Genomic DNA, 144,179 nt, shown 5'->3' on the forward strand with positions numbered 1-144,179 from the left:
CCCTGCACTGGCTGATAACAGAGGACAATAGCTGCAGTGCCCTCTACTAATCACTGTCCACCTGCACTGGCTGATAACAGAGGACAATAGCTGCAGTGCCCTCTACTAATCACTGTCCACCCTGCACTGGCTGATAACAGAGGACAATAGCTGCAGTGCCCTCTACTAATCACTGTCCACCCTGCACTGGCTGATAACAGAGGACAATAGCTGCAGTGCCCTCTACTAATCACTGTCCACCCTGCACTGGCTGATAACAGAGGACAATAGCTGCAGTGCCCTCTACTAATCACTGTCCACCCTGCACTGGCTGATAACAGAGGACAATAGCTGCAGTGCCCTCTACTAATCACTGTCCACCGTGCACTGGCTGATAACAGAGGACAATAGCTGCAGTGCCCTCTACTAATCACTGTCCACCGTGCACTGGCTGATAACAGAGGACAATAGCTGCAGTGCCCTCTACTAATCACTGTCCACCCTGCACTGGCTGATAACAGAGGACAATAGCTGCAGTGCCCTCTACTAATCACTGTCCACCGTGCACTGGCTGATAACAGAGGACAATAGCTGCAGTGCCCTCTACTAATCACTGTCCACCCTGCACTGGCTGATAACAGAGGACAATAGCTGCAGTGCCCTCTACTAATCACTGTCCACCCTGCACTGGCTGATAACAGAGGACAATAGCTGCAGTGCCCTCTACTAATCACTGTCCACCCTGCACTGGCTGATAACAGAGGACAATAGCTGCAGTGCCCTCTACTAATCACTGTCCACCCTGCACTGGCTGATAACAGAGGACAATAGCTGCAGTGCCCTCTACTAATCACTGTCCACCGTGCACTGGCTGATAACAGAGGACAATAGCTGCAGTGCCCTCTACTAATCACTGTCCACCGTGCACTGGCTGATAACAGAGGACAATAGCTGCAGTGCCCTCTACTAATCACTGTCCACCCTGCACTGGCTGATAACAGAGGACAATAGCTGCAGTGCCCTCTACTAATCACTGTCCACCGTGCACTGGCTGATAACAGAGGACAATAGCTGCAGTGCCCTCTACTAATCACTGTCCACCCTGCACTGGCTGATAACAGAGGACAATAGCTGCAGTGCCCTCTACTAATCACTGTCCACCCTGCACTGGCTGATAACAGAGGACAATAGCTGCAGTGCCCTCTACTAATCACTGTCCACCCTGCACTGGCTGATAACAGAGGACAATAGCTGCAGTGCCCTCTACTAATCACTGTCCACCCTGCACTGGCTGATAACAGAGGACAATAGCTGCAGTGCCCTCTACTAATCACTGTCCACCCTGCACTGGCTGATAACAGAGGACAATAGCTGCAGTGCCCTCTACTAATCACTGTCCACCGTGCACTGGCTGATAACAGAGGACAATAGCTGCAGCTGCCCTCTACTAATCACTGTCCACCGTGCACTGGCTGATAACAGAGGACAATAGCTGCAGCGCTCTCTACTAATCACTGTCCACCCTGCACTGGCTGATAACAGAGGACAATAGCTGCAGTGCCCTCTACTAATCACTGTCCACCCTGCACTGGCCGATAACAGAGGACAATAGCTGCAGTGCCCTCTACTAATCACTGTCCACCCTGCACTGGCTGATAACAGAGGACAATAGCTGCAGTGCCCTCTACTAATCACTGTCCACCCTGCACTGGCTGATAACAGAGGACAATAGCTGCAGTGCCCTCTACTAATCACTGTCCACTCTGCACTGGCTGATAACAGAGGACAATAGCTGCAGTGCCCTCTACTAATCACTGTCCACCCTGCACTGGCTGATAACAGAGGACAATAGCTGCAGTGCTCTCTACTAATCACTGTCCACCCTGCACTGGCTGATAACAGAGGACAATAGCTGCAGTGCCCTCTACTAATCACTGTCCACCCTGCACTGGCTGATAACAGAGGACAATAGCTGCAGTGCCCTCTACTAATCACTGTCCACCCTGCACTGGCTGATAACAGAGGACAATAGCTGCAGTGCCCTCTACTAATCACTGTCCACCCTGCACTGGCTGATAACAGAGGACAATAGCTGCAGTGCCCTCTACTAATCACTGTCCACCCTGCACTGGCTGATAACAGAGGACAATAGCTGCAGTGCTCTCTACTAATCACTGTCCACCCTGCACTGGCCGATAACAGAGGACAATAGCTGCAGTGCCCTCTACTAATCACTGTCCACCCTGCACTGGCTGATAACAGAGGACAATAGCTGCAGTGCCCTCTACTAATCACTGTCCACCCTGCACTGGCTGATAACAGAGGACAATAGCTGCAGTGCTCTCTACTAATCACTGTCCACCCTGCACTGGCCGATAACAGAGGACAATAGCTGCAGTGCCCTCTACTAATCACTGTCCACCCTGCACTGGCTGATAACAGAGGACAATAGCTGCAGTGCCCTCTACTAATCACCGTCCACCGTGCACTGGCTGATAACAGAGGACAATAGCTGCAGTGCCCTCTACTAATCACCGTCCACCGTGCACTGGCTGATAACAGAGGACAATAGCTGCAGTGCCCTCTACTAATCACTGTCCACCGTGCACTGGCTGATAACAGAGGACAATAGCTGCAGTGCCCTCTACTAATCACTGTCCACCCTGCACTGGCTGATAACAGAGGACAATAGCTGCAGTGCCCTCTACTAATCACTGTCCACCCTGCACTGGCCGATAACAGAGGACAATAGCTGCAGTGCCCTCTACTAATCACTGTCCACCCTGCACTGGCTGATAACAGAGGACAATAGCTGCAGTGCCCTCTACTAATCACTGTCCACCCTGCACTGGCTGATAACAGAGGACAATAGCTGCAGTGCCCTCTACTAATCACTGTCCACCGTGCACTGGCTGATAACAGAGGACAATAGCTGCAGTGCCCTCTACTAATCACTGTCCACCCTGCACTGGCTGATAACAGAGGACAATAGCTGCAGTGCCCTCTACTAATCACTGTCCACCCTGCACTGGCTGATAACAGAGGACAATAGCTGCAGTGCCCTCTACTAATCACTGTCCACCCTGCACTGGCTGATAACAGAGGACAATAGCTGCAGTGCCCTCTACTAATCACTGTCCACCCTGCACTGGCTGATAACAGAGGACAATAGCTGCAGTGCCCTCTACTAATCACTGTCCACCCTGCACTGGCTGATAACAGAGGACAATAGCTGCAGTGCCCTTTACTAATCACTGTCCACCCTGCACTGGCTGATAACAGAGGACAATAGCTGCAGTGCCCTCTACTAATCACTGTCCACCCTGCACTGGCTGATAACAGAGGACAATAGCTGCAGTGCCCTCTACTAATCACTGTCCACCCTGCACTGGCTGATAACAGAGGACAATAGCTGCAGTGCCCTCTACTAATCACTGTCCACCCTGCACTGGCTGATAACAGAGGACAATAGCTGCAGTGCCCTCTACTAATCACTGTCCACCCTGCACTGGCTGATAACAGAGGACAATAGCTGCAGTGCTCTCTACTAATCACTGTCCACTCTGCACTGGCTGATAACAGAGGACAATAGCTGCAGTGCCCTCTACTAATCACTGTCCACCCTGCACTGGCTGATAACAGAGGACAATAGCTGCAGTGCCCTCTACTAATCACTGTCCACCCTGCACTGGCTGATAACAGAGGACAATAGCTGCAGTGCCCTCTACTAATCACTGTCCACCCTGCACTGGCTGATAACAGAGGACAATAGCTGCAGTGCCCTCTACTAATCACTGTCCACTCTGCACTGGCTGATAACAGAGGACAATAGCTGCAGTGCTCTCTACTAATCACTGTCCACTCTGCACTGGCTGATAACAGAGGACAATAGCTGCAGTGCCCTCTACTAATCACTGTCCACTCTGCACTGGCTGATAACAGAGGACAATAGCTGCAGTGCCCTCTACTAATCACTGTCCACCCTGCACTGGCTGATAACAGAGGACAATAGCTGCAGTGCCCTCTACTAATCACTGTCCACCGTGCACTGGCTGATAACAGAGGACAATAGCTGCAGTGCTCTCTACTAATCACTGTCCACTCTGCACTGGCTGATAACAGAGGACAATAGCTGCAGTGCCCTCTACTAATCACTGTCCACCCTGCACTGGCTGATAACAGAGGACAATAGCTGCAGTGCCCTTTACTAATCACTGTCCACCGTGCACTGGCTGATAACAGAGGACAATAGCTGCAGTGCCCTCTACTAATCACTGTCCACCCTGCACTGGCTGATAACAGAGGACAATAGCTGCAGTGCTCTCTACTAATCACTGTCCACCCTGCACTGGCTGATAACAGAGGACAATAGCTGCAGTGCCCTCTACTAATCACTGTCCACCCTGCACTGGCTGATAACAGAGGACAATAGCTGCAGTGCCCTTTACTAATCACTGTCCACCCTGCACTGGCTGATAACAGAGGACAATAGCTGCAGTGCTCTCTACTAATCACTGTCCACCCTGCACTGGCTGATAACAGAGGACAATAGCTGCAGTGCTCTCTACTAATCACTGTCCACCCTGCACTGGCTGATAACAGAGGACAATAGCTGCAGTGCCCTCTACTAATCACCGTCCACCCTGCACTGGCTGATAACAGAGGACAATAGCTGCAGTGCCCTCTACTAATCACCGTCCACCCTGCACTGGCTGATAACAGAGGACAATAGCTGCAGTGCCCTCTACTAATCACCGTCCACTCTGCACTGGCTGATAACAGAGGACAATAGCTGCAGTGCCCTCTACTAATCACTGTCCACCCTGCACTGGCTGATAACAGAGGACAATAGCTGCAGTGCCCTCTACTAATCACCGTCCACTCTGCACTGGCTGATAACAGAGGACAATAGCTGCAGTGCTCTCTACTAATCACTGTCCACCCTGCACTGGCCGATAACAGAGGACAATAGCTGCAGTGCTCTCTACTAATCACTGTCCACCCTGCACTGGCCGATAACAGAGGACAATAGCTGCAGTGCCCTCTACTAATCACTGTCCACCCTGCACTGGCTGATAACAGAGGACAATAGCTGCAGTGCCCTCTACTAATCACTGTCCACCCCGCACTGGCTGATAACAGAGGACAATAGCTGCAGTGCCCTCTACTAATCACCGTCCACCCTGCACTGGCTGATAACAGAGGACAATAGCTGCAGTGCCCTCTACTAATCACTGTCCACCCTGCACTGGCTGATAACAGAGGACAATAGCTGCAGTGCTCTCTACTAATCACTGTCCACCCCGCACTGGCTGATAACAGAGGACAATAGCTGCAGTGCCCTCTACTAATCACCGTCCACCCTGCACTGGCTGATAACAGAGGACAATAGCTGCAGTGCCCTCTACTAATCACTGTCCACCCTGCACTGGCTGATAACAGAGGACAATAGCTGCAGTGCCCTCTACTAATCACTGTCCACCCTGCACTGGCTGATAACAGAGGACAATAGCTGCAGTGCCCTCTACTAATCACTGTCCACCCTGCACTGGCTGATAACAGAGGACAATAGCTGCAGTGCCCTCTACTAATCACTGTCCACCCTGCACTGGCTGATAACAGAGGACAATAGCTGCAGTGCCCTCTACTAATCACTGTCCACCCTGCACTGGCTGATAACAGAGGACAATAGCTGCAGTGCCCTCTACTAATCACTGTCCACCCTGCACTGGCTGATAACAGAGGACAATAGCTGCAGTGCCCTCTACTAATCACTGTCCACCCCGCACTGGCTGATAACAGAGGACAATAGCTGCAGTGCCCTCTACTAATCACCGTCCACCCTGCACTGGCTGATAACAGAGGACAATAGCTGCAGTGCCCTCTACTAATCACCGTCCACCCTGCACTGGCTGATAACAGAGGACAATAGCTGCAGTGCCCTCTACTAATCACCGTCCACCCTGCACTGGCTGATAACAGAGGACAATAGCTGCAGTGCTCTCTACTAATCACTGTCCACCCCGCACTGGCTGATAACAGAGGACAATAGCTGCAGTGCCCTCTACTAATCACCGTCCACCCTGCACTGGCTGATAACAGAGGACAATAGCTGCAGTGCCCTCTACTAATCACTGTCCACCCTGCACTGGCTGATAACAGAGGACAATAGCTGCAGTGCCCTCTACTAATCACTGTCCACCCTGCACTGGCTGATAACAGAGGACAATAGCTGCAGTGCCCTCTACTAATCACTGTCCACCCTGCACTGGCTGATAACAGAGGACAATAGCTGCAGTGCCCTCTACTAATCACTGTCCACCCTGCACTGGCTGATAACAGAGGACAATAGCTGCAGTGCCCTCTACTAATCACTGTCCACCCTGCACTGGCTGATAACAGAGGACAATAGCTGCAGTGCCCTCTACTAATCACTGTCCACCCCGCACTGGCTGATAACAGAGGACAATAGCTGCAGTGCCCTCTACTAATCACTGTCCACCCCGCACTGGCTGATAACAGAGGACAATAGCTGCAGTGCCCTCTACTAATCACTGTCCACCCTGCACTGGCTGATAACAGAGGACAATAGCTGCAGTGCCCTCTACTAATCACCGTCCACCCTGCACTGGCTGATAACAGAGGACAATAGCTGCAGTGCCCTCTACTAATCACTGTCCACTCTGCACTGGCTGATAACAGAGGACAATAGCTGCAGTGCCCTCTACTAATCACTGTCCACTCTGCACTGGCCGATAACAGAGGACAATAGCTGCAGTGCCCTCTACTAATCACTGTCCACCCTGCACTGGCTGATAACAGAGGACAATAGCTGCAGTGCCCTCTACTAATCACTGTCCACTCTGCACTGGCTGATAACAGAGGACAATAGCTGCAGTGCCCTCTACTAATCACTGTCCACCCTGCACTGGCTGATAACAGAGGACAATAGCTGCAGTGCTCTCTACTAATCACTGTCCACCCTGCACTGGCTGATAACAGAGGACAATAGCTGCAGTGCCCTCTACTAATCACTGTCCACCCTGCCCCCTCCCCAGCAGACCGGTGGCAGCGGTCGGTCGGATGCCCCCTACCTCTCATTGTTCCCGGCCGGCAGCACAGAGTCTCCTCTAGGACAGGACAGTCTCAGTGTCTCCTCATCTCGGCGCTGCAGACGATCGCGCCCCATTCACGTCTCCACAGGACCGGTGCCGTCAGTCTGCGCCGCGCAGCTCATGGTGACAGTGTGAGGAGCCTCCTGCCGCCCCCCGGCTGCTCCACTCTCCGGCTACACAGAGGGGGCGAGGAGAAACCCGACCCAGAGCACCACCCAAATAATGAGGGGTCCTGGGGGGAGGGGAAGCGACTGCACAATGTCCGACACTGCAGAAAGTGACCGTGGGGGGGGCTCCTCCTGTGTGCGACCTGCGGCCATGGTGTATGCAATCCGTGCTGTGACGTCACAACGAGGTGATAACATCATCATTATATGTTAGCTCTGTCCTATGATGTCACCATGTATGACAACTCTGCCCTCTGATATCACTCTATTATCCCTGTACTGTGACATCACTGTGTTTATTATCTCTGTACTGTGACATCACTGTGTGCATTATCCCTGTACTGTGACATCACTGTGTGTATTATCCCTGTACTGTGACATCACTGCGTGTATTATCCCTGTACTGTGACATCACTGTGTGTATTATCCCTGTACCGTGACATCACTGTGTGCATTATCCCTGTACTGTGACATCACTGTGTGCATTATCCCTGTACTGTGACATCACTGTGTGCATTATCCCTGTACTGTGACATCACTGTGTGTATCATCCCTGTACTGTGACATCACTGTGTGCATTATCCCTGTACCGTGACATCACTGTGTGTATCATCCCTGTACTGTGACATCACTGTGTGCATTATCCCTGTACTGTGACATCACTGTGTATTATCACTGTACTGTGACATCACTGTGTGCATTATCCCTGTACTGTGACATCACTGTGTGTATTATCCCTGTACCGTGACATCACTGTGTGTATCATCCCTGTACTGTGACATCACTGTGTGCATTATCCCTGTACTGTGACATCACTGTGTGTATTATCCCTGTACTGTGACATCACTGTGTTTATTATCTCTGTACTGTGACATCACTGTGTGTATTATCCCTGTACCGTGACATCACTGTGTGCATTATCCCTGTACTGTGACATCACTGTGTGCATTATCCCTGTACTGTGACATCACTGTGTGCATTATCCCTGTACTGTGACATCACTGTGTGTATCATCCCTGTACTGTGACATCACTGTGTGCATTATCCCTGTACCGTGACATCACTGTGTGTATCATCCCTGTACTGTGACATCACTGTGTGCATTATCCCTGTACTGTGACATCACTGTGTGTATTATCCCTGTACTGTGACATCACTGTGTTTATTATCTCTGTACTGTGACATCACTGTGTGTATTATCCCTGTACCGTGACATCACTTTGTGCATTATCCCTGTACTGTGACATCACTGTGTGCATTATCCCTGTACTGTGACATCACTGTGTGCATTATCCCTGTACTGTGACATCACTGTGTGTATCATCCCTGTACTGTGACATCACTGTGTGCATTATCCCTGTACCGTGACATCACTGTGTGCATCATCCCTGTACTGTGACATCACTGTGTGCATTATCCCTGTACTGTGACATCACTGTGTGTATTATCCCTGTACTGTGACATCACTGTGTTTATTATCCCTGTACTGTGACATCACTGTGTGTATTATCCCTGTACTGTGACATCACTGTGTGTATTATCTCTGTACTGTGACATCGCTGTGTGTATTATCCCTGTACTGTGACATCGCTGTGTGTATTATCCCTGTACTGTGACATCGCTGTGTGTATTATCTCTGTACTGTGACATCGCTGTGTGCATTATCCCTGTACTGTGACATCGCTGTGTGTATTATCCCTGTACTGTGACATCACTGTGTGTATTATCCCTGTACTGTGACATCACTGTGTGTATTATCTCTGTACTGTGACATCACTGTGTGTATTATCCCTGTACTGTGACATCACTGTGTGTATTATCCCTGTACTGTGACATCACTGTGTGTATTATCTCTGTACTGTGACATCACTGTGTGTATCATCCCTGTACTGTGACATCACTGTGTGTATTATCCCTGTACTGTGACATCACTGTGTGTATTATCCCTGTACTGTGACATCACTGTGTGTATTATCCCTGTACTGTGACATCACAGTGTGTATTATCCCTGTACTGTGACATCACTGTGTGTATTATCTCTGTACTGTGACATCACTGTGTGTATTATCCCTGTACTGTGACATCACTGTGTGTATTATCTCTGTACTGTGACATCACTGTGTGTATTATCCCTGTACTGTGACATCACTGTGTGTATTATCTCTGTACTGTGACATCACTGTGTGTATTATCCCTGTACTGTGACATCACTGTGTGTATTATCCCTGTACTGTGACATCACTGTGTGTATTATCCCTGTACTGTGACATCACTGTGTACATTATCTCTGTACTGTGACATCACTGTGTGTATTATCCCTGTACCGTGACATCACTGTGTACGTGTATTATCCCTGTACCGTGACATCACTGTGTACATTATCTCTGTACCGTGACATCACTGTGTGCATTATCCCTGTACCGTGACATCACTGTGTGTATTATCCCTGTACCGTGACATCACTGTGTGTATTATCTCTGTACCGTGACATCACTGTGTGTATTATCCCTGTACTGTGACATCACTGTGTGTATTATCTCTGTACTGTGACATCACTGTGTGTATTATCCCTGTATTGTGACATCACTGTGTGTATTATCCCTGTATTGTGACATCACTGTGTGTATTATCCCTGTACTGTGACATCGCTGTGTGTATTATCCCTGTACTGTGACATCGCTGTGTGTATTATCCCTGTACTGTGACATCGCTGTGTGTATTATCCCTGTATTGTGACATCACTGTGTGTCTTATCTCTGTACTGTGACATCGCTGTGTGTATTATCTCTGTACTGTGACATCGCTGTGTGTATTATCCCTGTACTGTGACATCGCTGTGTGTATTATCCCTGTACTGTGACATCACTGTGTGTATTATCCCTGTACTGTGACATCACTGTGTGTATTATCCCTGTACTGTGACATCACTGTGTGTATTATCCCTGTACTCTGACATTACTTTGTGTATTATCTCTGTACTGTGACATCACTGTGTGTATTATCCCTGTACTGTGACATCACTGTGTGTATTATCCCTGTGCTGTGACATCACTGTGTGTATTATCCCTGTGTTTATTATCCCTGTACTGTGACATCACTGTGTTTATTATCCCTGTACTGTGACATCACTGTGTGTATTATCTCTGTACTGTGACATCACTGTGTGTATTATCTCTGTACTGTGACATCACTGTGTGTATTATCCCTGTACTGTGACATCGCTGTGTGTATTATCTCTGTACTGTGACATCGCTGTGTGTATTATCCCTGTACTGTGACATCACTGTGTGTATTATCACTGTACTGTGACATCACTGTGTTTATTATCCCTGTACTGTGACATCACTGTGTGTATTATCTCTGTACTGTGACATCACTGTGTGTATTATCACTGTACTGTGACATCACTGTGTTTATTATCTCTGTACTGTGACATCACTGTGTGTATTATCTCTGTACTGTGACATCGCTGTGTGTATTATCCCTGTACTGTGACATCACTGTGTGTATTATCCCTGTACTGTGACATCACTGTGTGTATTATCTCTGTACTGTGACATCGCTGTGTGTATTATCCCTGTACTGTGACATCACTGTGTTTATTATCCCTGTACTGTGACATCGCTGTGTGTATTATCTCTGTACTGTGACATCGCTGTGTGTATTATCCCTGTACTGTGACATCACTGTGTGTATTATCACTGTACTGTGACATCACTGTGTTTATTATCCCTGTACTGTGACATCACTGTGTGTATTATCTCTGTACTGTGACATCACTGTGTGTATTATCACTGTACTGTGACATCACTGTGTTTATTATCTCTGTACTGTGACATCACTGTGTGTATTATCTCTGTACTGTGACATCGCTGTGTGTATTATCCCTGTACTGTGACATCACTGTGTGTATTATCCCTGTACTGTGACATCACTGTGTGTATTATCTCTGTACTGTGACATCGCTGTGTGTATTATCCCTGTACTGTGACATCACTGTGTTTATTATCCCTGTACTGTGACATCACTGTGTTTATTATCCCTGTACTGTGACATCACTGTGTGTATTATCTCTGTACTGTGACATCACTGTGTGTATTATCACTGTACTGTGACATCACTGTGTTTATTATCCCTGTACTGTGACATCACTGTGTTTATTATCCCTGTACTGTGACATCACTGTGTGTATTATCTCTGTACTGTGACATCGCTGTGTGTATTATCCCTGTACTGTGACATCACTGTGTGTATTATCCCTGTACTGTGACATCACTGTGTGTATTATCCCTGTACTCTGACATTACTTTGTGTATTATCTCTGTACTGTGACATCACTGTGTGTATTATCCCTGTACTGTGACATCACTGTGTGTATTATCCCTGTGCTGTGACATCACTGTGTGTATTATCCCTGTGTTTATTATCCCTGTACTGTGACATCACTGTGTGTATTATCCCTGTACTGTGACATCACTGTGTGTATTATCTCTGTACTGTGACATCACTGTGTTTATTATCCCTGTACTGTGACATCACTGTGTTTATTATCCCTGTACTGTGACATCACTGTGTGTATTATCTCTGTACTGTGACATCACTGTGTGTATTATCCCTGTACTGTGACATCACTGTGTGTATTATCCCTGTGCTGTGACATCACTGTGTGTATTATCCCTGTGTTTATTATCCCTGTACTGTGACATCACTGTGTGTATTATCCCTGTACTGTGACATCACTGTGTGTATTATCTCTGTACTGTGACATCACTGTGTTTATTATCCCTGTACTGTGACATCACTGTGTTTATTATCCCTGTACTGTGACATCACTGTGTGTATTATCTCTGTACTGTGACATCACTGTGTGTATTATCACTGTACTGTGACATCACTGTGTTTATTGTCCCTGTACTGTGACATCACTGTGTGTATTATCTCTGTACTGTGACATCGCTGTGTGTATTATCCCTGTACTGTGACATCACTGTGTGCATTATCCCTGTACTGTGACATCGCTGTGTGTATTATCCCTGTACTGTGACATCACTGTGTGCATTATCCCTGTACTGTGACATCACTGTGTGTATTATCTCTGTACTGTGACATCACTGTGTGTATTATCCCTGTACTGTGACATCACTGTGTGCATTATCCCTGTACTGTGACATCACTGTGTGTATTATCTCTGTACTGTGACATCACTGTGTGCATTATCCCTGTACTGTGACATCGCTGTGTGTATTATCCCTGTACTGTGACATCACTGTGTGCATTATCCCTGTACTGTGACATCACTGTGTGTATTATCACTGTACTGTGACATCACTGTGTTTATTATCCCTGTACTGTGACATCACTGTGTGTATTATCTCTGTACTGTGACATCACTGTGTGTATTATCCCTGTACTGTGACATCACTGTGTTTATTATCCCTGTACTGTGACATCACTGTGTTTATTATCTCTGTACTGTGACATCACTGTGTGTATTATCTCTGTACTGTGACATCGCTGTGTGTATTATCCCTGTACTGTGACATCACTGTGTGCATTATCCCTGTACTGTGACATCGCTGTGTGTATTATCCCTGTACTGTGACATCACTGTGTGCATTATCCCTGTACTGTGACATCACTGTGTGTATTGCCATCTGCACATCATCATTTTTTGTTTGCTTTTTCCTGGATTTCAAAAATAGAGATTAATCAGGGTATGGAAGATTAAGGGTTAAATGGCGATATCAAGCAAGGATTGCACAATAATAACCAAAATCTTATGTCGTTCCCCTGGAGTCCGGCTGAATCCCTTTTCCTCCTCTTCATTTATCACACAAATAAAGAATTCTGCAAAACAACAATCCGGGGGTTACTGGGGGTCAGGTCTTCCCGTGCTCCTTCTGGAGACATAGGAACGGACGTTCCCCTCGGCTCTGCAGTGGCGGGGAATAAACAGTACGTTTACCATCAGTGGAGTCCTGGAAATGGAACGTCCATCCCCCGGAGACCCCAGAGATGGCAGATGTTGCCCATGTGCTTAGCACAAGATGCTCTATGAATTCTCGCACAAGCCTACGCACTGAGGTGAGCCATCATCCTGATCCTCCTGTTTCATGAATGTAATGCCAGGGCTGCAGTAAGGACTGACACAAGGACACAACCCAGAGTTGTACGCCATACAGAGGTGGCCTTAGAGACACAGAGTCCATTTCATTCAGGATCATTCACAAATAACTCCAGTGTGTAGCCATGTCCTATATAACAGGAGAGTGGCCCTTAGCATCAGCAGGGCCCAGAACTCCATGATTCCACTAGAATCGGTATAGAGGGTTGTTTCAGCACCATTTCCAATCCCTGCCAAGTAGCACAAAGGATAAAAAAGAAACAATGAGATTTAAGCCCCGCCCCCGCGGAACCTGCACTAGGCATAAATTGTCATTTAGAGACAATAAACCTCCAAAATCAGAATATTCGTTTGTGTAATCCATCACGATCAAGAAGGTTAAAAGCAAATCTGTAAGTTTGGAAACTGTGGACCTGAAGTTAAAAATCACTTTAAAAACGCAGAAATAAATCATGTAGATCTCTATCGCCATCTGGCTGCAAATAAAAAATAATGCAGTGCCCGCAAGCAAGAAAGTCAGAGAAGTGCAAAAATCGCAAGAAACTCACGGACTTCACCAGCAGATTCACAGTCAGGAGGGATATTATTAATCCAGCAGGACTCAAGGGTCATCTGTCTTCACCTGGGAATGAAAAAAAAAAAGTCATGGAATAACTTTGTTCTTAACTTTCATGGACACCAGTTATTACTGTGCTTTATATTAAATATTCAGCGTGTTGCAAAATGATTCAAACCACAAAAAATGTAGGTGAGCGAATCGATTTGAGGAAAGCCAAGGTCAGATTCACCCATATCCAGATGTTTGTGTGTTTTGATTTGAATGCATCCAGCAAAAATGATGGCTGATCGACATAATGCTAAATTATAAAGGGCCAGGAGGTCATTTTTTTAAGTCAGGTCATCGTTAGAGTCTTCATTGGGCCATCTTCTATTGGCAGACCACGAAGATGGCCCAATGAAGACTCCACTGATAACCGGACTTAAGAAGATGACCGAAACAGGGCTGCATGGCGGGACAGACGAAAGCCAGGTGAGTTTATAAATATTTTAATTAATATGTTTATTATGCTTGGGGGGATGAATACTTTTGCAATGCACTATAATTACATTTGGTTTGTCTGTAATTTTACTGGTCATCCTTGCTTCACTTTCCCCGCTTGTATTTTCGACTCGGCCTGAGGTTACTATTGATCAGGACTGCGTTGAGTTGGGAAGTTCATGGAGGTCAGTGCCTCGTTAAGCATAAATGAGTGACAGTATTCATGCAGACAGCCGATTTCCAAATAACAACGGGGAAGTGGGTCACAATATGTTACGCAACTCCATTTATTTTTGGTCTGGCGGATGGCCAAGATGCAAGATCATTATGCAGATGTCGGATGAGTTTTGGAAGTGATGAAAAGCAGCCGCTCTACAATGTCAGTGCCTTTTCTTTTGTTCAAGCTCTTTATCATGTTAAAAATAGTTCAGTACCAGTGATATGGCAGTGCCAAGAAAGCGGTACAGTAGTGGGTAGTTCAGAATAGTAGTTTGTTGCATCAAGGCTCATCATATAACACCTCATAGCTAGCACTGAGGCAAGAGCATTTAATTATGTGTGCCACCTGGAATCTCTGCCAGCTGATCTGCCTGGCACACTGCGGCAGTGGCTAGCAGGATAAGAGGTGATGGTGCAAGTATGGAGCTGACAGTGGAAAAACTATAACTTGAACTGCTGCCTGATCTGCCATTATTGGCCCTAGCATTGTGTCCTGGAAATTAGCTATGCTTATAATACACAAAAAAAACAACACTGCATGAATATAACAATGTGAGGTGTAACCTGGTATATGTGGAGGTCTGGTGCACAGCTATGGACAAAAGGGACTGCTATGGGGTTTTTTACCACCCCTGATTTTTTTTCTTGATATACATGTGCAGTCGATTATGAGCACCAGGCTGAGGGTGAGAGACAACAAGGAATGCGTGCTAAACTCATAATAATATAATAAGAGATAATAAGGAAAAAGGGAAAGCTATGGGGTCCAAAAACACCCCTGACTATTTTGCTTGATATACATGGAGGTCATGAGTTAAAGCTTGAGAAAAAGCAGGAGTTAATGAAAAAAAGAAGGGGGTAACCATAAAGAGATGATAAAAGGGGGATAGGAAAGAAAAGAAAGAAAGAAAAAGGAATGAAGAAAGGAATGAGAAAAGAAGAAAGGAAGGAATATAGCAGAAAAGGAAGGAAGGAAGGAAGAAAGGAGAAAAGAAGGAAGGAAGAAAGAAGGAATGAGAGAGAGAAAGTACACTGTGGGATCTTGCACCACACTTTTATATTTTCCCTAATTAAGCAATTATTCTGGATACATTTGTGAATTGTTTATAAACACAAACAACTTTGCAATTTACCTGTCATTAAAAATTCCTCTTTTCCCAAGATCAGAGTTTGCCACCATGGTCCTGAATCAGGCTAGATCACTGAATCTGCCCAGCTGTAGGGTATGTGCACACAAAATGTTCTCACAATTAGGCAGGAAAAACTCTTTTTTTTTTTAGCTTTCAGCCCATTTTTTGCAAGAGTTTTTAATGCATTTCCCCCCCCCCCCACACTCAGAACAGATTTGCAAAATTGCAGAAATAATTGACATGAAGAAAATATGAAACTGCTTCAAAACTGCTAGGAAAAAAATAAGCTACATGTGCATGAGACTTCAAAGATCTCATTCATTTTCCTGGAACTAGGAAACCCTTCAGTTTTTGTGTCAAAACTGAGTAAAAAAGAACCCACAAGAAAAACGCAGCAATCAATTTACATGTGCACATACCCTTAGGGTTTCCGCATTGCTTCGTTGCTGCGGAGTCAAAAGTGTCTCTGTCAGCAGCATCTGAGAGTGCACAGTTAAGGCCTTCAGCACAGGCGTGCCACTGGTCCGAGCTGCCAATAATCAGGAGCACATCACCACCGAAAAAGAAGAAAGCTGAGAAACGGATGCCGTGCTTTCCTGGGGATAGAAGAGAAGACAACCAATTTAATATAACTGTAGGTGAAGAGCTAGAGGCTGAGGGAGCAAAGGGAGCCTGCAAAAGAGAATATAAACTGATAGAAAATGAGATCTAGAAAGAGGGAAAAGGAAAGCTATGGGGTCTTCCAACACCCCTGGTTGTTTAACTTGGTGTAGGTCATTTCATACTAAAATAATGAGAAAAAAATGAAAGAAAATATCTTGTTTTAGATGGTATAGATGATGGATTAGAAGATGGTAATAAAACCATTATGAGTGCTAAAAGGGAGAAAAAGTAAATGAGAGAGTAGGAAAGAGATCAAAACCAAAATAAGGAATCCTCCAAACCCCCTGGTTTTACGCAACATAAGCGATGATATTGTGGATAAGGATAAAAACAAGAAAGAGAAAGCAAGAAATACAGATATTGGGAGAGGAAGAAACACTTAAAGTAAATGAGAAAAAAGAGGGTGTTGGATAAAGAAGGGAGAGGGAAGGGGGACGCCATGGGGTCCCTCCCAACCCCTGGATATTTTATTTCATAAAGATGATGAGGTTTGAACTAAAGGTAAAAAACGGTGACAGAGAGTGTCACAGTTCACAGGGAGGATACCCTTATCATCCCCACCACTCACACTAATTTGTCATGAACCGGGGTTGTTTGGTTGCCCCTGGTTCTTTCTGAAAGGGATTTATCTATATCCCACTTGCCAGTTCTGGTTTGGAACTTGCAGTTCTCTGGTTCCCCTTACCATCATGTCAGACCGGGTACTGCACCTAGGATAATTAGTCACCAGAAAGGCTGCCTTACTTTGTACTGGCTAATGGGCACACTGCAGTGAGGGCGATATAACTACTCCCACTCAGGCAGGAACAATAATTATCAATGCTGCCGTCGCTACGAAGGCTTCCAAGCGCACAGGACAAATCCGCTGCCACCAGCTCCAATTTCTTAAATATTAACGGATACGGAGCCAACCCAGATTAGTAGTGTAATTCACTACAGAGGACATGACTGTACGTTATAGAGCAAGGAGAGTCAAAGCTAGTAATTTTATATTTTACTCCAAAAAAGGTAGGCAGTGTTTAGAGAAGTATAAAAAAGATATTACAAAGAAGACAAGTATCGTATGTACGGTACAATTACAAATAAAATGGGATTAAAGTTGAAAAGAACACTTAAATTTCATTATGTCGTGTCATCTCATGACTGACCGTGTGCTGTGGGGGATGGGCGACACATCTAGATGCATCACACATCTATATAGCAGCTAGACCCTGGACAAAAGACACTGCAAGACTGCTGCTTCACTCACTTATTTCCTGGCCTAAAACCAAGGCACTCCCCCTGTGGTGACCTCACTTAGAGGCTGAATCTTCCCCTTTTCTTAGCGTTATGGCAACCATTTTTATACCTGGCTCACTGTATGAACCTCGTATACGAAAGACACAATGATCATGATGTGTTCCACATCGGGGGGGATTCTTTTAAGTGTAAGCACGACGTAGTTACATGGCCCACTTACAGAGAAACCTGCTCCTTGCACTCGTTGGGTTTAGCTCCTAGCGATTTCTATGAGCTATAGATCTCTCGATGGACATCCGGAATATATAATCCTTATATCTCTAGCCCGGATCGGTGCCAATATATATAACCTTAAAAGAACAATAGAATCCCATGCTTTTGGTACCAGTTTTAGCCAGTATCAGGTGGAAGGGGGGATGAGTGGTTTAAGGAGACCTGCTTTTGCACCTCAAAGCCATAAACATTCTTGAGGGAGGGGGAAGTGAGTGTAATTGAAGAAATCAGAACTTCTTCCTATTTCCTGACAGAGAGAAAAAAGGAGTAAGTGAAGTTCAGAAAGATAATAGAAATACTGACCATGTCTGATAGAAAAAACGTGGCTAAATCTATTGATTAAAGAAATGGATGTGAATCTAAGGGTCCGGGCCAACTGCGATCATTAAATGGTCGCCTCATTATATAGAGGCAATATAGGTGACACTCTGCTTTAGTAATCGTTTCCTGTAGAAGGAAGCAGAATTATATTCGCACAAGTCTCATGATTTTTGTTAAGGGACAAGTCATCCATTGCTCAATCCGTATAAAAGGATTTGGAAATTTTAGAAAAGCAGCCTCGTCAGCCGTGACATTTACTTAGTACTCATGTGTTTTGAACACTTGCACTAAACTTCTGTTCCTGTAGACAACAGTCATGTGACCAGGACACAAATACAAACTTTCTACAATTTCTGAGAAGTGATGCATGGAAATTCTAATATGGTGTCTTCCATCTAGTGGCCAGCTGGTGGTATTGCAGTCAGAAGATAGAGCACAATGTTATCTGTATGGCCCTCTCTAGCCCGCCCTCTGGTGGCTGCCTGCCTGTACTGCAGCTCTGAGCTCACACTCTCCCTCACAGCTCTGCAGATGCTCTGCTGCTGGTGGATCATTCCTGCTGATGACACAGGATCACTGAGGACTGGAGGCTCCCTATAAATATATGAGGATCTCAGAGCTCGCTGCAGACCCTGCACAAGAAGTACGCGGCCAGACATCTCCAGGTAAGGAAGGAACCTATAATAATAAATAATAATAATAATGATAACCTATGCCTCATTGTCTGCAAGAGCTACAGGCAGTGTTATCAGAGGGTATTCCTGCACATCATTATATTCTTACAGGTTCAGCAGATTGTTAGGATTTATTATCCCTTCTGTAGCGCTGACATATGCTGGAACAATGTACATAATCTGCAGCGCTGCATCCTAGAAGTGATACATTGTAACTATTCCATTTATTACATGATGAATGTATATCAATGATCTGCAGTCCTATGTAACACCACGGATATCAAAGTGATAACTCTCTGAGTACAGATAATGTAGTAGATGTCACCTGCAGTCCTATGTAACACCACGGATATCACAGTGATAACTCTCTGAGTACAGATAATGTAGTAGATGTCACCTGCAGTCCTATGTAACACCACAGATATCAAAGTGATAACTCTCTGAGTACAGATAATGTAGTAGATGTCGCCTGCAGTCCTATGTAACACCACAGATAACACACTGATATCTCTCTGAGTACAGATAATGTAGTAGATGTCGCCTGCAGTCCTATGTAACACCACAGATAACACACTGATATCTCTCTGAGAACAGATAATGTAGTAGATGTCACCTGCAGTCCTATGTAACACCACAGATAACACAGTGATAACTCTCTGAGTACAGATAATGTAGTAGATGACACCTGCAGTCCTATGTAACACTACAGATAACAGTGATAACTCTCTGAGTACAGATAATGGGGTAGATGTCACCTGCAGTCCTATGTAACACCACAGATAATACAGTGATAACTCTCTGAGTACAGATAATGTAGTAGATGACACCTGCAGTCCTATGTAACACCACAGATAACAGTGATAACTCTCTGAGTACAGATAATGGAGTAGATGTCACCTGCAGTCCTATGTAACACCACAGATAGCACAGTAATAGCTCTCTGAGTACAGATAATGTAGTAGATGTCACCTGCAGTCCTATGTAACACCACAGATAACACAGTGATAACTCTCTGAGTACAGATAATGTAGTAGGTGTCACCTGCAGTCCTATGTAACACCACAGATAACACAGTGATGACTCTCTGAGTACAGATAATGTAGGAGATGTCACCTGCAGTCCTATGTAACACCACAGATAACACAGTGATCACTCTCTGAGTACAGATAATGTAGTAGATGTCACCTGCAGTCCTATGTAACACCACAGATAACACAGTGATGTCTCTCTGAGTACAGATAATGTAGCAGATGTCACCTGCAGTCCTATGTAACACCACAGATAACACAGTGATAACTCTCTGAGTACAGATAATGTAGCAGATGTCACCTGCAGTCCCATGTAACACCACAGATAACACAGTGATAACTCTCTGAGTACAGATAATGTAGTAGATGTCACCTGCAGTCCTATGTAACACCACAGATAACACAGTGATAACTCTCTGAGTACAGATAATGTAGTAGATGTCACCTGCAGTCCTATGTAACACTACAGATAACAGTGATAACTCTCTGAGTACAGATAATGTAGTAGATGTCACCTGCAGTCCTATGTAACACCACAGATAACACAGTGATAACTCTCTGAGTACAGATAATGTAGTAGATGTCACCTGCAGTCCTATGTAACACCACAGATAACACAGTGATAACTCTCTGAGTACAGATAATGTAGTAGATGTCACCTGCAGTCCTATGTAACACCACAGATAACACAGTGATAACTCTCTGAGTACAAATAAAGTAGTAGATGTCACCTGCAGTCCTATGTAACACCACAGATAACACAGTGATAACTCTCTGAGTACAGATAATGTAGCAGATGTCACCTGCAGTCCTATGTAACACCACAGATAACACAGTGATAACTCTCTGAGTACAGATAATGCAGTAGGTGTCACCTGCAGTCCTATGTAATACCACAGATAACACAGTGATAACACTCTGAGTACAGATAATGTAGTAGGTGTCACCTGCAGTCCTATGTAACACCACAGATAACACAGTGATCACTCTCTGAGTGCAGATAATGTAGTAGATGTCACCTGCAGTCCTATGTAACACCACAGATAACACAGTGATAACTCTCTGAGTACAGATAATGCAGTAGATGTCACCTGCAGTCCTATGTAACACCACAGATAACACAGTGATAACTCTCTGAGTACAGATAATGTAGTAGATGTCACCTGCAGTCCTATGTAACACCACAGATAACACAGTGATAACTCTCTGAGTACAGATAATGTAGTAGGTGTCACCTGCAGTCCTATGTAACACCACAGATAACACAGTGATAACTCTCTGAGTACAGATAATGTAGTAGGTGTCACCTGCAGTCCTATGTAACACCACAGATAACACAGTGATAACTCTCTGAGTACAGATAATGTAGTAGATGTCACCTGCAGTCCTATGTAACACCACAGATAACACAGTGATAACTCTCTGAGTACAGATAATGCAGTAGATGTCACCTGCAGTCCTATGTAACACCACAGATAACACAGTGATAACTCTCTGAGTACAGATAATGTAGTAGATGTCACCTGCAGTCCTATGTAACACCACAGATAACACAGTGATAACTCTCTGAGTACAGATAATGTGGTAGGTGTCACCTGCAGTCCTATGTAACACCACAGATAACACAGTGATAACTCTCTGAGTACAGATAATGCAGTAGATGTCACCTGCAGTCCTATGTAACACCACAGATAACACAGTGATAACTCTCTGAGTACAGATAGTGTAGTAGATGTCACCTGCAGTCCTATGTAACACCACAGATAACACAGTGATAACTCTCTGAGTACAGATAATGTAGTAGGTGTCACCTGCAGTCCTATGTAACACCACAGATAACACAGTGATAACTCTCTTAGTACAGATAATGTAGTAGATGTCGCCTGCAGTCCTATGTAACACCACAGATAACACAGTGATAACTCTCTGAGTACAGATAATGTAGTAGGTGTCACCTGCAGTCCTATGTAACACCACAGATAACACAGTGATGACTCTCTGAGTACAGATAATGTAGGAGATATCACCTGCAGTCCCATGTAACACCACAGATAACACAGTGATAACTCTCTGAGTACAGATAATGTGGTAGGTGTCACCTGCAGTCCTATGTAACACCACAGATAACACAGTGATAACTATCGGAGTACAGATAGTGTAGTAGATGTCACCTGCAGTCCTATGTAACACCACAGATAACACACTGATAACTCTCTGAGTACAGATAATGTAGTAGGTGTCACCTGCAGTCCTATGTAACACCACAGATAACACAGTGATAACTCTCTGAGTACAGATAATGTAGTAGGTGTCACCTGCAGTCCTATGTAACACCACAGATAACACAGTGATAACTCTCTGAGTACAGATAATGTAGTAGATGTCACCTGCAGTCCTATGTAACACCACAGATAACACAGTGATCACTCTCTGAGTACAGATAATGTAGTAGATGTCACCTGCAGTCCTATGTAACACCACAGATAACACAGTGATAACTCTCTGAGTACAGATAATGTAGTAGATGTCACCTGCAGTCCTATGTAACACCACAGATAACACAGTGATAACTCTCTGAGTACAGATAATGTAGTAGGTGTCACCTGCAGTCCTATGTAACACCACAGATAACACAGTGATAACTCTCTGAGTACAGATAATGGAGTAGATGTCACCTGCAGTCCTATGTAACACCACAGATAACACAGTGATAACTCTCTGAGTACAGATAATGGAGTAGATGTCACCTGCAGTCCTATGTAACACCACAGATAACACAGTGATGACTCTCTGAGTACAGATAATGTAGTAGATGTCACCTGCAGTCCTATGTAACACCACAGATAACACAGTGATGACTCTCTGAGTACAGATAATGTAGCAGATGTCACCTGCAGTCCTATGTAACACCACAGATAACACAGTGATAACTCTCTGAGTACAGATAATGTAGTAGATGTCACCTGCAGTCCTATGTAACACCACAGATAACACAGTGATATCTCTCTGAGAACAGATAATGTAGTAGATGTCACCTGCAGTCCTATGTAACACCACAGATAACACAGTGATAACTCTCTGAGTACAGATAATGCAGTAGATGTCACCTGCAGTCCTATGTAACACCACAGATAACACAGTGATATCTCTCTGAGTACAGATAATGTAGTAGATGTCACCTGCAGTCCTATGTAACACCACAGATAACACAGTGATCACTCTCTGAGTACAGATAATGTAGTAGGTGTCACCTGCAGTCCTATGTAACACCACAGATAACACAGTGATAACTCTCTGAGTACAGATAATGGAGTAGATGTCACCTGCAGTCCTATGTAACACCACAGATAACACAGTGATAACTCTCTGAGTACAGATAATGGAGTAGATGTCACCTGCAGTCCTATGTAACACCACAGATAACACAGTGATGACTCTCTGAGTACAGATAATGTAGTAGATGTCACCTGCAGTCCTATGTAACACCACAGATAACACAGTGATGACTCTCTGAGTACAGATAATGTAGCAGATGTCACCTGCAGTCCTATGTAACACCACAGATAACACAGTGATAACTCTCTGAGTACAGATAATGTAGTAGATGTCACCTGCAGTCCTATGTAACACCACAGATAACACAGTGATAACTCTCTGAGTACAGATAATGTAGTAGATGTCACCTGCAGTCCTATGTAACACCACAGATAACACAGTGATAACTCTCTGAGTACAGATAATGCAGTAGATGTCACCTGCAGTCCTATGTAACACCACAGATAACAGTGATAACTCTCTGAGTACAGATAATGGGGTAGATGTCACCTGCAGTCCTATGTAACACCACAGATAACACAGTGATAACTCTCTGAGTACAGATAATGTAGTAGATGTCACCTGCAGTCCTATGTAACACCACAGATGACACAGTGATCACTCTCTGAGTACAGATAATGTAGTAGATGTCACCTGCAGTCCTATGTAACACCACAGATAACACAGTGATCACTCTCTGAGTACAGATAATGTAGTAGATGTCACCTGCAGTCCTATGTAACACCACAGATAACACAGTGATAACTCTCTGAGTACAGATAATGTAGTAGATGTCACCTGCAGTCCTATGTAACACCACAGATAACACAGTGATAACTCTCTGAGTACAGATAATGTAGTAGATGTCACCTGCAGTCCTATGTAACACCACAGATAACACAGTGATAACTCTCTGAGTACAGATAATGTAGTAGATGTCACCTGCAGTCCTATGTAACACCACAGATAACACAGTGATAACTCTCTGAGTACAGATAATGTAGTAGGTGTCACCTGCAGTCCTATGTAACACCACAGATAACACAGTGATAACTCTCTGAGTACAGATAATGGAGTAGATGTCACCTGCAGTCCTATGTAACACCACAGATAACACAGTGATAACTCTCTGAGTACAGATAATGTAGTAGATGTCACCTGCAGTCCTATGTAACACCACAGATAGCACAGTGATATCTCTCTGAATACAGATAATGGAGTAGATGTCACCTGCAGTCCTATGTAACACCACAGATAACACAGTGATGACTCTCTGAGTACAGATAATGTAGTAGATGTCACCTGCAGTCCTATGTAACACCACAGATAACACAGTGATGACTCTCTGAGTACAGATAATGTAGCAGATGTCACCTGCAGTCCTATGTAACACCACAGATAACACAGTGATAACTCTCTGAGTACAGATAATGTAGTAGATGTCACCTGCAGTCCTATGTAACACCACAGATAACACAGTGATAACTCTCTGAGTACAGATAATGTAGTAGATGTCACCTGCAGTCCTATGTAACACCACAGATAACAGTGATAACTCTCTGAGTACAGATAATGGGGTAGATGTCACCTGCAGTCCTATGTAACACCACAGATAACACAGTGATAACTCTCTGAGTACAGATAATGTAGTAGATGTCACCTGCAGTCCTATGTAACACCACAGATAACACAGTGATAACTCTCTGAGTACAGATAATGTAGTAGATGTCACCTGCAGTCCTATGTAACACCACAGATAACAGTGATAACTCTCTGAGTACAGATAATGGGGTAGATGTCACCTGCAGTCCTATGTAACACCACAGATAACACAGTGATAACTCTCTGAGTACAGATAATGTAGTAGATGTCACCTGCAGTCCTATGTAACACCACAGATAACACAGTGATAACTCTCTGAGTACAGATAATGTAGTAGATGTCACCTGCAGTCCTATGTAACACCACAGATAACACAGTGATAACTCTCTGAGTACAGATAATGTAGTAGATGTCACCTGCAGTCCTATGTAACACCACAGATAGCACAGTAATAGCTCTCTGAGTACAGATAATGTGGTAGATGTCACCTGCAGTCCTATGTAACACCACAGATAACACAGTGATAACTCTCTGAGTACAGATAATGGGGTAGATGTCATCTGCAGTCCTATGTAACACCACAGATAACACAGTGATAACTCTCTGAGTACAGATAATGTAGTAGATGTCACCTGCAGTCCTATGTAACACCACAGATAACACAGTGATAACTCTCTGAGTACAGATAATGTAGTAGATGTCACCTGCAGTCCTATGTAACACCACAGATAACCCAGTGATAACTCTCTGAGTACAGATAATGCAGTAGATGTCACCTGCAGTCCTATGTAACACCACAGATAACCCAGTGATAACTCTCTGAGTACAGATAATGCAGTAGATGTCACCTGCAGTCCTATGTAACACCACAGATAACACAGTGATAACTCTCTGAGTACAGATAATGTAGTAGATGTCACCTGCAGTCCTATGTAACACCACAGATAACACAGTGATAACTCTCTGAGTACAGATAATGGGGTAGATGTCATCTGCAGTCCTATGTAACACCACAGATAACACAGTGATAACTCTCTGAGTACAGATAATGTAGTAGATGTCACCTGCAGTCCTATGTAACACCACAGATAACACAGTGATAACTCTCTGAGTACAGATAATGTAGTAGATGTCACCTGCAGTCCTATGTAACACCACAGATAACCCAGTGATAACTCTCTGAGTACAGATAATGCAGTAGATGTCACCTGCAGTCCTATGTAACACCACAGATAACCCAGTGATAACTCTCTGAGTACAGATAATGCAGTAGATGTCACCTGCAGTCCTATGTAACACCACAGATAACACAGTGATAACTCTCTGAGTACAGATAATGTAGTAGATGTCACCTGCAGTCCTATGTAACACCACAGATAACACAGTGATAACTCTCTGAGTACAGATAATGCAGTAGATGTCACCTGCAGTCCTATGTAACACCACAGATAACCCAGTGATAACTCTCTGAGTACAGATAATGCAGTAGATGTCACCTGCAGTCCTATGTAACACCACAGATAACACAGTGATAACTCTCTGAGTACAGATAATGGGGTAGATGTCACCTGCAGTCCTATGTAACACCACAGATAACACAGTGATAACTCTCTGAGTACAGATAATGGGGTAGATGTCACCTGCAGTCCTATGTAACACCACAGATAACACAGTGATAACTCTCTGAGTACAGATAATGGGGTAGATGTCACCTGCAGTCCTATGTAACACCTTTTAGGTGGAGTTACTGTGTCATTCTGGAGTTATATGACTTGATGTCGGCTGATGGTTTCCTCTTGGGTTGTGGTTTGTCTGGTTACATACTCGTCTCCTCGGGGGCGGTCACATGAGTTAATGTCCCTCCTTTTTGATGTGTCCCTGTAACTACGCACCTCCTCCCCCGCAGTCCTTGGGGACTCATTTTTGGGCTTCCGGTATGTGCAGCGTTTTCTTCGCAGATGTCCTGTAATAGAACCTGACACCGTCCATCACTACAGCGCAGGAATCAACACCGTCGTGCAGACTCGTCTTCAGGAGAAGGTTCTGCCCCCGAGGAGCGTTCCAGCAAACATCATTATCTCATTATTATCTGCTGCTCATCCCTTATCGATGTCTATAATGTGGAATTGTAACCCCTTCGACGCCAGTCACCCCTTCCATCCTCTGTATAATGAATATGTAGTATTGCCATTTGGCTGCTGTTGATGGATCTTGTTGGGCTGGTTTCACATAATCATGTATACTGACCAGTGGGTCCCTTCACCTGCACTCCCTGCTCCATGCAGGTCTACGAAGCAGCTCAGATCTGGAGACCTTGTGAGGCGGGAACGGCCCGTAATGGAAACTGATAAGAAGCTGCTGTTGTTGGATCCTGTCTTCCTATCTTTCATTGACAATGGATGCGGTGAACACACTGCTGTGTGGATCTGTTATTCTCATCTGGTTTTGGAATCTGCGATTGATTTGCTGTTTATGGATTTCTATCGTCTTTCTTTTATTTCTACTGGAAACTGTCACCGCGCTGCTGTTGATGGATCTGTTATTCAGTATCTTACCTATATATTGGCGCTCCGTCCTTCTGACGTTCCAACTTATTAGTATATAGTCTGGACCAAAAGATTTAACATTGACACAAGTTTTGTTACATTTTGCTGCTTCTTCATGTTCTATAATGTTTCTATGGTTACTGGAGGACAATTGGTTACATTCTACAAGTTGTTACATGTTATTGACAAATGCAAAAACTTTCTATAAATATTCCCAGACTTCTGTCCCTTATTCTCCAGACTCCTGCACCTTATTCTCCAGACTCCTGCCCCTTATTCTCCACACTCCTGCCCCTTATTGTCCAGACTCTTCCCCCTTATTCTCCACACTCCTGCCCCTTATTCTCCAGACTCTTCCCCCTTATTCTCCACACTCCTGCCCCTTATTCTCAAGACTCCTGGACCTTATTCTCCAGACTCCTGCCCCTTATTCTCCAGACTCCTGGACCTTATTCTCCAGACTCCTGCCCCTTATTCTCCAGACTCCTGGACCTTATTCTCCAGACTCCTGCCCCTTATTCTCCAGACTCCTGCTCATTATTCTCTACACTACTGCCCCTTATTTTCCACACTCCTGCCCCTTATTCTCCAGACTCCTGCCCCTTATTCTCCACACTCCTGCCCCTTATTCTCCAGACTCCTGCCCCTTATTCTCCAGACTCCTGGACCTTATTCTCCAGACTCCTGCCCCTTATTCTCCAGACTCCTGCCCCTTATTCTCCACACTTCTGCCCCTTATTGTCCAGACTCCTGCAACTTATTCTCCACACTTCTGCCCCTTATTGTCCAGACTCCTGCAACTTATTCTCCACACTCCTGCCCCTTATTCTCCAGACTCCTGCACCTTATTCTCCAGACTCATGCCCCTTATTCTCCAGACTCCTGGACCTTATTCTCCAGACTCCCGCCCCTTATTCTCTAGACTCCTGCCCCTTATTCTCCAGACTTCGGCCGCTTATTCTCCACACTCCCGCCCCTTATTCTCCACACTCCTGCCCCTTATTCTCCAGACCTCTGCCCCTTATTCTCCAGACTCCTGCCCCTTATTCTCCAGACTCCTGCCCCTTATTCTCCAGACTCCTGCCCCTTATTCTCCAGACTCCTGCTCCTTATTCTCCACACTCCTGCCTCTTATTCTCCAGACTCCTGCCCCTTATTCTCCTGACTCCTGCCCCTTATTCTCCGCACTTCTGCCCCTTATTCTCCAGACCTTTGCCCCTTATTGTCCAGAGTCCTGCCCCTTATTCTCCAGACTCCTGCCCCTTATTCTCCAGACTCCTGTCCCTTATTCTCCACACTCCTGCGCCTTATTCTCCACACTTCTGCCCCTTATTCTCCGCACTCCTGCGCCTTATTCTCCGCACTTCTGCCCCTTATTCTCTAGACCTCTGCCCCTTATTCTCCAGACTCCTGCCCCTTATTCTCCACACTCCTGCCTGTCACGATTCCCCTGACCGCTGTCACCACTGGGTCAGGATTCACACCGTGACCGTCACCCCTACGTCACGGATCAGGGTGACTTTAGGCCAACAGACGGCTATCACATGTGCAGGGGGGCTTATCTTAGTTATCCCTCCACTGCTAACAATGTGATGAAAAACCACACACAAGGCTATTGACCTCTTAGTTTACAGCAGGGGCTTATTCTAGGTATCCCACTGCTTTTCTATATACCACGAACTGCAGGGATTTATGTATATCCCGCTTACAGTTCCACTTAACACTTGCAGCTCTCTGGCGCCCCCTTACTCTCAGGTCAGATTAGGTACTGCACCCTGGGTAATTAGTCGCCAGCAAGGCTGCCTGCTATGTACTGGCTATTGGGCACGCTGCAGCGACGCGATAACTACTCCCACACAGGCAGGAACAATAATTATCAAACCCGCAGTTGCTTCAGCATAATCCAACCGTCAGCACACTTTCGCTGCCACCAGCTTCGATTAAACGGGTCCGAAGCTAACCCAACACAACAGTAACAGTAGCGTATTTTCCCTTCAAGAGACTTAGGGTACGGTTTAGAGCAGGAGAACGAACTAATATATAATAGTATATCCCATTCAAAATAACTAGGCAGTGCGTTATTAAAAATAGTTTATAAAGATGTTATACATGAGACAATTGCAAATATGTACAAGGGTAATTATAACATAAAGGGAATAAATGAGAAAAGATAACACTCACATATTAAAAGCATTGCAGGCATCCAGGCTAGTGCAGTTTCCATACATCCCAGTCCATGGGATGTACCAGCTCTTCCAGGACAATAGGACAAAGCAGTCCAGAAGGAGAAATCAGCAAAAAGTGACTCCTCAGAGCCTGCCAGACACTTAAAACATTAAGGCTGTGACATCACAGAAAGGCTGGCTTATCCAGACCCTCCTCTCTCTACATTCTGCCTAAACTTTAAACTATTCTCTCTAATTTCTATAACTTCACTACAAAACATGACAGAGTCATACCAAACCCATAATTCATCTCGGATTAACGTGAGCATTCTAATGAGATCAAATATGTCCTATCTGGGATACATATTTACAGAGAAAACCCTACTTCTTTATCAGATGGAGTTAGAAACCCGAGTGTCATGAGATGTGTAGCTACACCGAGTGAGACTACGAATATATATTTTCGTATTTCTAGCTTAAATCGTTTGCCTAATATCTAACAAAAACTAAACAAAGAATCTTTCATGAATTTTTGGAGCCATTTTTCCTGTTCTAGCTGGACAAGAGCTTACACAGGAAATGCTAGTCGTAAATTCCGCTCGGCAATAAAACCTCTCTTCCCCCATACTCTCAGAGAAGGAAAGCCAGGAATTTGCAGCTACAAACTGTTCTCCAAGAAGGGGGGTTTAGCCCACTCAGGCTAGCAAAAGAACTACTTATGATATTTCATACCATATCGTGACACCTCCCCCTTTTGGTGTGCGCTAGGGAGGCAGTACCCCACGGTATGCCTCCATGGGCACCTCAGTAGGTTCACCCTGGCGGGAGAGTCCATCTGCATTCCCATGCTCTTTGCCCGTTTTATGTTCAATGGTGAAGTCAAACTGCTGAAGGGCAAGGCTCCAGCGTAGCAACCTGCCGTTGGTTCCACACATGGCGTTTAGCCAGCGCAGAGGGTTGTGGTCGGTCACCACAGTGAAGGTGTGACCGTACAAGTAGGGCTGCAAGCGCTGCAGGGCCCAGACTATGGCCAGGCACTCCTTCTCGATGGTGGAGTAGGCCACTTCCCTCGGCAAAAGTTTCCGACTCAGGTATAACACGGGGTGCTCTTGGTCCTCCGAGTCAACCTGGCTGAGTACAGCACCAAGGCCAAACTCGCTGGCGTCGGTCTGCACCAAGAACGGTCGACTGCTGTCGACTGCTTTCAACACAGGGGCGTTGCACAGTGCGGTTTTCAACGCCTTGAAAGCCCCCTCACAGCCATCTGTCCAGTTGACGATGTGGGGTAGCTTCTTCCGGGTGAGGTCCGTCAAAGGTTTTGCCAGGCTACTATAGTGCTGTACGAAGCGCCTATAGTACCCTGCAGTGCCCAAGAAGGACATCACCTGTTTCTTGGTCACGGGAGTGGGCCAGTTCACGATCGCGCCCACTTTCTCCGGCTCTGGCTTCAGGGTGCCTCCGCCTACCCGGTGTCCTAGGTAGTGAACCTCCCTCTTGCCCATCTGACACTTCCCCGGCTTGATAGTCAGTCCTGCTTGGTGAATCCGCCTGAGCACCTCCTCGAGATGCTGCAGGTGTTCCTTCCAGGAGGGACTGAAGATGGCAATGTCATCCAAGTACGCCACGGCGTACGTCTCCAGTCCCTGAAGCAGGCGGTTGACCATCCGCTGGAAAGTGGCAGGGGCATTCTTCATGCCGAAGGGCATGACCGTGGACTCGTACAGTCCAAAGGGTGTGATAAAGGCGGACTTTTCCTGCGCCTCGGGGCTCAGGGGAATCTGCCAGTATCCTCGACTCAGATCCATTATTGTTAGATAATCTGCGACAGCTAACTTCTCAAGCAGGTCCTCCATGCGCGGCATTGGGTGCGCATCCGAGGCTGTGATGGCGTTGAGCCCCCTGTAGTCCACGCAGAACCGGGTGGTCCGGTCCTTCTTTGGCACGAGAACTACAGGTGATGCCCACGCGCTCTTTGACCGCCGAATCACCCCCAGCTGTAACATCTCATCGATCTCTTGGCGCATAGTCTGCTGCACCTGGTCAGAGATTCGATAGGGTGTTCGCCGTAGTGGGGCGTGATTCCCGGTGTCCACCTCATGGACTGCTAACTCAGTCCTCCCAGGTCGGTTGGAGAACACGACCCGGAAAGGTTCCAGGGTGGTTTGCAACTGCACCCGCTGGGGTTCAGTTAACGAGGCGCTTACCTCCACATCCTCGATGGACCCATTGGCCTTGGCTTGGGCCAGCAAGTCCAGGAGGGTGTCTTCCTCACCGTCTTCGGGCAAGCTGCAGACCGGTAGGACGAAAGGTTCACGTTCGTGATGAGCCTTCATCATGTTGACGTGAAAGGCCTTTCGCCTACCCCGAGCGTGGTCAAGCGTGACCACGTACGTGACCGGGTTGAGCTGTTGGTGGACGACGTACGGGCCCTCCCAGGCTGCCTGAAGCTTATCCGTTGGTACGGGGACCAGCACCCACACCTTTTGACCCACGTGGTAGGTCCGCTCCCGGGCGTTCTGGTCGTACCAGTGCTTCTGATCAGCCTGAGCCTGCGTCATGTTGTCATGCACCAACTGCGTCAAGGTCTGCATCTTGTCACGGAAGCGCATGACATACTCCACTATGGACACTTCAGAAGGGTTCGGCTCCTCTTCCCAGGATTCTCTTACCAACCCAAGGGGTCCCCGAACTCGCCTGCCGTACAGGAGCTCGAAGGGGGAGAACCCCGTCGAGGCCTGCGGAACCTCTCTGTAAGCGAACAGCAGGTGTGGGAGGTACCGCTCCCAGTCGCGCCCTTGAGTCTCAACCAGCATGCGTAGCATCTGTTTGAGGGTACCATTGAAGCGTTCACACAAGCCATTGGTCTGTGGGTGGTACGCACTCGATACCAGGTGCTTCCCCTGCATTTTCTTACAGAGAGCCTCCATTAGGCGAGACATAAATTGGGTCCCTTGATCAGTAAGCATTTCCCTGGGAAATCCTACACGTGAAAAGATGGCCAACAGGGCATCCGCCACCTTATCTGCCCTAGTTGACGACAGAGCTACTGCCTCTGGGTACCGGGTAGCATAGTCTACCACAGTAAGGATGTATTGCTTTCCAGAGCTGCTGGGGACGGCCAGCGGGCCCACAATGTCCACCGCGATCCTCTGGAAAGGCTCTTCTATCACTGGCAAAGGGATCAGGGGAGCCTTAAGAGCAGGCCCTGCCTTCCCCACTCTTTGACAGGTGACACAGGAGCGGCAGTAGTTTGACACATCTGTCCCCATCTTAGGCCAATAGAAGTGTTGAGACAGCCGGGCCTTAGTTTTGCTGATCCCCAAGTGTCCAGCTAGCGGGATCTCATGGGCAATCCGCAACAACTCACCCCGGAATTGCTGCGGGACGACCAGCTGTCTTTCCCTCAACCACTCCTTTTGTGATTCTCCGGGTACTGTCTCCCGGTATAACCTTCCTTGTTCCCAGAACACCCTCTCCTTATCAGTCACGGAGGTGGGCGTCTCGGCGAGTTGTCTCAAACTCTCTAGGCTCGCATCTGTGTGCAGAGCGGCCTGAAACTCCTGGCTAGGGGAAGCCAAAAGCGACGTCAGGGTCCCTTCCCCACGGGAACCCTCTTGGACCTGCTCTGGGTCCACCTCTGGTTCAGTCACAGTGGGGACTGAGGAGGGTCCGGAAGGCAGACAGTTATCTGCGTTCCGGGCACTCTGACTGCGGGTGACAGCAGCTACATAGGCTGTCTCCCCGGGGGTTTCTACAGGCCCATCAGCCGGCGCTGCTATGGGCTCTACCTCCCCATCCACCTCCAACACTTCAGGGGCATTGCTACTTATGGGCCAGTTACCTTCCTCGGTGGCACTGGTCACTTTCATGGCGTCACCTTGCTCATGGTTCCCATGCTTCTCCCCATTTCCTGTAGCACCGACACTTGCCCCTGTTAGGGGTTCCTCAGCCGTCTCACTCCGCAGAGCGACGTGGCTGGGCACGCCTGTACCTATGGACACATTAACCTTCACAGAAAAATCATTATCAGGTTCCGCTGGCACAGGTACAACATTTTCACCCTCAATCCTAGGGAAAAAATGGTTATTAGATGCATCATTACAAGATAAAGCATGGTCAGGTAACACATGCGATTTCCCATCATCATCATCATCATCAGGGTTAACGTCACCCTTATTAGTAGATTGGGGAGGGGTGTCAGGGACGTAGTATGCAAACATCCTCCCCAAATCAGTTCCCAACAAAACATCAGTGGGCAAATTATCCGACAGCCCCACTTCCTTCACCCCGCTCCCAGCACCCCAATCAATAAAAACCCGGGCCATCGGTAAGGGACAGCTGATGCCCCCAATCCCAGTGACAGTTAGGGTTTTCCCCGGAATGATTTCTTCAGGGGCCGCCAGTTCGGGTCGGATGAGGGTTCGTTCAGCCCCGGTGTCCTTGAGGCCTGTAGCAACATGGCCTCCCACAGTGACGGGCTGTACGTTGTCACACACCCTCCCAACCACACCACCCACAAAAAGAACTGCTGCATTAGGCCCTGGGGCCTTGGCTGGGGTGTTCTTCGGCCTGTCTGGACAGAAGGTACTGATATGCCCAGGCCGCTTGCAGGTGTGACACGTGCGAGGTTCGGTGGTAGGTCTGGTGCTGTTGGCCACAGGGCCAGGACCTCGGGTGTGCTGGCTGGCAGGGGTACTGGCGTTGGTTGCAGGCTTACCCCCTCTCCAGCTGGTGGTGACTGGCTTCCGCACTTCCGATCTACGGTTGGCCTCATAGGCATCGGCAATCTGCGCTGCTTTCGTCACGTCTTTGGGTTCTCTGTCCATCACGAACTGTCGCACCTCAGCTGGGCAAAGATGAAAGAACTGGTCTTTGATCATCAGGTCTCGCAGCTGCGCAAAGGTGGTCACTGACAGTCCTTGGGTCCACTGGTCAAAGTGGGTCCCCAGTCCATGCACCACATCACTGTAACTGTCGTGTGGGCCACGTTGGAGGGTCCGGAACTTTCTACGGTACACCTCGGGTGTAAGCTGGTACTTGGCTATCAGAGCCTTTTTGATGGCCTCATAGTCACCATCTTGTTCTTGAGGGAGGGCAGCAAACGCCTCCAGAGCTTTACCTTTCAGCCCTGGTGTCAGGTATCGGGCCCATTCATCTGTAGGCAGCCGGTACTGTCTGCAGGCTTTCTCAAAGGCCCGCAGAAAAGTGTCCAAGTCCCCGTCCTTCTCCATAACAGGGAAGTGATCAGGCCGGGGCTTCGGTGTCTGAGCGCTGCTGGGCTCACGGTTGGTCTGAGACAACCCCTGCATTTGCAGTCGGGCTAACTGCAGCTGGTACTCCCGCTCAGCTTGCCGCTCGGCTCGCTGGGCCTGTGCCTCTCTCTCAGCTCGGGCCTCTCTCTCGGCTTGCTGGGCCTGGGCCTCCTGCCGGTATTGCTGAATCAGCTGCCGACGTCCCTCATGGTCGTCAGTGGGGAATTCTTTCAAGGCCGCCTGCAGGTGGGGGTCCAATTCGCCCGGATCGCTAACAGGGCCAGCATTCAGTGGTTGGACCTCTGCTGCAGCACCATGTTCGCTGGTGCTGGCTTCTGCGGCCTCTGAGCTCTGAGATTGGTCTCGAGCGGCTTCCCATTGCACCAGATCTGCGACCAGTTGGGCTTTGTTTTTGCTTGCAAAGTCAATGTGCTGTGTCTTGCATAAGGCGACAAGGGTGTCTCTGGTCTGCTGCTCATAGAAGGTTTCTCCCAGCACAACCATGGTTGCCAAATAAAAGATAGGATAGAAAAACGAAGAGAAAGGGAGGGGATAATTACCAGTACGCAATTGTCTCACAACTAAAAAGCACTGAGTTCGTTCTCCAAACTTATTTGCGCAGAGTCCTCGCAAGAACTTTCTGCAAGTTTTTAGTGAGAGGAATGATTACTCAAACCAAATCACTAATGCTCTAAGATATCCCACCGCCTTGCCACCAATTGTCACGATTCCCCTGACCGCTGTCACCACTGGGTCAGGATTCACACCGTGACCGTCACCCCTACGTCACGGATCAGGGTGACTTTAGGCCAACAGACGGCTATCACATGTGCAGGGGGGCTTATCTTAGTTATCCCTCCACTGCTAACAATGTGATGAAAAACCACACACAAGGCTATTGACCTCTTAGTTTACAGCAGGGGCTTATTCTAGGTATCCCACTGCTTTTCTATATACCACGAACTGCAGGGATTTATGTATATCCCGCTTACAGTTCCACTTAACACTTGCAGCTCTCTGGCGCCCCCTTACTCTCAGGTCAGATTAGGTACTGCACCCTGGGTAATTAGTCGCCAGAAAGGCTGCCTGCTATGTACTGGCTATTGGGCACGCTGCAGCGACGCGATAACTACTCCCACACAGGCAGGAACAATAATTATCAAACCCGCAGTTGCTTCAGCATAATCCAACCGTCAGCACACTTTCGCTGCCACCAGCTTCGATTAAACGGGTCCGAAGCTAACCCAACACAACAGTAACAGTAGCGTATTTTCCCTTCAAGAGACTTAGGGTACGGTTTAGAGCAGGAGAACGAACTAATATATAATAGTATATCCCATTCAAAATAACTAGGCAGTGCGTTATTAAAAATAGTTTATAAAGATGTTATACATGAGACAATTGCAAATATGTACAAGGGTAATTATAACATAAAGGGAATAAATGAGAAAAGATAACACTCACATATTAAAAGCATTGCAGGCATCCAGGCTAGTGCAGTTTCCATACATCCCAGTCCATGGGATGTACCAGCTCTTCCAGGACAATAGGACAAAGCAGTCCAGAAGGAGAAATCAGCAAAAAGTGACTCCTCAGAGCCTGCCAGACACTTAAAACATTAAGGCTGTGACATCACAGAAAGGCTGGCTTATCCAGACCCTCCTCTCTCTACATTCTGCCTAAACTTTAAACTATTCTCTCTAATTTCTATAACTTCACTACAAAACATGACAGAGTCATACCAAACCCATAATTCATCTCGGATTAACGTGAGCATTCTAATGAGATCAAATATGTCCTATCTGGGATACATATTTACAGAGAAAACCCTACTTCTTTATCAGATGGAGTTAGAAACCCGAGTGTCATGAGATGTGTAGCTACACCGAGTGAGACTACGAATATATATTTTCGTATTTCTAGCTTAAATCGTTTGCCTAATATCTAACAAAAACTAAACAAAGAATCTTTCATGAATTTTTGGAGCCATTTTTCCTGTTCTAGCTGGACAAGAGCTTACACAGGAAATGCTAGTCGTAAATTCCGCTCGGCAATAAAACCTCTCTTCCCCCATACTCTCAGAGAAGGAAAGCCAGGAATTTGCAGCTACAAACTGTTACTCCAAGAAGGGGGGTTTAGCCCACTCAGGCTAGCAAAAGAACTACTTATGATATTTCATACCATATCGAGACACTGCCCATTATTCTCCGCACTCCTGCCCCTTATTCTCCACACTCTTGCCCCTTATTCTCCACACTCCTGCCCCTTATTCTCCAGACTCCTGCCCCTTATTCTCCAGACTCCTGCCCCTTATTCTCCAGACTGCTGCCCCTTATTCTCCAGACTCCTGCCCCTTATTCCCCAGACTTCTGCCCCTTATTCTCCAGACTCCTGCCCCTTATTCTCCAGACTCCTGCCCCTTATTCTCCACACTCCTGCCCCTTATTCTCCACACTCCTGTCCCTTATTCTCCACACTCCTGTCCCTTATTCTCCACACTCCTGCCCCTGATTTTCCAGACTCCTGTCCCTTATTCTCCACACTCCTGCCCCTTATTCTCCACACTCCTGCCCCTTATTCTGCACACTCCTGCCCCTTATTCTCCTCACTTCTGCCCCTTATTCTCCACACTCCTGCCCCTTATTCTCCACACTCCTGCCCCTTATTCTCCACACTCCTGCCCCTTATTCTCCACACTCCTGCCCCTTATTCTCCACACTCCTGCCCCTTATTCTCCAGACTCCTGCCATTTATTCTCCAGACTTCTGCCCCTTATTCTCCACACTCCTGCCCCTTATTCTCCAGACTCCTGCCATTTATTCTCCAGACTCCTGCCCGTTATTCTCCAGACTCCTGCCCTTTATTCTCCACACTTCTTTCTTCAGCAGTTGGATTTCAGCTTCTGGTCAGATCCTTATTGATGGCCGCCCGACAGAGCTCGGAGTTGTCACAATTTCTGGCTTTTGTCACTTTTTGAGGTTTGCTCTAAGTTTCTCGTTGAGATCTGAGTTTTTTCCTGGACCCAATATTTTGCTTAGTTCTCACTTTTTCCTGGTGACCTGGTCTCCTTCATAAGGGAAAAGTCATCAACATCACATTGTCCTGAATGATGGGAGAAGTTGTTCTTGTAGGAAGATTAGATCCCGTTCTTTATTCGTGGCCTTTTTAGGTATAATATTGAGAGACCCCTCCATGGATGAGAAGACCTGATATGAGTGGTCTCAGGAGGCCTTTGTCACCAGCCATGGTCACCCGCAGCCGCCTCAGGGAGAACATCTGGGGATGACAACCCCCACCATCCCGCCAGCAGCCGGGAATAGGAGGAAAGCAAACAGTCTGAAAATATCAGACTCCCCTCCGTCCTCCTCTGGTCACCAGCGGTGGCTGCAACATGGGATTACTGGGGTTAGCAGGGAGATCCCAATCCCTGCAGGTGGCAGATAACAGGGAGTAATAGACTGGATTCCCATGTCCAATCACCTGAATAAAGTGGCTGATAACAGAGAATAATAGGGTATTTTATCTATTGGTGTTTACAGAGGCTGCTGCGGAGTTATAAATCCTGTCTGGAGCCCATGGCGCCGGTGGCGCCCCCTCAGGTGCCAGTAAGCGGATTTTTCCACACATCGTACCAGTAAATGAGTTACATAATTTTCTGGTAATAGGTTACATAATCGGCGTGTGTCATCCCCCGCAGCTGTGACCCCTGCTGGACTCTTAATAACAAGCACAAGTATTGGGCACCGGGGGCGACAACAGTGCACACATAACAGTGAGTCCTCGCCTCCTCCTGGACGTCAGTCCCTGCTGTCCTAGGATTGCATTCATGAACCAGGAGGCCCTGGATGAGTAATGGTGGGGAGCTTACTAGATAGTGGAGAGTGATAGGATGTAGAACGGACCCTGGGAAAAGACAATGTTAGTGCGCCCCCTAACCTGCGGACTGTCAGCAGTCGCTGAGCCCAGCATTTATCCCCTGTTCCATATTCTTTCATACTTTTTAACTTGTGTTTTTGCCACATTTTTTTAATGTAACTGTTTTATTACCCTAATCCTATCACAACCAATAACTCTGCTCCCTAGTCCTGACCCAAATACTAAACATAACCCTAGCCCTAACCCTAGTCCTAACTATAGCCCTTATTTTAATTCTAACCTTAGCCCTAACCCAAGTCCTAATCCTCACTGTAACCCAAGCCTTAACCTTAGCCCTAGCCCTATCCTTAAGCCTAGTCTTAACCCTATATCTAACCATAGTCCTAACTTTAACCCTGATCCTAGCCCTAACCCTAGTACCAAACCTATCCCTCACCCTAACCCTAGTCCTATCCCCTAGCCCTAACTCTAGTACCAAACCTATTCATAACCCTAACCCTAGTCCTAACCCTAGTCCTAAACCTATCCCTAACCCTAACCTTAGCCCTAACCCTTGTCCTAACCCTAGTCCCAAACTTAGTCCTAACCCTAGCCCTAACCCTAACTCTAGCTCTAACTATAGCCCTTATTTTAATTCTAACCTTAGCCCTAATCCAAGTCCTAATCCTCACTGTAACCCAAGCCTTAACCTTAACCCTAACCCTATCCTTAACCCTAGTCCTAACCCTATATCTAACCATAGTCCTAACCTTAACCCTGATCCTAGCCCTAACCCTAGTACCAAACCTATCCCTCACCCTAACCCTAGTCCTATCCCCTAGCCCTAACCCTAGTACCAATCCTATCCATAACCCTAGTCCTAACCCTAGCCCTATCCCTAGCCCTAACCCTAGTCCTAAACCTATCTCTAACCCTAACCTTAGCCCTAACCCTTGTCCTAACCCTTGTCCCAAACTTAGTCCTAACCCTAGCCCTAACCCTAACTCTAGCTCTAACTATAGCTATAGCCCTTATTTTAATTCTAACCTTAGCCCTAATCCAAGTCCTAATCCTCACTGTAACCCAAGCCTTAACCTTAGCCCTAACCCTATCCTTAACCCTAGTCCTAACCCTATATCTAACCATAGTCCTAACCTTAACCCTGATCCTAGCCCTCACCCTAGTACCACACCTATCCCTAGCCCTAACCCTAGTCCTAAACCTATCCTTAACCCTAACCTTAGCTATAACCCTTGTCCTAACCCTAACCCTAGTCCCTAACTTAGTCCTAACCCTAACTGTAGCTCTAACTATAGCCATTATTTTAATTCTAACCTTAGCCCTAACCCAAGTCCTAATCCTCACTGTAACCCTAGCCCTAACATTAGTCTTAATACTAACCCTAACTTTAACCTTATTCTTAACCTAAGTCCTATCCGTAGTCCTGAGCCTAGCTCTAATTTTAGTTCTAACATTAGCTCAAATTCTCGTCCTAATCCTAACCTTAATCTTAGTTCTCAGCCTAACCCTAACCCTAGCCCTAAGACTTGTGGCACAAGTAAAGGGCATAAATTGTGTGCAGTCATAGAAGCAGGCGCCTGGTCAGCTATCCCTGTGTTTATCTTGTTACATAATACAATTGTTGGATCGTTATCTCCATGGTGATAATAATCTTAATAATCTTTATTTTTATATAGCGCTAACATATTCCGCAGCGCTTTACAGTTTGCACACATTATCATCGCTGTCCCCAATGGGGCTCACAATCTAAATTCCCTATCAGTATGTCTTTGGAATGTGGGAGGAAACCGGAGTGCCCGGAGGAAACCCACGCAAACACGGAGAGAACATACAAACTCTTTGCAGATGTTGTCTTTGGTGGGGTTTGAACCCAGGACTCCAGCGCTGCAAGGCTGCTGTGCTAACCACTGCGCCACCGTGCCGCCCAGTGATCATTCCTTACTCCTATACACCCTTTTCTTCTCAGCTCATCGCTATCCCCTTAAGTGTGTGGTTTGTGACCCCGTTATTTATTTTGGAGCGCCCTGCGATTTTTTGCTTTATCAACAATCCTGGACTGTATGAATATCGCCATATAGATGCCTACCCTCCGCCGCTCATTATTTCTTTACATTGCTTCTAGAGTCCAGAGATGAAGTCGTTTTCCATCTTCCTTCTCCTGGTCGTCCTTCTGTCTGGAGCCACTGAGGCCCTGGTCCGCTCAGAAAGCCTGAAACGTAAGTGTTCCATCTCCAGCCATACCATGCCAAATAATACTGTATATGCAGTGGGTACGGAAAGTGTTCAGACCCCTTTAAATTTTTCACTCTTTGTTTCATTGCAGCTATTTGGTAAATTCAAAAAAGTTCATTTGTTTCCTCATTAATGTGCACTCCGCACCCCATCTTGACTGAAAGAAACAGAAATGTAGATTTTTTTTGCAAATTTATTAAAAATCAAAAATTGAAATATCACATGGTGATAAGTCTTCAGCCCCTTCGCTCAGACACTCCTATGTCAGTCACATGCCGTCCATTTCCTTGTGATCCTCCTTGAGATGGTTCTACTCCTTCACTGGAGTCCAGCCGTGTGTAATTAAACTGATAGATGATTTGGAAAGGCGCACACCTGTCTATATAAGACCTCACAGCTCACAGTGCATGTCAGACCAAATGAGAATCATGAGGTCAAAGGAACTGGCCAAGGAGCTCAGAGACAGAATTGTGGAAGGCACAGATCTGGCCAAGGTTACAACAGAATGTCTGCAGCACTCAAGGTTCCTAAGAGCAGAGTGGCCTCCATAATCCTTAAATGGAAGATGTTTGGGACCACCAGAAGTCTTCCTAGACCTGGCCGTCCAGCCAAACTGAGCAATCGTGGGAGAAGAGCCTTGGTGAGAGGTAAAGAAGAAACCCAAGATCACTGTGGCTGAGCTCCAGAGATGCAGTAGGGAAGATGGGAGAAAGTTCCACAAAGTCAACTACCACTGCAGCCTCCACCAGTCGGGCCTTTATGGCAGAGTGGCCCGATGGAAACCTCTCCTCAGTGCAAGACATATGAAAAGCGCATAGAGTTTGCTAAAAAACACATGAAGGACTCCGAAACTATGAGAAATAAGATTCTCTGGTCTGATGAGACGAAGATAGACCTTTTGGTGATAGTTCTAAGCGGTATGTGTGGAGAAAACCAGGCAGTGCTCATCACCTGCCCAATACAATCCCAACAGTGAAACATGGTGGAGGCAGCATCATGCTATGGGGGTGTTTTTCAGCTGCAGGGACAGGACGACTGGTTGTCATTGAAAGAAACATGAATCCAGCCAAGTACAGAGATATCCTGGATGAAAACCTCTTCCAGAGTGCTCTGGACCTCAGACTTGGCCAATGGTTCACCTTCCAACAAGACAATGACCCTAAGCACACAGCTAAAATAACAAAGGAGCGGCTTCAGAACAACTCTGTGACCATTCTTGACCGGCCCAGCTAGAGCCCTGACCTAAACCCAATGGTGCATCTCTGGAGAGACCTGAAAATGGCGTCCACCAACGTTCACCATCCAACCTGACGGAACTGGAGAGGATCTGCCAGGAAGAATGGCAGAGAATCTCCAAATCCAGGGGTGAAAAACTTGTATCATTCCCAAGGAGACTCATGGCTGTACTGGCTCAAAAGGGGCTTCTACCCAATACTGAGCAAAGGGGCTGAAGACTTATGACCATGGGATAGTTCAGTTTTTCTTTTTTAATACATTTGCAAAAAATTCTACATTTCTGTTATTTTCAGTAAAGATGGGGTGCAGAGTACATTAATGAGGAAAAAATGAACTTTTCAGAATTTACCAAATGGCTGCAATGAAACAAGAGTGACAAATTTAAAGGGGTCTGAATACTTTCCATACCCACTGTAGTACACAAATAATATACTCCAATCAGCCAAAACATTAAATCCACTTACTTAATATGATGTCGGTGGTCCATCAAGACCCCAAGATCTCTGTAGGTGTCCTGAGACATCTGGCACCTTATGCAGCAGATCTGGTGCGTTTCTCGTTGCGGCCTCCATAGATCGGACCTGCCTTTCCAGCATTTCCCACAGATGATTGATCGATATCTGGGGGCTTTGGGGACAAATGATCACCTGGGTTATCGGACCATTCCTGGACAACTGTTATCCTGAAAGTGCAGCACCCCAGATCACCGGTTGCTGCAGTGATGTTGCTTTTTCTTCGGGGAAGGTGATGTCATGCTCAGAGGCAAAGGAGTTCTCTTCACCAGGTAAGGCATTTACATGCAACACGTTCTGAATCCAGGCCAGGAGGGGGAGCTCAAGACCCGGATTCAGGGGAGCTTCCCCGGGCTTTATGTTTTCCTGGTTTGGAGGAAGCGCTAGGTTAGTTGTAGGGAGACACTGAAGTGGAAGGATGTCTGGAGCAGACGTGAGAGGTCTGGCAGCCACGTGGAGCTGAAGCCTCTGGAAAGGAGCAACAACCTGAAGGGTTGTATCTATGTGGACTTGCCGGAAGGGAAGGAGCATTAGAAAGAGACAGAGCTCAGAGGGGAACTGTGGCTGGGCACCCTCAGAGACAGTGAGCGCAGCGCGTACCTTGCCAGTAAGCTTAAGGAGCATGGACTTCACACACAAGCACTACTTGGAAAGGCTCACGGACTTCTACTGGTTCAGGAGGACTCCCACCTGCCTCTGAGTCGGCCGGACCACCATCAATCCGTGCCTGGTACCATGGACTGTGGCCTGTCACCCACAAGTAAACCAGGTAAAGACTCATCACTTGTCTCCTCCATTTATTCATCGGCTACACCATCTACGCCACACCCCATAGGACCCTTAGGGACCCCGCTTCACCAGTGGGAAGTGTAACATCTGGGCTGCCGCAACATGCCCCAGGGGACTCCTTTAATGCAGTGTCGGTCCCCCCTATTGACCGAATCTACAGGTGGCGTCACGACAAACATTAATCATTAACCCCTTTAACGTTGATGCCCAGGGCCACGGACCGGGTCTCAGCCACCGTGACATCCCCCTTTTGTGACCAGACCCGGTGCCGAGTACCCCACTGCCCTGTGGGCGCGTCAAATTTTGGCGTCACGAACGGGATTTCGTGCCTTGGCATTGCCGGGTACTCTGCGTCATGGATTACAATGGACTGGACTGTGTTATACTGTGTGATATTGAAATATGGCCCCCATTGCTTTACCACGAGGAGGACAGAGAACAAGAAGAGATGTGTTGCCATGGGTGGAGTTCAAGAACCGGCGCGAAAGCTGTATCCACCTGCTACAGAGACTGTAATGTGAAACAAATTTGTCCGTCACCAGGATGGGTCTGCCCCCAGAGAGCGCTGGCAGAAAAGTGCGTGAGGCACAGAAAAAAGAGGAAGCACGGCAGCAGGATGGCTGCATGTAACCTGGTCAAGTCCCTGGTAAACAGCGAAGAAGCGCTGCCAGAACCGAGATAAACCCTAGAAAATGTCCCTGGTCCGCAGCGGCAAGAAACCTCGGACCTGCAACCTATCCTGGACCCTTAGCTTTCCGCCGCAGAGATGGAGGAGCTGGCCCAGCAACTGATGAAGACCCAGATGACAGCGGTGGCCGCCTGGAAAGATTCCAGCCGCATTCTCAGCCCTGGTGGAGTCTGCACCAACGACCTCGGTGGAGCCGGAGAGCGACGTGCTGATGGAGACGCCGCCGACAGGAGATCCGGAGCCCGCTCCTACAGCCCCGACAGTGCCAGAAAGCAAGACCCTGCCAGAACGTGAGACAACACCGCCAACGGAAAACCTGGACCTCGCGACTGCTGCCCCGGAAAGTGAGGCCCAGCCAAAAAGTGAGACGCCGCCAAGAGACACGCTAACAACCGAGATGACGACACCGCCGCACCAGGCCCTGCAGCCTGCGGATCAAGCACAGCGACAACCAGAATTCCTGATCCCAACGGAGGTGGCCAACAAGACACTGGCTTCGGTGAGACAGGTATGGTCACTGCCCCGGTAGCTGAAGACACTTTAGTGGGACCACTAGCACCCCCGCCAACCTTAGTGCTCAAACAAGTGACAACTGCCATGACTTGGGACTGCATAACTGATGCATGTGACACATTGACTGAGCCCATGATCCCAGTAGCATCACCCCTGAAGGCATGTAGACCTAAAGAGTCACTACACTGGAAACATCCCAACACAGATCTTATGGGATTCCCTATGGAGGCCCTATCAGCACCTACAAGTAAACCAGGTAAAGACTTATCACTTGTCTCCTCCATTTATTCACTGGCTACACCATCTACGCCACACACCATAGGACCCCGTTTCACCTGTGGGAAGTGTAACATCTGGGCTGCCACAACATTCCCCAGGGGACCCCTTTAATGCAGCGTTGGTCCCCCCTATTGACCGAACTCCATAGGTGGCGTCACGACAAACATTGATCATTAACCCCTTTAACGTTGATGCCCAGGGCTACGGACCGGGTCGCAGGCACCATGACATCCCCCTTTTGCGACCGGACCCGGTACCGAGTACCCCACTGCCCTGTGGGCGCCTCAAAAGAAGCCTCTTATTATTGAGAGGTGGACAGGACTGAATGTCACCGCACAGTCTGTAGTGTCAGCCGATCCTGTACTGACTGCGCAGAGACTCTCACATCATCCCTTTAATATCGCAGGACTTAAAACCAGAAACACCACAGGTATAGCCCAACACAGATACAGCACAACACAGGTATGGTAAACCACAGGCACAGCGCAACACAGATACAGTACACCACAGGCCCAGCCAACACAGATACAGTACACCACAGGCCCAGCCAACACAGATACAGTACACCACAGGTACAATAAACCACAGGCCCAGCCAACACAGATACAGTACACCACAGGCCCAGCCAACACAGATACAGTACACCACAGGCCCAGCCAACACAGATACAGCACAACACAGGTACAATAAACCACAGGTACAGCCCAACACAGATACAGTACACCACAGGCCCAGCCAACACAGATACAGTACACCACAGGCCCAGCCAACACAGATACAGCACAACACAGGTACAATAAACCACAGGTACAGCCCAACACAGATACAGTACACCACAGGCCCAGCCAACACAGATTCAGCACAACACAGGTATGGTAAACCACAAGCACAGCCCAACACAGATACAGCCCAACACAGATACAGCACAACACAGGTATGGTAAACCACAGGCACAGTGCAACACAGATACAGTACACCACAGGCCCAGCCAACACAGATACAGTACACCACAGGCCCAGCCAACACAGATACAGCACACCACAGGTACAATAAACCACAGGTACAGCCCAACACAGATACAGTACACCACAGGTACAATAAACCACAGGTACAGCCCAACACAGGTACAATAAACCACAGGTACAGCCCAACACAGATACAGTACACCACAGGCCCAGCCAACACAGATACAGCACACCACAGGTACAATAAACCACAGGTACAGCCCAACACAGATACAGTACACCACAGGCCCAGCCAACACAGATACAGCACACCACAGGTACAATAAACCACAGGTACAGCCCAACACAGATACAGTACACCACAGGCCCAGCCAACACAGATACAGCACAACACAGGTATGGTAAACCACAAGCACAGCCCAACACAGATACAGCCCAACACAGGCCCAGCCAACACAGATACAGCACACCACAGGTACAATAAACCACAGGTACAGCCCAACACAGATACAGTACACCACAGGCCCAGCCAACACAGATACAGCACAACACAGGTATGGTAAACCACAGGCCCAGCCAACACAGATACAGTACACCACAGGCCCAGCCAACACAGATACAGTACACCACAGGCCCAGCCAACACAGATACAGTACACCACAGGCCCAGCCAACACAGATACAGTACACCACAGGCCCAGCCAACACAGATACAGTACACCACAGGCCCAGCCAACACAGATACAGTACACCACAGGCCCAGCCAACACAGATTCAGCACAACACAGGTACAATAAACCACAGGTACAGCCCAACACAGATACAGTACACCACAGGCCCAGCCAACACAGATACAGCACAACACAGGTACAATAAACCACAGGTACAGCCCAACACAGATACAGTACACCACAGACCCAGCCAACACAGATACAGTACACCACAGGCCCAGCCAACACAGATTCAGCACAACACAGGTATGGTAAACCACAAGCACAGCCCAACACAGATACAGCCCAACACAGATACAGCACAACACAGATACAGTACACCACAGGCAAAGCACCACAGGCAAAAGCCAACGCAGATACAGCACAACACAGGTATGGTAAACCACAAGCACAGCCCAACACAGATACAGCCCAACACAGGTACAATAAACCACAGGTACAGCACACCACAAGCACAGCCAAACACAGATAGACAGTACCCCACAGATACAGTACACCACAGGCATAGCATACCACAGTTACAGTGCACCACAGGCACAGAACACCACAGGCATAGCCGAACACAGGTACAGTACACCACATGAACAGCACAGTACAGCTACAGCACACCACAGATATAGTACAAGACAGGTACAGAACACCACAGGTACAGTACAACACAGATACAGTAAACAGCAGGCACAGCACCCCACAGGTACAGTACACCACAGTTACTGTACACCACAGATACAGTACACCATAGGTACAGTAAACAGTAGGCACAACACACTACAGATACAGCCCAACACAGGTACAGTACACCACATGAACAGTACAGTACAGATGCAGTACACCACAGATACAGTACACGACATGTACATTACACCATAGGTACAGTACAACACAGGTACAGCACACCACAGTTACTGTACACCACAGGTACAATAAACAACAGGTACAGTAAACAGCAGGCACAGCAAACCACAGATACAGCACACCACAGGTGCAGTACACCACAGGTACAGAATACCACAGGCATAGCACACCACAGGTACAGTACACCACATGAACAGCACACTACAGGTACAGTACACTAAAGATACAGTACACCACAGGTACAGCACACCATAGGTAAAGTACACCACATATACAGTACGCCACGTGTATAGTACACCACAGGTACAGCCCAACACAGGTACAGTACACCACAGGTACAATACACAGATATAGTACAGTACACCACAGGCATAGCATACCACAGGTACAGTACACCACAGATACAGTACACCACAGGTATAGCACACCACAGGTACAGAACACCACAGGTACAGCACACCACAGGCACAGTACACCACAGATACAGTACAGTACACCACAGATACAGTGCACCACAGGTACAGCACACCACAGGCACAGTACACCACAGATACAGTACACCACAGATACAGTGCCCCACAGATACAGTACACCACAGGTACAGAACACCACAGGTACAGTACACCAAAGGTACAGTAAACAGCAGGCACAGCACACCACAGGTACAGCACACCACAGATACAGTACACCACAGGCACAGTGCACCACAGGTACAGCACACCACAGGTACAGTGCACTACAGGTACAGTGCACCACAGGTACAGCACACCACAGGTACAGAACACCACAGGTACAGTACACCAAAGGTACAGTAAACAGCAGGCACAGCACACCACAGGTACAGCACACCACAGGCACAGTGCACCACAGGTACAGAATACCACAGATACAGTACACCACAGGTACAGTGCCCCACAGATACAGTACACCACAGATACAGTACACCACAGGTACAGAACACCACAGGTACAGAACACCACAGGTACAGTATACCACATTAACAATACACCACAGGTACAGCACACCACAGATACAGTGCACCACAGGCACAGTGCACCACAGTAACAATACACCACAGGTACAGTACACCACAGGTACAGTACACCACAGGTACAGTATACCACAGTAACAATACACCACAGGTACAGTACACCACAGATACAGTACACCACAGGTACAGTACACCACAGGTACAGTATACCACAGTAACAATACACCACAGGTACAGCACACCACAGATACAGTGCACCACAGGCACAGTGCACCACAGATACAGTACACCACAGATACAGTACACCACAGGTACAGTACACCACAGTAACAATACACCACAGGTACAGTACACCACAGATACAGTACACCACAGGTACAGTACACCACAGGTACAGTATACCACAGTAACAATATACCACAGGTACAGTACACCACAGATACAGTACACCACAGGTACAGTACACCACAGGTACAGTATACCACAGGCATAGCACACCACAGGTACAGTAACCAAGTATAGTAAATCGCAGGCTCAGCACATGACAGATACAGTAAACCACAGGTGCAGCACATCACAGGAACACAACACCAGAGGCACAGCCTGCCACAGGCACAATACACCACAGGTTCAATAAACTACAGGTACAGCACATCAAAGGCAAAAGGAAAAACTAATCAAAAACAGAATGAAAGCAAAACAAGGAATAACTGCTTGTGTCCAAACTCTACCTGTAGCCCCGCCCCCGAGGATCCCAATGTGTATATTTACTATATGAAAATAACAATAATGAATTCAGTGGCAATGTTGCAGTATAATGTATATATCAGTGACTCTTTCAGCTTTTAAGATAAAATTAGAAAAAAGAAAATAATTTTTTACATTTCCCCGACATTGTCAGAAGATAAAAAGTCCTAACAGAAAACGCCATAAAAATACAATTATTATCTTAACTCGATTAAGAAGTAACAATATAGCTGCCGTCTACTGAATTATTCCACATAGCCCCAAAATAGTAGGTGATGCAAGTGCTGTTGACACGCTAAGCTCTGCTACATCTCTCCAATGCAGACATCTCCGAGGAGGGCAGTAAGTACATCACCACTCAGTTTGAGAGTGCCATGAACGGAGTGAGACAGATGAAGCTGCTCATGGACCAGACTGGACAGGAGCACCAGGAGATGCTGCGCTCGTTGGAGGAAACCAAGAAGAATAAGGAGGTCAGTGCCAACCCATGGGAACCAGGTTCATGATGATCAAGCAGCACAGAGTGTTTCAGGAGACAAGTTGGCGGTCACATTCTGAGAGTGACAGTGGAAAGAAAAGGGCTCAGAGCAACAGAGTTTTCCAGGAGGGGAGTGCACTGATCATGTGGGAGGTCACTGTCTGAGAGTTACATACTGGCAATGTGAGGGTCTCCAGCTGCACAGAGTATTTCAGGAGGGGAATGTGCTGATCATGTACGGAGGTCAGTCTGAGAGTTACATACTGGTAATGTCATGGTCTCCAGCAGCGCAGAGTATTTCAGGAGGGGAATGTGCTGATCATGTGGGGAGGTCAGTCTGAGAGGTACATACTGGAAAGGTGAGGGTCTCCAGCAGCGCAGAGTATTTCAGGAGGGGAATGTGCTGATCATGTAGGAAGGTCAGTCTGAGAGGTACATACTGGAAAGGTGAGAGTCTCGAGCAGCGCAGAGTATTTCAGGAGGGGAATGTGCTGATCATGTGGGAGGGTCAGTCTGAGAGATACAAACTGGAGAGGTGAGGGTCTCTAGCTGCACAGAGTATTTCAGGAGGGGAGTGCACTGATCATGTGGGGAGGTCACAGTCTGAGAGTTACATACTGGAAAGGTGAGGGTCTCCAGCAGCGCAGAGTATTTCAGGAGGGGAATGTGCTGATCATGTGGGGAGGTAACAGTCTGAGAGTTATACTGGAAAGGTGAGGGTCTCCAGTAGTGCAGAATATTTCATGAGGGGAATGTGCTGATCATGTGGGAGGGTCAGTTTGAGAGGTACATACTGGAAAGGTAAGGGTCTCCAGCAGCGCAGAGTATTTCAGGAGGGGAATGTGCTGATCATGTAGGAAGGTCAGTCTGAGAGGTACATACTGGAAAGGTGAGGGTCTGCAGCTCCACAGAGTATTTCAGGAGGGGAATGTGCTGATCATGTGAGAGGGGCACAGTCTGAGAGGTACATACTGGAAAGGTGAGGGTCTGCAGCTCCACAGAGTATTTCAGGAGGGGAGTGTGCTGATCATGTGGGAGGGGCACAGTCTGAGAGGTACATACTGGAAAGGTGAGGGTCTGCAGCTGCACAGAGTATTTCAGGAGGTAACTGTGACCCCACCTATCTGATGTCAGTGCTCCTATCGCTTTGTTTTTAGGACGCCCTCAAAGACGCCCTTGAATCTGAGCAGCAACTTTCGGACAATCAGGAGCACTGCAATGAGACAGTGCTGGCGCTGTGGGAGGAGTGTAAGCCCTGCTTAAAGCACTCGTGCGTCCGCTTCTACTCCAAGACCTGTCACAGCGGCTCCGGACTGGTCGGACGCCAGGTGGGAATATAACATGAAACCATGACGTACAGATGCAGCAGAGTTGGTGACGTCACACTGCTCCTATAACTCTGACTCATCTCTGCTACATCTGTTTTAGTATAAAATTTTACTTTTTTTTTTGAAGGGGCCAAATACTGAGGTGGGGGATGTGATATGTGATAAGTTGCGATCCTGGAGATGGATTTTGGCAGTTATGTAGAAGTCGTCAACCAAATCTCCCAATCTTTCAAAATGGCAATGAATAGTGAATGTGACTTGAAATGCAGTGACTTGTGAAAGTGTTCACCCCCATTGGCTTTTTACCTATTTTGTTACAATACAACCTGAGTGTAAAAATTTTTGTAATCCAGTTTGTGTGTGATACATCAGCACTAAATAGTCTAAGTTTGTGAAGTGAGAAAAATATAGGCATAAATTAAATTCATAGGATCAAATAACTAAAAATTGGCATGTGCATATGTATTCACCCCTTTTGCTATAAACCCCTACAAAATTCTGGTGCAAGCAATTCCCTCCATAAGTCCCATGCTTAGTGACAGGGCGTCCCCCTGTGTACAATCTAAATGTCACATGTCTGTCAGTATATACACTTTACCTTATCTGAAAGGCTACAAATGCTGCAACACCATTAACAAGAGGCACCACTAACCAAACACCACCATGAAGACCAAGGACATCTCCAAACACCATGAACACCAAGGAGATGTCCAAACAACACCATGAAGACCAAGGACATCTCCAAACAACATAAACACCAAGGAGATGTCCAAACAAAACCATGAATACCAAGGAGATCTCTCAACAACACCATGAAGACCAAGGACATCTCCAAAGAACACCATGAAGACCAAGGAGATGTCCAAACAACACCATGAATACCAAGGAGATCTCCCAACAACACCATGAAGACCAATGACATTTCCAAAGAACACCATGAAGACCAAGGAGATGTCCAAACCACACCATGAAGACCAAGGAGATGTCCAAACAACACCATGCAGACCAAGGTGATCTCCCAACAACACCATGAAGACCAAGGAGATGTTCAAACAACACCATGAAGACCAAGGAGATCTCCCAACAACAAGATGAAGACCAAGGACATCTCCAAAGAACACCATGAAGACCAAGGAGATGTCCAAACAACACCATGCAGACCAAGGTGATCTCCCAACAACACCATGAAGACCAAGGAGATGTCCAAACAACACCATGAAGACCAAGGAGATCTCCCAACAACACCATGAAGACCAAGGACATCTCCAAAGAACACCATGAAGACCAAGGAGATGTTCAAACAACACCATGCAGACCAAGGTGATCTCCCAACAACACCATGAAGACCAAGGAGATCTCCAAAGAACACCATGAAGACCAAGGAGATGTCCAAACAACACCATGAAGACCAAGGAGATCTCCAAACAACACCATGAAGATCTCCAAACAAGTCAATGACTAAGTTGTTCAGAAGTACAAGTCAGGGTTGGGTTATAAGAAATATCAAAATCTTTGATGATCCCCTGTTCCACCATTAAATCCATTATCATCAAATGGAAAGAACATGGTACCACAATAAACCTGCCAAGAGAGGGCACCCACCAAAACTCTTAGCTCAGGCAAAGAGGGCATTAATCACAGAAGCAGCACAGAGACCAAAGGTAACCCTGAAGGAGCTGCAGAGTTCCCCAGCAGAGACTGGAGTATCTGTCCATACAACCACAATAAACGATACACTCCACAGAGGTGGTCTTTATGGAAGAGTGGGCAGAAAAAAGCCTTTACTTACACACAAAAAATGTAAGGCTCGTTTTGAGTTTGCCAAAAGACATGTGGAGACTCCCCGAATGTATGGATGAAGGTGCTGTGGTCAGATGAGACCAAAATTGAAATTTTTGACCACCAAGGTAAACGCTATGTATGGCACCAAACCAACACAGCTCATCACCCCAAGAACACCATCCCTACAGTGAAACATGATGGTGGCAGCATCATGCTGTGGGATGTTTTTCAGTAGCAGGGTCAGGTAACATGGTCTGAATCGAGGGGAAGATGAATGGTGCAAAATACAGGGATATTATTGAGCAAAACCTGTTTCAGTCTATCAGTGATTTGAGATTGGGACAGAGGTTCACCTTCCAACAAGACAATGAGCCAAAGAATACTGCTAAAGCAACACTCGAGTGGTGTAAGGGGAAACGTGTAAATATTTTGGAGCTGCCAAGTCACAGCCCAGACCTTAGTCCAAAGGAGAATCTGTGGTCAGACGTGAAGATGGCTGTTCACCAGAGGAAACATCTCACGTGAAGGATCTGGAGCAGTTTTGCCTTGAGGAATCGGCCAGATGTGGAAATCTCATAGAGACTTATCCAAAGCGACTGCAGCTGTGATTGCTGCGAAGGAGGCTCCACAAAGTACTGACTTTAGGGGGGTGAATGGTTATGGACACTGAAGTTCTCAGTAATTTGGTCCTACTTGTTGTTTGCTTCACAATAAAAAGAAAACCAAATGTTCACCATTGTCGGCATGTTCTTTACATGACCTGATGCCAACCCTCAAAAAAAATAAAATTGAAATTCTAAGTTGTGAGGTAGCACAACATGAAAAATGGGTGTGAATAATTTTGCAAGCCACTGTAGATAACTACACTGAAAAAGATAAAGCTGGAAAAAAGTGTTACATTACATGTAACATTGCACAGCGCCTCCTTCTGGATGCTGGTGATACAGCAGTGCAGTACCACACCAGACCACAAGGTGTGCTATTGGAAGGATCTAGCACCTAAAACACAATGCGATTCTCTGTAGTGCCAGCTAGTGGTCATAAAATGTACTGCGCCTATATACATTTCCAGAACAAAGTCATAGTTGTATAGCTAAACAGATTAAAAAAGACACAGTTTCAAGATTCAAGATTCAAAGAAGCTTTATTGGCAGGACCAAATACACATCAGTTTTGCCAAAGCAAGTGTATAGAGGCAATAGGGATAGGGACTGTGGGGATGTTGGGTAGGAGCTGTGGGGGAGGTGGATGGGGCATATCCAGGTTGGGGGCTATAGTCCATAGCATAGGGGAGGTGGATGGGGGCAGATCCATTGTGGGGGCTATAGTCCATGGCATAGGGGAGGTGGATGGGGCAGGTTCAGGTTGGGGGCTATAGTCCATGGCATAGGGGAGGTGGATGGGGCAGGTCCATTGTGGGGCTATAGTCCATGGCATAGGGGAGGTGGATGGGGCAGGTTCAGGTTGGGGGCTATAGTCCATGGCATAGGGGAGGTGGATGGGGCAGGTCCATTGTGGGGCTATAGTCCATGGCATAGGGGAGGTGGATGGGGCAGGTTCAGGTTGGGGGCTATAGTCCATGGCATAGGGGAGGTGGATGGGGCAGGTCCATTGTGGGGCTATAGTCCATGGCATAGGGGAGGTGGATGGGGCAGGTCCAGGTTGGGGGCTATAGTCCATGGCATAGGGGAGGTGGATGGGGCATATCCAGGTTGGGGGCTATAGTCCATGGCATAGAGGAGGTGGATGGGGGCAGATCCATTGTGGGGGCTATAGTCCATGGCATAGGGGAGGTGGATGGGGCAGGTCCATTGTGGGGCTATAGTCCATGGCATAGGGGAGGTGGATGGGGCAGGTCCAGGTTGGGGGCTATAGTCCATGGCATAGGGGAGGTGGATGGGGCATATCCAGGTTGGGGGCTATAGTCCATGGCATAGAGGAGGTGGATGGGGGCAGATCCATTGTGGGGGCTATAGTCCATGGCATAGGGGAGGTGGATGGGGCAGGTTCAGGTTGGGGGCTATAGTCCATGGCATAGGGGAGGTGGATGGGGCAGGTCCAGGTTGGGGGCTATAGTCCATGGCATAGGGGAGGTGGATGGGGCAGGTCCAGGTTGGGGGCTATAGTCCATGGCATAGGGGAGGTGGATGGGGCAGATCCAGGTTGGGGGCTATAGTCCATGGCATAGGGGAGGTGGATGGGGCAGGTCCATTGTGGGGGCTATAGTCCATGGCATAGGGGAGGTGGATGGGGCAGGTTCAGGTTGGGGGCTATAGTCCATGGCATAGGGGAGTTGGATGGGGCAGGTCCATTGTGGGGCTATAGTCCATGGCATAGGGGAGGTGGATGGGGCAGGTCCAGGTTGGGGGCTATAGTCCATGGCATAGGGGAGGTGGATGGGGCAGATCCAGGTTGGGGGCTATAGTCCATGGCATAGGGGAGGTGGATGGGGCAGGTCCATTGTGGGGGCTATAGTCCATGGCATAGGGGAGGTGGATGGGGCAGATCCAGGTTGGGGGCTATAGTCCATGGCATAGGGGAGTTGGATGGGGCAGGTCCATTGTGGGGCTATAGTCCATGGCATAGGGGAGGTGGATGGGGCAGGTCCAGGTTGGGGGCTATAGTCCATGGCATCATAGTTCTCTTTCTCGCAGTCTATGACATTCGCTCACATACCGCGCTGCTATCTCCACTGCTCTCTCTTCTTCTCCCAGCAGGATATATGTTTTCTCTTCCTCCTTCATGGTGATGAAGTCTGGGAAGAGATGTGAGAGTCTCCTGAATTGAGTGTCCCTCACTGCTGAGTATTTGGAGCAGTGTAGCAGGAAGTGGGTTTCGTCCTCTATGGCCTCCTGGTCACAGTGTTGGTACAGTCTTTCCTCCCTGGGCTTGTAGCTCTGCCTGTGTCGGCCACATTCGATGGCCAGACTGTGGGCGCTGAGTCTATATCGGCTCAGGATCTGGCGGTCTCTGGGGTCCGGGAGTTTCTCCAGATATGGGGCCAGTCTGTAGTCTCTCTGTAGGCTCCGGTACATGGTCAGTTTCTGTGAGCTGATGATATCATTCTTCCAGTCACTGACATACCTCTCCTGGCCTTCGTCTGCCATCTTCCTTATTCCGGCTTTTGTCAGGTTGTTGTGATTGGTGTTCTGCTCCGGTTGGGTTTGGCTGGGCTGTTCCGGGGGTTCTGGTTTTTCTGTTTCGCCTTCATGTATCAGGGCTTTATGGTGATGGGAGCTTGGATTGCTCCTATGCAGGTGAGCCCGGAATGACAGCGCCCTCTTTAGAACTGTCAGGTGTAGAGGGAATCTGCCCAGCTCGGCCCGACAAGCACTGTTGGAGGTGCTCCGATGGACCTGGAGAAGGTGCTTGCAGAATTCCAGGTGCAATATTTCTGTTTCCAGTTCATCAAGATCAACCTTTCTCCCCCAGATATACATGTTCTATCGCTAGATTAATTATATCCCACAATAGAATTAGAGAGATGAGCATCCGGCACTGTCATAAATGCTGTTATAGTGTCGGCCATTACTACCTCCTGTGGCCGCATTCCACAGTCTGACTGCTCGAACTGTAAAGAACACTTTCCTATTTAGCTGCCAGAAATTATCCTTGTGGTCCCCACTGCTCCCAGTACAGATCCTTGTGGTCCCCGCTGTTCACTGTCCTGATCCTTGTGGTCCCCGCTGCTCCCAGTACTGATCCTTGTGGACCCCACTGCTCATAGTACTGATCCTTGTGGTCCCCACTGCTCATAGTACTGATCCTTGTGGTCCCCACTGCTCCCAGTACTGATCCTTGTGGTCCCCATTGCTCCCAGTACTGATCCTTGTGGTCCCCACTTCTCCCAGTACTGATCCTTGTGGTCCCCACTTCTCCCAGTACTGATCCTTGTGGTCCCCACTGCTCCCAGTACTGATGCTTGTGGTCCCCATTGCTCCCACTACAGATCCTTGTGGTCCTCACTGCTCCCAGTACTGATCCTTGTGGTCCCTGCTGCTCCCAGTACTGATCCTTGTGGTCACCACTGATCATAGTACTGATCCTTGTGGTCCCCACTGCTCCCAGTACTGATCCTTGTGGTCCCCATTGCTCACAGTACTGATTCTTGTGGTCCCCACTGTTCCCGGTATGAATCTTGTGGTCCCCACACTGCTTCCGTTACAGATCCTTGTGGTCCCCGCTTCTCCCAGTAATGATCCTTGTGGTCCCCACTGCTCCTAGTACTGATCCTTGTGGTCCCCGCTGTTCACTGTCCTGATCCTTGTGGTCCCCGCTGCTCCCAGTACTGATCCTTGTGGTCCCCACTGCTCATAGTACTGATCCTTGTGGTCCCCACTGCTCCCAGTACTGATCCTTGTGGTCCCCATTGCTCCCAGTACTGATCCTTGTGGTCCCCACTTCTCCCAGTACTGATCCTTGTGGTCCCCACTTCTCCCAGTACAGATCCTTGTGGTCCTCACTGCTCCCAGTACTGATCCTTGTGGTCCCCGCTGCTCCCAGTACTGATCCTTGTGGTCACCACTGATCATAGTACTGATCTTAGTGGTCCCCACTGCTCCCAGTACTGATCCTTGTGGTCACCACTGATCATAGTACTGATCTTAGTGGTCCCCACTGCTCCCAGTACTGACCCCGGTATTAATCTTGTGGTCCCCACTGCTGCCGTTACAGATCCTTGTGGCCTCCACAGCTCCCAGTACTGATCCTTGTGGTCCCCACTGCTCCCAGTACTGATCCTTGTGGTCCCCACTACTCCCAGGACTGATCCTTGTGGTCCCCACTGTTCCCGGTATTAATCTTGTGGTCCCCACTGCTTCCGTTACAGATCCTTGTGGTCCCCGCTTCTCCCAGTACTGATCCTTGTGGTCCCCACTGCTCCTAGTACTGATCCTTGTGGTCCCCACTGCTCCCAGTACTGATCCTTGTGGTCCCCACTGCTCCCAGTACTGATCCTTGTGGACCCCACTGCTCACAGTACAGATCCTTGTTGTCCCCACTGTTCCCGGTATTAATCTTGTGGTCCCCACTGCTTCCGGTACAGATCCTTGTGGTCCCCACTGCTCCCAGTACTGATCCTTGTGGTCCCCACTGCTCCCAGTACTGATCCTTGTGGTCCCCACTGCTCCCAGTACTGATCCTTGTGGTCCCCACTGCTCCCAGTAGTGAGCCTTGTGGTCCCCACTGCTCATAGTACAGATCCTTGTGGTCCCCACTGTTCCCGATATTAATCTTGTGGTCTCCACTGCTTCCGTTACAGATCCTTGTGGTCCCACAGCCACCTTTATTACTCATTGTGGCCTCCACAGCTCCCAGTACTGATCCTTGTGGTCCCCACTGCTCCCAGTACTGATCCTTGTGGTCCCCACTGCTCCTAGTAATGAGCCTTGTGGTCCCCACTGCTCCTAGTACAGATCCTTGTGGTCCCCACTGTTCCCGATATTAATCTTGTGGTCCCCACTGCTTCCGTTACAGATCCTTGTGGTCCCCACTGCTCCCAGTACTGATCCTTGTGGTCCCCACTGCTCCCAGTACTGATCCTTGTGGTCCCCACTGCTCCTAGTAATGAGCCTTGTGGTCCCCACTGCTCATAGTACAGATCCTTGTTGTCCCAACTGTTCCCGGTATTAATCTTGTGGACTCCACTGCTTCCCTTACAGATCCTTGTGGTCCCACAGCCACCTTTATTACTCATTGTGGCCTCCACAGCTCCCAGCACTAATCCTTGTAGTCTCCACTAATTTCTTTGTCCCCTTAACCGTTTTTTTTACCCATCTGCATACAGTGTCCCCTAGTCCAGACTTCTGCAGCTTCAGTACAAGGCTGCTGTTGGTACCGTGTCAGAGTCCTGACATTTCCCATCAGCTTCACGGCCAACATCCGGATGTGCACTTCTTTCCTCGGAGAGACCCATCATGTTGGTTAGACACATCTTTCCTTCATATATGAAGCTGGAGAGCAGAGCTCCTGTGGGTGTTCATCGGCCTCAGACATAGTCCATGTGTCCAGTGTTTTCTTCTCTCCACAGTTTGAAGACTTCCTGAACAGATCGTCTCCATTTTCCATTTTCCATAATGGAGATAAGGTGGATGCATTGACCCGGCAGGACGAGCAGCAGCACATGACGCTGGAGGACCTGGAGGACGGCTACAGCATTGTGGAGGACAGCATGGACGAACTCTTCCAGGACAGTATTAAAGCCTTCACCCACATGAAGCCCTTCATCTCCAATCCCTTCCAGGGCTCGTTTAGCTCTCCAGGCTGGAATCCCTTTCCTTTCGAGAGACTGCAGTTTCCCTTCAATAAACAGAGCCGCAGGGAGAGGTCCACGCGCTTCGAACCATTTTTTCCAGGCAACTTTGAGTCTCTTTTTGAGGCTGCAAAGAAGATAATGGAGAGACACAACCAGCTCGCCCGTCAACTCAGTGAGGGAAGAGGTAAGATGTCAGGCCATAGAGTCCTTTACACCCTAACTAAGTATTTGTGCTGTGTGCTCTGACTCTGCTGGTAATGGGCAGAGACCAGCAGCAGCTGCAGAAATCTCACTTGAGAGTTGTTACAATTTATCAGTTCACAAAGCATTGTCCACACTGGATACAATGTATCCACTAGCTGAGGACAATTATTTCCACTGATCTGATTTGTGAAAGGTTTCTAATCTATTTATGATCAGGAAATTCCACAGATGATAAAATGGTCTGCCGGGAGCTGAGGAGGAACTCCGCCGGCTGCCTGAAGATGACCGACAAGTGCGAAAAGTGCAAGGAGATCCTGGCCATAGGTAATGACCCAGGGGGTAACCAGAAAGAATGTGTTCATGGCTAGGCGGGTAAATGATGATGATGATGATGAAGTAAAATATGTGTAAATGATGATGATATACAAAGTAAATTGGAAGTAATGATGACATAGATGCAGATGATGTAGATAATGATGGTGGAATGTCTTCTTCCTCATGCAGACTGTACCAGGAAAGATGAAATGCATGGAAAACTAAATGAAAAGTTTGAGGAATCCATTCGTCAGGCTGAGAGGTTCACCAACCAGTACGAGGAGTTACTGCAGAAGGTGCACGAGAAGATGCTCAACGCCACCAATGTTTTAGAAGACCTAAGTGGGCAGTTCGGATGGGTGTCCAAGCTCGCCAATCTCACCGACAGAGACATGAATGGGGTATTCCAAGTATCCACAGTAAGTACAAAGCCTGATGTAATCAAAATGGAGAGCGAGTACATATATATAGAGGAAGAAACCAACACCACCTCCTCACCTCGCCCCCTATCTGTCGGAGTCCCACAAGGTTCAGTTCTAGGGCCTCTACTCTTCTCCATTTACACCTTTGGCCTGGGACAGCTCATAGAATCTCACGGCTTTCAGTATCACCTCTATGCTGATGACACACAGATCTACATCTCTGGACCAGATATCACCTCCCTACTAACCAGAATCCCTCAATGTCTGTCCACTATTTCATCCTTCTTCTCCGCTAGATTTCTAAAACTTAATATGGACAATACAGAATTCATCATCTTTCCCCCATCTCACGCGACCCCTCAACAGACCTATCCATTACAGTAAATGGCTGCCCACTCTCACCATTCCCACAAGCTCGCTGCCTCGGGGTAATCCTTGACCCTGATATCTCCTTCAAACCACATATCCAAACCCTTTCCACTTCCTGCCGACTTCAACTCAAAAACATCTCCTGGATGCAAACATTCATCAACCTAGAATCTGCAAAAACCCTAGTCCATGCCCTCATCAATTCTCGCCTTGACTACTGCAACCTCCTGGCCTCCCCTCGAACACTCTCGCACCCCTCCAATCTATTCTAAACTCTGCTGCCCAACTAATCCACCCGTCCCCCCGCTATTCCCCGGCCTCTCCCCTCTGTCAATCCCTGCACTGGCTCCCCATTACCCAAAGACTTTAGTGCAAAACCCAAACCATGACGTACAAAGCCATCCACAACCTGTCTCCTCCATACATCTGTGACCTCATCTCCCGGTACTTTCCTGCACGCAACCTCCGATCCTCACAAGATCTCCTTCTCTACTCCCCTCTTATCTCCTCTGCCCACAATCGTATACAAGATTTCTCTCGCGCATCCCCCCTACTCTGGAACCCTCTACCACAACACATCAGACTCTCGCCTACCATCGAAACCTTCAAAAAGAACCTGAAGACCCACCTCTTCCGACAAGCCTACAACCTGCAGTAACCGCCGATCGACCAAACCGCTGCAGAACCAGCTCTACCCTCGCCTACTGTATCCTCACCCATCCCTTGTAGATAGTGAGGCTTCGCGGGCAGGGTCCTCTCCTCCTGTACCAGTTATGACTGACTTGTATTGTTTAAGATTATTGTACTTGTTTTTATTATGTATACCCCTCCTCACATGTAAAGCGCCATGGAATAAATGGCGCTATAATAATAAATAATAATAATAATAATAATAATAATAATAAATAATAATAATAATAGTAGTAGTTATATTCTTCTACATAGAAGCAGTATTATAGTAGTTATATTCTTGTACATAGGGGCAGTATTATAGTAGTTATATACTTGTACATAGGGGCAGTATTATAGTAGTTATAGTCTTGTACATAGGGATCAGTATTATAGTAGTTATATTCTTGTACATAGGGGGCAGTATTATAGTAGGTATATTCTAATACATAGGGGGCAGTATTAAAGTAGTTATATTCTTGTACATAGGGGCAGTATTATAGTAGTTATATTCTTGTACATAGGGGGCAGTATTATACTAGTTATATTCTAATACATAGGGGGCAGTATTAAAGTAGTTATATTCTTGTACATAGGGGCAGTATTATAGTAGTTATATTCTTGTACATAGGGGCAGTATTATAGTAGTTATATTCTTGTACATAGGGGCAGTATTATAGTAGTTATATTCTTGTACATAGGGGCAGTATTATAGTAGTTATATTCTTGTACATAGGAGTAGTATTATAGTAGTTAAATTCTTGTACATAGGGGCAGTATTATAGTAGTTATATTCTTGTACATAGGAGTAGTATTATAGTAGTTATATTCTTGTACATAGGGGCAGTATTATAGTAGTTATATTCTTGTACATAGGAGCAGTATTATAGTAGTTATATTCTTGTACATAGGGGCAGTATTATAGTAGTTATATTCTTGTACATAGGGGCAGTATTGCAGTAGTTATATTCTTGTACATAGGGGCAGTATTATAGCAGTTATATTCTTGTACATAGGAGCAGTATTATAGTAGTTATATTCTTGTATATAGGGAGCAGTATTATAGTAGTTATATTCTTGGACATAGGAGCAGTATTATAGTTATTATATTCTTGTACATAGGAGCAGTATTATAGTAGTTATATACTTGTACATAGGGGGCAGTATTATAGTAGTTATATTCTTGTACATAGGGGGCAGTATTATAGTAGTTATATTCTTGTATATAGGGGCAGTATTATAGTAGTTATATTCTTGTATATAGGGGTAGTATTATAGTAGTTATATTCTTGTATATAGGGGTAATATTATAGTAGTTATATTCTTGTACATAGGGAGCAGTATTATAGTAGTTATATTCTTGTACATAGGGGCAGTATTATAGTAGTTATATTCTTGTACATAGGGGCAGTATTATAGTAGTTATATTCTTGTACATAGGGGCAGTATTATAGTAGTTATATTCTTGTACATAGGAGCAGTATTATAGTAGTTATATTCTTGTATATAGGAGCAGTATTATAGTAGTTATATTCTTGTACATAGGAGCAGTATTTTAGTAGTTATATTCTTGTATATAGGAGCAGTATTATAGTAGTTATATTCTTGTACATAGGAGCAGTATTATAGTAGTTATATTCTTGTACATAGGAGCAGTATTATAGTAGTTATATTCTTGTATATAGGAGCAGTATTATAGTAGTTATATTCTTGTACATAGGAGCAGTATTATAGTAGTTATATTCTTGTATATAGGGGCAGTATTATAGTAGTTATATTCTTGTACATAGGAGCAGTATTATAGTAGTTATATTCTTGTACATAGGGGGCAGTATTATAGTAGTTATATTCTTGTACATAGGGGCAGTATTATAGTAGTTATATTTTTGTACATAGGAGCAGTATTATAGTAGTTATATTCTTGTACATAGGGGCAGTATTATAGTAGTTATATTCTTGTACATAGAGGCAGTATTATAGTAGTTATATTCTTGTACATAGGAGCAGTATTATAGTAGTTATATTCTTGTACATAGGAGCAGTATTATAGTAGTTATATTCTTGTATATAGGAGCAGTATTATAGTAGTTATATTCTTGTACATAGGGGCAGTATTATAGTAGTTATATTCTTGTACATAGAGGCAGTATTATAGTAGTTATAGTCTTGTACATAGAGGCAGTATTATAGCAGTTATATTCTTGTACATAGGAGCAGTATTATAGTAGTTATATTCTTGTATATAGGGGCAGTATTATAGTAGTTATATTCTTGTACATAGGAGCAGTATTATAGTAGTTATATTCTTGTACATAGGAGCAGTATTATAGTAGTTATATTCTTGTATATAGGGGCAGTATTATAGTAGTTATATTCTTGTACATAGGAGCAGTATTATAGTAGTTATATTCTTGTACATAGGGGGCAGTATTATAGTAGTTATATTCTTGTACATAGGGGCAGTATTATAGTAGTTATATTTTTGTACATAGGAGCAGTATTATAGTAGTTATATTCTTGTACATAGGGGCAGTATTATAGTAGTTATATTCTTGTACATAGAGGCAGTATTATAGTAGTTATATTCTTGTACATAGGAGCAGTATTATAGTAGTTATATTCTTGTACATAGGAGCAGTATTATAGTAGTTATATTCTTGTATATAGGAGCAGTATTATAGTAGTTATATTCTTGTACATAGGAGCAGTATTATAGTAGTTATATTCTTGTATATAGGAGCAGTATTATAGTAGTTATATTCTTGTACATAGGAGCAGTATTATAGTAGTTATATTCTTGTATATAGGAGCAGTATTATAGTAGTTATATTCTTGTACATAGGAGCAGTATTATAGTAGTTATATTCTTGTATATAAGAGCAGTATTATAGTAGTTATATTCTTGTACATAGGGGGCAGTATTATAGTAGTTATATTCTTGTACATAGGAGCAGTATTATAGTAGTTATATTCTTGTATATAGGGGTAATATTATAGTAGTTATATTCTTGTACATAGGAGCAGTATTATAGTAGTTATATTCCTGTACATAGGGGCAGTATTATAGTAGTTATATTCTTGTACATAGGGGCAGTATTATAGTAGTTATATTCTTGTATATAGGAGCAGTATTATAGTAGTTATATTCTTGTACATAGGGGCAGTATTATAGTAGTTATATTCTTGTACATAGGGGCAGTATTATAGTAGTTATATTCTTGTACATAGGGGCAGTATTATAGTAGTTATATTCTTGTATATAGGAGCAGTATTATAGTAGTTATATTCTTGTACATAGGAGCAGTATGATAGTAGTTATATTCTTGTACATAGGGGCAGTATTATAGTAGTTATATTCTTGTATATAGGAGCAGTATTATAGTAGTTATATTCTTGTACATAGGAGCAGTATTATAGTAGTTATATTCTTGTATATAGGAGCAGTATTATAGTAGTTATATTCTTGTATATAGGAGCAGTATTATAGTAGTTATATTCTTGTACATAGGAGCAGTATTATAGTAGTTATATTCTTGTACATAGGAGCAGTATTATAGTAGTTATATTCTTGTACATAGGGGGCAGTATTATAGTAGTTATATTCTTGTACATAGGGGCAGTATTATAGTAGTTATATTCTTGTATATAGGAGCAGTATTATAGTAGTTATATTCTTGTATATAGGAGCAGTATTATAGTAGTTATATTCTTGTACATAGGAGCAGTATTATAGTAGTTATATTCTTGTACATAGGAGCAGTATTATAGTAGTTATATTCTTGTACATAGGGGACAGTATTATAGTAGTTATATTCTTGTATATAGGAGCAGTATTATAGTAGTTATATTCTTGTATATAGGAGCAGTATTATAGTAGTTATATTCTTGTACATAGGGGCAGTATTATAGTAGTCACATTCCTATATTTAGGGTGACATCTCTATAATCTTGTGTTTTCTCCCACTTTCAGGCACACTCCAGCAGTGCGGGGGAGCCATCTGAGACCACAGTAACGGTGAATCTTTTTGATTCGGAGCCTTTTACCTTCACTGTTCCCGGCCTTATCCGTATAGAGGATTCACATTTTGCAGAGCTTGTTGCTGAAGAGGCTTTAAAGAGATTCAAGAAAGAAATCATGTAAGGTTTATTCCATGAAGTCGGATATGTAATATGTCGTAATCTTCTTGGTTTATAGAATATCGTCCACTTTGTGTTATAACGAGGGTGTTTTATAATCCAGCGACTATTTCTAATTTTTTAAATCATCCAGGATCGGTCGTCATTCCGCTTTCTATTGGTGTTTGCGTGACGGACTTTTGATGGGAATAACATGGGAGTAGATTTGACCTTTTTATGATGCGCTGACATCTGATTGTTCCTTTGTTTCTCCCGCAGCGAGGCCGCCTGATCGGACGCAGTGGGACCATAGCGGCTCCTGAAGCCTCCACCCTCCACGTTCCTGTAGATCTCAGCCTTAACCACTTCTGCTCCAGATCCTGGACGCTCATCTCTCGCTCTCCCCGTACAGCAATATTACCGTATTACTACTGTTATACTACTACTGGTTCTGTCGTTTGCTGCTTTTTTTTTTTTTGTAGGGACCAAAAATGTAAAAGAAAAATAAAATAAAAGACCTTTAACATTGGGGGTGTCTTGTATCATCCATCGTCGTCATTAATGCTGTGCACACAGTGTATATAAGTATTATTTTATTGGCCCCGTGTAACTTTTTCGGCACCATTTAAGAAAAACGCATAAATCAGATGGGCCTCGTGTTCCTGTGAAAATGAAAAGTGTTATACCGCCAATCCCCGATGACAAGGGCTATAATACTAACATATAGTGCCCACATGTTTATGCCATACACCAGCTGCCAAAATGTGCTGTATATGAATACATAATGCTGCCCTATAGTGCCTAAATAATAAAACCGTCCAATTCGCACTTTTTGTACTATATAACAGCTACATAATACTGTGAATGTATAATACTGCCAAATTGTACAGACGTGAACCTATAATGCTGCCATAACATGCCTAAATAGTACAACCATATAATTCACACATTTTGTGCACCATATAGCAGTTCACCATACCGTGAAAATATAATATTGCCATATTTTAACTATTAAATTGTACCGTAGTAAATACATAGTGCTGCCCTATAGTGCCTAAATAATACAACCGTACAATTCCCACACTTTTTGTACTATATAACAGCTACATAAGACTGTGAATGTATAATACTGCCAAATGTACAGACGTGAACCTATAATGCTGCCATAACGTGCCTAAATAATACAACCATATGATTCACACATTTTGTGCACCATATAGCAGCTTAACATACCGTGAAAATATAATACTGCCATATTTTAACTATTAAATTGTACCGTAGTGAATACATAGTGCTGCTCTATAGTGCCTAAATAATACAACCGTACAATTCCCACACTTTTTGTACTATATAACAGCTACATAATACTATGAATATATAATACTGCCAAATGTACAGACGTGAACCTATAATGCTGCCATAACGTGCCTAAATAATACAACCATATGATTCACACATTTTGTGCACCATATAGCAGCTTAACATACCGTGAAAATATAATACTGCCATATTTTAACTATTAAATTGTACCGTAGTGAATACATAGTGCTGCTCTATAGTGCCTAAATAATACAACCATACAATTCCCACACTTTTTGTACTATATAACAGCTACATAATACTGTGAATGTATAATACTGCCAAATTGTACAGATGTGAACCTATAATGCTGCTATAACGTGCCTAAATAATACAACCATATGATTCACACATTTTGTGCACCATATCGTAGTTCACCATACCGTGAAAATATAATACTGCCATATAAATATTAAATTGTACCGTAGTGAATACATAGTGCTGCCATATAGTGCTTAAGCAATACAACCGTACAATTCTCACACAGAGTTTACCATGTATCTACTACATAATACTGTCATACAGTGAACACGTAATGCTGCCATATTTTAACTATTAAATTAGTGAATAAATAATGCTGCTATATAGTGCAACAGACTGAGAAATGGCCAGAGAGAATATTCCGGAGGAGTCACACTTGTATTTTCCAGTTGTTTTTTTTGGAGTTAAGAGATGACAAAATATTTGGAATTGGGGCGTGAAGATAAAATCAGGGTCTGGAGGAAACTGGAGACAGAGGCTGCGGTTGCGGAGTTTCAAGGTGCAAGAAAATCTCTTTATTGTGACAAAGGCCACATAGAAATTTCTAAGATCTTATTTCCACGTTCCGGCCAGAGAGTTTGTGAGGAGGTAACCGAACTCCTTCCTGATTTCACACTACGCTGGAGCGCGGGGAACCTGAGGACGGCTTTGGCAAAGCCGAGGTTTGAGAGGTTTTGTTGCAGAATCTGTGAAAAGGCCATCAGCTTTTCGAGTCTTTGTAAGATGAATAAGGACGAAGACATGAGTATCAAAGATGTCTGCGAAGTACAGAAGAATCTGCCAAAAGAAACATGAGCGAAAGCTGGAGCCCTGCCGGCAGTTTCATACGGTTTTCAAAAATTCTGCACATAATACCGCCATATAAAGCCAATAAATTACTGCCATATACTGTACAGCCAAAATAATACAACCATGTAGATACCGAGTAATATGCAAGTAATACTGCCATACAGTGCATACAATACCACCATATAGTCCAAAGAAAATACCGCCATATATATCCCAAATAACGCCATCATATACTGCCCTAATAATATATAGTATGCTGCCTACAGAACCTACATTATATCGCCATGGAGATCCACAAAGTACCACCATATTGTCCAAGAAATGACTGCCGTATACATCTCAAATAATAGCACCATATGGTGCCCAAATAATATACGGTATGTGAATATTGCCTACAAGACCCAACATAATACCATGATAAGCTTCCAGACAATGCCACCAAATAGTGCCGATAAGTAACTGAGATATACATCCAAAATAATTCAAAACAGATAATACTGCCATCCAAGAGCAACATAATACTGCCATATAGCTCCACATAATACCGCCATATAGAGCCAACAAAATATGCCATATTGATCCAAATATTATTGAGAATGCAAATAATACTTCCTACATGTGCCTAGATAATACTGTCTTATAGTTCCGCATTATATCATCACATAGTGCCAAGAAAATCTCTTACTATATACACCCCCCAAAAAAAATTCGCAATGAAATGAATATCGCCTGCTAGAGCCTGTACAATTCTGACATAATGCTCCAAGAGAATATCGCCGTATACATCCTAAATCATGCCACTAAGGAACGCCCAAATAATGTGCCGTATTCTAATGATACTGCCTGTAAGAACCTGAATAATGCCGCCATATGATCTTATATAGTGCTGCCCTATACTGTAGCTGCAAATAAGACTAATGTACATTTCAAAATAATCCCCCAAACAATGATAATATGGGACTTAGTGGCCGTTGGGGCGGTAATCATGGCCGTCTTTGTTACTCCGCCCTCCATGATCCAATATGGGGGATGCTCCGGAGAGAAGTTCAGCCCCCTTATGTCTTCTGTACTGTCAGTATATCACTGCACATGAGACTTGTTTTTCCCTCCCGGCATTCCCTGTATGCAGCGGTCACCGTCCCAGAAACTGAGCCTCAGAGTCCTAGACCTCATACGACAGAGAGCTGCAATTATTTAGTCTCCATTCAGCATAATTTTGCTAAGGAGCCTCCTGAGTCCTTGTCTAAAATCGTCCAACAGTCTAATACTTTTGACGGTCTCCAGACTCTCCCCCCGTTAGATTTCTGACTATAAAGAGTGCAAAGGTTACAGATGAAAATTGGTATGGGAACCGTGGTATTTTTGGCCCATGTGAGAAGTACAAAGACCTATGATAGTTGGAGGCCATGTTGTAAATTTTGCATTGGGTGTTCAATGCTACGCCATTGCCGAAGGCTGATCTTTCTGTTTTTTTTGGGACCTAAGCTGTTTGCAGAGGAGCCTATAAGCCAGAAGAATCTGGAGGACACAAGAATCTGGAAAACAGAGAAGTCTGGAGTGTGGAAGAGTCTAGAAGACAGAGCAGTCTGGAGAACAGAAGAGTCTGGAGGGCAAAGTAGTCTTAAGGACAGAGGAGTCAGGAAGACAAAGGAGTCTGGAGAAGACAGAGCAGTCTGGAGGACAGAAGAGTCTGGAGGGCAAAGTAGTCTTAAGGACAGAGGAGTCAGGAAGACAAAGGAGTCTGGAGAAGACAGAGCAGTCTGGAGGACAGAAGAGTCTGGAGGGCAAAGTAGTCTTAAGGACAGAGGAGTCAGGAAGACAAAGGAGTCTGGAGAAGACAGAGCAGTCTGGAGGACAAAATAGTCTTGATGACAGGGGAGTCGGGAGGACAAAGAAGTCTGGTGATGGCAGAGAAGACAGAAGAGTCTAGAGGACAGATGAGTCCATAGGAGGACAAAGACTTCTAAAGGACAGGGGAGTTTGGAGGACAAAGGAGTCTTGAGTACAAAAGAGTCTAGAAGACAGAAGAGTCTGGAGGAGGAGAGAGGGGCATAGAAAACAGAGGAGTCTGGAGTGTAGAAGACAAAGCAGTCTGGAGAACAGAAGAGTCTGGAGGGCAAAGTAGTCTTAAGGACAGAGGAGTCAGGAATACAAAGGAGTCTGGAGAAGATAGAGCAGTCTGGAGGACACAATAGTCTTGATGACAAAGGAGTTTGGTGATGGCAGAGGAGTCTGGAAAACAGAGGAGTCTGAAGTGCAGAAGAATCTAGAGGACAGATGAGTCCACAGGAGGACAAAGATGTCTAAAGGACAGGGGAGTTTGGAGGACAAAGGAGTCTGGAGTACAGAAGAGTCTAGAAGACAGGAGAATCTGGAGGAAGAGAGAGGGGCATAGAGAACAGAGGAATCTGGAGGATAGATTCATCAGTAGGACAAAGGAGTCTGGAGGACAGAGGAGCTTTGAGGAGAAAAAGGAGTCTGGAGGACACAATGGTCTTGAGGACAGAGGAGTGTAAGGACGGAAAAGTCTTAAAGACAGAGGAGCGTGGACCACAGAATACCCTTGAAGACAGAGGTGTCTGGAGGAGAAAGAGAAATCTGGGGGACAGAATAGTCTGGAGGAGACAGATGATCTCATAGACATCACAGGATCACTCTGCTGAGAGTTCCTGTGTTTGGCAGAGTCGGGAGAGATAGCTGCCAGGAGAACCATCCATCATTTGACAGCTCTCTAATGTGTGTGGGGAGCTGATGTCCTTATGTAGATAGACGTACGGCCACCTCCACTATATCCACTGCGGGATCTAACCACACATGTCTATAACCCTTACTCATGGAGTCACATTGCTCTGTCAAGTTGCTGTATGTTCAAAGCAACTGGAGATGGAGAATGAAGATTAATAGTGAAGTTACTTTCTTTTTTATGTTAGATTCCTTTAACCCTGTGACATATTATCACATAATCCAAAATGGGGCAACAAGAGAAGTGATCATTCAGGGCCACTGCTGGGAATCCATAAGTTGGAGACCACTGATAGAGTCTAAGGATCCATGTTTCTTTCCGGTCAGTTAGATAACTGAAAAGGATCCATCAGGATTTTGTTGAAATTTTACAAATAAGAGTTAGAGGCTATCGGCAGATATATGCTGTGAGAATAATTACCAGAGACGTATATATCCGTTACATGGCAGAGGGCCCTTTCCCTTTATAGAAATTTCCATGTTGGGTAAATGCCCTCGAGGGCCAAACTGGGTGAAGTTTTTCTTCTCAAGCACGGGTTGTTTTGTAAATCCTCCTTGTAAAATGTCCAAATTTTGGAGGAGTATTGAGTATGATCGAATCTGATGAAAACCGGAAGATTCTCTTGAATTTGACAGGGAATTTTGATTTACACAACCCTAAATGGAGGGCATGTAATGTTTCAATCTCCTATCGGCACCACCGACAATCAGCTCAAACTGGACAATCACTTAAATAACAAAAGTCGACTCATAAAATACATTTTTTTTAATTGTATTTGCATTAATTTTGTGCATTTAAAATGAAAATTTTTTCAGTACATGTCCTCTCCCCCTTCCGTCTCAAAAGTCCCAAACATCAGCCACCTTGGTAGGTGATACAAAGGATTAGTAGCCCCTCAATCAATTTGTAGAAGACCTAAAGAGCGGCTAACGCAGCAGGAGGACAGAAATATAACGCTTGTTATAATAATATATAGTAAAGTCTCATAAAATAAGCAAAAAGTTTGTGTTAGAACTGTGAAGAGTAATTCCATTGTACAGTGTGGGCCTCCACCAAACCCAGGACCTGGTAAAAAACCTTCGTGGATGTCAATTAGAATGTCCATATATGTTTATTCCCCTCATAGGTGTGCAAAGGGAATGTATAGTCCAATCCCAGTTGAAGTCCCGCCCCCGAGGAGATTTTCAAATTTTTCACAATGTAGTATAGATACATTTAGGATCAACGCATACTTTAAAGGGAACCATCAGAAGATTCATGCTACCCATCAGATACTGACCGAGGGTCTTCCGTATGTGTTAAATGTGTTCCCCGGAGGCTTCTCCCCACCCCAATCCAGGTCTCGTCCTATGGCTCAAGCAGTATTAATCTGCTGGAAGGTTTCCTTCAAGAAAAGAAGAAAAAGGACAGAAGCGTAGAGGAAAGTGCACAAGAAGCTGAAGGCGCCACTCAACACCCTGTATTAACCCCAAGATTGATAGGAACTCTGCAAAGGTCAGGTAAAGAGCAGGATACATGTAGAAAAAAATTTGAGGAAATTTCCCCATTTCCCTTTCATTCTAGTTTTACCAAAAATACTATCGGAGGTCTAACTAAAAGTCATGATTTGTGTTTTTTCATTAACTTTCCTTGAGATATTTGTTGTCAAATTTTTGCTCCAAATTCTTCATGAGTTTTGTGCAAAGTCAAAAATAGTCTTTAGTTTTCATCTTTTTTCTATTTTGAAACTATTTAGCTTAAAAAGGCACGCTTTTCACAAATTGGAAAAATTTAGAAAAATTTGGAAAATTTTCTGCAAAGTTTGCCAAATGTATGAATTCCAGCTACTTTGTAACTTTCTTAAACTTTTTGTGAGCGGGGGGAATAATCCAGCAACATAAAGTTTGTAGGTCGCATGTCCATCAGAGATGGCGGTACTTGTGCTCTATGTATACTCTGTCCCAATGGAAACGTTAGTTGGAATTGAATTCTATATCTGAAGTCCACAAACTTCCATCAGTGGTCATTAGGAATCGGAATTAACGGACGTCCGTTCATCTTGAAGAAGACTTCGCGTCTCCTCACTCTCCTGTCTGCAACGTCCACACATCAGAGGTTTGTGCAGCCCATTGTACAGTCCGGTTCCCAGCAGGAGAATGATGAAGCCCAGGATCTGCAGAGCATGGAACTTCTCCCAACCCACCGCGAGGCTAACCACCCAGATGACCACGGTCCGGAGGCTGTCCAGCACCATGCGAGTGGTGGCACTGATTTCCTTTGTGACGCTGATACCAGCGAAGTTGAAGAAGGCGATGCTGCTGATGTTGCCTAGTAGAGCCAAGATAATGAGAGGTTGGTTGCCCATTTGGCAAAAAGCGTCTAAGGAGTCTTCCAGAACGCCGCGGTCACTGCTGCTGAAATCGCCGGCAGGAATGTAGTAGAACGGGATCAGAAGTAAAGTGAGGATGCAAAATCCAAATAGACCTGTGGGAGACATACAAGTCAGTGTTAGCCTATCTTTTCGTATCATGGCTCCCACCCAAGACTTTCGTCAAGGGGATGACCCCTTTTGACAATGTTCTCAAGATTATGCCCAGGACTGATCCATTAAAATTCAACAATGGAGTTTTGCTTTCATCACATGTGATTGCAGACTTTGACCATCTTTACTGGTGAAATGTTATGGACACCTTTGGTTTGCTGATTGTGTAAGTCATGACGCGCAGTTTGCACTTACCCTCTGTGCCCACAGCTCGGAGCGGATGCACATTATGCTTGTAGACGAATTTCTCTTCCAACACCATTTGGATGGCTACAATAATTTGGGCCATGATGATGAGCAGGTCCCCTGTAGAGTGGAGGAGATGAGAAGATGAGTGGTACCTAATATCTAGCATGTTTGGTACCATGTAAAGAAGCTGCGGAGACACAATCACGTGTTTCTCGACGCAAGCAGTGAATAGCCAGGCCTTTCCCCGGGAAGGAACAACCACGGGAAGGGCAGCATCCTATGAAGGAAAGCCACCTATGCCAAGCATGGTATCCATCCACAGACAGCTGTTTCGGGGTTTTTGCCCCTCATCAGTGTGGAGTAGGAATCTGGCTATTAGGAGCAGTGCCTAGTAAAAAGGCTATAAAGGCACAGATGATTGGCCTCGGGGAGACCAAAACATCCAACACCGCGGAGACACCATCACGTGTTTCTCAACGCAGTGATTCCAGAACACTGCCCCATCCCTTATGGGAAATATGCAGATGCATGTAAAGAAGCTGCGGAGACACCATCACGTGTTTCTCGACGCAAGCAGTGTGCACCATTGGGATTCGTACAAGTCGCCTGTAAGTCCATACGACCTGACTTGCATTTTCTGTGGTGGATCGGGAATGACAGCTGGTACAAGCAGTGTAGTGGATGATTTGTGCACGGTTTGGCACATTGATATTTGGGCACTGTATGGAACTATTATTTTTTTCTCTACTGTTTAGGCACCTTAAGGGTCAGTGTTTTGCCCAGGAACCTCCATCAACCTTGATCGAGCCATGCACTGAAACTGGCAAGACACAAAGGATTGGACCCAGAGGTGTGAACGTGTGCAGGTGACACCATGGACTTGTTCTGGCTAGGGGAAGCTCTGATTCAGTTTTCGCAGAACCAAGCGAGTGATGTTACACACAATACCTGACCTGTAATGACTTCGCTCAGGTTCTTCCCACTGCTCGAACCGCTGATTAAGTCGGCCAATCCCACGATGACCAAGCCGGCAATGGTCACCAGGATTCCCACCCACTGGCTGCACTCCAGCTTCCTGCCCAAGAAGGCAACGGAGAGAAGACCAGTGAATATGATGACGGCTCCTCGTAACATCTGGAAGCTGGAAGCGCTGGTCATGTTCAGAGCTGGAACGTGAAAAATACAGCAAATAAGGAAGAATATACTGCAAGAAAGTCAGGAAGGCGTGCACCGGTGCACCGACTGCTCGGGGACAGGAACTCTGTAAATATCCAATCCTGATCTCAGCTGAGAATCCAGTGCAGACAATGCTCTGTGAGCTAAATGCATCCTCATCATTAAACGTTACACTGATGTCTCTGGTAATTTTCTACAATGTAGACACAGAGCATTGTCCACACAACAAGATCCACTACTGGCCGGGATATGTGCAGGATCGCTGCCACAGCATGGGACCTACAGGCTCTCATTCAAGCAAACATTTTGGAAATGAGGATTAATTCAAAAGAATAAGCTTGATTTCTATAGACCCCCAGAAGCTCCCTAATTGTAGGATTGGTTATGACATGTGACAGACGCGGCTCTGTTCTGTACTCACCCACATACATGATACTGGTACCAGTCATGTCACAGATCGCAGGCGGAAGAAAGAGAAGGGAGTTGAATGGCTGAGAAGTCGTCACGGTCGGCTCTGCGGATCGGCGGTCCTTGAACACCAGGATGTAGAAGACTGCCAGACAGGAGAGTTCTCCCAGGAACATGCCCACCGCCTGGAAGAGGGACACAAGCTCGGCAACCTGGCACAAAACTCCGACATCTGGCCACAACCGAACCTCCTCAGTAACACCAATTACAGGAGACCCCCTTGGTCACGTATTAGGGTGGGGTGCGCCTTGTTTTTGGAATTTCTGTTCATTTCGGAGATCACTTACTACTTATCTTGGTATTATTCTCTTTATCCAGGGTTAGCTGTGACCCCACCTGCCCTGAGCTCATTTTTATTCCAGGCCACCGGGAAAGTAAGTCTGTTTACTACATTTTCCCACCCAATGGGACCACCTTGTCGTTGACTGATGGGTTCACACAATTTGAACAAACTAAAATGCAATAACCTTATGTTGATACGTATCACAACTCATCAGAATTTGTTGCCTCACAGAGGGACACAAGCTCGCCCTACGGGGGAACTCTCATATAGCGAACCCCTACAGGAGGACTCAGGCTCGCCAGGCATTGGACGCAGGCTTGGCCCACAGCAGGACTCAAGTTCACCCTACAGCGGGACTCAGGCTCGCCAGGCATTGGACTCAGGCCTGGCCCACAACGGGACTCAAGTTCACCCTACAGGGGAACTCATGCTCGGCCCACAGAGGGACTCATTTTCACCCTACATCAGGACTCATGTTCACCCTACAGCGGGACTCAGGCTCGGTACAGTGGGACTCAGGTTCGCCCTACAGCTGGACTCAGGTTCACCCTACAGCTGGACTCAGGTTCGCCCTACAGCTGGACTCAGGTTCGCCCTACAGCTGGACTCATGTTCGCCCTACAACTGGACTCAGGTTCGCCCTACAGCTGGACTCAGGTTCGACCTACAGCTGGACTCAGGTTCGACCTACAGCTGGACTCAGGTTCGCCCTACAGCTGGACTCAGGTTCGCCCTACAGCTGGACTCAGGTTCGCCCTACAGCTGGACTCAGGTTCGCCCTACAGCTGGACTCAGGTTCGCCCTACAGCTGGACTCAGGTTCGCCCTACAGCTGGACTCAGGTTCGCCCTACAGCTGGACTCAGGTTCGCCCTACAGCTGGACTCAGGTTCGCCCTACAGCTGGACTCAGGTTCACCCTACAGCTGGACTCAGGTTCGCCCTACAGCTGGACTCAGGTTCGCCCTACAGCTGGACTCAGGTTCGCCCTACAGCTGGACTCAGGCTCGCCCTACAGCTGGACTCAGGTTCGCCCTACAGCTGGACTCAGGTTCGCCCTACAGCTGGACTCTGGCTCGGCACAGTGGGACTCAGGTTCGCATTACAGCTGAACTCAGGTTCGGCCTACAGCTGGACTCAGGTTCGCCCTACAGCTGGACTCAGGTTCGCCCTACAGCTGGACTCAGGTTCACCCTACAGCTGGACTCAGGCTCGCCCTACAGCTGGACTCAGGTTCCCCCTACAGCTGGACTCAGGTTCGCCCTACAGCTGGACTCTGGCTCGGCACAGTGGGACTCAGGTTCGCATTACAGCTGAACTCAGGTTCGGCCTACAGCTGGACTCAGGTTCGCCCTACACCTGGACTCAGGTTCGCCTTACAGCTGGACTCAGGTTCACCCTACAGTTGGACTCAGGTTCACCCTACAGCTGGACACAGGCTCGGCCCACAGCAGGACTCAGGTTCGCCCTACAGCGGGACTAAGGCTTGCCCTAAAGTTGGGCTTGATCTTGTCCTACAAACAACTGAATGTCCAACTGCGGGCACTTTCAGGTTGAAGGTGACATATGACAACATGATGAGGTCACATCACTCCTATGAGGAGATAAGATGGTGGGAAGTTAAGCACTCCAATAGAGCTGAAGAAACAGTGGAGTTTTTTGGGCGAGGAGCGAATGAGAGGGGGCAGAATGGAGGGAAAATTGTGAGGGTGCGCAATGTAGAGACTGGACAGTATGGGACATACAGAATGAGGGGACAGTGTGAAGAGGGGGTCCAGTATGCAAAGGTGTCAGCATGGGGGGAGAGGACCATGCAGATAGGGACAACGTGGCAAATAAGGTGGACAGTGTGACTGTATTAGATAATAAAGGTAGACAATGTGGCAGTTATGTCTAATAAGGGTCAACAGTGTGGTGATAGTAGGGGCGGACAGTGTGGCAGCGGCTTCAGTACACAGTCAGCAGAGGCTGCGGGCATGTCCTGACACTTTGATTGACCATTTAAACTGTGTATAGGCTCCAAAATGAATTTTTGCAGGAAAACCTAAAATTTGCCACCTCCATAGGACAGAAATTACACGGATGTCTCTCACCTGCAGGAACGGATGCTGAAACTGATGAGACGGGGATCCTTTACATCCTTTAGCTTCAAAATTGTCCGCCCACCTACAAGCAAGTAGATGGAAATAATGTGCGAGGGGTTCACAGGATTGATAATGTCACCTAACATAATATAGTCTGATAAAATGACACAGCTGCTTCGAGCCTCTTTTCTCTTAATAACGAGCTTCTTGGGGAACACCTTACACTTCTGTGGGTTCTTTTTGATTCATATGATGTTTTTTCAGGATTTTGTTTTAAAAAAAAAAGATGCAAATCCACCGGTTTTCTGATAGGGTGAATAAAGTACACTGTTACACTAGTTTTCTCCCTGCGTCTCAGGAATGCGGGGGTCCGCTGAGGCCGGGGAACGTGTCAGGACAAGGAGCCAGTGACAGGTGAGAACCTGCTGATCCCATAGATGATCCCGGTAAACAGGGCGACAGCCGGAAAGCCACCCAGGACTTCGGGGCGTACAGACAGCAATGCGGCCAGCACCCATTTATTCATGGACCCAGTCCCCCCTAACTCGTGGACTGCTATCTCTCCCTGAGCCCCCTCCACCAGGACAATATTACACCCCTTATCGCACAAGTATTACATAAATACTGATGCACTCATAGTTTGCCCTTTGACCCTCTACTTTTTGAGTTTTTGCTGAATATTGAACTAATTTTTTTTTCCTTTTTTTGTAACTATTTTATTATCCGACCCTAAATCTAACCTTTACCCTAAGGCTAATCCTAACCCTATCTCTAACCTTAACTCTAGCACTGACCGTAATTATAGCCGTTGCCCTATACCTAACCCTAAATCTAGCGTTTACCTTAGCCCTAGCCTTGACCTTAACCCTGGCCTTTACACTAGCCCTAACTGTACCTCTAATCCTAACATTAACCCTTAGCCTAACTAAAGCCATATCACTAGCTCTAACCTCAGCCCTAGACATAAGCCTATCCATAACCTTAACTCTAGCCCTAACCATAACCCTGGACTTATCCAAATCCCTAACCCTGCCTCTAATCCTAGCACTAACCCTAAGCCTAACTAAAGCCGTATCACTAGCTCTAACCCTAGCCCTAGACATAAGCCTATCCATAACCTTAACTCTAGCCCTAACCATAACCCTGGATTTATCCATATCCCTAACCCTGCCTCTAATCCTAGCACTAATCCTAATTAAAGCTTTATCGTAGCTATTACCCTAGCACTAAACCTAACCTCAGCCCTAGACATAAGCCTATCCAGAACCTTAATTCTAGCCCTAACCATAACCCTAGCCCTGGACTTATCCATATCCCTAACCCTGCCTCTAATCCTAGCACTAACCCTAATTAAAGCTTTATCGTAGCTATTACCCTAGCCCTAAACCTAACCTCAGCCCTAGACATAACCCTATCAGAACCTTAACTCTTGCCCTAACCATAACCCTAGCCCTATAACTAACCTTAGATTTAATTCTAGCCCTAAATGAACCCTTATCGCTATCTCTAAACCTAGCCCTAACCCTAGTCCTATCCCTAACCATAAATCTAGCGCGAACCATAAACTTAGTCCTAGCCCTAACCCTAGTTAAGTGTAGAAAAAGTGTAAAAATGCGCATTGTATTATACCGTTAGTGTTTTTTTTTCCAGGAGACACTTTTTAAATTTGGAACAGCTCTCGCCGCAGTTCTCTGTACTTCCTCTGACAAAATAACACGTTGTGGAGTGGTATGGAAGAGAGCTGTGCAGAGGACGGGGCAGCGAAAGAGCAGTGCACAGGATCCCTGCTGTCATCATCCAATAAGTGCAGAGCTCCTGTCATCTCATTCACTGCCTACACAGAGCTTAGTAGTCAAGACTAACTTGATATCACCGGCAACGCTCTGCATAGGCAGCAATCAAGATGACAAAAATCACCTCACTATACTGAGAGCTTGGTCGTTTTGGTCACTCTCTTTGAAGGCAACAACCTGCAAAGGAAAAAACAGCAAAGACGGAGATAACAAAGCGGCTGTTTGCAGCTGGATGTGGACCGCTTCACGTAGAAGCCTGTGCAGCTCCACGCAGCTGAGATTCTGCAGCATTTCTATTCCTGGGTCCATTGACAGTTGTTTCGGAAGTGGTGACTCCAAATTTTGCACCCACATAGAATTTGGTGCCTGTGTCCCCCCATGAGAAATCCTCCAGAGATGTAAGGAGGGTCCTGAGGAGGACAGAGACCAGTAAGATAGATCCTTGGCTGGATGTTTGATGCTAAGGCTAGCACACCAGAGAGACTTGGAGAAACCCTGATTACCCTGGAAATACTGGAGGAGCCTGTAAAGAGATGTATCTGGAGCCACACCGCCATACCGATCTCTAAGCGGAGGATTGTGACTCATGTCCTGGGCATTTTTCCAGTTACTGGACTGTATCCGTGTTACTGTACTGTATCATGTTCCTGGACTGTATCCATGTTACTGTACTGTATCATGTTCCTGGACTGTATCCATGTTACTGTACTGTATCATGTTCCTGGACTGTATCCATGTTACTGTACTGTATCATGTTCCTGGACTGTATCTGTGTTACTGTACTGTATCATGTTCCTGGACTGTATCCGTGTTACTGTACTGTATCATGTTCCTGGACTGTATCCGTGTTACTGTACTGTATCATGTTCCTGGACTGTATCCATGTTACTGTACTGTATCATGTTCTGGACTGTATCCATGTTACTGTACTGTATCATGTTCTGGACTGTATCCATGTTACTGTACTGTATCATGTTCCTGGACTGTATCCATGTTACTGTACTGTATCATGTTCCTGGACTGTATCTGTGTTACTGTACTGTATCATGTTCTGGACTGTATCCATGTTACTGTACTGTATCATGTTCCTGGACTGTATCCGTGTTACTGTACTGTATTATGTTCCTGGACTGTATCCATGTTACTGTACTGTATCATGTTCTGGACTGTATCCATGTTACTGTACTGTATCATGTTCTGGACTGTATTCGTGTTACTGTACTGTATCATGTTCCTGGACTGTATCCGTGTTAGGCTTCTTTCACACTAGCGTCGGGCCCGGTCCGTCGCAGTGCGTCGGGCTGAGGTTACCGACGCTAGCGTTGCCTCCGCCGCACAACGGGTGCAGCGGATGCTGCTTTTCAGCGCATCCGCTGCCCCATTGTGAGGTGCGGGGAGGTGGGGGAGGAGTTCCGGCCGCGCATGAGCGGTCGGAAAAGACGGTCCGTCGGCTGCAAAAAATGTTACACGGAACGTTTTTTGCGGCCGACGGTCGGCCAAAACACGGCGCAACCGTCGCGCGACGGTTGCGACGTGTGGCAATCCGTCGCAATGCGTCGCGTAATGTTAGTCAATGGAGAAAAAACGCATTCTGCAAACACTTTTGCAGGATGCGTTTTTTCTGCAAAACGACGCATTGTGACGGATTGCAGTTAACGCTAGTGTGAAAGTAGCCTTACTGTACTGTATCATGTTCTGGACTGTATCCGTGTTACTGTACCGTTTCATGCTCTGGACTGTATCCGTGTTCCTGGACTATTTTATCCTCTGTGTGGTGGATTGTTTTATGGACCTTTCGGTTTGCATGTAATAAAGGTTCTTGGGACTGTTCACTCATCTCTCGCTCGGTTGATTGTGGGATACCGGAGACCGACCTCTTGACAGCCCCATTCAGACCTCTGTCTGTCACAGAGACTCATCCGATTTTCATGCTTGTTTGATAGAAAATGCGAGAGAACCTTGCTCATACGCAAAAAAAGAAACGATGAATAAAACTCACACGGAAAAAACTGACACTGACCAATCACCGATGAAAGACAAAACAGAAATGAGAAAAATCGTCACCTCAGCACCCACAGCAATCACCTGCTGCTCCAGAACTAGGAAAACAGCAGCTTTGTGGATGCAGCTCTGGATGTGACTAGAGAACGGGCCATAAATCAGTTCCAGATTCCTCCGGAGCTGAAGGATTATAGCCACAATCCAAGAGAAAGTGTCACTGGCGGGTGCGGAAGATTAACAACAGAGAACGGACCTTACCCCTCATCATATAGAACTGATAGCAGAAGATAACGCCAAGCAAAACCATACAGAGATATCAGAGACTCTAAGATCACGAGTTACATAGGACTGCAGGTGACAGGACTGCAGCTTAAGAGATGGTGTAATTATAGGTGCATTAACCCCTGTAATATCTGTACTGGTCTCTCCCAGTAGGAAAGATGGAGCTTTCCAGAATGAGGTTTCCCTCTTGGTGACGTGTTGTCTCTGCACCACATATTAATGGGGCTTTAGTGCAGCCTCCTGGCATTGTGTGCACAGGTAAATCAGCCCTAGATATCGGTCTATGAGATGACTGTTCAGACTGAGCTTTAGTGCAGCCTCCTGGCATTGTGTGCTCAGGTAAATCAGCCCTAGATATCGGTCTATGAGATGACTGTTCAGACTGAGCTTTAGTGCAGCCTCCTGGCATTGTGCACACAGTTATATCAGCCCTAGATATCGGTCTATGAGGTGACTGTTCAGACTGAGCTTTAGTGCAGCCTCCTGGCATTGTGCACACAGTTATATCAGCCCTAGATATCAGAAATCATGGAAAGTCTACTTTTAAAGCAGATAGATGAAGCTGCAACCCATAATGAGGTCCTGGTTATGGGGGACTTTAACTACCCGGATATTAACTGGGAAACAGAAACCTGTGAAACCCATAAAGGCAACAGGTTTCTGCTAATAACCAAGAAAAATTATCTTTCACAATTGGTGCAGAATCCAACCAGAGGAGCAGCACTTTTAGACCTAATACTATCTAATAGACCTGACAGAATAACAAATCTGCAGGTGGTTGGGCATTTAGGAAATAGCGACCACAATATTGTGCAGTTTCACCTGTCTTTCACTAGGGGGACTTGTCAGGGAGTCACAAAAACACTGAACTTTAGGAAGGCAAAGTTTGACCAGCTTAGAGATGCCCTTAATCTGGTAGACTGGGACAATATCCTCAGAAATGAGAATACAGATAATAAATGGGAAATGTTTAAGAACATCCTAAATAGGCAGTGTAAGCGGTTTATACCTTGTGGGAATAAAAGGACTAGAAATAGGAAAAACCCAATGTGGCTAAACAAAGAAGTAAGACAGGCAATTAACAGTAAAAAGAAAGCATTTGCACTACTAAAGCAGGATGGCACCATTGAAGCTCTAAAAAACTATAGGGAGAAAAATACTTTATCTAAAAAACTAATTAAAGCTGCCAAAAAGGAAACAGAGAAGCACATTGCTAAGGAGAGTAAAACTAATCCCAAACTGTTCTTCAACTATATCAATAGTAAAAGAATAAAAACTGAAAATGTAGGCCCCTTAAAAAATAGTGAGGAAAGAATGGTTGTAGATGACGAGGAAAAAGCTAACATATTAAACACCTTCTTCTCCACGGTATTCACGGTGGAAAATGAAATGCTAGGTGAAATCCCAAGAAACAATGAAAACCCTATATTAAGGGTCACCAATCTAACCCAAGAAGAGGTGCGAAACCGGCTAAATAAGATTAAAATAGATAAATCTCCGGGTCCGGATGGCATACACCCACGAGTACTAAGAGAACTAAGTAATGTAATAGATAAACCATTATTTCTTATTTTTAGTGACTCTATAGCGACAGGGTCTGTTCCGCAGGACTGGCGCATAGCAAATGTGGTGCCAATATTCAAAAAGGGCTCTAAAAGTGAACCTGGAAATTATAGGCCAGTAAGTCTAACCTCTATTGTTGGTAAAATATTTGAAGGGTTTCTGAGGGATGTTATTCTGGATTATCTCAATGAGAATAACTGTTTAACTCCATATCAGCATGGGTTTATGAGAAATCGCTCCTGTCAAACCAATCTAATCAGTTTTTATGAAGAGGTAAGCTATAGACTGGACCACGGTGAGTCACTGGACGTGGTATATCTCGATTTTTCCAAAGCGTTTGATACCGTGCCGCACAAGAGGTTGGTACACAAAATGAGAATGCTTGGTCTGGGGGAAAATGTGTGTAAATGGGTTAGTAACTGGCTTAGTGATAGAAAGCAGAGGGTGGTTATAAATGGTATAGTCTCTAACTGGGTCGCTGTGACCAGTGGGGTACCGCAGGGGTCAGTATTGGGACCTGTTCTCTTCAACATATTCATTAATGATCTGGTAGAAGGTTTACACAGTAAAATATCGATATTTGCAGATGATACAAAACTATGTAAAGCAGTTAATACAAGAGAAGATAGTATTCTGCTACAGATGGATCTGGATAAGTTGGAAACTTGGGCTGAAAGTTGGCAGATGAGGTTTAACAATGATAAATGTAAGGTTATACACATGGGAAGAAGGAATCAATGTCACCATTACACACTGAACGGGAAACCACTGGGTAAATCTGACAGGGAGAAGGACTTGGGGATCCTAGTTAATGATAAACTTACCTGGAGCAGCCAGTGCCAGGCAGCAGCTGCCAAGGCAAACAGGATCATGGGGTGCATTAAAAGAGGTCTGGATACACATGATGAGAGCATTATACTGCCTCTGTACAAATCCCTAGTTAGACCGCACATGGAGTACTGTGTCCAGTTTTGGGCACTGGTGCTCAGGAAGGATATAATGGAACTAGAGAGAGTACAAAGGAGGGCAACAAAATTAATAAAGGGGATGGGAGAACTACAATACCCAGATAGATTAGCGAAATTAGGATTATTTAGTCTAGAAAAAAGACGACTGAGGGGCGATCTAATAACCATGTATAAGTATATAAGGGGACAATACAAATATCTCGCTGAGGATCTGTTTATACCAAGGAAGGTGACGGGCACAAGGGGGCATTCTTTGCGTCTGGAGGAGAGAAGGTTTTTCCACCAACATAGAAGAGGATTCTTTACTGTTAGGGCAGTGAGAATCTGGAATTGCTTGCCTGAGGAGGTGGTGATGGCGAACTCATTCCAGGGGTTCAAGAGAGGCCTGGATGTCTTCCTGGAGCAGAACAATATTGTATCATACAATTATTAGGTTCTGTAGAAGGACGTAGATCTGGGGATTTATTATGATGGAATATAGGCTGAACTGGATGGACAAATGTCTTTTTTCGGCCTTACTAACTATGTTACTATGTTACTATGTTACTGAGCTTTAGTGCAGCCTCCTGGCATTGTGTGCTCAGGTAAATCAGCCCTAGATATTGGTCTATGAGATGACTGTTCAGACTGAGCTTTAGTGCAGCCTCCTGGCATTGTGTGCTCAGGTAAATCAGCCCTAGATATTGGTCTATGAGATGACTGTTCAGACTGAGCTTTAGTGCAGCCTCCTGGCATTGTGTGCTCAGGTAAATCAGCCCTAGATATTGGTCTATGAAATGACTGTTCAGACTGAGCTTTAGTGCTGCCTCCTGGCATTGTGCACACAGTTATATCAGCCCTAGATATTGGTCTATGAAATGACTGTTCAGACTGAGTTTTAGTGCAGCCTCCTGGCATTGTGCACACAGTTATATCAGCCCTAGATATTGGTCTATGAGGTCACTGTTCAGACTGAGCTTTAGTGCAGCCTCCTGGCATTGTGCACACAGTTATATCAGCCCTAGATATCAGTCTATGAGGTGACTGTTCAGACTGAGCTTTAGTGCAGCCTCCTGGCATTGTGCACACAGTTATATCAGCCCTAGATATCGGTCTATGAGGTGACTGTTCAGACTGAGCTTTAGTGCTGCCTCCTGGCATTGTGCACACAGTTATATCAGCCCTAGATATCGGTCTATGAGGTGACTGTTCAGACTGAGCTTTAGTGCAGCCTCCTGGCATTGTGCACACAGTTATATCAGCCCTAGATATCGGTCTATGAGGTGACTGTTCAGACTGAGCTTTAGTGCAGCCTCCTGGCATTGTGCACACAGTTATATCAGCCCTAGATATTGGTCTATGAGGTGACTGTTCAGACTGAGCTTTAGTGCAGCCTCCTGGCATTGTGCACACAGTTATATCAGCCCTAGATATTGGTCTATGAGGTGACTGTTCAGACTGAGCTTTAGTGCAGCCTTCTGGCATTGTGTGCACACAGTTATATCAGCCCTAGATATTGGTCTATGAGATAACTGTTCAGACTGAGCTTTAGTGCAGCCTCCTGGCATTGTGCACACAGTTATATCAGCCCTAGATATCGGTCTATGAGGTGACTGTTCAGACTGAGCTTTAGTGCAGCCTCCTGGCATTGTGCACACAGTTATATCAGCCCTAGATATCGGTCTATGAGGTGACTGTTCAGACTGAGCTTTAGTGCAGCCTCCTGGCATTGTGCACACAGTTATATCAGCCCTAGATATTGGTCTATGAGGTGACTGTTCAGACTGAGCTTTAGTGCAGCCTCCTGGCATTGTGCACACAGTTATATCAGCCCTAGATATCGGTCTATGAGGTGACTGTTCAGACTGAGCTTTAGTGCAGCCTCCTGGCATTGTGCACACAGTTATATCAGCCCTAGATATCGGTCTATGAGATAACTGTTCAGACTGAGCTTTAGTGCAGCCTCCTGGCATTGTGTGCACAGTTATATCAGCCCTAGATATCGGTCTATGAGATAACTGTTCAGACTGAGCTTTAGTGCAGCCTCCTGGCATTGTGCACAGTTATATCAGCCCTAGATATCGGTCTATGAGCAGTGATTATTTCTGGCCATTTTGTCACCCGTTTCCTACATTTTTGCGTTCTTTTTCTCTTTTTCTGACATTACTGATATTCTTTATCTGCGGATAATTATGGTGACGGCTCCGACCACAAGTCCTCGGCGTCCGGTGCGCAGCGGAGACGTGACTGCTGACTAAGGAGCAGGTTTCCTGTGACTGAGCCGCGGTGACGTCTGACTCCTCACGTGAGACGTCGACCCCCAACCCGGATCGTCATGTGACCACGAATGGTGATTCCAAAAGTGCAAACATGGAAGAACCTCAGATCATAAATAAGCCAAAGGCGAAACGAAGCCCAGAATATCCGGCCTCAGATCACACCATTCTCTGCAGTTCTCCATAATTAGTTAAGAGGAGCTTTACTTGTGGGCTTTTAGAGAGACGCCTAAATCTGCTTCTTTCTCCTCCAGGACTGTTCAGAAAAAGAGAAAAAAACCGCAAAAATGTAGGTAACAGGTGACAAAATGGCCAGAAATAGTCACTGCTCATATCCACACGATACGGCTCAGTCTGAACAGTCACCTCATAGACCGATATCTAGGGCTGATATAACTGTGTGCACAATGCCAGGAGGCAGCACTAAAGCTCAGTCTGAACAGTCACCTCATAGACCGATATCTAGGGCTGATATAACTGTGTGCACAATGCCAGGAGGCTGCCCTAAAGCTCAGTCTGAACAGTCACCTCATAGACCGATATCTAGGGCTGATATAACCGTGTGCACAATGCCAGGAGGCTGCCCTAAAGCTCAGTCTGAACAGTCACCTCATAGACCGATATCTAGGGCTGATATAACCGTGTACACAATGCCAGGAGGCTGCCCTAAAGCTCAGTCTGAACAGTCACCTCATAGACCGATATCTAGGGCTGATATAACCGTGTGCACAATGCCAGGAGGCTGCACTAAAGCTCAGTCTGAACAGTCACCTCATAGACCAATATCTAGGGCTGATATAACCGTGTGCACAATGCCAGGAGGCTGCCCTAAAGCTCAGTCTGAACAGTCACCTCATAGACCGATATCTAGGGCTGATATAACCGTGTGCACAATGCCAGGAGGCTGCCCTAAAGCTCAGTCTGAACAGTCACCTCATAGACCGATATCTAGGGCTGATATAACCGTGTGCACAATGCCAGGAGGCTGCACTAAAGCTCAGTCTGAACAGTCACCTCATAGACCGATATCTAGGGCTGATATAACCGTGTGCACAATGCCAGGAGGCTGCACTAAAGCTCAGTCTGAACAGTCACCTCATAGACCGATATCTAGGGCTGATATAACCGTGTGCACAATGCCAGGAGGCTGCACTAAAGCTCAGTCTGAACAGTCACCTCATAGACCGCTATCTAGGGCTGATATAACCGTGTGCACAATGCCAGGAGGCTGCACTAAAGCTCAGTCTGAACAGTCACCTCATAGACCGATATCTAGGGCTGATATAACCGTATGCACAATGCCAGGAGGCTGCACTAAAGCTCAGTCTGAACAGTCACCTCATAGACCGATATCTAGGGCTGATATAACTGTGTGCACAATGCCAGGAGGCTGCCCTAAAGCTCAGTCTGAACAGTCACCTCATAGACCGATATCTAGGGCTGATATAACCGTGTGCACAATGCCAGGAGGCTGCCCTAAAGCTCAGTCTGAACAGTCACCTCATAGACCGATATCTAGGGCTGATATAACCGTGTGCACAATGCCAGGAGGCTGCCCTAAAGCTCAGTCTGAACAGTCACCTCATAGACCGATATCTAGGGCTGATATAACCGTGTGCACAATGCCAGGAGGCTGCACTAAAGCTCAGTCTGAACAGTCACCTCATAGACCGATATCTAGGGCTGATATAACCGTGTGCACAATGCCAGGAGGCTGCACTAAAGCTCAGTCTGAACAGTCACCTCATAGACCGATATCTAGGGCTGATATAACCGTGTGCACAATGCCAGGAGGCTGCCCTAAAGCTCAGTCTGAACAGTCACCTCATAGACCGATATCTAGGGCTGATATAACCGTGTGCACAATGCCAGGAGGCTGCCCTAAAGCTCAGTCTGAACAGTCACCTCATAGACCGATATCTAGGGCTGATATAACCGTGTGCACAATGCCAGGAGGCTGCACTAAAGCTCAGTCTGAACAGTCACCTCATAGACCGATATCTAGGGCTGATATAACCGTGTGCACAATGCCAGGAGGCTGCACTAAAGCTCAGTCTGAACAGTCACCTCATAGACCGCTATCTAGGGCTGATATAACCGTGTGCACAATGCCAGGAGGCTGCACTAAAGCTCAGTCTGAACAGTCACCTCATAGACCGATATCTAGGGCTGATATAACCGTGTGCACAATGCCAGGAGGCTGCACTAAAGCTCAGTCTGAACAGTCACCTCATAGACCGATATCTAGGGCTGATATAACCGTGTGCACAATGCCAGGAGGCTGCACTAAAGCTCAGTCTGAACAGTCACCTCATAGACCGCTATCTAGGGCTGATATAACCGTGTGCACAATGCCAGGAGGCTGCACTAAAGCTCAGTCTGAACAGTCACCTCATAGACCGATATCTAGGGCTGATATAACCGTATGCACAATGCCAGGAGGCTGCACTAAAGCTCAGTCTGAACAGTCACCTCATAGACCGATATCTAGGGCTGATATAACCGTGTGCACAATGCCAGGAGGCTGCACTAAAGCTCAGTCTGAACAGTCACCTCATAGACCGATATCTAGGGCTGATATAACCGTGTGTACAATGCCAGGAGGCTGCACTAAAGCTCAGTCTGAACAGTCACCTCATAGACCGATATCTAGGGCTGATATAACTGTGTGCACAATGCCAGGAGGCTGCACTAAAGCTCAGTCTGAACAGTCACCTCATAGACCGATATCTAGGGCTGATATAACCGTGTGCACAATGCCAGGAGGCTGCACTAAAGCTCAGTCTGAACAGTCACCTCATAGACCGATATCTAGGGCTGATATAACTGTGTGCACAATGCCAGGAGGCTGCACTAAAGCTCAGTCTGAACAGTCACCTCATAGACCGATATCTAGGGCTGATATAACCGTGTGCACAATGCCAGGAGGCTGCACTAAAGCTCAGTCTGAACAGTCACCTCAAACTTCTCAATTCCCAGGTAAAATCTTTATTAAATGAACACATAATGTCACATTACTGAGAGGAGATGACGGTTAGTACTGATGAGATTCTATGGAGATGGAGGGGAGGAGCTCTGCCTCTGGCTCCGCCTCCTTTTCACTCTCATTGATGAGCTTCTTTCCCAGTGATGGACCATCGTGTCTTCTCTCCCCGCAGGAAGCAGCAAGTTTCCCTGATAAGATCTTTTTACAAACATTTCTTATTTCCAGGCGAATTATTGATTTATAAAATAAAAATTAAAAGAACATCGACTCTTTACTTTGCTCCGTATTAGTTTTAACCAATTTGCAATACTTCCTATTATTATCTCAAGTCACATCCAGAGCTGCGTTAACGAATCTCCCTTTTAACGAAGCGCCAGCTCATGCTTAGTGCCAGTAGAGCTACCCTATTATCAGTGCCAGGAGGTTGCCCCATTATTAATTCCAGCAATGTGCCCCCTTAATTAGCGCCAGCAGTGTGCCCCCATTATTAGTGCCAGCAGTGTGCCCCCATTATTAGTGCCAGCAGTGTGCCCCCATTATTAATTCCAGCAGTGTGCCCCCATTATTACTGCCAGGAGGTTGCCCCATTATTAATTCCAGCAGTGTGTCCCCACTATTAGTGCAATCAGTGCGCCCCCATTATTAGTGGCAGCAGTGTGCCCCCATTATTAGTGTCACCAGTGTGCCCCCTTAATTAGTGCCAACAGAGTTCCCCCATTATTAGTGCCAGCAGTGTGCCCCCATTATTAATTCCAGCAGTGTGCCCCCATTATTAGTGCCAGGAGGTTGCCCCATTATTAATTCCAGCAGTGTGCCCCCATTATTAGTGCCAGGAGGTTGCCCCATTATTAATTCCAGCAGTGTGTCCCCACTATTAGTGCAATCAGTGCGCCCCCATTATTAGTGGCAGCAGTGTGCCCCCTTAATTAGTGCCAACAGAGTTCCCCCATTATTAGTGCCAGCAGTGTGCCCCCATTATTAATTCCAGCAGTGTGCCCCCATTATTAGTGCCAGGAGGTTGCCCCATTATTAATTCCAGCAGTGTGCCCCCATTATTAGTGCCAGGAGGTTGCCCCATTATTAATTCCAGCAGTGTGTCCCCACTATTAGTGCAATCAGTGCGCCCCCATTATTAGTGTAGTGGTGTGCCCCCATTATTAGTGTCACCAGTGTGCCCCCTTAATTAGTGCCAACAGTGTGCCCCCATTATTAGTGCCAGGAGGTTGCCCCATTATTGATTCCAGCAGTGTGCCCCCATTATTACTGCCAGGAGGTTGCCCCATTATTAATTCCAGCAGTGTGTCCCCACTATTAGTGCAATCAGTGCGCCCCCATTATTAGTGGCAGCAGTGTGCCCCCATTATTAGTGTCACCAGTGTGCCCCCTTAATTAGTGCCAACAGAGTTCCCCCATTATTAGTGCCAGCAGTGTGCCCCCATTATTAATTCCAGCAGTGTGCCCCCATTATTAGTGCCAGGAGGTTGCCCCATTATTAATTCCAGCAGTGTGCCCCCATTATTAGTGCCAGGAGGTTGCCCCATTATTAATTCCAGCAGTGTGTCCCCACTATTAGTGCAATCAGTGCGCCCCCATTATTAGTGGCAGCAGTGTGCCCCCATTATTAGTGTCACCAGTGTGCCCCCTTAATTAGTGCCAACAGAGTTCCCCCATTATTAGTGCCAGCAGTGTGCCCCCATTATTAATTCCAGCAGTGTGCCCCCATTATTAGTGCCAGGAGGTTGCCCCATTATTAATTCCAGCAGTGTGCCCCCATTATTAGTGCCAGGAGGTTGCCCCATTATTAATTCCAGCAGTGTGTCCCCACTATTAGTGCAATCAGTGCGCCCCCGTTATTAGTGTAGTGGTGTGCCCCCATTATTAGTGGCAGCGGTGTGCCCCCATTATTAGTGTCACCAGTGTGCCCCCTTAATTAGTGCCAACAGAGTTCCCCCATTATTAGTGCCAGCAGTGTGCCCCCATTATTAGTGCCAGTGTGTGTCCCCATTATTAGTGCCAGCAGTGTGCCCCCATTATTAATTCCAGCTGTGTACCCCATTATTAGTGCCCGCCGTGTGCCCCCTTTATTAGCGCCAGCAGAGTTCCCCCATTATTAGTGACAGCAGTGTTCTCTCATTATTAATGCCAGCAGTATGCCCCCATTATTAGTGGTAACAGTGTTCCCTCATTATTAATGCCAACAGTGTGTCTCATTATTAATATCAGCACTGCAGAAGTCCCCCATTATTAGTGGCAACAGTGTTCCCTCATTATTAATATCAGCAGTGTGCACCCATTATTAGTGACAGCTGTGTGCACCCATTATTAGTGACAGCTGTGTGCACCCATTATTAGTGACAGCTGTGTGCACCCATTATTAGTGACAGCTGTGTGCACCCATTATTAGTGACAGCTGTGTTCCCCATTATTAGTGCCAGCAGTGTGCCCCATTATTAGTGCCAGCCGTGTGCCCCCATTATTAGTGCCAGCTGTGTGTCCCCATTATTAATGCCAGCTGTGTGTCCCCATTATTATTTCCAGCAGTGTGCCCCAATTATTAGTGCCACTAGTGTGAGCTCATTACTAGTGACAGCCGTGTGCCTCCATTATTACTGCCACCAATGTGCCCCCATTATTAGTGCCAGCCGTGTGCCCCCATTATTAATGCCACCAATGTGCCCCAATTATTAGTGCCAGCAGTGTGAGCTCATTACTAGTGCCAGCCGTGTGCCTCCATTATTACTGCCACCAATGTGCCCCCATTATTAGTGCCAGCAGTGTGCCCCCATTATTAATGCCACCAATGTGCCCCCATTATTAGTGCCAGCAGTGTGCCCCCATTATTAATGCCACCAATGTGCCCCCATTATTAGTGCCAGCAGTGTGCCCCCATTATTAATGCCACCAATGTGCCCCCATTATTAGTGTCAGCAATGTGCCCCCATTATTAATGTCAGCAATGTGCCCCCATTATTAGTGTCAGCAATGTGCCCCCATTATTAGTGCCAGCAGTGTGCCCCCATTATTAATGCCACCAATGTGCCCCCATTATTAGTGCCAGCCGTGTGCCCCCATTATTAATGCCACCAATGTGCCCCCATTATTAGTGCTAGCAGTGTGAGCTCATTACTAGTGCCAGCCGTGTGCCCCCATTATTACTGCCACCAATGTGCTCCCATTATTAGTGCCAGCCGTGTGCCTCCATTATTACTGCCACCAATGTGCCCCCATTATTAGTGCCAGTAGTGTGCCCCCATTATTAATGCCACCAATGTGCCCCCATTATTAGTGCCAGCCGTGTGCCCCCATTATTAATGCCACCAATGTGCCCCCATTATTAGTGACAGCAGTGTGAGCTCATTACTAGTGCCAGCCGTGTGCCTCCATTATTACTGCCACCAATGTGCCCCCATTATTAGTGCCAGCAGTGTGCCCCCATTATTAATGCCACCAATGTGCCCCCATTATTAGTGCCAGCAGTGTGCCCCCATTATTAATGCCACCAATGTGCCCCCATTATTAGTGCCATCAGTGTGCCCCCATTATTAATGCCACCAATGTGCCCCCATTATTAGTGTCAGCAATGTGCCCCCATTATTAATGTCAGCAATGTGCCCCCATTATTAGTGTCAGCAATGTGCCCCCATTATTAGTGCCAGCAGTGTGCCCCCATTATTAATGCCACCAATGTGCCCCCATTATTAGTGCCAGCCATGTGCCCCCATTATTAATGCCACCAATGTGCCCCCATTATTAGTGCTAGCAGTGTGAGCTCATTACTAGTGCCAGCCGTGTGCCCCCATTATTACTGCCACCAATGTGCCCCCATTATTAGTGCCAGCCGTGTGCCTCCATTATTACTGCCACCAATGTGACCCCATTATTAGTGCCAGTAGTGTGCCCCCATTATTAATGCCACCAATGTGCCCCCATTATTAGTGCCAGCAGTGTGAGCTCATTACTAGTGCCAGCCGTGTGCCTCCATTATTACTGCCACCAATGTGCCCCCATTATTAGTGCCAGCAGTGTGCCCCCATTATTAATGCCACCAATGTGCCCCCATTATTAGTGCCAGCAGTGTGCCCCCATTATTAATGCCACCAATGTGCCCCCATTATTAGTGCCAGCAGTGTGCCCACATTATTAATGCCACCAATGTGCCCCCATTATTAGTGTCAGCAATGTGCCCCCATTATTAATGCCACCAATGTGCCCCCATTATTAGTGCCAGCAGTGTGCCCCCATAATTGGCACCAAGAACGCACATTTTTGTAGTATTTTTGTTGCGTTTTGCAATGTTCTGGGGCATTTTCGCCTCGTTTTTGCCGCGTCTTTGCTGTAATTTAGGTGCCCTCTTTTTTTGCATTTTTGGGGCAGATTTTTGCTCAGTCACTATCACGGTGTGAAATCTGCTCCAAATCTATAAGACAGAAATAAGCGACGTGAGACGTCAGGAATCTCACTCACTGTGAGGAAACCCTTCAGATCTTGTGACAAATCCGCATCTAAAAAAAAAAAACACAGCAAAAAGGCGACGTGTGCACAGAGCCGTACGGAGCGGAAAGACTGAGGAGGGAAACAAATACACCCGAATCCAATGTGTGCTCAGTATGACGGGGACATAGAGGATTTCCTGCGCTGACACACTGGCACGAATCCTGCTGACATGAAGCCGAGATCCTGACGAGGAACAGAAGCACAAACCGATGAGGAAGCGGCAGAAGTTTTCATTGATGAAGTTTGTTCCCTATAAGTTCTGCGCTATTTATACCGAGGAGATAAGCGGCTGCCGCTCTGCACATGGCCGCTTATCTGGGGGTAACCCAAGGACGAGGCCGACCAGCCCAATGTATCCTGCAGCCCGCACTACATCATGGACGCTGCTGTTTACGGATCTTTCCCCGGGTCCGGAAATCCCCGAATATTCCCATGTGGTATGGCGATCACCCCAAATAACCAGTATAACCAGTAACGTCACACGCAGTCACCTCCTCCTCAGCTATAAATGATCACTCTGATGTAGGAGAGCCGAGCGTGTTATCGCTCCTACATCATGATGATAAGAATCGTTTATTATTTCTATATCGCCAACATATTCCGCAGCACTTTACAATTCAGCGTAGATTTACGGATGCGACAATCTCAGCTCTGCTACACCTGGATATAGACTTACTTGGCTGACAGCGTATTTATGGAGCCTGTGACAAGCATCATCCCGGCCAAGATCAGCTGGTACGAGGTCCACGCCATGTCTGTGCACTGGGCCCGGCTCCCTCATGTACCGGCTCGCTATGGTGAGGTATATACTGTATATACAGTCTCGGCTTCCTGTAAGCAGAGAATATGAAATCATGTGACCCGAGAGTCAGCTGTGAGGCAGCCAGGAGAGGGCGTGAGGAGACGTCACCGAGGGACGGGGCCCAGGGCGCACACATCAGCCTGTCACATGCCAGCCACAGAGACGGAGCACGCAGGGGCGAACACACACAGGACATACAGACACACACACAGGACATACAGACACGGAAACACACAGGACATACAGATACAGACACAGGACATACAGATACAGACACAGGACACACAGGACATACAGATACGGAAACACACAGGACATACAGACACACACACACACACACACACAGGACATACAGATACAGACACAGGACACACAGGACATACAGATACAGACACAGGACATACAGATACAGACACAGGACATACAGATACAGACACACACACACACACGACATACAGATACAGAGACATAAACACAGGACATACAGACACATACACAGGACATACAGACACATACACAGGACATACAGATACGGACACACACACACACACAGGACATACAGACACATACACACACAGGACATACAGATACAGACACATACACACACAGGACATACAGATACGGACACACACACACACCGGGAACACACAGATACAGACACATACACAGGACATACAGACACAGACACATATACACACACACACACAGGACATACAGATACGGACACACACACACACCGGGAACACACAGATACAGACACATACACAGGACACATACAGACACAGACACATATATACACACACACACACACGACATACAGATACGGACACATACACACACAGGACATACAGATACAGATACAGACACACACTGGGGACACACAGATACAGACACATACACAGGACACATACAGGACATACAGATACAGACACATATACACACACACACAGGACATACAGATACGGACACACACACACACAGGACATACAGAAACGGACACACACACACAGGACATACAGATACGGACACACACACACACAGGACATACAGATACGGACACACACACACACACACACACAGGACATACAGATACGGACACACACACACACACACACAGGACATACAGATACAGACACACACTGGGAACACACAGATACAGACACATACACAGGACACATACAGGACATACAGATACAGACACATATACACACACACACAGGACATACAGATACGGACACACACACACAGGACATACAGATACGGACACATACACACACAGGACATACAGATATAGATACAGACACACACTGGGGACATACAGATACGGACACATACAGGACATACAGATACAGACACATATACACACACACACAGGACATACAGATACGGACACATACAGGACATACAGATACAGACACATATACACACACACACAGGACATACAGATACGGACACACACACACACACAGGACATACAGACACATACACAGGACACATACACACACACAGGACATACAGATACGGACACACACACACACACACACACAGGACATACAGATACAGACACATACACAGGACAGATACAGATACAGACACATACACACACTGGGGACATACAGATACAGACACACACTGGGAACACACAGATACAGACACATACACAGGACACACACAGATACAGACACATACACACACTGGGAACACACAGATACAGACACATACACAGGACACACACATACACACACTGGGGACATACAAATACAGATACAGACACACACTGGGAACACACAGATACAGACACATACACAGGACACACACATACACAGACATACACACACAGGACATACAGATACGGACACATACACACACAGGACATACAGATACGGACACACACACACACTGGGGACATACAGATACAGACACATATACACACACACACAGGACACATACAGATACAGACACATATAATAATAATAATAATCTTTATTTAAATAGCGCCAACATATTCCGCAGCGCTTTACAGTTTAACAGTTTCAAACACAACAGTCATAGGTAACAATGTTAACAAATCAGTAATAAAACAAAATAAGACAAAATAAGACAACCCTGCTCGTGAGAGCTTACAATCTACAATGAGGAGGGGGAGATACAAAGTACAGGTGTGTATTTACAATGATGTATTTACAATGGTGGTCCGGCCATCTTCATGGAGTGGGGGGTAGATGGAGATACTGAATGGGCTACACACACCCACAAACATAAAATGACTGATTAGGGAACGCGATAGGCCGCTCTGAACAAATGTGTTTTGAGCGAGCGCCTAAAACTATGCAAATTATGGATGGTCCTAATATCTTGGGGTAGAGCATTCCAGAGGATTGGCGCAGCACGGGAGAAGTCTTGGAGTCGGGAGTGGGAGGTACGGATTAGTGCAGAGGTTAGTCGAAAGTCGTTTGCAGAGCGCAGTGGTCGGCTAGGCCGATAGACAGAAATGAGGGAGGAGATGTAAGGGGGTGCCGCACTGTGGAGAGCTTTGTGGGTGAGAACAAGTACTTTGAATTGTATCCTGTAATGAATAGGCAGCCAGTGTAACGACTGGCGAAGAGCGGACGCGTCCGAGTAACGATTAGCCAGATGGACGACCCTGGCTGCTGCATTAAGGATAGACTGGAGAGGGGAAAGTCGAGTGAGGGGGAGGCCAATTAATAGAGCGTTACACTAGTCCAGACGGGAGTGGATTAGGGCGACAGTGAGGGTTTTAGTTGTCTCCATGGTGAGAAAAGGGCGGATTCTAGAGATGTTCTTTAGGTGTAAGCGGCACGAGCGGGCAAGAGATTGTGAAGGTGAAGGAGAGATCGGAGTCAAACATAACACCCAGACAGCGCGCCTGCTGCGGGGGTGTTATTATGGTGCCACCCACGGAGAGGGAAATGTCAGATTTAGGGAGGTTAGTAGAAGGCGGGAGCAGAAGAAGTTCAGTTTTGGAGAGGTTGAGTTTCAGATAGAAATCGGACATGATGTTGGAGACAGCGGACAGACAGTCAGTAGCGTTCTGTAGTACAGCAGGAGTAAGGTCAGGGGATGACGTGTATAGTTGTGTGTCATCAGCGTAAAGATGGTACTGAAAGCCAAATCTGCTGATGGTCTGTCCAATTGGGGCTGTGTAGAGGGAGAACAGAAGGGGGCCAAGGACTGAGCCCTGAGGTACCCCGACAGTGAGAAGAAGAGGAGATGAAGTGGAGCCAGAGAACAGAACACTGAAGGAGCGGTCAGAAAGATAGGAGGAGAACCAGGAGAGCCAGGAGAGCCATACACACACACACACACACACACACACACACACACACACACACACGACATACAGATACAGACACATACACAGGACACATACAGACACATACACACACACACAGGACATACAGATACAGACACATACACTGATCATATGCAGATACAGACATACACTGTACATACACAGTGCACATACAAACATCTTTACTCGCTGTTATCTGCTGCCTACCATCCTGCAACCTTCCCCTTTAATGGTACAAACATCTCTACTCGCTGTTGTCTGCTGCCTACTATCCTGCAACCTTCCCCTTTAATGTACCTGCTGAATGTTTGCTAAATTCATTTGTTGCATTGTATTACTTACTGCTGTACATCCATGCTGGGGTCACAGGAGATATTATCGTGTTCAAGGTGTTAGGGCATATGGTTGCAGCCAGGCTCAGTGCCTTTGATCAGGTAACCTTCCCTGGTGTGTTGGCCAATTGCTAATTTATCCCAAATAAGGACCCACAATCCCTCTCACCTGACCCTTTACTCAGTCCTATAAATTTAGTAGCATCTTAAGGAGCGCACGCGTGTGGGGCGCATTCCTGCAGCAAAGCATTTCGCTGCTAAGCATAAAGACGCCGCAGTTATTTCAATGGCAGTTAGTCACACCAGGAGTCTGGACTCCACTCTATGATCTGTCTCTTTTGTGTATGCCTGCTGAGTAAGCACTTCTTATTACTTGGATCTAGCTTTTCTATTAACCTATCTTAAGGTACCGTCACACTAAACGATATCGCTAGCGATCCGTGACGTTGCAGCGTCCTGGCTAGCAATATCGTTCAGTTTGACAGGCAGCAGCGATCAGGATCCTGCTGTGATGTCGTTGGTCGCTGCAGAAAGTCCAGAACTTTATTTCATTGCTGGACTCCCCGCAGACATTGCTGAATCGGTGTGTGTGACGCCGATCCAGCGATGTCTTCACTGGTAATCAGGGTAAACATCGGGTTACTAAGTGCAGGGCCGCGCTTAGTAACCCGATGTTTACCCTGGTTACCAGCGTAAAAGTAAAAAAAAAAAAAACACTACATACTTACCTTCCGCTGTCTGTCCCCGGCGCTCTGCTTCCTGCACTGGCTGTGACCGCCGGCCGGCCGTAAAGCACAGCGGTGACGTCACCGCTCTGCTTTCCGGCCGCTGTGCTCACAGTCAGTGCAGGAAAGCAGAGCGCCGGGGACAGACAGCGGAAGGTAAGTATGTAGTGTTTGTTTTTTTTACTTTTACGATGGTAACCAGGGTAAACATCGGGTTACTAAGCGCGGCCCTGCGCTTAGTAACCCGATGTTTACCCTGGTTACCGGCATCGTTGGTTGCTGGAGAGCTGTCTGTGTGACAGCTCTCCAGCGACCAAACAGCAACGCTGCAGCGATCGACATCGTTGTCGGTATCGCTGCAGCGTCGCTGAGTGTGAAGGTACCTTTACTCCTTCACCATGTTTACATAGCCCTTACAGTGTTTGCTCCACTAATCCTCTGTCTCCTTCGCTATCACAAACCCCAGCACTCTCTAACCTAATAATCATCTCCTCTTCCCTCTTACCTCCCCACCTGTCCTCTGCTGACCGCTCCTCAACCTCAAATCTGTCCTAATAAAACATAAAACAAGTCGGCCACTCTCGTCGGCCACCTGCTCTCCCTTTTTCTGCTTTTCCTCACTGCTGGATACATATCTACCAACCCGGGACCCCCAAAGCTCATACCTCCCATGACTACCCCATCCTATCGCTCCCTATCTAATATGAACTACCGCAATCTTTCCAACATAAAACCCGTGCCCCTGACGCCCACCTCCCTGCTCCCTCTCTCTGGAGCACTCTGGAATGCCCGCTCAATCTGCAATAAGCATCAAGTGATTCACAACCTTTTTCTCTCTCGCAATCTTGCCTTCCTTGGCCTCACAGAAACATGGCTAACACCCTCTGATACCGCCTCCCCTGCTGCGCTGTGTTACGGAGGCCTCCACTTCACCCACACCCCTCGACCCGGCAGCAAACATGGTGGAGGAGCGGGTCTTCTCCTTTCTTCTAACTGCACCTTTAACCCAATCCCACCTCTACCCTCCCTTATCCTCCCCTCTTTTGAAGTCATAGTAACATAGTAACATAGTAACATAGTTAGTAAGGCCGAAAAAAGACATTTGTCCATCCAGTTCAGCCTATATTCCATCATAATAAATACCCAGATCTACGTCCTTCTACAGAACCTAATAATTGTATGATACAATATTGTTCTGCTCCAGGAAGACATCCAGGCCTCTCTTGAACCCCTCGACTGAGTTCGCCATCACCACCTCCTCAGGCAAGCAATTCCAGATTCTCACTGCCCTAACAGTAAAGAATCCTCTTCTATGTTGGTGGAAAAACCTTCTCTCCTCCAGACGCAAAGAATGCCCCCTTGTGCCCGTCACCTTCCTTGGTATAAACAGATCCTCAGCGAGATATTTGTATTGTCCCCTTATATACTTATACATGGTTATTAGATCGCCCCTCAGTCGTCTTTTTTCTAGACTAAATAATCCTAATTTCGCTAATCTATCTGGGTATTGTAGTTCTCCCATCCCCTTTATTAATTTTGTTGCCCTCCTTTGTACTCTCTCTAGTTCCATTATATCCTTCCTGAGCACCGGTGCCCAAAACTGGACACAGTACTCCATGTGCGGTCTAACTAGGGATTTGTACAGAGGCAGTATAATGCTCTCATCATGTGTATCCAGACCTCTTTTAATGCACCCCATGATCCTGTTTGCCTTGGCAGCTGCTGCCTGGCACTGGCTGCTCCAGGTAAGTTTATCATTAACTAGGATCCCCAAGTCCTTCTCCCTGTCAGATTTACCCAGTGGTTTCCCGTTCAGTGTGTAATGGTGATATTGATTCCCTCTTCCCATGTGTATAACCTTACATTTATCATTGTTAAACCTCATCTGCCACCTTTCAGCCCAAGTTTCCAACTTATCCAGATCCATCTGTAGCAGAATACTATCTTCTCTTGTATTAACTGCTTTACATAGTTTTGTATCATCTGCAAATATCGATATTTTACTGTGTAAACCTTCTACCAGATCATTAATGAATATGTTGAAGAGAACAGGTCCCAATACTGACCCCTGCGGTACCCCACTGGTCACAGCGACCCAGTTAGAGACTATACCATTTATAACCACCCTCTGCTTTCTATCACTAAGCCAGTTACTAACCCATTTACACACATTTTCCCCCAGACCAAGCATTCTCATTTTGTGTACCAACCTCTTGTGCGGCACGGTATCAAACGCTTTGGAAAAATCGAGATATACCACGTCCAATGACTCACCGTGGTCCAGTCTATAGCTTACCTCTTCATAAAAACTGATTAGATTGGTTTGACAGGAGCGATTTCTCATAAACCCATGCTGATATGGAGTTAAACAGTTATTCTCATTGAGATAATCCAGAATAACATCCCTCAGAAACCCTTCAAATATTTTACCAACAATAGAGGTTAGACTTACTGGCCTATAATTTCCAGGTTCACTTTTAGAGCCCTTTTTGAATATTGGCACCACATTTGCTATGCGCCAGTCCTGCGGAACAGACCCTGTCGCTATAGAGTCCCTAAAAATAAGAAATAATGGTTTATCTATTACATTACTTAGTTCTCTTAGTACTCGTGGGTGTATGCCATCCGGACCCGGAGATTTATCTATTTTAATCTTATTTAGCCGGTTTCGCACCTCTTCTTGGGTTAGATTGGTGACCCTTAATATAGGGTTTTCATTGTTTCTTGGGATTTCACCTAGCATTTCATTTTCCACCGTGAATACCGTGGAGAAGAAGGTGTTTAATATGTTAGCTTTTTCCTCGTCATCTACAACCATTCTTTCCTCACTATTTTTTAAGGGGCCTACATTTTCAGTTTTTATTCTTTTACTATTGATATAGTTGAAGAACAGTTTGGGATTAGTTTTACTCTCCTTAGCAATGTCCATTCTGTCCGTATCTACTCTCCCTCCAACCTCCAAGTGGCCATCATATACCGACCTCCAGGCCCGGCCACTGCCTTTATTGACCAATTTTCCACCTGGCTTCATCACTTTCTCTCTGCTGACATTCCCACCATCATCATGGGTGACTTCAACATCCCCATTGATACGCTTCAGTCAACAGCCTCCAAACTTCTGTCCCTTACCTCATCCTTTGGACTTACTCAGTGGTCCTCCGCAGCCACCCACACAGACGGACATACATTAGACCTGGTATTCACCCGTCTCTGCTCTCTATCTAACTTCACCACCTCCCCTCTACCTCTATCCGACCACCATCTGCTCACCTTCTTATACCAGTCCTCCTCACCGGTCATCCATGTCCAGCAACATGCGCACCCCCGCAGAAACCTTGCACACCTAGATACCGACACACTCTCTGACTCTATCCTACCACTGGCATCCATATCCTCACTCCACGACACAGACAGTGCCACTGCTTTCTACAATGCCGCTATTGACACAGTTGCCCCTCTCATCCATGGCAGAGTGTGACGTATCAATAGACAACCTTGGCACAATAACAACACTAAAAATCTCCGGCAAGTGTCCAGGGTTGCGGAGCGGCGTTGGAAGAATACACACTTGCATGACGACTTCACTGCATTCAAACAGGCAACACTCGCTTTTAAATCTGCTCTCACCTCTGCTAAACAGGTCTACTTCACAACCCTCATATCCTCCCTATCCTACAACCCCAAACAGTTATTCAAAACCTTTAACTCCCTCCTCCGGCCCCCACTGCCCCCTCCAACCTCCTCATCTCTACTGAGGACTTTGCCACACACTTTCAAAATAAGATCGACCAGACAAGGCAAGTCTTCATTGTTCAACCACCACAACCCCTTTGAATACCAGACTAATGCCCAAACCCCATAACCTCCCTATCCAACATCACTGAAGGGGGGCTTAATTGTTTCCTCTTCAAATCGCACCTCACCACCTGTGCGCTCGACCCCCATCCCATCCCACCTTCTCCCCAACCTCACCACCACACTTATCCCATCCCTAACCCACCTCTTCAACCTATCACTAACTTCTGGCACCTTCCCTTCTGCTTCCAAACATGCCGCAATCACGCCTATCCTTAAAAAGCCAACCCTCGATCCAACTGCTATGTCCAGCTATCACCCAATATCACTGCTCCCATTCGCTTCCAAACTCCTGGAGCAGCACGTCCACGCTGAACTTTCCTCCCACCTCTCATCTAACTTGCTCTTTGACAATCTACAATCTGGTTTCCGCCCCATCACTCAACTGAGACAGCTCTGACCAAAATCACTAATGACCTACTTACCGCGAAAGCTAATAGACAATACTCTGTACTCCTCCTTCTAGACCTGTCCTCTGCTTTCGACACAGTTGACCACTGCCTCTTACTACAGATCCTCTCCTCCTTTGGCATCAAAGACCTCGCCCTATCCTGGATCTCCTCGTACCTTTCCAACTGCACATTCAGCGTCACCCACTCCCAAGCTACCTCTTCATCCCACCCTCTCTCTGTTGGAGTTCCCCAAGGCTCTGTTCTAGGACCCCTACTCTTCTCAATCCATACACTTGGCTTGGGACAACTCATAAAGTCCCATGGATTCCAGTACCACCTTTATGCTGATGACACTCAGATCTACCTCTCTGGCCCAGATGTCACCTCTCTACTGTCCAGAATCCCGGAGTGCCTATCAGTCATATCCTCCTTCTTCTCCTCTCGCTTCCTCAAACTCAATATGGACAAATCTGAACTCATCTTTCCTCCATCTCATAGATCTTCCTTACCTGACCTATCTATCGCAATCAATGACATCGCGCTTTCCCCCGTACCGGAAGTCCGCTGCCTCGGAGTAACCCTTGACTCTGCCCTGCCCTTCAAACCGCAAATCCAAGCTCTTTCCACCTCCTGTCGCCTCCAGCTCAAAAATATCTCCAGGATCCGTCCTTTCCTCAACCCCCAATCTACTAAAATGCTTGCTAAATCTGCTAAAATGCTCCTCCTCTCACCTTCCCCTTACTGTTGGGGTTCCTCAAGGATCAGTCCTAGGCCCCCTACTCTTCTCGTTGTATACTGCCCCTATTGGACAAACAATCAGTAGATTTGGTTTCCAGTACCATCTCTATGCTGACGACACCAAATTATACACTTCTGCTCCCGATATCACACCGACCTTTTTAGAAAACACCAGTGATTGTCTTACCGCTGTCTCTAACATCATGTCCTCCCTCTATCTGAAACTAAACCTGTCAAAAACTGAACTCCTCGTGTTCTCTCCCTCTACTAACCTACCTTTGCCTGACATTGCCATCTCCGTGTGCGGTTCCACCATTACTCCAAAGCAACATGCCCGCTGCCTTGGGGTCATCCTTGATTCTGACCTTTCATTCACCCCCTACATCCGATCACTGGCTCGCTCTTCTTACCTGCATCTCAAAAACATTTCTAGAATTCGCCCTTTTCTTAATTTCGACTCTGCAAAAACTCTGACTGTTTCACTTATTCATTCTCGTCTGGACTATTGTAACTCTCTACTAATCGGCCTCCCTCTTACCAAACTCTCCCCGCTCCAATCTGTCCTGAATGCTGCAGCCAGGATCATATTCCTCACCAACCGTTACACCGATGCCTCTACCCTGTGCCAGTCATTACACTGGCTACCCATCCACTCCAGAATCCAGTACAAAACTACTACCCTCATCCACAAAGCACTCCATGGCTCAGCACCACCCTACATCTCCTCCCTGGTATCAGTCTACCACCCTACCCGTGCCCTCCGCTCCGCTAATGACCTCAGGTTAGCATCCTCAATAATCAGAACCTCCCACTCCCGTCTCCAAGACTTTACACGTGCTGCGCCGATTCTTTGGAATGCACTACCTAGGTTAATACGATTAATCCCCAATCCCCACAGTTTTAAGCGTGCCCTAAAAACTCATTTGTTCAGACTGGCCTACCGCCTCAGTGTATTAACCTAATGATCCCTGTGTGGCCTATTTATAATAAAAAAAAAAAAAAAAAAAAAAAGGTTCCTCGCATCATGTTCTCATACACTTTATGCAGTATTAGCCCTCTGTGTCTGTACTGCTACATACTTAGGCAGGTAACTGGTTCATGCAGCTTTACATGAACACCTGAGCCTTACACTATAGCTGGTCCGAATAACTAAAGCAATTGTTACCATCCACCTCTCGTGTCTCCCCTTTTCCCCATAGTTTGTAAGCTTGCGAGCAGGGCCCTCACTCCTCCTGGTATCTGTTTTGAACTGTATTTCTGTTATGCTGTAATGTCTATTGTCTGTACAAGTCCCCTCTATAATTTGTAAAGCGCTGCGGAATATGTTGGCGCTATATAAATAAAATTATTATTATTATTATTATTGTGCACGCCCTCATCATCTCCAGCCTTGAATACTGCAACATCCTTTTATGTGGCCTCCCTGCTAACACTCTTGCACCTCTCCAGTCCATCCTTAACTCTGCTGCCCGACTAATTCATCTCTCTCCTCGCTACTCCTCTGCTTCCCCCCTCTGCAAATCTCTTCACTGGCTCCCATTCCCTCAGCGGATCCAGTTCAAATTACTAATACTGACCTACAAAGCCATCCACAACCTGTCTCCTCCATATATCTCTGAACTAATCTCTCGATATCTTCCCTCATGTGATCTCCCAAGACCTCCTTCTCTCCTCCACACTTATCCGCTCCTCACCCAACCGCCTCCAAGACTTCTCCCGAATATCCCCCATCCTCAGGAATTCTTTGCCCCAACACGTCCAACTATCAACCACATTCGGATCCTTCAGACGGAACCTGAAAACCCATCTCTTCAGGAAAGCCTACAGCCTGCACTGACCCCGCTGCCGCCTCACCAACACCGGAGCTACCGCCTCACCAACACCGGAGCTCTTCAAACCCTCAACCTACTGTCTCCTTCCCCATAATCCTGTAGAATGTAAGCCCGGAATGGCAGGGTCCTCGCCCCTCTGTACCAGTCTGTCATTGTTAGTTTGCTGTAAGTGATATCTGTAATTTGTATGTAACCCCTTCTCATGTACAGCACCATGGAATCAATGGTGCTATATACGGTAAATAAATAATAATAATAATAATACAGATACGGCTGGTGGGGGGCAATGTTTCTGGTGATATTATACCTGAGGAGGTTTGCCCTCTGCAGTTAGGTGGTCAGTGAAGCGGTGGGGAATTTTTCTGCTTCTGAGCAGTCGGCCACTGTTCTGTAACTTTAGGAAGAAAAGACGAAAACATAAACAATAGAAGAGACATGAAAATCTTTGTTGGAAATGTTTGGTTACTTGGAGGTGGTGACACTGGATATAACACAAAGGACTAAATGAGACACAATGAGAAGGAGTCACTGCCGCTCCCTCCTACCATCTGTCACTATTCATCTACAGAGGGTGACGAGGAGGAATCTCAGGCTGACACAGCAATGCTCAACAGATTTCACAGTGGATTTACTGCAGCTCCCACCAGATTGTTACAGACAAATCACCACCGGCCGATATCCCACAACTTCTGCAGGTTTTATACTGTATATGTATCCTTCATTACATTGTGCTGATGAAAAATATGAAATATCACTCCTAATCATTACTGCACACAAATACATAGCAGAGGCACAGAGAGAAAACAGTATATACATTACATTACTGATCCTGAGTTACATCCTGTAGATCTTTTATTAAAAAAAGGAAAAACATAACAATAATAGAAACAAAACAGAACTATCAGCCAGAGAAATAATCAGTATAATGAACACTGGTCCAGCCGCTAATTCTCTCCTCATACCCATATATGATACAGTATATACAGAATAATAACTATTAACAACTAGGGTTGAGCGACTTTTACTTTTTTGGGATCGAGTCGGGTTTCGCGAAACCCGACTATCTCAAAAGTCGAGTCGAGTGAAATCGGCCGATTATCGCGAAAAGTCGGGGATCGACCGAAACATGAAACCCAATGCAAGTCAATGGGGAAGCATAGTCGGCAGTGGGTGGAGGCCAGGAAAACACCTACAGTGCCCATTTTAATGGGAAAAACATCCATTCTTGTTACTGAAGCTTGTCAATCTTAATTTACCTTATAATAATAGTAAGGCATTGGAAATTGGGGGTCATTTGGCTAAAGTTGTGGGGGGTAGGGCTGGTTCAAGTATTTAGTGGGCCCAGGAAATCTGGACCACATCACAGCAGTGGAGCAGGCCCCTATGAGGGGCCCTGTGCTAGTGACGTCACCAACGAGTATGCCCCCTTACCTGATGAAGGAACCTGCACTTTCATCTGCACCTTACTCTTTGTCCTCGTGTTAGGTGGTATGGTATGCGGGAAGGGGAACCTGACTTTCAGCAGGGTCAGATTCTGGCTGTGTAGCGTGCAAGGGGAATGTAGTGGTCTGGGTCAATGTACCAGCAGACTCAACTAGCACTGACTGGGCAATGGGCAGGATGAGGAGGAAACACAGATATAGGCCCAAATAATAAAGTGGGCTAAATGCAGTTCAAAATTGGTAACAGGACTAACCAGGTGGCATTGTTTTGTTCAGTGGAGGACAACTGTAATTAGAGGCTGACACAGTGAGTAGGCCCAAATCAGTAAGTAGGCTAAATGCAGTTCAAAATTGGTAACAGTAGTAAACAGGCGGCACTGCTTTGTTCAGTGGAGGAGAACAGCAAGGAGCGGCAGACACCGTTAGTAGGCCCCAACCAAACTAGTAGGCCAAATGCAGTTTAATATTAAAACTACTTAATGAAAGCCTGAAGATAGAAACTCAGGAAAGGAAACCAGGAGAACACCTAGGAGCAGCAGACACCGTTAGTAGGCCCAACCAAACTAGTAGGCCAAATGCAGTTTAATATTAAAACTACTTAATGAAAGCCTGAAGATTGAAGCTAAGGCAAGTAAACCAGGAGAACACCTAGGAGCGGCAGACACCGTTAGTAGGCCCCAACCAAACTAGTAGGCCAAATGCAGTTTAATATTAAAACTACTTAATGAAAGCCTGAAGATTGAAGCTAAGGCAAGTAAACCAGGAGAACACCTAGGAGCGGCAGACACCGTTAGTAGGCCCCAACAAAACTAGTAGGCCAAATGAAGTTTAATATTAAAACTACTTAATGAAAGCCTGAAGATAGAAGCTCAGGAAAGGAAACCAGGAGAACACCTAGGAGCGGCAGACACCGTTAGTAGGCCCCAACCAAACTAGTAGGTCAAATGCAGTTTAATATTAAAACTACTTAATGAAAGCCTGAAGATAGAAACTTAGGAAAGGAAACCAGGAGAACACCTAGGAGCGGCAGACACCGTTAGTAGGCCCAACCAAACTAGTAGGCCAAATGCAGTTTAATATTAAAAATATTTAATGAAAGCTTGAAGATTAAAGCTAAGGCAAGTAAACCAGGAGAACACCTAGGAGCGGCAGACACCGTTAGTAGGCCCCAACCAAACTAGTAGGCCAAATGCAGTTTAGTATTAAAACTACTTAATGAAAGCCTGAAGATTGAAGCTAAGGCAAGTAAACCAGGAGAACACCTTGGAGCGGCAGACACCGTTAGTAGGCCCCAACCAAACTAGTAGGCCAAATGCAGTTTAATATTAAAACTACTTAATGAAAGCCTGAAGATTGAAGCTAAGGCAAGTAAACCAGGAGAACACCTAGGAGCGGCAGACACAGTTAGTAGGCCCCAACCAAACTTGTAGCCCCAATGCAGTTTTCAAATTCCGATAGGCTGAAAACCTGACATTTGAAGCTCAGCTTTTTTAAGAGGAGGACAGCTGTATTGAGTGGCGCAGACAGACACTGGTAGTAGGCCTTAAACAAAAAAGTTGGCTCAATGCAGTTTAAAAAAGGTTACAGGGGTACACGGGCAGCATTGGTGTGGTCAGCGGAGGACGATTGCAAGGAGGGACCGCAGACAGACTTAGTAGGCCTAAAATAAAAAAAGACACTTCATTGTACTATGAGGGACCCTGTGCCAGTGCCATCGCCCAAAAGTGGGCACACCCACCTCTTCAGCCAAACGGTACTCGCACGGGTGCTTGTGCCAAGGGGTGACCACGGCCCCGTGGGAGGAAGTCAGCCCATTTAAGGAGGTGTAAAAATGGCGTATGCTGGATATACAGCAGCTGCAAATGGAGAAATTGGAACAGTCAGTAAGACCAGTTTAAAAGCAAGACCTTTTTACTGGAAAGCTAGGTGTCAGCCGGGAAAGGTGGGGCAAAATAATTAGAAATCCATGATTGGTTCATTTTAATGAAGGTTAGATCATCAACATTTTGGGTAGCCATACGAGTCCTTTTTTCGGTCAGTATTGAACCAGCAGCACTGAATACTCTTTCTGATAGCACACTAGCAGCTGGGCAAGCAAGCTCCTGCAATGCATATTCTGCCAATTCAGGCCAGGTGTCTATTTTGGATGCCCAGTAATCAAATGGGAAAGATGTGTGAGGGAGAACATCGATAAGGGAGGAAAAATAGTTAGTAACTATACTGGACAAATGTTGTCTCCTGTCACTTTGAATTGATGCTGCAGTACCTGTCCTGTCTGCGGTCATTGCGAAATCACTCCACAACCTGGTCAGAAAACCCCTCTGTCCAACGCCACTTCTGATTTGTGCACCTCTAACACCTCTGCCATGTTGCCCCCTGCAGCTCGTGTGAGAACCATCACTGCTGCTGTGTGCTGGGAATGCCTGAATCAAACGGTCTACAAGAGTTGCTTGTTTGGTAGCCAATATTTGCTCAAGGTTCTCATGTGGCATGATACTTTGTAATTTGCCTTGTATCGTGGATCCAGGAGGCAGGCCAACCAGTAATCGTCATCGGTCATCATTTTGATAATGCGGGGGTCCCTTTTTAGGATACGCAAGGCATAATCCGCCATGTGGGCCAATGTTCCAGGTGTCAATTCACTGCTTGTGCTGGGTTTAGGAGCACTTTCTGGCAAATCAACATCACTTGTCTCCCTCAAAAACCCTGTACCTGACCTTGCAACGCCACCAGTTTCTATTGCCCCCTGAGAAGCTGCCTCCTCCAAAAAATACTCATCCCCATCATCCTCCTCATCCTCCTCTTAGCCCGCCACCTCATCCTGTAGACGTCCCTGACCAGACAGTGGCTGACTGTCAAGGCTTCCCTCGTCCTCGGCTGCAGACGTCTGCTCCTTTATGTGGGTCAAACTTTGCATCAGCAGACACATTAGGGGGATGCTCATGCTTATGATGGCGTCGTCTGCACTAACCTGGCGTGTGCATTCCTCAAAACACTGAAGGACTTGACACAGGTCTTGTAGCTTCGACCACTGCACACCTGACAACTCCATGTCTGCCATCCAACTGCCTGCCCGTGTATGTGTATCCTCCCACAAATACATAACAGCACGCCTCTGTTCGCACAGCCTCTGAAGCATGTGCAGTGTGGAGTTCCACCTTGTTGCAACGTCGATTATTAGGCAGTGCTGGGGAAGCTTCAACGATCGCTGATGGTTCTGCATACGGCTGGAGTGTACGGGCGAACGGCGGATGTGCGAGCAAAGTCTTCACACCTTCAGGAGCAGGTCGGGTAACCCAGGATAACTTTTCAGGAAGCACTGCACCACCAGGTTCAAGGTGTGAGCCATGCAAGGAATGTGTTTCAGTTCTGAAAGGGCTATGGCAGCCATAAAATTCCTTCCGTTATCACTGACTACCTTGCCTGCCTCAAGATGTACACTGCCCAGCCATGACTGAGTTTCTTGCTGCAAGAACTCGGACAGTACTTCCGCGGTGTGTCTGTTGTCGCCCAAACACTTCATTTCCAACACAGCCTGCTGACGCTTACCACTAGCTGTTCCATAATGGGACACCTCGTGTGCAACACTGGCAGCTGCGGATGGAGTGGTCGTGCGACTGCGGTCTGTGGATGAGCTATCGCTTCTGCTGGAGGACGAGGAGAAGGAGGAGGAGGGGTGGCGAACGCCTACAGCCAACTGTTTCCTAGACCGTGGGCTAGGCAGAACTGTCCCAATCTGGCTGTCCCCTGTGGACCCGGCATCCACCACATTAACCCAGTGTGCCGTGATTTACACGTAACGCCCCTGGCCATGCCTACTGGTCCATGCATCTGTTGTGAGGTGCACCTTTCTACTGACAGATTGCCGGAGCGCATGGAAAATGCGGTCTTTTACATGCTGGTGGAGGGCTGGGATGGCTTTTCTCGCAAAGAAGTGTCGACTGGGTAGGTTGTAGCGTAGTACTGCGTAGTCCATCACTGCTTTGAAAGCTTCGCTTTCAATTAACCGGTAGGGCATCATCTCTAAATAGATTAGTCTAGCAATGTGGGCATTCAAACCCTGTGTACGTGGATGAGAGGATGAGTACTTCCTTTTCCTAATGAGAGTCTCTTGTAGGGTGAGCTGGACTGGAGAGCTACATATGGTGGAACTAGCGGGGGTGGTGGTGGACATGGCAGACTGAGAGAGGGTTGGTGATGGTATTCTTGCAGTTGGCCTACATACAGTGTTTCCTACCGAGAACCTAGTGATTCCCTGACTGCTTTGGCCTTGCGACGAAACCTCCACATTTGCTGCAGGTGGTGTCCTAACCGGTGGGCTTACAGTGAGGGAAGGAATGTAGCATTGCTGACGGGACGTTTGGTAGTTAGTCCAGGCTTGCAAGTGCATGGTGGTTAAATGTCTACGCATGCAAGTTGTATTTAGATTTTTCACATTCTGACCTCTGCTAAAGGTCCTTGAGCATTTCTTACAGATGACTTTGCACTGATCATTCGGATCTTGGTTAAAAAAATGCCAGACTGCACTCTTCCTACTATCGGATATCTTTTCAGGCATTGCACACTGAGCTACTTTAACCGGATGGCCACGCTGTCCTTCAACTGTTTCTGGTTTTGCCACACGTTTTTGGCCAGATACGGGCCTGCCAGATGAAAGCTGATGCAATGTAGATGCCTGCTGCGGCTCCTCCTCCTCCGCTTCAGAGCTACTGCCGCCTGCACCCTGTTCCCCCAATGGCTGCCATCGGGGTCAACAACTGGGTCATCTATGACCTCCTCTTCTATGTCCTGTGCACCTTCCTCTGTGTCACCGTGTAAGCCGGTGGTATAGCGTTCGTGACGGGGCACCATAGTCTCATCAGGGTCTGATTCTGGATCAGTACCCTGCGAGGGCAATGTGGTGGTCTGAGTCAATGGAACAGCATAGTAGTCTGGCTGTGGCTGTGCATCTGTGCACTCTATGTCAGATTCAACTTCTAATGGGCATGGCCTGTTAACAATTTCCCTTTCTAACCCAGGCACAGTATGTGTAAAGAGCTCCATGGAGTAACCTGTTGTGTCGCCTGACGCATCCTTCTCTGTTGTTCTGGGTGAAGGACACAAGGAAGCGACTTGTCCCTGACCGGGAGCATCCACTGACGACGCGCTGCTTTTACATTTTGCACTTTCCGAAGAGGAGGCGAAAGAGCTAGAGGCTGAGTCAGCAAGGAAAGCCAAAACTTGTTCCTGCTGCTCCGGCTTTAAAAGCGGTTTTCCTACTCCCAGAAAAGGGAGCGTTCGACCTCTTCCTCCAGACTTCTTCATTCTTGGAAAAATGTAACCAAAATAACAAATGGTATTTGGTACTGTAAAACCAGTTAGAAGGTGTACGTAAACTTGTTGTAAGTTTAAATCTCTCTTTATAGGTGTGTGAGACTGCTGGGAAAATCAGGCCCACTGTATTACACTACACAGCTTCAGTGGCAGACAGTGGCTGACAGATATGCCACAAACAGGACTGACGCAGATGCACTCAGTGGCAATATAAATCTCCCTTTTTTATGTGTGGGAGACAGCAGGAAAAAATCAGGCCCACTGTATTACACTTATTAAACGGATCATGAAATGCAGAGTTACACCGTGGCCAGGGGTGAATCAGTAATACCCCTCCATCAAAGTCAAAATAGTCTTTATGTGTGAGAATACTCCCTGACAAATCCAAACCAAAAAAATGGAGTAAGAACAAAATCTCACTGATCATTATAAAGATACGTTAAGTTTATTGAACAAATACAGAAAAACAGTTAAACCATATCAACACAATACAATCTGCACAGGAGATAAAACAAGGAACAGACTAGTGGTATAGCAGGGAATTCATGGGAACATAAGAGGTAAATTAAACCATGGTACAAGCTTAATATTTATACTGATTTGCACAAAAAGAGGCCCAGCATGTAATAGGATCCGTGACCAAATCATATAGATACAAGTGCCAATATAGCCGGCCGCAAGGTGCATCAGTGTAATAGCAAGTGCTATTACACTGATGCACCTTGGGTCTCCCCTTTGAGAAAGCTGGACCGTGAAACGCGCGTCAGGGGCGCCAGGGAGTCCGTGGGATTTACTTCTTACAATGGGTAAGCACTTGCTATTACACTGATGATTTGGATATTGATACGCCGACCTCCTGGAGAGTGTTGGTCACTTGGTCGGCTGTTGTGAAGGGGTTTCTCTTCACCATGGAGATTATTCTGCGATCATCCACCACTGTTGTCTTCCGTGGGCGCCCAGGTCTTTTTGCATTGATGAGTTCACCAGTGCTTTCTTTCTTTCTCAGGATGGACCAAACTGTAGATTTTGCCACTCCTAATATTGCAGCAATTTCTCGGATGGGTTTTTTCTGTTTTCACAGCTTAAGGCTGCCGTCACACTATCAGTATTTGGTCAGTATTTTTCATCAGTATTTGGTCAGTATTTTACATCAGTATTTGTAGCCAAAACCCGGAGTGGAACAAATAGAGGAAAAGTATAATAGAAACATATGCTCCACTTCTGGATTTATCACCCACTCCTGGTTTTGGCTACAAATACTGATGTAAAATACTGACCAAATACTGATAGTGTAACGGCGGCCTTAGGATGGCTTGTTTCACCTGCACGGAGAGCTCCTTTGACCGCATGTTTACTTCACAGCAAAACCTTCCAAATGCAAACACCACACCTCAAATCAACTCCAGGCCTTTTATCTGCTTAATTGAGAATGACGTAACGAAGGGATTGCCCACACCTGTCCAAGATTGCCTTGCGCAGGCGTGTACTTCGGAGGACACAGCATGAACTTCAACCAAATATTGCAGCCAGCATGCAGCCAGCGGGTAAGGAAAGGGTGAATCAAACACCCAAAAACCCCACCCATATGACCGCAAACCTGTCCTGCCAAATTCAGGTGACAGGTTCCTTTTAAATTACAAGCCCCCCTCACCAACATCAGCGGTAAGGATCTGGCCACTTATTTCCTAGAAAAAAATCAAACACATCCATCAGGATATCTCAGCCCAATCTCCTCAGTGCCTGGATCCCCTGCCCTGCCGCACCTCAAGCTCATTAGACATCTTTGAGCCTGTTTCAGAAGAAGAAGTTTCTGAGCTCCTCGCTTCTGCTTGACCTACCACCTGCACCAGAGACCCCATTCCTTTACATATCCTGCAGTCTCTCTCACCAGTGGTCACCACTCACCTGACTAAAATATTTAACTTTTCTCTTTCTTCAGGTATCTTTCCCTCCTCCTTTAACCCCTTCATGACCTTGGGATTTTCTGCTTTTCCGTGTTCGTTTTTCGCTCCCCTCCTTCCCAGAGCCATACCTTTTTTATTTTTCCATGAATATAGCCATGTGAGGGCTTATTTTTTGCGGGACAAGTTGTACTTTTGAAAAGCATCATTGGTTTTACCATGTCGTGTACTAGTGAACGGGCAAAAAATTCCGAGTGCGGTGAAATTGCAAAAAAAGTGCAATCCCACACTTGTTTTTGTTTGGCTCATTTGCTAAGTTCACTAAATGCTAAAACAGACCTAATATTATGATTCTCCAGGTCATTACGAGTTCATGGACACCTAACATGCCTAGGTTTTCTTTTATCTAAGTGGTGAAAACAAATTCCAAACTTTGCTAAAAATAAAAAATTGTGCCATTTTCCAATACCCGTAGCGTCTCCATTTTTCGTGATCTGAGGTCGGTTGAGGGCTTATTTTTTGCGTTCCAAGCTGATGTTTTTATTGATACCACATTTGTGCAGATACGTTCTTTTGATCGCCTGTTATTGGATTTTAATGCAATGTCGCGGCGACCAAAAAAACGTAATTCTGGTGCTTCAAATTTTTTTCTCCCTGCGCTGTTTAGCGATCAGGTTAATGCTTTTTTGTATTGATAGATCGAGCGATTCTGAACTCGGCGATACCAAATATGTGTAGTTTTTTATTTTTTATTGCTTTATTTTGAATAGGGCAAAAGGGGGGTGATTTAAACTTTTTTTTTTTTCAACATTTTTTAAAACTTTTTTTAAAACTTTTGCCATGCTTCAATAGCCTCCGTGGGAGACTAGAAGCTGGCACAACTCGATCGCTGCTATGTAGCTGAATTGCAGGTGTGCTTTGAGCGCCGAACACAGGGCGGCGTTCACAGCAAACCGGCATCAGTAACCATAGAGGTCTCAAGCACCTCTATGGTTACTATGCAGAAGCATCGCTGACCCCCGATCATGTGACGGGGGTCGGCGATGAGCTCATTTCCAGCCCGATGGCCGGAAGCACCGGTTAAATGCTGCTGTCTGCGTATGACAGCGGAATTTAACTAGTTAATAGAGGCGGGTGAATCACGATTTCACCCGCTGCTACTGCGGGCACATGTCAGCTGTTCAAAACAGCTGACATGTCCCGGCTTTGATGCGGGCTCACCGCCGGAGCCCTGCATCAAAGCGGGGGATCTGACCCCGGACGTACTATCCCGTCCGAGGTCAGAAAGGGGTTAAACATGCCATCATTACCCCTTTACTTAAAAAGCCATCCCTGGACCAGAACTGCACGGCTAACTACAGACCTGTCTCTAACCTTTCCTTCATCTCTAAACTCCTGGAACGCTTGGTCCACTCCCATCTAATCCGCTATCTCTCGGATAAGGGTACCGTCACACTATACGATTTACCTACGATCTCGACCAGCGATATGACCTGGCCGTGATCGTAGGTAAATCGTAGTGTGGTCGCTGGGGAGCTGTCACACAGACAGCTCTCCAGCGACCAACGATCCCGAGGTCCCTGGGTAACCAGGGTAAACATCGGGTAACTAAGCGCAGGACCGCGCTTAGTTACCCGATGTTTACCCTGGTTACAAGCGTTAAACTAAAAAAAAAAAAACAGCACATACTTACATTCTGGTGTCCGTCAGGTCCCTTGCAGTCTGGTTCCTGCACTCAGTGACTGCCGGCCGTAAAGTGAAAGTGAAAGCACAGCCGCTGTGCTCTGCTTTCACTTTACGGCCGGCAGTCACAGTGCGGGAAGCAGACGGCAAGGGACCTGACGGACACCAGAATGTAAGTATGTGCTGTTTGTTTTTTTTTAGTTTAACGCTTGTAACCAGGGTAAGCATCGGGTAACTAAGCGCGGTCCTGCGCTTAGTTACCCGATGTTTACCCTGGTTACAAGCGAACGCATCGCTGGATCGCATCGCTAGATCGCTAGATCGGTGTCACACACACCGATCTAGCGATGACAGCGGGAGATCCAGCGATGAAAGAAAGTTCTAAACGATCTGCTACGACGTACGATTCTCAGCAGGATCCCTGATCGCTGCTGCGTGTCAGACACAGCGATATCGTAACGATATCGCTGGAACGTCACGAATCGTACCGTCGTAGCGATCGAAATGTTATAGTGTGACGGTACCCTAACTCTCTTCTCGACCCCTTACAATCTGGTTTCCGCTCTTTACTCTCCACTGAAACTGCCCTCACTAAAGTCTCTAATGATCTAATAACAGCTAAATCCAAAGGTCATTGCTCTCTGCTGATTCTCCTGGATCTCTCCGCAGCATTTGACACTGTGGATCACCAGCTCCTCCTCACCATGCTCCGCTCCATAGGCCTCAAGGACACAGCCCTCTCCTGGTTCTCCTCCTACCTCTCTGACCGATCCTTCACTGTATCTTTTGCCGGCTCCTCTTCCTCTCCTCGTCCCCTTACTATCGGGGGTCCGCAGGGCTCAGTCCTGGGCCCCCTCCTCTTCTCTCTATACACTGCCCCTATTGGACAAACAATCAGCAGATTTGGGTTCCAGTTCCAGTACCATCTCTATGCCGACGACACCCAATTATACAGTTATATGAAAATGTTTGGGCACCCCTATCAATCTTAAGCTTAATGTTTTATAAAAATAGGTTTTTTTTGCAACAGCTATTTCAGTTTCATATATCTAATAACTGTTGGACACAGTAATGTTTCTGCCTTGAAATGAGGTTTATTGTACTAACAGAAAATGTGCAATCTGCATTCAAACATAATTTGACAGGTGCATAAGTATGGGCGCCCTTATCATTTTCTTGTTTTAAATACTCCTACCTACTTTTTACTGACTTACTAAAGCACTTTGTTTGGTTTTCTAACCTCATTGAGCTTTGAACTTCATAGCCAGGTGTATGCAATCATGAGAAAAGCTACTTAAAGTGGCCACTTGCAAGTTGTTCTCCTGTTTGAATCTCCTCTGAAGAGTGGCATCATGGGCTCCTCAAAACAACCGTCTAATGATCTGAAAACAAAGATTATTCAACATAGTTGTTCAGGGGAAGGATACAAAAAGCTGTCTCAGAGGTTTAACCTGTCAATTTCCACTGTGAGGAACATAGTAAGGAAATGGAAGAACACAGGTACGGTCTTTTTTTAGGTGCAGAGCTTAAGCTTGTCCTCTTCTTATTACCCCCATCTGTATTTTCATAATGGGAGGACGCCGAGGAAGTGGCGCATTCCTCACTGTGGATCCTCCTGACCTCCTCATCCAACTCATCATCCCTCAGGACCTCAGCAGCAAGACTGGCCTCCAGGAAAGGGGTCACCCCAGTAGTCCGGGTCTCGCCCAGCTCCCTATCCTGTCTGCGCTTGTTTAGACGCCTCAGCTGGGCAGGCATCTTTTTATTGCTTTTCTTCCTTGGCCCCTCAGCTCCCTCACCCCTGCTAGTCCCTTCTGCAGCAGAATCAGCCTCACGGCTTTCTCCCACCAGTGTCACAACTGCATTAGTGAAGTAGCGTGGGCAATGGCTGAATGGGTGACCTAACTCACCACACAGGTTGCATCTAATCTCCACCCAGGGTGCAGCAAGATGGCCGATAACCGATCACAGCACTCCTGTACATACCCCTGAGGAAGCCACACGCCGGTGGCGACACACATTGGGTGGTGTTTGCTCCTAAAGGACAGGGGTGTATGCAGCACCCCAGAGATCTGGTCGTTGCAGTAACGTCGCTCTGCCACTAAGGGGGAGTGATGGTACGTCTGATGGCACTAAAGGAATTCTCCTGACCAGGTATCACCAAGCACACACTACACTTCACACTCCGGCCACTAGGGGGAGCAAAAGGCTTTATTTATTGGGCCACTTCTCACATTGGTAAAACTAGGGGTCGGACAGGAAGTTAGGCAGAACGAAGCCTGGGAGAGTTCCAGGGAGGACCTGTCAGACCTGAGAAATCTGGCAGGTACCTAGCGAAAGGGACAGATTGTTACGGGACCGCGCCTGCACTACCTTGCGGCGGTATCCAAAGAAAGAGACAAGAAAGGAAGGATATTGTGGAGCAGTGAGAAAAGAGATCAGCATAAAGGAGATCCAGTAGGAGTCTTGCCCCGAGAACGGCAACATCTTACTGAGGCGCATAGTCGGTGGCCGGAGTACCGAAGAAGTAACAGTCTCCATGCATTACTTCAATCAGCGGCAGGACAGTTAATTACAGGTTGGCTGTCTACCATACAACACCTAAGAAGGACATAGGAGGCAACGTGGGAGAGGGGCGACACTAGGGTTCCAGAATACCTCCAGGCCTACCTGTCCTAAAGGTGCGTCCTAGCCAAAATATACCTGGGGGACGTTAGAAACTAGCAACATCTGGAACCAAAGAACGAGAGAAAGAAAGAGAGCTGTAGAGAACGAACAAACGAGAACAGCAGTTGTGAGGACTATCCTGAATGCTCAGCAGGGAAGCACTACAACACACAGGCGCTAGTGGGTAGACACTGATATCCACCTGCAAAGGGAACCCTGGATGTGCCTTCGGACCAGCCGGTCTCAGACAGCCCTGGTGAAAGTGCTCTGCATTGAGGATCCTGAAAACCTTCAGTAAAAGGTAAAGAAACTGAACCCTGTGTCCTCGTTATTCCTCGCACTACGCACCACCACCTTTATTGGACGACCCTTAGCAGGGTCACGACCGGGTCCAGCCACTGTGACAACCGCAGAACTGAGCAGAAAGGACCGGTACCGAGTGACTTGTGGCCCTGTGTCTAGGGGCGCTCCAACTTGGCGTCACGAACAGGATTGTACTTAAGCCTGAGGAATCGGGTCATGTGTGTTTTGGAACTGTGACTTATTGCAAAGACTGTGTACCGCTATTTGCCGCCAAAAATCCGCCATTGCCGCACCGCGTGGAGCACGAAGGGAGGAGTCATAGCTTCGTGGGTGGAGCCGGCTGGAAAAGCGCGCGGAGCAGAAAACGCGGTGAGGCGCCGACCCCGGAAGGAGAACCCCGACCGATTAGCAAGGGGGAGGAACGGTCATGTCGGACCCCGGAGGAGCGGAGGTGGCGGCCACAGCTGCAGACTCGGGAGCACTTCTGGATTCCGCGGTAAGTGCAGCCACAAACCCGGTATCACCGCTAGAGGCCGCGGGGCTTACCGCTTCCACCAACCAGCCGGATAGTGCTGCCGCTACAGCAGCCATAATGCCCTTCTCTATGCTGTACCTACCAGGCGCCGCCTGGCTCCCGCGATACTTTGGAGAAGCTCATACGTTAACTGACTTTAAAGAGGGGATTTGTAGCCTGCTTGAGTTTTATCCCTTGACGGAGCCTCAGAAGGTTCATATGATAATCAGCCAACTCTTTGGAGCGGCATTGAGGGAAGTAAAGTCCTGGCCCGCTGCGGACAAGAAAACTGCGCAACAATTATTTACCAAGCTTAAAGCCACCTTTGACACCCGCACCGCTACGGAAATTAAATTGATGTTCTATGGGTGCAAGCAGCGGCCGCAGGATAGCTTACGGGATGATGCCCTTAATCTGCAGGAGGCGCTGCGGGCCATCAAGCAAAGTGACCCAAGCAGCATGCAAGATGAAGATAAACTCCTGAAAGAGTGGTTCATCGAAGGGCTCCTGTGCAGTAATCAAAGGGCCCAGCTACACTTCCTGGCCATGCAGAATCCAGACCTGACCTTCGCGCAATTCAAAGATAAAGCTATCCAGGCACTACCGGAGCGGCAGTCCAGCCGTGCCACACTTCCCAGGCGGCAAGCCCTTACATACCACCAGGAGGTGGCGCCGGACGCACCTGTCTTCGCCGAGGCCGATGCCCAGATCCTGGACGACGACTCCCCTGCAGGACTGCGTCTCCAAGTACAGGAACTGACCAGGAGCGTTGCTGCCCTAGCCCGGACCGTCCAGTCCCTACAGGAGGCCCCCAAGGCAAAGATCCAGCTGGCTTCCAGACCGGAGGATGTCCCCTGGCAACGACCAAAGAGGGTTCCAGAGGCAGGGACGACGATCGTTTTCATCATGATGGATGACCTATCTGCCGCCGTTGCCACCAGGTGGGCCACCTTGCAAGGTACTGTCAGTTAAACGAGCAACCCCTGGGGCCAAGGGCCAACCCCCAGGAGTAGAACGCCCAGGCCTGCAAAATTGGAGAGACAAATACATTGGGGGGCGTCCTGTCCTCCCCATCGTGATCGACGGTATCCCCATGAACGTTTTGCTGGACACCGGCTCCCAGGTGAAAACTATGCCCTACATCCTTTATAAACGTTATTGGGAGGACACTGACATCACCCATGCCCCTGATGATGATTTCACCATAATAGCTAGCAATGGTCAGCCACTGCCGCAAGTGGGATACAAAGAGGTCACTATTAAGGTGGGGCGGGTAGAATTGGAGGCCCAAGGAATTGTCATTGTTGATATTGACCGGTGTGAACGTAACCCCATGATGACCATCGGTGCTTAAGTCATAGAAAATTGCCTTGCAGAACTTATTGTTTTGTTGCAGCAAGTAGCAGAGACAGCTGGTCACAGTGAACAACGTGCCTTACAGAAAGAAATCAGAGCCCTAATGCGGAGACAGCAAGTGGAGCTGACTGGTGGTGAAATTGGCCGGGTCACAGTGAGTGATTTGAACCCCATTGCAATACCCCCCAGGAGTGAAATGTTAATATGGTGTCGGGCAGCCATAGGTCTCGGGGGTAAAGACTATCAGGCCCTGGTAGAACCCGTGTATTCAGAGAATAGGCCTACCATCCTGACAGCCAGAGGGGTGGTTGATGTCCGCAAGGGAAGGGTGCCGGTACGTGTTCTTAACTGCGGGGAGGAGGAAGTACACCTCACTAAATATGTTACCCTTGCCAAGCTGTTTACTGTTAATAATAGTGTGATACAGGCACCCGGGCCCTTGGCTCCGTCCAGGTCGGCGGAGGACAACGGCTCTGCAGAACAATCCAAAGATTGGTGCCAAGAATTACATGTGGGCACTGATGCTACTCCATCTCACCAGATACAGGGGGCCTACAGGGTGGTTCACGAGTATGAGCGGGTATTCAGCAAACACCCCCTTGATTTCGGGCGGGTAAAAGGGATTCAACATCACATCCCCACAGGAGACCACCCGCCCGTAAAAGAAAGATACCATCCTGTACCCCCAGCTCATTATCAGTGTGCCAAGGACATGTTGCGAGAGATGAAGGAGGCTGGGGTAGTGAGAGACAGCTGTAGCCCCTGGGCAGCTCCATTAGTCCTCGTTAGAAAGAAAGATGGCACCATGAGGTTGTGTGTGGATTATAGGCAATTAAACCGCATTACACATAAGGACGCATACCCCCTGCCTAGGATAGAGGAGTCCTTGGCTGCGTTAAAGTCTGCTAATTACTTCTCTACTTTAGATCTCACCAGTGGGTATTGGCAGGTTCCTGTGGCAGAGGTGGACAAAGAAAAGACAGCCTTCACGACGCCGATGGGTCTCTGCGAGTTCAACTACATGCCCTTCGGATTGTGCAATGCCTCGGGGACGTTCCAGAGGATGATGGAGTCCTGTTTGGGACACAAGAACTTTGAGACCGTGCTGCTGTATCTGGACGATGTCATTGTCTTATCTAAGACCTATGAAGACCATCTGAAGCACCTGGCCGAGGTCTTTGAAGCGCTGTCCAACTTTGGATTAAAGGTGAAACCGTCCAAGTGCCATCTGCTCAAACCCAAAGTACGGTACCTGGGCCATGTGGTGAGTGCCGAAGGAGTGGCCCCAGACCCTGACAAGGTCACGGTGATCAGGGACTGGCCGCAGCCCAGTAACATTCATGAGGTCCGGCAGTTCCTCGGGTTGGTGGGTTACTACCGGAGGTTTATCAAGGACTTCACCAAGAAGGCTGCGCCGTTGCAAGACCTGTTGGTGGGCCAGCCCAAGAAACCCAAGGGTAAGAATACCCCGCTGGATTGGAACGACGGACTGGAAGGATCGTTCACTCGCTTAATATCGGCATTAACGGGAGAGGAAGTACTAGCCTACCAGGAATACGACCAACCATTCATATTGTACACGGACGCCAGCAACGTGGGGCTGGGAGCGGTGCTGTCCCAGGTCCAGAAGGGCAAGGAACGAGTAATTGCCTATGCCAGCAGGAAGCTTCGCCCCACTGAAAGGAACCCAGACAACTACAGTTCCTTTAAGCTGGAGTTCCTCGCGGTCGTTTGGGCCGTGACGGAGAGGTTCAAGCACTATCTGGCCTCAGCGAAATTCACCGTCTTCACGGATAATAATCCACTTACGCACTTGGACACAGCGAAACTCGGTGCCTTGGAGCAGCGGTGGATGGCCCGATTGTCTAATTACGACTTCGGGCGGGGCACAAGAATGCGAATGCCGATGCATTGTCCCGAATGCCTCACCTACCCGAAACGGAGGAAGACCCAGAGGCATTTGAAGAAGTGGAACTGCCCGCTTTCCATCGTCCCAAGGCAACTCAGTGTTCCCATCAGGTGGAGAACAGGCGCAGAAACAAACAGGGCGCCCCGTTGAATCCCCTGCCCCACCACGGGTGGACAGAGAACCAGGATGGTGACCCTGCGGTCTGTCGTGTGAAGGAGCTCCTGACGCAGGCAGATTTGCATCCTGGCCCGGATGATCCACCGGAGGCATTTCAGTTGTGGAAGGAGAGGGGCAAACTGTTTATTCATGATGGCAAGCTGTGCCGAAGGAACATCGACCCTCGCACTCACGAATTAGTGTGGCAGATTGTGGTCCCCAGACAAGATGTGCCCATGGTCCTGGGAGCATACCACGATGGGACAGGACACTTCGGATGGAGAAAGCTGGAGAGACTACTCCGTGGGAGGTTCTACTGGGTCGGCATGAAGAAGGCTATCGAGAAGTGGTGTCGAGAGTGTGGCCCCTGTGGCCTACGCCGGAAGGATCGTGACAGCCAACGGCCTCCCCTGCAGCCCATCATCACCAAACGACCGCTCGAGTTGGTCGCGCTGGATCACGTAAAGCTAACACCTAGCCGGTCAGTGTATATCTATGCTCTCACCATGGTGGACCACTATTCCAGGTTCCTGGTAGTCATACCAGTCAAAGATCTGACGGCTAGGACGGCTGCCAAAACCTTCCAGCAGTACTTCTGTCGACCCCATGGATACCCAGAGAAGGTGTTGACCGATCAGGGGCCGGCATTTGAAGCGGAGGTGTTCCAGGAGTTCTGCAATTTGTATGGGTGTAAGAAGATCAGAATCACGCCGTACCATCCACAGACCAACGGGATGTGTGAAAAGATGAATCAAGTGGTGATCGACTTACTGAAAACCTTACCTGTAGAGGAGCGGAACTTGTGGCCTACGAAGTTACCAGATCTGGTGGACATGTACAACCACATTCCGGTGAATTCCACCAACTGCACCCCAGCGTACCTGATGCGAGGAAGGTCTAGCAAGTTACCCGTCGATCTGGACATGGGGGTTCTGACCCCCGAAGAGATATCACCAGATGCGGATTGGGATACCGAGAGACAGCAGAGGTACCGCAAAGTACAGGAATCTGTGGAAAAGAGTCTCGCTCAGGCCAGACAGAAGCAAGAGAGGGACTACAACCAGCGTGCTCCCGCGGCTCCATTGGCACCTGGTGAGCAAGTACTCAAGAGAAAGAGGAGACTACACAAGCTGGATGATCAATGAGAAGCGGAACCGTATACGGTTCTCCCCTCCGACTTCGACAATGCAAAGGTCTGTCTCATCAGTAAGGACGGAGGAGAGACCTCAGCGGCCATATCCATAGACCACCTGAAAATATGCCGGGATAAGCTGAAAGATGGGGAAACAGATCCCCGGATTTCTCCGCCTGAGGAAGAAGAGAAGATGATACACACTGTTCTTGGCGATTTTCCCCAGTCCTGGACTCAAACAAATCAGGCCATTGTGGTACCTGTCCTAAAGTTCCGTCAACCGAGACCGCCAGAACTAAATGTGGTGCCAGGGCAGCTGGACCCGCCAGCGCAGCCGACCCCACCAGGAGATGCGATGCCAACTGTCGAACCAACGGGTCCTCCCTCTGTCATCGGTGAATCTGCCATGCCCACCATTAATAGTGGTAGCACTGAGGACGCCAGTATGCCAGTGCTGCCCAGACTCACTAGAAGTGTAGCTAGAAGACAGTGCACTACACTAGCGATAGCAAGCGTAGCGGGTCCTGTCAGGCCAGTAGCAACTCCTGCGCTGCGGAGGTCCACGCGTAGCACCCAGAATCAGACTTCACTTCGTTATAGACCTTGGCGATATTAACGATAGTTGTTATTTGGTTGAAAATGCTTGTGTAAATATTTGTGTTATAGGTTAAAAATGGACAATGGTGTGATGGACAGTGAATCACTCCAAAACTTTACAGGGGCCCCTTTGTTTACCCTGGGTCCCTGCTATTCTATGGTTACACCTACAGAACTGGGAGTCATGGACTGTGCATGACCAATCTTTTGCAACGTTCAAGCGTCCTTACCTTCCATAACGGAAAGCACTGTTATATTTATTCGTTCATAGTATATATATAAGAATTTTTGTGTGTTTTCTATTAACATGTATTGTTGTTCTTCTGTTCCCAGTCCGGGAGTACTGGATTTAACCGGGGGGAAGTGCAGCGCCCCAGAGATCTGGTCGTTGCAGTAACGTCGCTCTGCCACTAAGGGGAGTGATGGTACGTCTGATGGCTCTAAAGGAATTCTCCTGACCAGGTATCACCAAGCACACATGACACTTCACACTCCGGCCACTAGGGGGAGCAAAAGGCTTATTTATTGGGCCACTTCTCACATTGGTAAAACTAGGGGTCGGACAGGAAGTTAGGCAGAACGAAGCCTGGGAGAGTTCCAGGGAGGACCTGTCAGACCTGGGAAATCTGGCAGGTACCTAGCGAAAGGGACAGATTGTTACGGGACCGCGCCTGCACTACCTTGCGGCGGTATCCAAAGAAAGAGACAAGAAAGGAAGGATATTGTGGAGCAGTGAGAAAAGAGATCAACACAAAGGAGATCCAGTAGGAGTCATGCCCCGAGAACGGCAACATCTTACTGAGGCGCATAGTCGGTGGCCGGAGCACCGAAGAAGTAACAGCCTCCACGCATTACTTCAATCAGCGGCAGGACAGTTAATTACAGGTTGGCTGTCTACCATACAACACCTAAGAAGGACATAGGAGGCAACGTGGGAGAGGGGCGACACTAGGAATACCTCCAGGCCTACCTGTCCTAAAGGTGCATCCTAGCCAAAATATACCTGGGGGACATTAGAAACTAGCAACATCTGGAACCAAAGAACGAGAGAGAGAAAGAGAGCTGTAGAGAACGAACGAACTAGAACAGCAGTTGTGAGGACTATCCTGAATGCTCAGCAGGGAAGCACTGCAACACACAGGCGCTAGTGGGTAGACACTGATATCCACCTGCAAAGGGAACTCTGGATGTGCCTTCGGACCGGCCGGTCTCAGACAGCCCTGGTGAAAGTGCTCTGGATTGAGGATCCTGAAAACCTTCAGTAAAAGGTAAAGAAACTGAATCCTGTGTCCTTGTTATTCCTCGCACCACGCACCACCACCTTTATTGGACGCCCCTTAGCAGGGTCACGACCGGGTCCAGCCACCGTGACAACCGCAGAACTGAGCAGAAAGGACCGGTACCGAGTGACTTGTGGCCCTGTGTCTGGGGGCTCTCCAGTGTACTCCTGGGTTCAATAACATTATCGTTGGCTGTGGACAATTCAACATCTAGTGCAGAACCTTGGCTGTGGACAATTCAACATCTAGTGCAGAACCGGCTGCAAGAATTGGAGCATCCCCAGGTAGCTCCTCAAAAGGAGACAGCCCTGAGGCCTGGAGACCGAGTCTTAGTGAGGGAAAAGCGCCCACACAACAAACTAGAGTACCGGTGGGAGAAAAGGCAATACCGAGTGAAGCGGCGGCTCGGCAACGGGGGTCCCGTTTATGAGGTCCAGCCTGAAATGGAAGAGGGGACTCCCACCCGCACACTGCACAGGAATATGTTGCGTCTCTGTTTGTCTCGAGATCCTGAATCAGTCCAATTGGCTCCAGCGCCCCCACCGGCTGCGCCAGTGATCAATGTAGATGTGGAAGACGAGGAAGACTCCCAATCTCTCCCAGGGAACCCAGAAACAGGGCTCGAGCCTGAAACTACCAATGTATCAGAGGAAACCTCGACTCCTCCCACAGCAATTGACACCACCACCCCTGCTGATTTGAGACACTCTGAACGTTCAACGGCTGGTGTATACCCTGTTCGCTACAATCAGGACGAGTTTATCTGGCAATAGATTGTGCAAGGACTGGAAGATTGCCAACAGGAACTCCTGAAAATCTCGCCCATGGAATGGCGAGCAGAAAAAGGGGCGGAATGTAAGGAGGTGAAGCACAAGAAGAGTCTAGGGGTGGTTATCTTCTCGGCTCTGTGCCTGGAACCATTGAGTTCTGCTACAGGTTCCCCAGGGGGCAGACTTAGAGACTGGGACAGGAAGGAAGCCGGGCAGAGAGCGGGAAAGGCATGCACGCAAGGAACAGAGCAGCTTGAGCAGCGGTTCAGCTGCGCTCCAGAAGCGAGAGAGAGCTCCCGGTCAGAGGACAAATACAGGGAGACTGCCCAGAAAGACTGCATCTTGTGAGTACATGAAAGCAGACTCTGCTGTGACTGGAGAGGGGTGCTTTGAGACCCGTGTAGAGACATTGGCCCTTGCAGATACTGCGACCCCACTGGTACCCGCGGTATCAGTATAGAGACTGTGACCCCTGGTACCCACGGTATCAGTGCAGAGCCTCTGATTCCTGGTGAGAGACTTAATAATAGACTGACCATTATTTTCCCGGGATAGGCTGTACTGTAAAAGCTAAAGACTCAGAGCCTGTGCATATCACATTAACTCCCGAAACCCCAGGCTGCGGGCTCCTAGAGACTACTCGGCCCATGGGCAACAGAGGGATGACAAGTGCCGCTGTTTCTCGGCGCCTGCATTGGAGAAGACGACCCTTCAAGCAAGTCCTCATCAGATTGATAAGTGTTCTTTTCTCAAGAAATCCTGCTTACTTAATAATAATAATAATAATAATAATAATAATAATTTTTATTTATATAGCGCCAACATATTCCGCAGCACTTTACAATTAAGCGGGGACATGTACAGACAATAAATTCAGTATAAGTTAAGACAATTTAAACAGTGACATTAGGGGTGAGGTCCCTGCTCGCAAGCTTACAATCTACAAGGAAATGGGGGGACACAATAGGTGAAAAGTGCTTGTTATTTCAGGTCTGGCAATTATAATAAATAGGGATTTTCATATAAAGCTGCATGATCCGGTCATCAGCCCGTGTGTTTAAGTGCAATAGTCGAGTATCAAGTGCAGTTATCGTGTGCATGGAGGGTGTGGAGACAGATGAATAGTAGGGGGCAGATTCACATGCAGATAATATTTGGAGGGAGGGAACAGGACAAAGTTAGTTTACTGAGTAGTTGATGTGGTAGGCGGCTTGTTTGAAGAGATGGGTTTTTAAAGCGCGCTTGAATAGGTCGGGGCTAGGTATCAGTCTGATCGTCTGGGGAAGTGCATTCCAGAGAGCTGGCGCAGCACGAGAGAAGTCTTGGAGACGGAGGTGCGAGGTTCGGATTACGGGGGATGTTAGTCTTAGGTCATTTGTAGAATGGAGGGCACGTGTAGGGCGATAGACGGAGATGAGAGAGGAGATATAAGGCGGTGCAGAACTGTGGAGAGCTTTGTGGGAGAGAGAGATGAGTTTTTACTGGACCCTGTAGCGAATGGGTATCCAGTGTAGTGACTGGCACAAGATGGAGGCATCGGTGAATAGGCTGGACAGAAATATGACCCTGGCTGCCGCATTCAAGATGGATTGGAGAGGAGAAAGTTTGGAAAGAGGGAGACCGATCAGAAGAGAGTTGCAGTAGTCCAGACGGGAATGAATAAGAGCGACAGTAAGAGTCTTAGCAGTTTCAACGGTGAGAAAATGTCGGATTCTGGAGATGTTTTTAAGATGCAGGTGACAGGAGCGAGTGAGTGATCGGATATAGGGAGTAAAGGAAAGTTCGGTGTCGAATATGACCCCATGTCAGCGGGCATGCTGCTTGGGAGCTATGGTTGAACCCTCCAGGGTAAGTTCGATGTTGGGTAGAGTGAGGTTAGTAGAAGGGAGAAACACAAGTAGTTGAGTTTTGGAGAGATTTAGTTTCAGATAGAGGGAGGACATGATGTTAGAGACCGCAGACAGACAATCCTTGGTATTTTGAATTAGGGTAGGGGTGATGTTAGGGGAAGAAGTGTATAATTGGGTGTCATCAGCATAGAGATGGTACTGGAACCCAAATCTGCTGATTGTTTGTCCAATAGGGGCAGTGTATAGAGAGAAGAGGAGGGGGCCCAGGACTGAGCTCTGCAGAACCCCGATAGTAAGGAGACGAGGAGTGGAAGAGGAGCCGGCAAAAGATACAGTGAAGGAGCGGTCAGAGAGGTAGGAGGAGAACCAGGAGAGGGCTGTGTCCTTGAGGCCTATAGAGCGGAGCATAGTGAGGAGGAGCTGGTGATCCACAGTGTCAAATGCGGCAGAGAGATCCAGGAGAATCAGCAGAGAGCAATGACCTTTGGATTTAGCTGTTATTAGATCATTAGAGACTAGTGTTGAGCATTCCGATACCGCAAGTATCGGGTATCGGCCGATACTTGCGGTATCGGAATTCCGATACCGAGATCCGATACTTTTGTGGTATCGGGTATCGGTATCGGATCCATAGGGATGTGTAAAATAAAGAATTAAAATAAAAAATATTGATATATTCACCTCTCCGGCGGCCCCTGGACTTCACGCTGGTAACCGGCAGGCTTCTTTGTTTAAAATGAGCACCTTTAGGACCTGCGAATGACGTCGCGGGTTCTGATTGGTCGCCTGCCGCTCATGTGACCGCCACGCGACCAATCAGAAGCCGCGACGTCATTCTCATTCACTAAACTCCTAATTCTAGGAATTAAGGACCTGCGAATGACGTCGCGGCTTCTGATTGGTCGCGTGGCGGTCACATGGGCGGCACGCGACCAATCAGAACCCGCGACGTCATTCGCAGGTCCTAAAGGTGCTCATTTTAAACAAAGAAGCCTGCCGGTTACCAGCGTGAAGTCCAGGGGCCACCGGAGAGGTGAATATATCAATATTTTTTATTTTAATTCTTTATTTTACACCTTAATATGGATCCCAGGGACTGAAGGAGAGTTTCCTCTCCTTCAGACCCTGGGAACCATCAGAATACCTTCCGATACTTGGTGTCCCATTGACTTGTATTGGTATCGGATATCGGTATCGGCGATATCCAATATTTTTCGGGTATCGGCCGATACTATCCGATACCGATACTTTCAAGTATCGGACTGTATCGCTCAACACTATTAGAGACTTTAGTGAGGGCAGTTTCAGTGGAGTGTAAAGAGCGGAAACCAGATTGTAAGGGGTCAAGAAGAGAGTTATCCGTGAGATAGCAGATTAGACGGGAGTGGACCAAGCGTTCCAGGAGTTTAGAGATGAAGGAAAGGTTAGAGACAGGTCTGTAGTTAGCCGTGCAGTTCTGGTCCAGGGATGGCTTTTTAAGTAAAGGGGTAATGGTGGCATGTTTAAATGAGGAGGGAAAGATACCTGAGGAAAGAGAGAGGTTAAATATTTTAGTCAGGTGAGTGGTGACCACTGGTGAGAGAGACTGCAGGAGAGGTGAAGGAATGGGGTCACTATTGCAGGTTGTAGGCCGGGCAGAAGTGAGGAGCTTGGAAACCTCTCCTTCTGAAACAGGCTCAAAGATGTCTAATGAGCTTGAGGTGAGTTTACACTGTTTACGCCCATATTTTTGCACTGTTTTATTGTTAGTTATATTCCACTTCTTCCTCCCTGTGAGGAGAGCCTGATTCCTGTTATTAAACCCCTCAACTCTTGGTCTGTCTGTTCCATGGTGATATACTGAGGACCTGCATACTATTACAAGAGCAATGTGTAGATGTTCATGCACTTCCTGATGGGGTTGATCACCTCACATGGTTGATCTCGTTTGCAGTCTTTTTTGACTTTTTAATTGTTTTTATGTATTTTTGTGTGTAGCTGTTCATTAATAAAATGGATTTGTTATTGTGTGATTCTATCTGGTGATCCTTTTTTTATATAGCCTGTCTTTTTCTTGTTCTTTGTACAGTCATATGATTCACTGGCTATATGAGAACCCAGTTACGGTATGTATATATCAGGGGTGTCAAACTGCATTCCTCGAGGGCTGCAAACAGGTCATGTTTTCAGGATTTGCACAGGTGATAATTTAATCACCTGCAGAGAATGATTCCAGCACCTTGTGCAATGCTAAGGAAATCTTGAAAACACGCATGGTTTGAGGCCCTCGAGGAATGCAGTTTGACACCCCTGGTATATATAGTGGTGCTCTCTGCATTTTTGTGTTTGGTCACAGCACCTGTGACAGAGCTTTGGTTGCCCCTGGTAGAAGACCAAGATACGATCCCTGTCCAGGAAGGATGGAATGTGGACAACCGTACTACCTGAGCACTTAAGTTTTACCATAAATGTCCAGGCCCTTAACCAGATACCTGTTATGACCTGGTGGTAAGGACAATAATGGACCTGGTGGTTAAGAGCACACGGAATGACCTGATAGTTACAAATAATATAGGACGAGCTCTGAGACGTGGGAACTCTGCTGACCGCAATCCCTAATCCTATCACACACACTAGAAATAGCCGTGGATTGCTCCTAACGCTCCTTATGCAACGCGACACAGCCTAAGGAACTAGCTAGCCCTGAAGATAGAAAAATAAAACCTACCTTGCCTCAGAGAAATTCCCCAAAGGAAAAGGCAGCCCCCCACATATAATGACTGTGAGTAAAGATGAAAACACAGAGATGAAATAGATTTAGCAAAGTGAGGCCCGACTTACTGAACAGACTGAGGATAGGAAAGGTAACTTTGCGATCAGCACAAAAACTACAAAAAGACCACGCAGAGGGCGCAAAAGACCCTCCGCACCGACTCACGGTGCGGAGGCGCTCCCTCTGCGTCCCAGAGCTTCCAGCAAGCAAGACAAAAATCAAAATAGCAAGCTGGACAGAAAAATAGCAAACAAAGAAAAACAAGCAGGAACTTAGCTTCTGCTGGGAAGACAGGTCACAAGAACGATCCAGGAGTGAACTAGACCAATACTGGAACATTGACAGGTGGCATGGAGCAATGATCTAAGTGGAGTTAAATAGAGCAGCCAGCTAACGAATTAACCTCGTCACCTGTGGAAGGAAACTCAGAAGCCGCAGCCCCACTCACAACCAACAGAGGAAGCCCATGGACAGAACCAGCCGAAGTACCATTCATGACCGCAGGAGGGAGCTTGACAACAGAATTCACAGCAGTACCCCCCCTTGAGGAGGGGTCACCGAACCCTCACCAGAGCCCCCAGGCCGACCAGGATGAGCCAAATGAAAGGCACGAACCAGATCGGCAGCATGAACATCGGAGGCAAAGACCCAGGAATTACCTTCCTGACCATAACCCTTCCACTTGACCAGGTACTGGAGTTTCCGTCTCGAAATACGAGAATCCAAAATCTTCTCCACCACATACTCCAACTCCCCCTCAACCAACACCGGGGCAGGAGGATCAACGGATGGAACCACAGGCGCCACGTACCTCCGCAACAACGACCTATGGAATACATTATGGATGGCAAAAGAAGCCGGAAGGGTCAAACAAAACGACACAGGATTGAGAAACTCAGAAATCCTATACGGACCAATGAAACGAGGCTTAAACTTAGGAGAGGAAACCTTCATAGGAACATAACGAGACGACAACCAAACCAAATCCCCAACACGAAGTCGGGGACCCACACAGCGCCGGCGGTTAGCGAAACGTTGAGCCTTCTCCTGGGACAATGTTAAATTGTCCACCACATGAGTCCAAATCTGCTGCAACCTATTCACCACAGTATCTACACCAGGACAGTCCGAAGACTCAACCTGCCCTGAAGAGAAACGAGGATGGAAACCAGAATTGCAAAAAAACGGCAAAACCAAAGTAGCCGAGCTGGCCCGATTATTAAGGGCGAACTCAGCCAAAGGCAAAAAGGACACCCAATCATCCTGATCAGCAGAAACAAAGCATCTCAGATATGTTTCCAAAGTCTGAATAGTTCGTTCGGTTTGGCCATTTGTCTGAGGATGGAAAGCCGAGGAAAAAGACAAATCAATGCCCATCCTAGCACAAAAGGCTCGCCAAAACCTCGAAACAAACTGGGAACCTCTGTCCGAAACGATGTTCTCCGGAATGCCATGTAAACGAACCACATGCTGGAAAAACAATGGCACCAAATCAGAGGAGGAAGGCAATTTAGACAAGGGTACCAAATGGACCATATTAGAGAAGCGATCACAAACCACCCAAATGACTGACATCTTTTGAGAGACAGGGAGATCCAAAATAAAATCCATAGAGATATGCATCCAGGGCCTCTTCGGGACCGGCAAGGGCAAAAGCAACCCACTGGCACGAGAACAGCAGGGCTTAGCCCGAGCACAGGTCCCACAGGACTGCACAAAAGAATGCACATCCCGCGACAAAGACGGCCACCAAAAGGATCTAGCCACCAAATGTCTGGTACCAAAGATTCCAGGATGACCAGCCAACACCAAACAATGAACCTCAGAGATAACTCTACTAGTCCATTTATCAGGGACAAACAGTTTCTCCGCTGGGCAACGGTCAGGTCTATCAGCCTGAAATTTTTGCAGCACCCGCCGCAAATCAGGGGAGATGGCAGACAAAATTACCCCCTCTTTGAGAATACCCGCCGGCTCAGGAACACCCAGAGAGTCGGGCACAAAACTCCTTGACAGGGCATCAGCCTTCACATTCTTAGAGCCTGGAAGGTACGAAACCACAAAATCAAAGCAGGAGAAAAATAGCGACCAACGAGCCTGTCTAGGATTCAACCGTTTGGCAGACTCAAGATAAGTCAAATTCTTGTGATCCGTCAAGACTAGGGTTGAGCGAAACGGGTCGAGATTTTTCAAAAGTCGCCGACTTTTGGCAAGGTCGGGTTTTATGAAACCCGACCCGACCCCAGTGTGGGGTCGGCCATGAAGTCGGCGATCTTTTGAATCTGGAATCGGAATTCCGATACCGATTCCCGATATGTTTAAGATATCGGGAATTGGTATCGGAATTCAGATTAAAGTGTAAAATAAAGAATTAAAATAAAAAATATCGCAATACTTACCCTCTGACGCGCCCTGGTACTAACCGGCAGTCTTCCTTCCTTAGAATCAGCCTTCCAGGACCTGGCGGTGACGTCGCGGCTTGTGATTGGCCGCGCGGCCGCCCATGTGACCGCTCGCGTGACCAATCAGAAGCCGTGACGTCACCGAAGGTCCTTCAAGCGCTGATGCTTAGGAAGGAAGGCTGTCGGAAGGAAGCAGGGCGCTTCCGAGGGTGAGTATATTCCTATTAGGTATATACTCACCCTCGGAAGCGCCCTGCTTCCTTCCGACAGCCTTCCTTCCTAAGAATCAGCGCTTGAAGGACCTTCGGTGACGTCACGGCTTCTGATTGGTCGCGCGAGCGGTCACATGGGCGGCCGCGCGGCCAATCACAAGCCGTGACGTCACCGCGACGTCACCGCCAGGTCCTGGAAGGCTGATTCTAAGGAAGGAAGACTGCCGGTTAGTACCAGGGCGCGTCAGAGGGTAAGTATTGCGATATTTTTTATTTTAATTCTCTATTTTACACTAAAATATGGATCGCAGGGCCTGAAGGAGAGTTTCCGCTCCTTCAGACGCTGGGAACCATGGAAACCCAATGCACTGCATTGGGTTTCGAGTTTCGGCACCCCCCGACCCCGACTTTTTTATAGGATCGGCCGATTTCACTCGACCCGACTTTTGAAAAAGTCGGGTTTCGTGAAACCCGACCCGATCCTATAAAAGTAAAGGTCACTCATCCCTAGTCAAGACCACCACGCGATGCTTGGCTCCTTCAAGCCAATGACGCCACTCCTCGAATGCCCACTTCATGGCCAACAACTCTCGATTGCCAACATCATAATTGCGCTCAGCAGGTGAAAACTTTCTAGAAAAGAAGGCACATGGTTTCATCACCGAGCCATCAGAACTTCTTTGCGACAAAACAGCCCCTGCTCCAATCTCAGAAGCATCAACCTCGACCTGAAACGGGAGCGAAACATCTGGCTGGCACAACACAGGGGCAGAAGAAAAACGACGCTTCAACTCCTGAAAAGCTTCCACAGCCGCAGAAGACCAATTGACCACATCAGCACCCTTCTTGGTCAAATCAGTCAACGGTTTAGCAATACTAGAAAAATTACTGATGAAGCGACGATAAAAATTAGCAAAGCCCAGGAACTTTTGCAGACTCTTCACAGATGTCGGCTGAGTCCAATCATATATGGCCTGGACTTTAACAGGGTCCATCTCGATAGTAGAAGGGGAAAAAATGAAACCCAAAAATGAAACCTTCTGAACTCCAAAGAGACACTTTGACCCCTTCACAAACAAAGAATTCGCACGAAGGACCTGGAACACCATTCTGACCTGCTTCACGTGAGACTCCCAATCATCCGAAAAGACCAAAATATCATCCAAATATACAATCAGGAATTTATCCAGGTATTCTCGGAAGATGTCATGCATAAAGGACTGAAATACTGATGGAGCATTGGAAAGCCCGAATGGCATAACCAGGTACTCAAAATGGCCCTCGGGCGTATTAAATGCTGTTCTCCATTCGTCGCCCTGTTTAATACGCACAAGATTATACACACCACGAAGATCTATCTTGGAGAACCAACAAGCCCCCTTAATCCGAGCAAATAAATCAGACAGCAGCGGCAAAGGATACTGAAATTTGACTGTGATCTTATTAAGAAGGCGGTAATCAATACAAGGTCTCAAAGAACCATCCTTCTTGGCCACAAAAAGGAACCCTGCTCCCAATGGTGACGACGACGGGCGAATATGACCCTTCTCCAAGGATTCCTTTACATACCTCCGCTTAGCGGCGTGCTCTGGCACAGATAAATTGAACAGTCGGCCCTTAGGAAACTTACTACCAGGAATCAAATTGATAGCACAATCGCAATCCCTATGAGGAGATAGGGCACTGGATTTGGGCTCATCAAATACATCCCGGTAATCCGACAAAACTCCGGGACTTCAGAAGGGGTGGATGACGAAATAGACAAAAATGGAACATCACCATGTACCCCCTGACAACCCCAGCTGGACACAGAAATTGATTTCCAATCCAATACTGGATTATGGACCTGTAGCCATGGCAACCCCAAAACGACCACATCATGCAGATTATGCAACACCAAAAAGCGAATATCCTCCTGATGTGCAGGAGCCATGCACATGGTCAATTGGGTCCAATACTGAGGCTTATTCCAAGAAAAAACCACAGCGCCTAGCAAACTCCAAGTCCATCAAATTCAGGGCAGCGCCTGAATCCACAAATGCCATAACAGAATAGGATGACAAAGAGCAAATCAGAGTAACGGACAAAAGAAATTTTGACTGTACCGTACCAATGGTGGCAGACCTAGCGAAACGCTTAGTGCGCTTAGGACAATCGGAGATAGCATGAGTGGAATCACCACAGTAAAAACACAGCCCATTCCGACGTCTGTGTTCTTGCCGTTCAGCTCTGGTCAAAGTTCTATCACATTGCATAGGCTCAGGTCTACGCTCAGATAATACCGCCAAATGGTGCACAGCTTTACGCTCACGCAAGCGTCGATCGATCTGAATGGCCAAAGACATAGACTCATTCAGACCAGCAGGCATGGGAAATCCCACCATGACATCCTTAAGGGCTTCAGAGAGACCCTTTCTGAAAATTGCTGCCAGGGCACATTCATTCCACTGAGTGAGTACAGACCGCTTCCTAAACTTCTGACAATATATCTCTACCTCATCCTGACCCTGACACAGAGCCAGCAAGATTTTCTCTGCCTGATCCACTGAATTTGGTTCATCATAAAGCAATCCGAGCGCCAGAAAAAACGCATCAACATCACGCAATGCCGGATCTCCTGGCGCAAGGGAAAATGCCCAGTCTTGAGGGTCGCCACGTAACAAAGAAATAATGATTTTCACTTGTTGAACAGGGTCACCTGAGGAGCGAAGTTTCAAAGCAAGAAACAATTTACAATTATTTTTGAAATTCAGAAACTTAGATCTATCCCCAAAAAACAAGTCAGGAATAGGAATCCTAGGCTCTATCATCGGATTCTGAACCACAAAATCTTGAATGTTTTGTACCCTTGCAGTGAGATTATTCATACAAGAGGACAGACCTTGAATGTCCATATCTACACCTGTATCCTGAACCACCCAGAGGTAAAGGGGAAAAGAGAGACAAAACACAGTGCAAAGAAAAAAAAATGGTCTCAGAACTTCTCTTATCCCTCTATTGAGATGCATTAATACTTTGGGCCACCTGTACTGTTATGACCTGGTGGTAAGGACAATAATGGACCTGGTGGTTAAGAGCACACGGAATGACCTGATAGTTACTGATAATAAAGGACGAGCTCTGGGACGTGGGAACTCTGCTGACCGCAATCCCTAATCCTATCACACACTAGAAATAGCCGTGGATTGCTCCTAACGCTCCCTATGCAACTCGACACAGCCTAAGGAACTAGCTAGCCCTGAAGATAGAAAAATAAAGCCTACCTTGCCTCAGAGAAATTCCCCAAAGGAAAAGGCAGCCCCCCACAAATAATGACTGTGAGTAAAGATGAAAATACAAACACAGAGATGAAATAGATTTAGCAAAGTGAGGCCCGACTTACTGAACAGACTGAGGATAGGAAAGGTGACTTTGCGATCAGCACAAAAACTACAAAAAGACCACGCAGAGGGCGCAAAAGACCCTCCGCACCGACTTACGGTGCGGAGGCGCTCCCTCTGCGTCCCAGAGCTTCCAGCAAGCAAGACAAAAATCAAAATAGCAAGCTGGACAGAAAAACAGCAAACAAAGAAAAACAAGCAGGAACTTAGCTTCTGCTGGGAAGACAGGTCACAAGAACGATCCAGGAGTGAACTAGACCAATACTGGAACATTGACAGGTGGCATGGAGCAATGATCTAAGTGGAGTTAAATAGAGCAGCCAGCTAACGAATTAACCTCGTCACCTGTGGAAGGAAACTCAGAAGCCGCAGCCCCACTCACAACCAACAGAGGAAGCCCATGGACAGAACCAGCCGAAGTACCATTCATGACCACAGGAGGGAGCTTGACAACAGAATTCACAACAGATACCAAACTCGTCACGGTATTTCTTTAGCATCACCACCACATCTCCTTACCGGCCAAGCCATGTCATGATGTCATAACAAGAATACAACTTTTTGTAAGTCATCATGGTCACTTTCTTGACTTGGTTTTGGCGAGACACCACCTGAATGGCAAAGTCTTGCCAGCCGGGATCATTTTTTACCAACTCATAATTCGACCAAAAGAGCTCAAGCCCTTCCGGCCGAACAAAGCTGACATCAAACTTAGGCGTGGAATAAGAATATGTCAAGGTGTAGATGTCATTCACCTTGAAGCCCATCTTCAGTAGGAGCTCCACAACCTTAGACCTTGGAGGACACGTATCGCTGCCCCTCCACCAAAGACTGACCACATTCCTACGCACATTATCCGGCTCGGCTGTTGAGAGGGGCCACATTGTATCCCCCTCTTTTTGCTCTCGGAAGGCCCTAGGCCATGCCTCTCTATACACAAGGATAGATCAACCTCTCGACCCTCTACCATTAGTGATCTCTCCCTCTCATTTAGAGCCTCCAGGAGTCACCACTGCAACATGCCGTCCCCAGATCATGGAGACGAGGAGGACATCCTATTTCCCCCACTGGTGACAGCGGCATAACTCCTGACGGGTGTTGCCACCACCAGGGGGGCAACCAGATCAGTGACCTCATCAACACCAACAGTATTACTATTACCCACTTCCATAACCCTCTCACCCTCCTCCCTGCTTTACTTTCTATGGGGGCTGTGCTGCATTACATTCTATGGGGGCTGTGCTGCATTACATTCTATGGGGGCTGTGCTGTATTACATTCTATGGGGGCTGTGCTGTATTACATTCAATGGGGGCTGTGCTGCATTACATTCTATGGGGGCTGGCTGCATCACATTCTATGTGGGCTGGCTGTATTACATTCTATGGGGGCTGTGCTGTATTACATTCTATGAGGGCTGTGCTGCATTACTTTCTATGGGGGCTGGTTGCATTACTTTCTATGGGGGCTGTGCTGTATTACATTCTATGGGGGGCTGCATTACATTCTATGGGGGCTGGCTGCATTATATTCTATGGGGGCTGAGCTGTATTACATTCTATGGGGGCTGTGCTGCATGACATTCTATGGGGTTGTGCTGCATTACATTCTATAGGGGCTATGTTGCATTACATTCTATGGGCGCTGTGCTGCATTACATTCTATTGGGGCTGGCTGCATTACATTATATGGGGGCTGTGCTGCATTACATTCTATGGGGGGGCTGGCTGCATTACATTATATGGGGGCTGTGCTGTATTACATTCTATGGGGGCTGTGCGGTATTACATTCTATGGGGGCTGTGCGGTATTACATTCTATGGGGGCTGTGCTGCATTACATTATATGGGGGCTGTGCTGCATTACATTTTATGGGGGCTGTGCGCAATTACATTCTATGGGGGCTGTGCTGCATTACATTATATGGGGGCTGTGCTGTATTACATTCTATGGGGCTGTGCTGCATTACATTCTATGGGGGCTGGCTGCATTACATTCTATGGGGCTGTGCTGCATTACATTCTATGGGGGCTGGCTGCATTACATTCTATGGGGGCTGTGCTGCATTACTTTCTATGGGGGCTGGCTGCATTGCATTCTTTGGGGTCTGTGGTGCATTACATTCTATGGGGGGGCTGCATTACATTCTATAGGGGCTGGCTGCATTACATTCTATGGGGGCTGTGCTGCATTACATTCTATGGGGACTGTGTTGCATTACATTCTATGGGGGCTGTGCTGCATTATATTCTATGGGGGCTGTGCTGCATTACATTCTATGGGGGGCTACATTACATTCTTTGGGAGCTGTGCTGCATTACATTCTATAGGGGCTGTGCTGCATTACATTCTATGGGGGCTGTGCTGCATTACATTCTATGGGGGCTGGCTGCATTACATTCTATGGGGGCTGTGCTGTATTACATTCTATGGGGACTGTGCGGTATTACATTCTATGGGGGCTGTGCTGTATTACATTCTATGGGGGCTGTGCTGCATTACATTCTATGGGGCTGTGCTGCATTACATTCTATGGGGGCTGGCTGCATTACATTCTATGGGGGCTGTGCTGCATTACTTTCTATGGGGGCTGGCTGCATTGCATTCTATGGGGTCTGTGGTGCATTACATTCTATGGGGGGGCTGCATTACATTCTATAGGGGCTGGCTGCATTACATTCTATGGGGGCTGTGCTGCATTACATTCTATGGGGACTGTGTTGCATTACATTCTATGGGGGCTGTGCTGCATTATATTCTATGGGGGCTGTGCTGCATTACATTCTATGGGGGGCTACATTACATTCTTTGGGAGCTGTGCTGCATTACATTCTATAGGGGCTGTGCTGCATTACATTCTATGGGGGCTGTGCTGCATTACATTCTATGGGGGCTGGCTGCATTACATTCTATGGGGGCTGTGCTGTATTACATTCTATGGGGACTGTGTTGCATTACATTCTATGGGGTCTGTGCTGCATTACATTCTATGGGGGCTGGCTGCATTACATTCTATGGGGGCTGTGCTGTATTACATTCTATAGGGACTGTGTTGCATTACATTCTATGGGGGCTGTGCTGCATTACATTCTATGGGGGCTCTGCTGCATTACATTCTATGGGGGACTGCATTACATTCTATGAGGGCTGTGCTGCATTACATTCTATAGGGACTGTGCTGCATTACATTCTATGGGGGCTGTGTTGCATTACATTCTATGGGGGCTGTGCTGCATTACATTCTATGGGGGCTGTGCTGCATTACATTCTATGGGGGCTGTGCTGCATTACATTCTATGGGGGCTGTGCTGCATTACATTCTATGGGGGCTGTGCTGCATTACATTCTATGGGGGCAAGACTGCATTACCTTCTATGGGGGCTGTGCTGCATTACATTCTATGGGGGGCTGCATTACATTATATGGGGGAGGGCTGTATTACATTCTATGGGGGCTGTATTATATTTTATGGGGAGGTAGGCTGTATTACATTCTATGGGGGCTTTATTATATTCTATGGAGGGGCTACATTACATCCTATGCGGGGCTGCATTATGCTCTATGAGGGGGCTGCCATATATTATATATGCAGGGGCTGCATTATACTATATGAGGGGGCTGCATTATATTCTCTGGGGGGTTACTGTTGTGAATTCTGTTGTCGAACTCCCTCCTGTGGTCGTGAATGGTACTTCGGCAAGTTCTGTCTATGGGCTCCCTCTGGTGGCTGTGAGTGAAGCTGCGGCTTCTAAGGTTCCTTACACAGGTGACGTGGTTTATTCTTTGGTTGACTGCTCTATTTAACTCCTCTCAGATCGTTACTCCATGCCAGCTGTCAATGTTTTTGCATTGGTTCAGTTCGCTCCTGGATCTCTCTGGTGACCTGCCTTCTCCTGCAGAAGCTAAGTTCCTGATAGTCATTATTTGTTCACTGTTTTCTTGTCCAGCTGGTTTTCATGATTTTGTCTTGCTAGCTGGAAGCTCTGGGATGCAGAGTGGCCCCTCCGCACCGTGAGTCGGTGCGGAGGTCTTTTTTGCACACTCTGCGTGGTCTTTGTAGGTTTTTGTGCTGATCGTAAAGTTACCTTTCCTATCCTCTGTCTATTTAGTAAGTCTGGCCTCCCTTTGCTGTAACCTGTTTCATTTCTGCGTTTGTGACTTTCATCTTTTCTCACAGTCAATATATGTGGGGGGCTTCCTTTACCTTTGGGGAATTTCTCTGAGGCAAGGTAGGCTTTATTTTCTATCTCTAGGGCTAGTTAGCTCTTAGGCTGTGAAGAGGCGTCTAGGTCGTGTTAGGTACGCTCCACGGCTATTTCTAGTGTGTGTGATAGGATTAGGGGTTGCGGTCAGCAGAGCTCCCACATCCCAGAGCTCGTCCTGTATGAGGTTTAACTACCAGGTCATTCCGGGTGCTTATTTCTTTGTTGCGTGGTGACCCTCAAGACTGGGCATTTTCCCTTGCGCCAGGAGATCCTGCATTGCGTGATGTTGATGCATTTTTTCTGGCGCTTGGATTGCTTTATGATGAACCAAATTCAGTGGATCAGGGAGAGAAAATCTTGCTGGCTTTGTGTCAGGGTCAGGATGAAGCGGAGGTGTACTGCCAGAAGTTTAGAAAGTGGTCTGTGCTTACTCAGTGGAATGAATGTGCCCTGGCGGCAATTTTCAGAAAGGGTCTTTCTGAAGTCCTTAAGGATGTCATGGTGGGATTTCCCACTCCTGCTGGTCTGAATGAGTCTATGTCTTTGGCCACTCAGATCGATCGGCGCATGCATGAGCACAAAGCTGTGCACCATCTGGCGGTATTCTCTGAACATAGGCCTGAGCCTATGCAGTGTGATAGGACTTTGACCAGAGCTGAACGGCAAGAACACAGACGTCGGAATGGGCTGTGTTTTTACTGTGGTGAATCCACTCATGCTATCTCTGATTGTCCTAAGCGCACTAAGCGGTTCGCTAGGTCTGCCACCATTGGTACGGTACAGTCGAAATTTCTTTTGTCCGTTATTCTGATTTGCTCTCTGTCATCCTATTCTGTTATGGCATTTGTGGATTCAGGCGCTGCCCTGAATTTGATGAACTTGGAGTTTGCAAGGCGCTGTGGTTTTTTTCTTGGAGCCCTTTGTTGTGAATTCTGTGGCAGAGCTCCCTCCTGTGGTCACAAGTGGTACTTCGGCTGGTTCTCTCTGTGAGCTTCCGTTGGTGGAGGAAAGTGGTACTGCGGCTTCTGAGTTTCCTTCCTCAGGTGATGTGGTGAAGTCGTTAGGTGCTTCTCTATTTAACTCCACCTAGTGCTTTGATCCTGGCTTCCAGTCAATGTTCTAGTATTGGACCTGTTTCCTCCTGGATCGTTCCTGTGGCCTGCTGCTCTGCATAGCTAAGTTCCTCTTTGCTATTTGTTTGCTGTTTTTTTCTGTCCAGCTTGTCATTTTGTTTTTTTCCGCTTGCTGGAAGCTCTGGGACGCAGAGGGTGTACCTCCGTGCCGTTAGTTCGGTACGGAGGGTCTTTTTGCCCCCTTTGTGTGGTTTTTGTAGGGTTTTGTGTTGACCGCAAAGTTACCTTTCCTATCCTCGCTCTGTTCAGAAAGTTGGGCCTCACTTTGCTAAATCTATTTCATCTCTACGTTTGTCTTTTCATCTTAACTCACAGTCATTATATGTGGGGGGCTGCCTTTTCCTTTGGGGTATTTCTCTGAGGCAAGGTAGGCTTATTTTCTATCTTCAGGCTAGCTAGTTTCTCAGGCCGTGCCGAGTTGCATAGGCAGCGTTAGGCGCAATCCACGGCTGCCTTTAGTGTGGTTGGAGAGGATTAGGGATTGCGGTCAACAGAGTTCCCACGTCTCAGAGCTCGTTCTTGTTTTTTGGGTTATTGCCAGGTCACTGTATGTGCGCTGACCTCTATGTCCATTGTGGTACTGAATTACCTTTCATAACAGTACTGGAAGCCAAAGTACTAATGATTCTCAATAGAGGGAAAAAAGAAGTTCTGAGACCATTTTTTTTCTTTGAACTGTGTTTTGCCTTTTTTTTCCCCTAGACATTTGGGTGGTTCAGGACACAGGTGTAGCGATGGACATTAGAAGTCTGTCTTCATGTGTGGATCAGCTCACGGCAAGAGTACAAAATTTTCAAGACTTTGTGGTTCAGAATTTTATGTTAGAACCGAGAATTCCTATTCCTGATTTGTTTTTTGGAGATAGAACTAAATTTCTGAGTTTTAAAAATAATTGTAAACTATTTCTGGCTTTGAAACCTCGCTCCTCTGGTGACCCAGTTCAACAAGTTAGGATCGTTATTTCTTTTTTGCGTGGCGATCCTCAGGACTGGGCATTTTCCCTTGCGCCAGGGGATCCTGCATTAAGTAATATCGATGCATTTTTCCTGGCGCTCGAATTGCTGTACGATGAGCCTAATTCTGTGGATCAGGCAGAGAAGAATTTGCTGGCTCTGTGTCAGGGTCAGGATGAAATAGAGGTATATTGTCAGAAATTTAGAAAGTGGTCCGTACTCACTCAGTGGAATGAAGGTGCGCTCGCAGCTATTTTCAGAAAAGGTCTCTCTGAAGCCCTTAACCCCTCCCGACCTTTGACGCATACGCTGCGTCATGAAAGTCGGTGCCATTCCGACCCATGACGCAGCATATGCGTCATGGAAAGATCGCGTCCCTGCAGATCGGGTGAAAGGGTTAACTCCCATTTCACCCGATCTGCAGGGACAGGGGGAGTGGTAGTTTAGCCCAGGGGGGGTGGCTTCACCCCCTCGTGGCTACGATCGCTCTGATTGGCTGTTGAAAGTGAAACTGCCAATCAGAGCGATTTGTAATATTTCACCTAAAAAAATGGTGAAATATTACAATCCAGCCATGGCCGATGCTGCAATATCATCGGCCATGGCTGGACACACTAATGTGCACCCACCCCACCCCTCCAATCGCCCCCCCAGCCCCCCGATCTGTGGTCTGCTCCCCTCGGTCCTGTGCCCCGCTCCCCCGTCCTCCTGCCCGCTCCCCCCGTGCTCCAATCAAACCCCCCCGCACTCCGATCCCCCCCCGCACAGCGATCCTCCCCCCGCACAGCGATCCCCCCCGTGCTCCGATCCACCCGCCCGCACAGCGATCCCCCACTCCGTGCTGCAATCCACCCCCCCGTGTTCCGAT

The 144,179-nt window shown here is 46.9% G+C and overlaps 2 protein-coding genes across 2 annotated transcripts; one reads left to right on the plus strand and one right to left on the minus strand.

Moving 5' to 3' along the window:
- Positions 1-18,792: 18,792 nt before the first annotated feature.
- Positions 18,793-65,729, plus strand: CLU (clusterin). Its single transcript, XM_069764864.1, has 9 exons — positions 18,793-18,934; positions 40,850-40,943; positions 49,589-49,737; positions 50,900-51,070; positions 58,881-59,289; positions 59,526-59,633; positions 59,814-60,043; positions 65,055-65,221; positions 65,480-65,729. Exons 2-9 carry the CDS (start codon positions 40,859-40,861, stop codon positions 65,490-65,492), a joined length of 1,332 nt encoding a protein of 443 aa, XP_069620965.1. The 5' UTR covers positions 18,793-18,934; positions 40,850-40,858; the 3' UTR covers positions 65,493-65,729.
- A 5,373-nt stretch (positions 65,730-71,102) lies between these two features.
- Positions 71,103-94,272, minus strand: SLC35F6 (solute carrier family 35 member F6). The gene is made up of 6 exons (XM_069764875.1): positions 94,089-94,272; positions 77,080-77,152; positions 74,660-74,831; positions 74,016-74,228; positions 73,069-73,179; positions 71,103-72,815 (listed from the first exon to the last, which is right to left on the minus strand). Exons 1-6 carry the CDS (start codon positions 94,163-94,165, stop codon positions 72,358-72,360), a joined length of 1,104 nt encoding a protein of 367 aa, XP_069620976.1. The 5' UTR covers positions 94,166-94,272; the 3' UTR covers positions 71,103-72,357.
- Between the last annotated feature and the right edge of the window lie 49,907 nt (positions 94,273-144,179).

The sequence above is a fragment of the Ranitomeya imitator genome, chromosome 1 (genome assembly GCF_032444005.1).
Source record: "Ranitomeya imitator isolate aRanImi1 chromosome 1, aRanImi1.pri, whole genome shotgun sequence".
NCBI classification, from domain to species: domain Eukaryota; kingdom Metazoa; phylum Chordata; class Amphibia; order Anura; family Dendrobatidae; genus Ranitomeya; species Ranitomeya imitator.

Excerpts from the sequence above, each read along its gene's own strand:
- SLC35F6 (XM_069764875.1), bottom strand. The coding sequence starts at position 94,165 with ATGGCGTGGACCTCGTACCAGCTGATCTTGGCCGGGATGATGCTTGTC. Across the intron at positions 74,229-74,659 it reads TACCAGTATCATGTATGTGG|CTCTGAACATGACCAGCGCT; the intron begins GTGAGTACAGAA and ends TTCACGTTCCAG. Across the intron at positions 72,816-73,068 it reads CCGAGCTGTGGGCACAGAGG|GTCTATTTGGATTTTGCATC; the intron begins GTAAGTGCAAAC and ends TGTCTCCCACAG.
- CLU (XM_069764864.1), top strand. The coding sequence starts at position 40,859 with ATGAAGTCGTTTTCCATCTTCCTTCTCCTGGTCGTCCTTCTGTCTGGA. Across the intron at positions 49,738-50,899 it reads AAACCAAGAAGAATAAGGAG|GACGCCCTCAAAGACGCCCT; the intron begins GTCAGTGCCAAC and ends CTTTGTTTTTAG. Across the intron at positions 60,044-65,054 it reads GGGTATTCCAAGTATCCACA|GCACACTCCAGCAGTGCGGG; the intron begins GTAAGTACAAAG and ends TCCCACTTTCAG.